A 144,179-nucleotide genomic window follows, 5' to 3' on the forward strand; every position below is an offset into this window, starting at 1 on the left:
GGGGTAGTGTGAAGCGATCCGCTTATACATAGACTAGCTGAACTTTGGACTTTATATAATTTATCCTGGTTTATTCCTTTCTCTAAAGCAGTCCACCATACTGCCACACCATTCATTAAAATTGGTCTGATTACTGATGTGTATAGCCAATGCGTGATTCTGGGTTGTAAGCTCCATTTATTACTAAAAGGTTTTTACAAGAAAAGAGAGCTACAGAAGCTTTTTTGACTCTTTCCTGTACATCGCGTTTCCAATTTAATTTTTTATATAAAATAAGACCCAAGGTATTTAGCCTAGTCCAAGAATTTTAATTTTATTCCTTTAATATAGGGAGGGTTGACAAACAGAATTTTGTATCTCCTCGAAAATAAGACTTGATCGGTTTTGTGTGGGTTAGCACCCAGCCCACACCGATCAGCCCAAAGTATTAGTCTGTCCAAGGCATTTTTTAAGAGTTATTTTAAAATGTTAAGATGCTTTCCTGAAACTGCTATAGCAACGTCGTCCGCACCCTTAAACCCTTCGCATCCAGAACAATTACGATTTCATTTACCAATAGGTTTCAGAGGAGAGGGGATAAAACACCAGTGGTGTCCCTCTATTAACGAATCGTCTGCCAGTAGAGTTGCCCAGTTTTTAGTTACTTATTCTGCTTGTCAGCATTAAATGAATTAACTCCCGAAGCGAACTGTCTACATTTAGAGATGCTAGTGCAGCTGTGATTGCAGATGTTTCCACGCTGTTAAAGGCACCAATTTCTGTTTCTTGCATTTCGATTTATTTTGTAGTATTTTTCACAAAAGCCTATTTTACTCGACCCCTCAAGTTTATGTTTATGTGCAATGTAAACGTTAGGTTATTCTAGAATATAGTCTCACCCCAATAAATTGCGCCATTTTCTCTAAACCCCATTCACACCAACTGAGCAACAATATTCCAACTTCCACTTCCAACAGCGCTACTTCAACAAAAATTACATTCCACACAATTGACATTTCATTCCAAGAATTTGTCGCTTTTCGCTGTCGCTCTGATTCGGTTTTCGTGTTGTGGTTGCCTTCGTTGTCTTCAAATCGTCGTGATCGGTCATCGGTGTGTCGCTCTGTGAAATAGAAAAACAATAAAATAAAAGAATAAGAAAAGAAACCAAACATCTTGCCAAGTAAACTTTTATTCTTCTTTCTCCACAAAACAACAACACATTCAAAAAATACATAACTTGCAAATAAATTACAAGAAAAATCCCCATTTCGAAACCACCCACGAAAAATACCAATCAAGTTTTATTATTTTAAATTCCTTCTCAAATCAACTAAAAAAGAATTTATTTCTCGGACTCTCGCTTGGACGAGGTGTGTGGAAGTGGAACTCACTGTGTGTACGCACGTGAAAATCAAATCTCTAAATTTTTCTTTCTTTCCTTTTATTAAAGTTTTACAATTCAATTTAGTCCCCAAAAGCAAAAATCCAAAAGCCAAACGCAACGAGCACAAATATAATAAAAATTACGCCAGAGTCGTCGTGAAGGGAGCCAAGTGAAAATTAAAGAAAAACAAGATTCCAGTTCCAACTCCAAGGTTGTTTAATTAAATTATTAGTTTTATTTTTTCGTCGTGTAGCTCTTCAAAATCTAGAGAAGCTCGCTCGAGCTTCGTAACAAAATTTGTGGCTCTTCTATAAAAATCTCTAAAACGAAATTATTGTAGGTTTTTGGTTTAGGACGGGACGGAACGGGTACACGGGCCACACGGGAGGAAGTTATAGTGAAATGACGAAAAAATTATGTGAATCACAGCAAAAATAAATAAAATAAAGTAAAAAAGTGCATCGCACGGAAAAAATACAATTTGCCCGGAAAAGGATTAACACACAGAGAAGAGAAAGAAAAAAGAAGAAGCGAAGTGAAAACGAGGGCACGACAACGAAACGACGACGTACGACGAAGTAATTTTTTCCTTTTTTTTTATTTTGTTGAAATTTTTAATTGTTTTGGATCAAAAAATAAAAAAAAAATCTCAGGCCACTCGAACAACGCACTGGCAGTGGTAGTGGTAGTGGCACTGGCACCACACCAGGCACTCAGCAGTTCCAGTTCAGTTTGAGTTTTGTTTCGACTTATTTTCCTCATTTCGTTCGCATGCTTCTGTCCAGCAACCCGGAGAAGCTCTGTTGGAATGTCAAAGCGGGTAAGTAACTCTTGGTTCTTCTTATAAAACAACTAGGTACGATAGCGACAGCGACACATTCACATAACATATCGCCTCCACTACTTGACTGCGATTGTAATACAAGGCTTGTAGTTTGGTTGTTTTGTCGGTCGGTGCGTCGGTTGTTCTGTAGGGCGTTCGGTGCTTACAAAAGTGTGTGAAGCTGCTTTTGCTGATGTTGATGAATTGAGTATTGATTTAGTTCATATAATTACGAAGACGACCATCCCCGCATTACTGACCACTTAACTCGGGCTTGAGATTTATAGTTATAGTTTGTAGCATGACCCCGCTTCCGGAACCATGTCCATGTTCATTCTCATTCCCATGTCCCATCCCACTGCCACTCACACGACACACGACGACTACGACGACGACGATGATACACGAGAGACAAAAGAATGAAGAACCACTGCAGTTCACAGTTGGATTGATTCATGTGCTCTGTTTTTCTGTCTTTGTTTCTGGTTGTCTGTCTGTCGGTCTGCTCGGTCGGTTCGGTTGGGCTGTTCGCTCGCTGCTCGGTGTTTTTGGTTGTGGGTCTTCCTGAGGGAGCGAGATTGAGAGCTTAATTTTGAGTGATTTAACGCCTCAGCAGCAGCATTTTCCTTCTCAATTCCCTGAATGAATAAATAATTATGGATCAACCAGTGAAATTGTGCACTTGCACTTGCACCAACCGATTACGAAGAGGAGGGTAGGTATCTTGTTTCTTGACTTAAAACCACACCAATGATGATAATTATAGTGATGTAAGTTATGCGAATTTCTGTCTCCCCTCGTTTCCTCTCCATTACCTTTCACAACACACCTCTCTGTAGTTCCTTTTTCCATTCGACTCCACTCCCTTCGACCCTCATCTATTGAGGTCAATATGACTCTGTGTTGTGGCCCTGTGCTGAGGTTGCCAAAAAGCACATTTATTAATGTATTCAGTGTGGCAGGCCACAAAATGTCGTCAAATTATGCTATAAAATTAGATTATGGTCAATCGCGTTTTGTTTTTACTTTTTACTTTTTTCTGATTTCTTTTTGTTGTTTTTATTTTTATTTTCGGAGGTCAAAGCCACTGGAATTTTGGAAATGAAAACCTTCAAATGTGTCGTAGAAATACCTTGATGATGTTAGTTGTGTCGTCTTATAAGCATTGCGACGGACAATCATCATCATCATCATCGTCTCTCTTGATTGGCCACACAGGTGCCATAATATGTAGTTTTGTTTTTTTCATTTTGCAATTGATTGCATCTGCAGAATGCACGTGGTTAGTTTTTGTTTTTGTTGTTATGTATTTTTGTATAATTATTTTATTAGTTTTTTGTTTATTTTATTTGATTTCTCTGTTTCTGGCATTCAACTTCCATTCCTTCATAGTTTTGTAGTGCCTACAGAAATTCATTCAGAATTTTTGAATTTTTTTGAATTTGATGTCGTCACAACACCATAATCATTTTGATTCTCTCTGGAGGGAAAAGTAAAAGTTTTTGGTAATGAGGATGCGTATATCTTATAAGGAATATGAATATGGGACACACGTTACATTGCCTTCCATGGGGTTTGGGGTTTGTTGTTGTTTTATTAGGAACGTTTGTGTTTTGCGTGTTCTTTTTGTTTTTTTGGGAAGTTTTATTATCTTTTCTCCATACGTTGTGGGTTCTTTATTTGGGAGAAAGATAAATGATAATGGAATGGATGTATAGACAGAAATGATTAATAATAAAGTATATAAATAAATTGTCATTATTTTCGTTTGTTTTAAATTGTGAAGTGGAGTGGGATGGGAAATGTGTAAACCTATCGTATTTCATGGAATGTTTCTAAAGTAAATTTTTGCAGACTTTTATGTTGAAAAACATAACAATCCAAGGTTATATTTTTAGTAGTACTCGTGGCATGATAGTGAGTGCGTTGGACTGTCATGCCAGTGGTCTTGGGTTCGATCCCTGCCTGTGCCACCTTTAGTTTTATTCACGGGTACTGCCTCTTGCGAGAAATTGACAAATTCTCCAAGAGTTACTCTTGTCATGAAAAAGTGTTTTCTCAAATTAGCCGTTAGAATGCGGCATGTGACTTCCATTTCCTGTAGAAGTCTTATGATTTCAGTATTTGAAAGAGAAGACTTATCCTCTTCTTATTTTTCTCAGTATCGCACATCGCCAAAAAAAAAAAAATGAAAAAAATCCTAGCGCTCATTTAAGTTGCACAGGTTGCATAAAATCGATAAGTCATCTCGGTGAGGAATGTAGTTCAGATTAAGGAGTTCTCCTCTTAGCCGGAACATGCACGAAATTTGTTCGATGGTATATTTGTCGTGGAAGTAGTTTCTTTCCCGGGGATCGTAGTCTAGTCTACTGTATATCATGCGGTGCAGTGGGCTTTTGGCTTGCTCCGTGTATTGCGTTCTTGAGGCTTCATCCAGACGAGCTATTAGGCGATATAATTTTCCAAGAGGAGAGGTTGCTTTAGTTTAGGTCAGCATCCACCTGCTCGGCAAGTTCTAACTAGCCTTTAAACCATCCACTTCGGGATTGGATTGTTTGAAGAACTACTTTTTTTGGGAGACGATAACTTGGCACATCCAGAGCTTTGAATATTTAATCGACCTGCAGCTTGAGTGTTTTTATAAATAAAGGCGATAGACCTGATTCCAACATGATCATGTAGTTTGGCGTACTCGAAAGAAGGTGGAAATTCCGTTTAATGTAAAATCTAAGCAGTTTTTCCACTTGTTCATATTTCCGACCTCCCCAAGCTTGCGCCGCATAAAACATAACTGATTTCGATACAGCTTCGAAGGCCCTAAAATTACTGGAATGCGTAATTTTCTTATTATTAAAGCCATGCTACGTTTATAGCTGTTTTCGCCTTAACAAGTTTGTCAGTGAGATGTTTTTCCATGCTCAAGTTCTTAGTAAAGCAGACTCCTATATTTGTGTTCTTTCACAATTCTAGTGCCATTGCTCACTGCACCCGATCCTTCTCCGCCATTCTTTACAATATTCAGCAAGCTTATTATCATTAGCTGAAGGGACTGCGGTGTATACGCGTGTAGGACAATGTCGTCAGCGGAAAGAAGAGCTTTAACGTTAACGCCTGCATTCTCGATTTCTGCTGGTAATGGTTCGACGAGATCATCAACGAAGAGTGCAAACAAGCTTAGACCGAGTGCACGTCCCTGTCTAACTCCTGATTTTGTTTGGAACCACTCTGATAAGCATTGGCCATTCCACACTGATGCTTTGGTGGTATATAGTCTTTCCAATACTGTACCGAACTTAAGCGACATTCCTAAGAGGTAACGCTTGTAAAATAAGGCATTGCGATCCACGGTGTGAAAAGCAGCTTTGAAAGCAAGGAAGAATGCAAATAGTTTCTTATTTCTCGATAGAAACGAGTCTGTAATCGAGCGGAGTACAAAAATGTGATCGACGGTGGATTATCCTGATCTGAAGTCAGCTTGGAGCTGACTGCGTAGATTATTAGAGTGTATCCATTCATTTAAACGGCTGAGCAGAATCGAAGTAAATATCTTATATGACGAGTTCAAAAACGAGATTCATCTGTATTTTTTCGGAACTTCAGTGCTTCCCTTCTTGTGAATTGGGAAAATCAAGGCATCGCTGAACTGGTTTGGGATGGATCTTCCCTCTAAGATTTGGTTGAATACTGCTGTTGGAGATACAACAAGAGTATCTATACCATATCTGTAGAATTCTGCGGGTAAACCATCTGAGCCCGCAGCCTTTCCATCGATGTAAACATTCTTCCCTTGAAATTTGAGCATCTAAAATATTATTTTTGAAGCCAGGTTTCGCATACTCAATCTGAAAACTATTTGGCGCATCTGAACGAGAAATGATATTGTTACTACACCCAACATATCGTTCAAAGTTTCATCTACTTAGTTTTGAAAGAATTTATTTTCAAACTTGAACTTGAATATAAAGAAAATAGATAATGAAAATAATAGAATTGACTAACACATTTTGAAATATAGATATGTAGAAATCAAGGCTAATATATCACTTCAAAATAAATCTTATCAGTTCTTTTTAAAAAGTTTATTACAAGCAAAATAAAAATCTATGATTGTTTCTAAAATTATCGAAAAATACCTTGAGTTTCTTTTTTTACTGAATCATCAAAATTATGATGTCCGATTTTCGTTTTTGTATTTGTCGTATTTAAAAATTTGACATTTTTTAATGTTTCAATGTGGGATACCTTTTCGTCGTCTCATATCTCAAAAACGCATAAATATTTATAAGTATTGTCTCAAAAATAAATTTTGATTTTTGCAGGTTGACTCTTTAAAAAATTAAGTGCCTTATCTTTTCTGATAGGACTCGAACTCAATTTCTAATTGGAACTTGACAAATTTGAATTTTCACCCGTGTTTTTTGGCATTCTATAAATAGTATAGTAGAAAATTCCCAAGAAAACGCATCGGCAGTATCCAGATTTTTGTATTTAAAAATTGGTACAATTGAAAGAAGATCTGTCAGAATAATAATATAAAAAACACAAATAGAAGAAAGTTTTGTGAAAATCGAAAAGTTTAAATTTACTTCTAAACTAACTAAAATTAACTAACTATAAAATAAACAATTTTCAAGAAGAAATGGTAAGAAAACATCTAGAAATTGAGATTCTATAAAAAAAAAGTTTATTTCACAATTGCTTAAAGGAAGGGGTTTGTTCGTAGACTACTACATTATCATGTGGTGTTGAAGCGAGCTTGAAGCTCACCTCAATTCTTTATATACCTGAATCGAGTTAAAATGAGCTTGATCCACAAAATTTTTGAAGAAAAACCTGTGTGGAGGAGTTGATTTTAAAGATAATGCTTTTCCTATGGTCGGTTTATTTGCATGTTTGTGTATAAAAAATATAGTTTTGTTGTAATCAAATTAAAAAAAAAATGCACGTGCAATAGGTAGCATATTCTTATATAGTGCTCAGCTATTCAGTTCTTCATTGTTTAACACGAATCAAACTATCTCACTTGCACTTCATCAGAAACATCGAAACACCATTTGCATTTTAGAAAGTGCTATTAAACTTAATCATTTTCAAATCTTCTTGTGTGTTAGAAACACCAAAAAGATTTATTTAATCTTAACTGAGATAAACTTGTGGTGGAAACATAGCAAAACTTAATTAATTTGTTCTCTTGCAAAATAAGCTCAGTTAGTTCATTTTCATTATGAAAACTAAATAATGAACAGTAACAGATTGATTTTTTCCCCAATGGAAAACACATTTAAAATGCACAACTACTCAACGAACAGAGCTACCGAGATACGAATTTCAATCGTGCCAACATTTGAGAACGAAATCACATAAGATCCATTCGAGTCTAGTATAAATGTCAAAAACCCATCCGTAGTAAGATTCTGCTTTAACTTTTATAGGTAGTATTCATACTGCGGATATTGTTTTTGTTATTCGTGTACAATCCTAGTTACTATCGATAGATTTTCCAAAATAAAAACACGGGTATCAACTGCCATTATCAATTTATTTAGAGCAACGTCTGCAAATTTCCACCGGCATTTGAGTCTTCTGTGTCAGCGAAAAAGTCATCCTTAGCAAAGGATCCAAATCAGTTAATTCCACATCTCCAGAATTGGACATTGCTCAGGCCACATTATTTTGTGTACTGATCTTGGTTCACACCAATACAAAATTAAACTGACATTTTATTTGGAAATAACGCTCAAAAATTGGGGAGGCAAAAGCATTTCTCACGAAATATTACCAAAAACGATGAGAATATTGATGACAGGCTTTAGGACCTATTATTATTACTACTAAAAATGTTTCTAGGATTGCATAAGCTTAATAGTAATAACCTAAGAATAGTAACAAATCTTACCATTGGCCACTGTAAAATGAATAGGCATCTTACCATCCATCCTTGGCTTAGTAGAAGTTGCAAATTATAGAAAATTTTGGAAACGCAGATATGTAGAAATCAAAGCTGATATATGTACATAGGTATCGAGGCAAACCTTATCAGTTCTTTCTAAAAAGTTTATTACAATTAAAATTAATGATTGTTTCTATAAAACTTCAGTTTCTGTTTTATTGATTCATCAAAATTATGATGTTTGTTACAAACACCACCATTTTTAAACTTCCCATTTGAAGTTGTTTCATTTGTCAAATGTCCTTGGAATCTTATTTTTTTTTAGAGAAAAGTGAGATATTATTATGTTTTTTGGTCCATATCTCAAGAAAAAATAAAGATAAGTATTGTCTTCAAATAAATTTGGATTTTAGCAAGTAGACTCTTTCGAAAAACAAGTGAATTAGCTTTTCTGATAGGACTTAAACTCGAAGGCAAAAAACATTAGTAACGGATTTTCTAATTGAACTTGATAACTTTGAATTTATTTTGTGAACACACCCTTTCTCTAAACATCTAAATAACATGTCAATTTTTTAAGTAAATTTAAAATTTTAGTTACAAATGAGCAACATCTGCAAATTTCTACCGTCCTATATAGAGTCGGTGACCGAAAGTTTAAGAGCTCTCGCTCCAATTTTTGATAGTAATTCTTACCCTAATAGAGAAACAATAATAAGTTTAATACAAATTTGCTTTTACATATTTGTTTTTTGAGGCTTCTGTGTTAGCGAAACAACGGGTTGGTAGAAAATATTACTGCCGTTCAAGCTGTCCTTAGCAAACTATCCAAATTAGTTGATACCATGGCGGTCCCGAGAACTGGGGATCGACCAGAGCACATTATTTTACTTAAGGATCTTGATTTCCACCAAATAAAGACAATCTGACTCAAGAATTGAAGCCGATTGACAATTTGAAGCAGTGGCTGTCATTCTCCAAGTTCTTAACTCCTTATTGGAAAACTCTTTATTTATAAATAACTTTCAAAAATGGCACATAAACACACATTACTTGAGAATTATTACCAAAAAACGTTTTAAAGACAAAGAAAGATTTGTATTTTTGAATATAACAAATAAACTCAAAAAGTATTGGACTGATTTTAATAATTGTTTTTTTTTTTTTTTTTTTTATTAGAAAGCTGCATTATCACTGAATAACATAGGCTATATTTACTACTAGCGGTCCGTTCCAGCTTCGCACGGGTAAATCCTCCACACTGTTTCAGATGAACTTATATACCGGCCGTTCAAATATTCAAATTCTGCTCCCATGGACAAACAGTTGGTATTGACTTAAGGAAAGAATGCTTTTCCTATGGGCAATTGTATGTGGCACTTTCTCGAGTAGGATCTTCTAAAAATCAATACGTTTTGTTGCCAACTACAAATACCACAACCAACGTAATGTACAAGGAGGCTTTGAGATAAGCATAACATTTTTTTCTAATTTAGTGATTCATGGTCGTTTCAATTAGCATGCTTATAATTTTAACATCTGTACCTATTTATGTCAACCCGTGCGAAGCCGAGAAGGGCCGCTAGTAAGTCATAAAATAAAAACAGCCACAACCCTAATAATTGGTCACTGGCTTTGTAAAACTCATTAGAATAACCTAGGCCTATTTCGCAAAACATTTTTTACTTTTGCAACTTTGTAAAATAATATCCTTTAAAGTAAATAGCAAAGTGTTATACATACAAATGTTGAAAAGTAAAGAGACTTTTCATATTTCAATTTTTCAGACTTTATTTCAAAAGTGAAAAGTAAAAGTGTTTCCCCAATTTAAAAGGCAACTTTGCAATTTATTCGTATTTTTCAAAGTATATCTCAGACTGTGTCTATTAAGATTAATTACACCTTGAAAATATAGTTAACTAGCGTAAATATTGCAATATAAGTCGATCAGTTGTAAGGGACCTAAACACCTCCGGCGATTAAATTGTAGTTTATTTCCAATTTTAGAAAGCCCAAATTCTATGGCACTTTTCGTTAATCGAAACTTCTCTTTTGTCGAAAGATTATTTCTGATATCAAAGTTAATTCCTAGTTTCACTACTCTTTGGTCAACATTATTAACTTTTTAGTTTTAAAATTCATTTTTAGATAAAAAATTTCAACAGAAACTGCTTTAATCGATAGATTAAAAAATCTCTGAAAAATCAAGACATTTTTGGAATTTCGATGAATCAACACGTTAACCATACAATTCATAATTCATTCTCTTATGTGAATTCATAAAAATTAAAAAAAAAACTTATTTTACCACCTACTCAGATAAATGATGCCATCACTTAGAAATAAGCCAAGTTTACAAACCTTCTAAAGCTAAAGTTCAGTAAATAAATTATCGTTCTCTTTGTTTTAAAAAGTTTGCTAAAGTAATTCATTAGATCAACAACAAGTTCAAGTTCAAAGTGATCACAGCATTTCCTGAAGTTGGCAGATTAAAAAATCAATATTTATTTATTTAGTTTGTACATATTATAGAACGTTTAACGTTAACGAGACAACAATTACATGAGAGTAAACGGTATGTTTGAACTGTGGTTTTGTTTTAGTTTTTACCAATGTGCAACCCTATTTACTTTAGTTACAAAGTAATGATGTTAATGTAAATTTTACAAACATTTTAATTAATATTTGAAACTATCTTAAATAAGATTTTCTTTAGAATTTTCTACCCGATAGAAATATTCAAAAGAGTTCTTTTTTAATTTATCATCAACTTTTGGGGAATATTATAGCTTTTAGAGCATCAGCTCATGAGTTCTTCTTAGTTTTCAAATATTGTCTCGCATATTTAAGATTTTATTTGGAGTATATTTTTAACCTCTTCTGTAAACACTTTAATTTTAAAGTTGCGATGTAGATCGCTAATTCTTTTATAACAACGGGCATTTATTATTTCACGAATGGCTTTCTTTTAGGTTTGTTGGATGAGTTCAGCATTTTCCTTCTTTGTACAAACCCATGGTTTCAGGACTTGGTTCTTAAACAATATTTATTTGTTTGGATAGCTACATAGGTCAGATTTCTTTCCTAGTACATGCATAATTCAATTTAAGCGGTTCTCTATTCTTTTTAATATGATCAGTCTTTCATGATTCGTGAGGCACTCAAACTGGCTTTATTAAGCTTAGAAGAAAACCTTAACCCCTTACTGCATGGTTTTTGTTTTTATTTACTTTGTATTTTCGGCACTCCACATAAGATCTTCCATGGCAGTCTGGAACTGTCGTGTGGTCCAAACAGGAAGGTGATCTAATTGGTCTAATCGAACGTCCTTCGATGGCATTATGGCAACAGGTCCTTTCAATTTCTTCAATTGTAGATTATTCTCCATGACATAAGAGCGTTGTCCACGTTTGTCAGTTGTGCTTAGTTTGCTTAGTAGTTTGTACAATAGCCACGCATTCACGGCTATCATGTCGATCATGTGGAAGAATATTCTTCTATCAAATTTTTGTGATCTAATTTGTATTCTATAGTATCCAATAAGAGCAAAAGATCAACTCCATCCATATGCCGTTTATATGTCATGACTGCGTTTGGGCATGATACAGTTTGGTAGCTCTTTTCCTTTTATGTTGAAGTGTTGGACTTCAAAAGACGGTTTGCTGCTGACATATGTCGAAGCAAGTTTCACAATTCTATTGTCAATCCGGAATCGTTTTTTTGCCAGATAATTTAACAGCGGTAAGGACGTGTACCAGTTGTCAAAGACAAATTTGTATAGCAATATATTAAAAACATGAATTTTGAATATCACAATCACAATTTTTTTTAATTGAAGGTGAAGGTTAGGTTAGGTTGGAGTGGCTGTCCAGATGTCATTGACTCATCTAGACCTCAAGGGTTCATTGTGATACCACTAATGAGGTTACTCATGTGAGAGTAATGAACTTAAACAAACCATTTTGTACTTTTAATGAAGTTAGAGAGACATTTTGTGTCAATCGTTGCCAGTTCACTGGTATTATCGAAAAAGGGATTACCGAGAAAGTTATTCCTTCTAATGGAGAGTGCTAGACATGTACATAGAAAGTGTTGGACTGTTTCCTCTTCTTTCTCGTCCATGCAGCTTCTACAGAAGTCATTTGTGTAGACCCCTAGCCTCAGAGCATGTCTTCCTATGAGACAGTGTCCTGTTATTACTCCAATTGTAGAGCTTATACTTTGTCTGCTTAGCTTATACTAAGTCTATGCTTGGCCATATTTGCTTGGCTGCTAGGCATGTTGTACTCTGTGACCATCTAGCATTTTTTGATTCTAGAGCATTTTGTTTGAGAAGATATTTGAATGTAGCAAGTGGTGTTCCTATGTTATGTTTTTGTCTAACATTAGGCAGAAGTGTTCCGAGCTCATGGGCTTTGCAATTTCCCGGAATGTGTCTGTGGCCCGGCACCCAAATGAGGTGAATATTAAACTTTTCGGTCATCTCATTCAGAGATGATCGACAATCGTGGACTATATGAGAGTTTGTGGAGACAGACGCGAGAGATTTAAAAGCGACTTGGCTGGCCGAAAAGATTTGTATATCCTTGCAAGATATAACGTTTTCTTTGAGCCAGGATAGTGCCTCTTTAATCGCCATTACTTGGCTTTTACCGAATACCATTTTTGGGGTGGTATAGTCTAAGCGATCTGGGATAGATCTGAAATTGTCTAGAATAGTAGTATGTCCAGTATTGTTACTGTTCCATTGAGAGGTGGCTCTAAGCCTCACACATGAGTTGGTTGCCACCATTTTGGAGAAGATGTCAAGAGGTGTTAGGTTTAAAAGCACTTCCAGTGCTGCTGTTGGTGTTGAGCAAAGTGCTCCTGTGATGCACATACCTGCTGACCTCTGGACTTTGATGACCTTATTTAGATTTACCATCTTGTCAAGTGCGGTCCACCATACGACAACTCTATAAATGAGTATCAGTCTCATTACCGAAGTGTATAGCCAGTGGGTTATTTTTGGGGAGAAGCCCCATTTTGATCCTATGGCCTTTTTACAAGTAAAATAGTAGCCTTTTTTACTCTTTCATCAATATTTGCCTTCCAATTTATTTACCTGTCTAAAATGAGGCCTAAATATTTAGCTTGGTCGGAAAAGCTTAATGATATTCCTTTAATTTTAGGTGGGCTAATCTGAGGAATTTTATACCTTCTTGAAAAGAGTATTAATTCTGTTTTATGTGGATTGACGTCCAAGCCACATTACTTAGCCCATTTTGTTAGCCTATTTAAGGAATTTTGTAGGAGTTCCGAGAGAACTTGGGGGTGTTACCCAGATACAGATATTGCAACGTTCGTCAGCATAGGCAACCACCCTGAAACCCTCTGCTTTCAATGATGTTAGTAAGTCGTTTACTACCATGTTCCATAAAAGAGGCGAAAGGACCCCACCTTGGGGAGTGCTTTTGAGCATGAGACTTATAAGATCTATGAGTGATTTCTCTAATTTCAACTTATCCATTGCTGTTGTGATCGCCTGGTAACTGACGTTGTTGAAAGCTCCTTAAATATCTAGGAACGCTACTAGGTTATATAAATTAAAGTTGAAGGTGAAAAATAATTTATTTTAATGTTACCAATTTCGTTTTTATATTTATTCCTAGTACTTTTTATCAAAAAAAAAAAAACACTAAATTTGGGCTGCTGTACGGAGACTTTTTGGACTATGGCACCAATAACAGTGAAAATTAAAGCATTGATTATGACTGGAATATTATTCACCCGTATATAACATGGTTGGTCCCGAGACACTTCCTTGTGGTACTCAACTCCCATTATCTTAAGTTGTCTTAAGTTCCTTCTTAATCTTAAGAGTCCAATTGAAACGTTAACAATTTCGAAATATAACTTTCTGGAGGACTTTGGGCTATCATTCCAGTGGGCCAAATTTTTATTTTATTTCTTAGTTATTGTAAAGATAATATTTTTGTAAGTGTTTTAAATTAAATTTACACTTATGGAATTTTGTGTTTTGTGATAATTTGAAGGCGGCTTCGTGCAGAACCAAATAAGGGCAACATTTCCCAATTAATTTCCAAATGTAAGTTTATTTTTTTTTGTATAAAACAAATACTCTTAGAGACACGAAGAATAGGAAATACTTACAGTGACCCCCACGAATAATCGGGCATAGAAAAGGAAAATGTTCGCAGTGCAACTTCTCTAAGAAAATGTATAGGAGTGTTAAAATTAAACATCATATTTTATCAGCAAAATTAAATAAACAAAAACAACATTTTAAATTACTATTCAAAACAAAGAAACTAAAAACTAAAAGAACTCCATAATTTAATGTCTCACAAATAATCGGACACATTGCATTTAGTATTATGTGGCGTATCCTTTTGATTAAATTACTGCCTCAAGGCGTCGAGGTATTGAACAAGCTTTAGGGGGTATTTTTGTCCATTATTCTTAAAGACCCGTTTTTAGCCCCTGAATATTTCGAAAATTCGTTTGAGTCCCAATTCATCCCAAATATGCTCAATTGCATTAAGTTCAGGGACTGTGTAAGTGTTTTAAGCACTTTAGGACAATTATACAACAACCACGACCTTGGTGTGTAAGATGTATGCTTGGAGTCGTTGTCCTGGTAGAAGATGAAATTGTCTCTTATTCCAAGCTTACTGACATTTTGCACCAAATGTTGGTGTAAAATGCTGATGTACCCCTTTTGATCCATTTTACCTTCCACAAAGTGTGAGTTTCCAACACCAGAACTCGACATACATCCCCATACCATGACCGACCCACCGCCATGTTTCACAGTTGCCCGAGTATGTTTATGAGATAATTCTTTATTTGCTTTTCACCATACAAACATTCGTCAGTCTGATCCTTTCAAGTTAAATTTGCTTTTATCTGTGAACAAAAATTATTCTATGATGTTAAAAAGTGCATCCGTACACAAACAATACAAATTCAAGAAATGTTACCTTATTCCAGAATGACGTATCCTTAGTTAAATGTTCCCTAGCAAATTTAAGCTTTTCTTTTCTATTCTTTTTCACTTTTGAATGGCTTTTTTCGAGCTACGCGGCCATTCAGATCTTATTTTCGCAGTACTCTTCGGATCATTTCGTTCCTCACTTCTTTATTCCTGGTCTCCATCAAAAACACTTTTAGAGATTCCGAGAATAAGGAAGAATTTTCCTTCACTTGCCGGACAATCAGCTTTTCTTCGTACATATCTAACTTTTTCCCCTGTCCTCTTCTGCTAACATTAAGGATCCTACCTTCATTTTTGAAAAGTGAAATTATGTCTCGAACTGATTTTCCATTCTGAATATGCGTTATAACCAATTTTGTATTTCAACAGACGTCTGTATACCTTTCGGGGCCATTTTAAGGTTCAGCGGAAAACTTTTAAAAAACCAAACTGAATTTGATGGTAGAAGTACTGTTACTGAGCACTCTACAGTGCATCAGAAGCAACTGTCCGATTATGTGTGGGAGACGGAATATTAGAGTTGTTTTAGTTTTTAGTCTAAATTGTTTTGTTTATTAATTCTACATAAGATTTTATTAATAAAAAATGAACTTAAGGATTTTCTATTTAATAAATCAGAGGTAAATTTCTACACCTTTTATACTTTTAAATAGATAAATTACAAAGTTAAAGTGTTTCTTTTCTGTGTCCGATTAGTCGTGGGGGTCACTGTAAATATGAGTAGATTCAAGATGTGGAATTTGAGGGTCCCTTAAAATCCATCCCCTTAGGTGAAGTTCTTGACTAAAAGATGAAGTTCAAAATTTTTCCCAACTATTCTATTTTTAATCAATCTTTTAAAAAGTAATTACTCAAAATAGATCAAAAATATCAATACTTTTTTGTTTTTGACTTGTTTCCGTATAATTTAAAAAAAAATGTTCAAGAAAAACAAATAAAAACACAAATTTTAAAACAATTAAAAAGAGTTCCTTTGTTATTTTACTTTATACCCGTTGGGAGAAGATTTTATTGATTTGAAATAGGAACAAAAAAAAACATAATAAAGGCTTTAAATATTTTTGTTGTAGGTTCATTTTCAATGGAAATTTTCGCAGCACTTAGTGATTTCCTGATTGTTATCAGTCATCATATCGTTTTTTTATGTCGCATGATTGCGAGTATAAGTGAGTGACATACTTACAATAAAATTACACCTTTGGGGCTAGAAAAAAGTACCGATTAATAAATAATAATTATTTTATTTCATGCGTGTTTATGGTTTAATAAAATTATCAAAGCGTAGATTGAAATGTAATAACAGTTTTATTTTATATTATCTACCAACAAAAACAAATTAAAATCTATGTATGTATGAAAATATATTTTAAAAATAAATAAGCAAAAAAAAATAAAAGAAAACGTTGGATGAATAAAGTAAATTAAATCACTTGGGAATTTGTTCAAGTCCCCAAAGGTGTGTACTTGATTTTTTTAAAATTGGTTTCAAATAAAAATAAATGATAAATAGTATTTTTGAAATCAATAAAGGAAAACGAAAACCATGACCCAAAAGTTGCCAGGTTTTCGGGAAGGATTTCATTTATCAGAGAGGTGAAGGTACTTTAAGGCTATTAAGGACTATCTCGGAGAAAAGTTGTTTTAAAACACTAAACAGGAAACAAAATTCGAACTTTGAATATAGGGTGTTTTTTCTAGCTGTATTGGAAATGTTGATGGTTGTAGTAAATGGTTTGACAGCTGAGAATGTTAAACTACTAACTAATCTATGTAGTTCCATTGTTATAATGCTTATTAAAAATGTTGAAGAAATTTGCGTTAAGTTTAAAATTAATTCTGAAAAAAAGTATTTATTTTATTGTAAGTTATGTCGAACTTAATTGTAATGACATTGTATATTAGTCGATTTTAAATTATCTGACATTGTATGGACCTGGTCTAAAACTGATAATATGATGATTGCTAATAACCTAAACAAAGATTTTGAAATTATTTTTACATATTTTCTCTGAGATTTTTGCAAATTAATAATGTTGAAAACTCATTACACAAGATTCTAGATCTTTTTTTTTATTAACTGTGATGATTTTAATGTTAATGTTACCAAAGCTTCATTTTCCTTGCTTAACAATTCTATTCATCACTCAGAAACTATGTTTGAAATTTGTACTTATGACTATCCAAATAACCAAGATTTCTCTTCAATTAATTATGAAAGCTTTAATTTCAGTAAAACAAACTTCATTGAACTTAAAAATTACTTATCTTCCGTAAATTGGAATAGTGAATTTATACATCTTGACCTTAAATCTGCTTACAATAGGTTCGTTGATCTGCTTTATGCTGGCTTTGACCAATTTGTTCCTCCAAAACATACATCAAAGCAAGCTTTCTACAATAAAAGATTTTACTTTTTAAAAAACAAAAAAAAAATAAAGCGTTTTCGAAGTTTAAAAAAACTAATAACGAGTATGATTATGCAATATATAGTGGGAAGGGATTTTTGTGTGCTGAGTAGATTTCTATTCACATTACGGCAGATCCTGGAAAAAACCCAAGAACACTAAATCGACACCCACCATCTTTTCATCGATTTCAAGGCCGCATATGACAGCATCTACAGGGACGAGCTGTATAGAGCCATGTCTAGTTTTGGCATCCCTGCCAAACTCGTCCGTTTGTGCAGGATGACCATGGAGATTTCACGCTGCTTCATAAAGGTTGGAAACAACTTAACAGAACCTTTCGATGTCAAAAAAGGTTTTAGACAAGCTGATGCGTTGTCATGCGGATCAGGTGGCGCGCACAAGTGGAAGGTGACCTCATCCAACTTGGAGCGCGAAACTGGAGACATCTAGCTAGGGACCGAGCTAGATGGAGAAGTTTGTTGGCCGAGGCCCTAGTTCACAAGGCGCCACCTTAAGTAAGTAAGTAAGTAAGGAAGAGTAGATTTCTATATAGAAATTATATTTTTGAAATCGAAAACAATATTAAAATGAACAGTAAATCATTTTGGACTTCCCTTAACTCTAAAAGAAAATCATCAGGAATTCCACAAAATGTCAGTTTCAATGGCATACAATCTTTTGTTATCGAAACACACTTGGAACTTTTTGCCAGATTTTTTGAATCTGTTTATTTGAATCGCAACATTTCTTCTTCCGATTTCACATTTGTGAGTAATTTGGTTGATATTGGACTGATCCAGTTAAATTACAATGAGGTGCTGTTAGGCCTACAAACTCTTAATAGCGACTCTATGCCTGGCATTGATGGAATTCCATCTATAATTTAAAAAAATTGTAAATCTTCACTTTGCTTGCCTCTTCTAACAATTTTTAATAAATTGCTATCTGTTGGATATTTTGTACCTGCCTGGAAAGAATCTTTTTTGATTCCGATTTTTAAGTCTGGTTCAAAAAAAAAAATAGTCGAGAATTATAGAGGTATTTGTAAACTCTCGGCTATTCCAAAGCTTTTTGATAGCTTTGTAAAATCTAACATTGAATTTTTGGTAAATATTAGTCTATCTGAATCACAACATGGATTTATTTCTGGTCGTTCAACTGTAACAAATTTAGATGTTTTTCATAATTTGTTGTAAATACCCTAGAAAATTAAAGTCAAGTTGACACAGTTTATACCGACTTCAGTAAAGCATTCGACACTGTAAGCCATAGAATTCTTGCTCAAAAACCTAAATGCTTTGGTTTTCATTAAAAACTGCTTGACTGGATAGCTTCCTATCTTGTTAATAGAACTCTTAGGGTCTCAATTGATGGTAAGTTCTCTAGACTTATAGAATGCACGTCAGGAGTTCCTCCCGGCAGCCATTGCTATTCAATGTCTATATAAACGACATCGTTGATGTGATTCGCAATTGTAATAATTGTAAATTGTAAAAATAAATGCGATGATCTTCAAGCTGAAATTCATGACTGGTGTCCAAAAATTAAATCAAACTTGATACAAGAAAGTGTTTTACTATATCGTTTTCTAAATCAGCTTCTGTTGTTCGATATACTTATAATCTCGACAAAAACGATATTCAAAGTGTTAATAAAATTAAGGACTTCGGAGTTGTGTTTGATTCTTCTTTTTCGCTAAAGTCTCATATTGATTTTATTTCTATAAAGGCTAATTCGCTTATGGTATTTATTAAAAGGAACACTAAGGATTTTACTGATCCTTATGTATAATTAAATTTTTTTAATTCATTAGAAAGATCTGTTATTGAGTATGCATTAGTGATTTGGAATCCGTTTTATAAAAACGAAATCGATAGATTTAAAAAAAATTAAAAGACGATTCACTAGATACATATTTTACAAAATGCGATGGGATTTTTGCCCAAGCTACAAAGCAAGATGCCCGCTACTTGAATTGACGTCGTTACAAACACGTAGAAAGGCTCAGGAAGCGTTATTCATAAGGGATATTCTTTGCCATAAAATAAAAAGCTCAGTCTTGATCTCATTAATTTTAATAAATGTACCCATAAGACCTCTCTAAAGTCAGAACAATGCTTCAAAATTGTGTAAGTTTACCTTGTAAACAAATAAATCTGTTCGTGAAGGTAATAGATTACTTCGTCCATCTAAAGGTTTTTAGTGATAAAGTTTATTTCTGATTAAACGGCCTTGTCAAAAAGCAACATCTCAAACGATCATCAAGCCATTAAAGAATTATTGTTTAAAGTTATCAAGCTTTAAAAAAAAAACATATGATACTAAAAACATAATATTTATCTCCTAAAATTATTATTGGACAGATTATACACACAACGGTAATCAACGTAAAATTACTTTATGTCATTTATTCAAGGTAACTTTAATTTCAACATTCAGCGTCAAGTGTGTAAGACCTTAGCATTTTAATTCCAATTGATTTTAGTCAATTATAAAGATGCATGTTTGGAATGCATATATTTTTTTAAAAAATAAATTGAAATGCTTTCACTTTAAAAAATTAAAGTTTACTCTTGAATAATAATAACAGTACTCAATAATAATGACGTGCCTTAGTTTATACAAGTATAGCACACGCTCTAAATTGTTCGACCTTAAAAAAGTTAAGTGCTATAATTATTATTATAGCAAATATCATAAAAAAAGCGCGTCATGCTATTTTTCAATGGCATTCCTCTTTAACTTTGTTGATAAGACATCAAAATAGAATGACATCGATTATGATATCTAATAATTAATAAATACAAAACAAAACTTAAAACAACAACAAACTTAATAAATTGAAAAATAAAAAAAAATATAAAATGTTTTGTTGAAATTGTGACAAGCAATAGATAAAGAAAAGTCAGGTACTACCAACATGATTCATTAATATTTTAGAAGCAATTGAAGTGTAATTATAAGATACTTATCCATCCATATTGTGTCCAATTGTTCAGTTAAGTCTTCTGTCATTTCGCTAATAGGGTTTGAAAGTTACTTTTTGAATGTTTTAGAAAAGTTCTAGGTTAAAAGAAATGCTGGTAAAATAGCTGTTGAAACAAATTATACATTTTTTCCTTATAATAGTCAGTTTGACAGGTAAAGCACGCTATTAACCTTTTCACTGGCACAGGCGTTGAAGTTTAGATTTCAGGATTTTTTTTTATATTGTAATGACTGCTTATTTTATCGTTGATTGTAGTAATGCTCGTGGGCAGAGATCGAATTTTCTGTCTGTGTACATCCACACTATTTCTAACAGACCAGACGTTTTGGCATTGAGTGAAACCCAAGTAGGTGAAGATTCCGATCTTGCTGAACTTTTTATTCATGGATATTTCTTGGTGCCATTATTCTTTTCACACCATTGTCTCTCCAAATATATTAGGAATGATGATGCATATCAACTTTTAGCACAATACGGTCACTGCACCACACCCTCTTTAATTTCATGTGGCTAAAACTTTTCGGGAATACGCACATCATTCACTATTGTTTTCTTTATGGAAGCCCAGAACCTGGACAGAGTTTCGACTTCTCAGGAATTTGCTGCTCTGTTTGACTACATACAAAAAATTGTCTCCCTGTGTCCTCACACTGAAATCGTTATTACGGGCGATTTCAATATTTACAACGGGCCAGACAACACCCGAAGGAATGTGTGCTGAGATTTTTCCTGAGTTTAACCATCTTACTCAGCTTGTCAATGAGCCTCCTCGTATATCAGACACAGACGTTAACGGCCGAGTAGATAATAAACTGGACTTGTTTTTCACTTCTGATTCTTATAAATTCTCAATCAGTGTATTGACTCCTCTAGGCTAATCGGACCACACTGTAATATCTGCTAATTTCTCGTGTCAAACAAATCCAATTAAAGAAAGAGCTCCAAAGAGAAGCGTTTGGCAGTACGAGAAAGCCAACTAGGACGGTCTCAATAATTTCTTAAGGATCTTTAACAAAATTTTTACATGACCAAAAATTACGGCGAAAAATACTGAAATGTCCCAAAGGTAGTAAGAATTTTTGTTACTCGTAAAAACCACGAGGAATTCTTGCTCTTCCTCTGTTCCTACTCTTTTAGTTATGGCTCTCCCAGTTCTTGAACGTGTAAATGATTCTATGGGACCAACCTTTTTTTGTTCTCGAACTGAACTGAAAATCTCGACATCATCGGAATGTGTATCAGCAACAACCTTTTGTGGAGCGATCACATACGCGATGTCGCCAAAAATGCCGCAAGATGTATAGGTTTTTTGAGACGTTGCAAGAATTTTTTTCTTTCCGTCTGATCTGACTACAATCTACAAAACCTATATACATATGTATGTCCGAAACTTGAATATAACTCTCATTTCTGGGCTGGTGCTCTAGTAACTTAATTAAACCTCTTGTACAGTATTCAAAGAAGTCAACTATACGCCCGAGGATGGAAGAAAAAGTTCCTAAACGCGTCGCGTCATAAATTAAATAATAAATAAAGTTGTGAAATTTATTGTTTTAAAATAAAACAAATAATAATAAAATTTAAATTTTCGTTTTATTTTAATCAAAGAAGAGCTTTTAAAATGATGGGTGACATTAACATCATCAACTCGTTTACGTCACTTGAATATCGACTAAAAGTTTCTTGTGTCATTCTTTTTACCGTTCTTTTAATGGACTATGTTCTAGTGAAATAACCAGTTGCATTCCTTCCCTCAAACAATTTAACCATAATACCCGCACTTCTAGGAATTCCACTCAGTTTACCCTTGAGCCCAACTTCGTCCGTACTATGAAGTACAGAGATTCTTTTTTAGCCGTACTACGCGAATGTGGAATGCCTTGCTACGCTGTATCTTTCCCTGTCATTGCAATGTTCAGGAATTAAAAATCAATCAACACCGACACCTCCTATCCAAACCTTCCCTCTTTTCCTAATGCTCAGAATGTGTCTTTGGCACATTAAAGGTATACAAAACCCTTTTAGTGTTCGCTAATTATATAAAAGAAAAAAAAACTACGAATGTCAAAATTCTTTTCATAAAATTTGGAAATTGTTAAAATTGGTAATATTTGATACAATAGTTATATAGATTTATAAAGTTCGTGATTTTATGTTAGAAGCGCTGCTGGCATATGACACCTGCCAGACTCAGCTGTTATTTGAAAACGATCGCCATGCAAAATCAAAAAATCGGACCCATTACAATAACTTCCTATGGGAAGTTAAAAACGTGACAAAATTATTAGAACTTAGAACTTATTTAAACAGATGCACTTCTCTCGTTTAAGCGATTATGGTTCTCAAATCAATTTGGTTCGAACCAGACAGAAAAGTGTTCTGGTTGGCTTATTTTACGTTTTGTAGACTTGAATTGACCACCAAGGTGATGCAATTTGACATCTTTAGATTTTGAAAATGACAATGACAATGAAACAGTTTATATTTTTCTTAGATCTCAGAGACTTCTGAATTCTTAAAAATATGAACGAAATTTCTCATTTTTGCTGCCAGAAATCTGAGAATAGAATTTTCATCATTTGATAATCTTAAAAAATTCCTTGTTTTGTTTAATTTCGAGGATCATCACCAATTTTATAAAAAATAGACAGCAATTTTATTTACAAATATAGACTTGAAAAGCATCGTTTAAAAAAAAAGTATTTGTTTTTCTTAAACAGCTTTTAAAAAATTCTACATTAATCAATTTTCGTCTAACAACTGATTTTGTAAAGTGGCTCATTGAAAATTAACAACCCTTAACTAAATTTTCTGTTTTTACAATCAATTTAAATACAGTCCCTTTATTTCTGAACATCCTGAAAACCTTAATAACCGGAATTGATCTAATAATTCTTAATGCTTGTAACCGTCTTGTTTAAACCTATCAGGCATGAACAAATGGTAAATAAAATAATAAAACCATATCAAAAACATTCAACCCATTTTAGGAGACACATTGCGTCTTTTGTTTTTTCTTATTTTTCTTCGTTTTTTTTCCAACATAAGAACCTTGCTTTAAGGCCATTCGAGAAAATAAAAATCTTTAACTCGTCACATATCCAAACTGAAACTGGTACTTTCTTATTCTCAAGAGCCTATTGAGAGACGATTGTTCGTTTTTTTTTCTTGCAGCAGCAGAGGAAGGTCTTATCGAGATATTTGTTCCTTCGATTTTTATACATCCCACACGTCTTCTTTAAGCCTTTTCCCCCGAAAGAGATAAAACTTATGTAGACGACGAACGGAAAAGTATATGCGTCTAGGGTACAATTTTCTTATATCAGTCTCAATTTCAAGATGAAGAAGAAGAAGTATAGCTTCGAGTATAAACCCTCGAAAAATAGTTTTGGGCACATTGCCAAAAGTAAAAACATTCATTTTTATTTTTCAAATATTTTATGTGACGAAATATCTTATCAAAAAAAGGTCCTTAGCCTACGCACCACAAAAGATAATATCTTCCACAGACCGGAATGTTGTTATGGATTTAAGTTTTATTAAACGTTATCTAATCAAGTTATTCCCTAATTCACTTTTCACGTATTATTCGATTTAAGTCGAATCGAATTAAATCGAATTTAATCGAAGACGGTAATCAAAATATTTTATCGATTTAAGGGTGGAATTTCAAGGACATTCATTGAATTCAATTACTAACATTTTTTGTGTTGTTCTTGTTATTTTTGTTCAACCCCACTCTGGGAAAGTAGAAAGTCATAATACTTATAAAAAAGGGATTAGTTCGGTGAGTGAGCATTTATCTGAGGGGTCGAAACGGAAGAGGGGTGCTTTGGGGGTATTAAAGGTATAAAACACAAGAACAAGTGTGTCCACATGTAATCTAGTATTCGCACGAATCATGATTTTTGTGCAGGAAATGAAGAAATTATATATATACAGGTAGAAATCCATTTTCACCCCTTAAAACGATATTACAAATATAGGGGTGGTTGATTTAATGGTTTTTTAAGTCATTTTGTTGTTGTTGGTGTTTTGTTTTAGATTATATTGGGGGCAGTTTCATGACATGGCAACCGTAATGCAGTTTATTTGCTTTTTAAACGATAAAAGGCAACCATGCTCTACGATAACCACAGAGATTTATTTAAGGTGTTGACAGTAAAAACTCTCTTTGGGACAGTTTGTCTTAAACATGTTTCTTTTTTTTTGATTTAGTAAGGGTTAGTTTGTTAATTTTGCGTAATTGAATCAATTATATCTGTGTATTCTTAAATGCGACCTTTTACCAAAATATTCATAAAGATTAATCCATAGTTTGAGTGTTATTCATGAAGGTATCTTATCATTCAAATTCTTTGCATTGCTTTATTGAATGAGAACCTCTTAAATATTGTTAAACACTTAACCAACTGTAAAAAAACTAGCACTTCGTCTTTTAATTGAACTCTGCGTATTCAAAAATGTCTCCAAATTTTAAACAATCCATTGTTAGGAGGTTAACAGTTTACTAGCAATTTTCTTAATGTTAAGCATTTACATACTCCCTATATTTAAAATTTGATTGTTTCTCTAACTTTTTAGATAATAATTCTCTTATTCTTAAATGGGTGCATTTGAATACGTCTAAATAGTACATTTCAAAGCTGCGGGAAGCCAAAACATACTATAAAGTAAAAAGAAAGAACCTTGCTACAATTGTGAGTGCGATTTGGTGAGGAAAAAGTCTTCCAAAAGCAAATAAAGCGACAAAAATACACTTTTCAACTTGCATCGAGAATTAGAAATATTAATGATAATTAAGCCGTCTGGAAGATTGTAAGAATCCTAAACAAACAAGAAAATGGATTTGTCATTAAAGTAGATGCTCTAATTCTAGCTGAGAACTTCGCAAACCTCTTGAACGGAGATTCAATTGGAAACTTTGTCTAATATCCAGTATTATTTATAACCAAATCTATTTTACGTCAATAATTTATTACAAGTATCTAAAATCACAGATAGTTGTTAAGAAAACAAAGTGCTAGACGAAGACCTGATACCTTATCAATTCTTCAAAAATGCAGTAAAGACTATTTTCTTAGCTGAGGATGTAAAAAGCCTCAGGTAAATCATGCTATTCACTAAAGGAAAGAAATACAACCGATAGCTATCACACAAATCAAGGCTATCAAGGTACACCTTCTATTACGAAGATTGTTTCGGAAACATTATTGGAAACACTCATTAGTTGAGTCGATACAAATAATCCTAGCGAATGACAAGCTGACTTCCGAAAGTGCTAATCCAAAGTAGACAATGTCTTTATCCTGACAAGTACTATTCAATCGCATCTAGAAAAAGAAAAAAAACCATATGGTATGACTTCTTTTTAGACATCAAAGCAGTTATCGACGTCATTGATGGAAAAGCCTTATTTTACAAGCTCTCGAGTCTAGGCAAGCCCTCGACGATGTTTGAAATACTGCAACAGCATTTCCTCGAAAGTCGCTCAATTGTATGGGATTGGTAACATATAATTGGAATGGTTACAAAAAGAAACAGGAGTAAAACAGGGTTGCCTCCTTAGCCCACTACTTTTCTCTCTCTTTTTGAATGACATTAGTGTACACCCACTGGGGTGAGAAATAAATTCAAAATTCTGATGTACGCGGATAACTTAGCAATATTTGCCACGAATGTGATGCAACTGACGATCAAAAAACCCCAAACATATTGTGACTTCTAGAAATTCTTTTTCTTCTGGAAAAGCAAATGAAAAATCTTGAATTTCCGAAATGGAATTTGATGGTATGCAAAAATTATGAGATATGGTAATAGAAAGAAAGTATCGTGCTAAATATAGAATATTTTAAGCAGTGCTTCGTGTATGGGGAATCTAACTATTCCAAAAATTGAAGACACTAAGATACTTTATCTTATACACGGAGACCGGACTACCAACATTGTTCACATACACCTTGAAGCTTCATCTTGCCTTCATGAAGAAGGTGAGAAACCAACTAGCACGTTGCCTTATATTGAAAATTTCACTGCACTGCACTGCAACAAACGATGCTTAAACAAATGGTCTAAGCTTTGAAAAAGTTGCTTAAGCCCAATTTAAAAAAAATAAAATCTAAGATAGCTAAATGATATTCAACATCTCAGACATGACTTCTTACCTAAGAATTTCTCCTGATCTAAGTGTAGAAATGATATCGGTATGCTGTAAGCCCAACATCGAACTCCTACCTTTACACTACAAATCATACGAAACAGACTCAGAATCAACAAGCACCCTCAGACAGATCAGAAACACGTAACATTTTATCGCAATATGCTCAATGTCGGAAACGATAAGAATACATATCTGGGGATAATTTATTCTTTAAATTAACTAACTTATCCAAATATTGGAATGATAAAACCGGAAGACTTTCTAATTATGAAAACATAAACACAAACGACAAATAATAAACAAAGACTTTTAATGACAAACTTTCTTAGACGTAACGATATCAAGTACAAATGAAAACACTCTTTTTCGGCTGACGACATACATAAAGCCAATTCCGCTATTATGAAAAATGTAATATAAGATTAAAAAATAATAATACCATATAATGTAACAGTTCGTGACAAAGCAAACAAATTTGAATCTGAGGAACGGCTCTAATATGGACTTAGCAAATTACCAAAACTTAAATTATCCATTTTGTTTAGTTTTTGTTTCGCTTAGTTTTAAAAGAAAGTAAAATGCTTACATTATTTGTAAATAGCAAAAATTAGCAACACAATGAAATGGCTTAAATATTTTGCAAATTCCTTATAAAATATTGCGTCAATCTTTTTTTGTATTTTTAAAATTTTGAGTATTGAAAGCATTTGACTTTGCGTTTTATGTTTTCCAATTTAATATGTATATTTTTTTACTTTCATTTTCAATGAAAATATGAAGTTACACTCTGTTTAAGAAACTGATTTGATTTTAACCAAATAAGTCTACACTCACTTTCCGCTAATGAGAGTTCTTACTGTGTAAAAGAAATTTGTTTGTTGTTGTTGAAGGAATGAAAAGAAAAGCAAAACATCATCACAAAATCTTCTACGACACGCACAAAACTTACTACGAACACAAAATAAATAAATAAATAAATATAATAATACGCTTTAAGTCAAGTGAATAAATTTGCCCTTTTAATGCGAATTCGAGGTGATTGTAATTAGGTTTGCCACTAACACGTAATGCCTACGTTTTTTCTTTAATTTGTCAATTAAATTATAACGAAAATATTTGACTTTTGCTTGGGTTTACTTTTCGTGAGTTACATAAAAGATGTTGGGTTTTGATATTTTAGGGTCTTGTAGTTTATTAAAAATGCAAAGAAAAAGCTAATTACAAAGGGTAAGGAAAATTTTACTTATTAGGAAATATAAAAGGAAAGAGCGTAATATTAAAGGCAGAAAAATATTTTTTTTTGGAGGGAAAAAAAGAAAAACCATTTTTAACTAATTGCCATTGCTGAAATGAGTTTAAGGTGTCACGTAAAAAATTAACATTTAATTACATTGTTTATATGTGCATTATAAATTATATCAAGGGTCAAGTGATTAAGTCAAGTTCAGTAGATTTGGCCCCAAAATGAGTCAAGAGTTTTGCTTATTTTTGAAATTTATAACACAAGTGTTGCGTTAAGATGAACACTCTTTTAAATACTTACTTAACAAGAAGACATATATATCTTTAATGAGGGGACTTTAAGGCTAATTTAAGTTGTTTTTTAACATAATTATGACCTTAGGATTTGTAGGTTTTCAATTTTAAATTTTGGTGTTTATGGGGATATTATTCAATATTTCAACATATTCTATATGTTAAAGAAATAAAAGTATCCGAAACATTTTCAATAAAGTGCCAAACTTCAGAACATTGACGAATTTGTTGTAAAAATACATTCTCTGTGACCTTTCAAATGCATTAAATTAAAAAAGTATTACTCTTGGTGTCACTTAGTCTTCTTATCATTCTGTCCCAAAGTATAACAATTTAAATTTTAGATATAAATACAGAAACTTCAATTTGAAATGTGAGTGTTTAAAACATTTTATGGCCATTGAAAACTTCAACAAAATTTGTTTGTTCTCGTAATTTAATGTCTCAAGATTTTTTTTTTATTTTTTGGGAAATTCTAATACTTTTTCGAAGATTTGAAAAGAAAAACTAAAGCATTTTTTAAAAGGAAGAAACTTTTTGGAATTTTTCAAACTTTAGAGGCCGATTTTGGTAGTTTTTTTGTGCTGTATAATGATGAATGAGAAATCATTATTTGTTTAAAACTGATAAAAACTGTCAAAACTATTATTTTATATAGGATCTTTTTGATTTAGTACGTAAATTACTTCCAAAATTGTATACGAATGTTTTTGATGCAATGAAAGAAAACAACGAGCTAGTTACAATATTGTTTAAATAATTCCCCAAACATTGATTTGTTACTTGTGTGTGAACATTTAGAAAATAAAAGGAAGCGATAAATCATTTTATTGTAAAACTTATTAGTAGACATGTAACTACAATGTTAAATTCCAAGGTGATAATGTTGTTAGCTAGGATTGTTCTAGATTTTCTTAAATATTGTACGTTTTGAGTATGGTTTTATTTGGGATGGAAGTTTTTTGGAAAAAAGTACGCAACAAAAACAAATTGTTCTTCCATCCTCTACGAAAAATTCACGACAGTTAATTGCATATTTAGTTGTTTTAATTTTTGTTTATTTTAACCGTTTTTAAAGGGGTGGAAATGCTTACTTGACTGTGAAGTTAGCATTTACTATGGGTTATTTTTTTAAAAAAACAAGCTCGAAAATTTCCTAAAATTTTAAATTTAATACCAACTTGACAGACATCAAAATTTGATATTGAAAATGTTAATTTTGGGGATGAATAAACACAATTGATAAGTTATATAATGTTTAATTTTTGAGTACAAAAAAAGCTCTTAGATAATGCAATACATTTGGAATAACGTTTTCTAGCTAATAGAAAGTTTTAAATATTCAATTTTAACATCGGCCAACATTTAATCTTTCTTTATTTTTGGAGCTTTATTGTTAGTTCGTTGATATTGGGAGTATCGGGATTCCATACACATTTTGTCCATCGGTAAAATTTTAAAATACTCATAATTTTCTACTCTTCTTTTGTAAACTCAAATTTAACCTGTCCAAAATGGCTTTGTTAAAGGGAAGTCAACGACTACAAACATTATAGGATTGTTTCCTAAACATTGAAGACTTTTGAGAACGTATATGAAGCATTGGCATTATATACACTGGGGGGTTATTATGAAAAACGATAATCGTTTTTAATACGGAGTATTTGTGAAATGTAGTACCCGTGGCATGATGGTTAGTGCGTTGGACTGTCATGCCAGAGGTCTTGGGTTCGATCCCTGCCTATGCCATCTAAAGTCTTTTCACGGGTACTGCCTCTTGCGAGGAATTGAAAAATTCTCCAAGAGTAACTCTTGTCATGAAAAAAGTGCTTTCTCAAATTAGCCGTTCGGATTCGGCATATAAACTGTAGGTCCCCTCCATTCCTGACAACATTACTCCCACACAGGAATGGTTGAGAGTTGTAAGTCACTAGGCCCTAGTTCTCAATGGACTGTTGCGCCACCCAATTTATTTATTTATTTGTGAAATTGCGGTTACTAAAATCGATTGCAGAAGCGCGTATTTGTAAAATTGCGATTACGAGAAACGAGAATCGTAAAAAAAACGATACTTGTATTTTTATTTACGAGTGCCTTCAAGCACTCGTATTTTTGCTAGAGTGACCGATAAAGTTGGTTGTGCCATACTAACAAGGAAATCCTGTCCGCCCTCTGCCAGAAACCTAAGTGTTGCAGCTAATTTCAATACATTTGGTATATATGTGGAATTAAAACTTGGAAGGTGTGGATCAATCTCATCCAATTTGTATTTAAACGCTTCCTTTTTCAGACGAAAAAGTTGCTTGAAACTTAAAAATATTTAGGAATTTACTTAAATTCAACATGAACAAATGATTTTCATTTACTTACGTGAAACTTGAAAGGCTCATTGGGTCGGATGAATCTCTTAGGAGTGCGCTTGTTACACGCATTTCTCCTTCGTATTCAGATTCATCTTCGCTTTAAAAAAAGTAATCGCAATGACAAAACATTTTACCGAACCGAATGCAAATCAAATTTAAACTTAAAACTTTTCCAACATTCACATTTTGACATTTGTAAATAGGTGTGAAGTTAGTTGCGTTTAAAAAAATACCATTTTTTCTGTTTTTCTTAAAGGCTTTGATAAAATTTCTCACAATATCATTTACATTAAATTTAAAGATGTTGGCATTTTACCAAGTTTTACTCTTTTGGATAAGAACATACTGGGAGAATTAAATATACATTTTTTCGTTGCTTGATGTCAAAATCTCTTTGCCATATCTGCGGTACCTCATTTTGGAACTCTTATCTTCGTCCTATGGTTCATGATTTCAGTCTTATAAGAAAATAAGACTGAAATAGTGTTTACGACGCTGTACCGGCTTATATCGAACAGCCGAATTTTCTTACGTACATTACTATTCCAACGAGGTCCTATTCAACGGGTCTCGAATTAACAGAATTGACAATTTTGTGATAAAATTCGTTCGAGGTCACATTGCAACAACAATTTAATTTAATAATCGGGGCATTCTATCCGAACGACGAGTGTTTTGAGAGTGCACGGTTAAAGAGGCTTCATTCCTCCAGAAGCATTCCTCTTCTTAGATAGATGCGGTCTGATACAGGAGAGATTGGCAGTTCTGCTAATCTACCACATCAGACGACGAACCGTGGATAGGCGACCCCTGTACAGGAAAACCAATTTTGGTGGCTTAAATCGCCACTTGATAGTGGGTAGTCGGAAGGGGTTTTAAGTAGTTTATAGGTAGGATAGGTAATTTAAGTTAGCTTTAGGTTTTATATTGAGGACCTTATTGTAAGTAGTTTTTAAGTAAAAATAAAAACGGGTATCGAAATTACCTTTTTTAAATTTTCTAATAAGCAAAAAATACATAAAATGAATTACAGTATAATAGATCCTCGGACCGAAAGGCATTAGGATTCAGTATTGAGTGTCACTATTGGACCAGTAAGTTAGTTGCAAGTTATGGTTAATAAGGTTAGTTTTATGAATTTTTGTCTAGCTTTAAGATAGGTTTAAGATTGAAGTAATAAAAATGAATTAAAAAAAAAATTAGCCTTTCGGAATCTGCTTGAAACTGTAGGTCCACATAGGATTCTAGACATAGATCCCAAGTGAAAATAATTGGTTTAATAAGAAAAAAGTTAGAAAAAGAGATTGGTATGCGGGTTTTAATGGTAATTTGATTTAGCGGAGTTGAAGAATCGACGTTTCAAACACAACTGGTGTGCGAAAAGAACATTAGCAATTAGGCTAAAGAAGTTAGGCTAGAGATTTTAGACCAATTAAATTAGGACGATTCTGTAAATAGAGTAAGTTCATAAATATGAATGTTATTGGGTGACCATATTCAAGAGTAGGCCTTTCGAATGTATTGTAAGGAGATTTTGTTCCATAAGGATTATCAAATTCCTTAGATTAACGTTCTATTAAGTCAAGAGATTAAATTGATTTGAGATTGAACTAAGTTCTTTGTCATATTAACGCTAGATGTATTGTCACATTAAGCATAAAACAAATTCAGATAATTTTAAATTTAAAAGACTCAATCTAGGAAGAAATTATCTCGAATATTTTCATATCATCCGCAAACAAACGAGAAGAATTTTTCAAAATAAGGGGTCGCCTACCACTAGATCACCCGAAATTTCTCCATCTGGAAAGGGACAACGTTGAACGAAACAGGACAACCATAAACGATCATCGGCCGTATGAGGGCCATGTAGCAAATTGACTTTACTCTGGGCTCAAGCCGACTGCTGTAAAACAGCCGTTTCGTTGGCCCCAGCCAACGGAGTCCGGAACAGAATTGTCTCCGACTTCTGGACATTTATTTCCAGTTTCTAGTCGTCGCAATATCACTGAATCTTGTCGAAATTACGCTGGAAGCGCATTCAAATAACCTCAAACTTTCGGGCCGTTCTGTACGCCAATAGATCGTCGGCTTACGCAATTGCCTTTGTAAGGCTACCTATCAGATCGCTGGTGTAAATGCTGAAGAAAATCGGCGAATTCACCGCTCCCTGTTGAAGACCATTTTTAATTGAGGATGTTGTGGTAGACGTAACATTGCCACTTTTGACAACAAATCATAAAGTATGTACAACAATGGCTTGCTTATGCCAATCCTGCTCAGTTTTAGGTAAAGACCTTATGACCATACGGCGTCAAAGGCCTTTTCCAAATCAACCAAAACAGCACCTGTACATTGTTCTTTTAATTTATTCTATTAGACATCAGAAACGAGTTCAGGCGCATCATGAATTGTGTCATGACCTGCCTTGAATCCGAACTGTTTATCAGGTCCCACCATCCCACTTTTTCCTTCGGATCTTCTATAAAAAAGTCGGATCAATTATAAAAAAGTCATCGTCAAAGATGGCTTCTTCTGGATCTATTTGCGCTGTCCTGAGTACGTCTCTGTTCTCTTCAGTTCTTTATAGTTTCAGACTCCAAAGGTCATTGTCGTTCTTTTTCCTGAATTTCTTGTTGACTTTAGGGAACATACTAGGGTCACTGGAATTAACTGACTGGATCTTACGGTCCAAGCACTTGTTAATTGATAACCTGTAGTTTTCATGAATCAACATATTGATATTTTTTATTGACAACTTCAGTGTCGAAGTCGTGTGGGTCTGTAAGTCTTCTGTACAAGTTTTTTAGTCTTGTCAGTAAGCCACTCTTGTGCCTACGTAGTGCGTCAATAGTCGCGTTCCTGTAAGCGTCCATTTGGTCACGTTTTTTGTACTTTGGTATTGTCCGTTCCATCGTTCGTTTTTTTGTTTCGTCCATCTGTTGTAAATGTTGGTCAATTTCTATATTTGTCAGGTTTCTGTTGTTTGGCGGGGCTATTTCACCCGAACGAAGTTCTCTCGCTAGGGCGTTGGTGAAACGAGGCCAGCGCATCTTACTGTAATTGTAAGAATGCGTTGCAACGTATTCCTCCAACTCCACGCTTTTGTTAGGAATCTGCATTAGGGCAGCTAGTCCGCAGTGATCACTGTCGCACTCAACTGTCTGTAAGCAGTTTCGAGGGTGATCAATCACTTTGTCTGTAACTGTCAGTCTGGTGTCGTACAGCAAAAGATCCAGAAAGTAGCCGCTTCTTCTTCATATTCAAAGCTGTAAAGATTCATAAATTAAAACCCCCCTTAATTCATTAAGTCTATTTTCTAACCTAAACACAAATTAGCTTTATAAACAAAATGATTTAACATACTTAAGTAAAAATATTCTCCATGTGAATCTTTATTTTTTCTTTAATGAGCTAAATTTTTGTCGATCAATATTTACTCAAAAAAAAGGAAACCAAAAATATTGTGTGTGTACAATGTCAATCCATAGACAAATTTAAAATAAACTTATTTACACAACCTGCCTAATAAGTGATCAAACACTTTCCGCAACAGAAGTAATAATATTTACTTTCTAGTTCTAGTGCGTAATTTCACTGAGCTCGTGAGATTTATTTGACTAAACATATAATTATTCTATTTCCAACTTATTTAGTTATTTTGTTTAAGTATTTAAACTGAAAATTAAATATTTACCAAAGCAATTTTACAAATTTCAGTGAACTAATTTTGTAACCACTAAAAATTGAAAAAAAAAAAAAAAAAAAACAAAATTAAATGAACAATTTCTTTGTATATTTTTACATTCTTCAAAACACATTAACATAACGTCTTTCAATAAACAAAACCGAGGTCAAAAATCTTTTGATCCTCAAATTGTATATGTTCAATGAAATATTCCTAAAATATCTACAATGTAATTATAAATTGTGTCTATTTTTAAAATACATTGAATTTTATTAAAAAACAAATAAGTTATAAAACTAAAAATAAGACTTTCGCGGTTTTGTCGTTAGTAAGAACTAATACAAAATCAAGCCAAGCGTATAGAATGAGAATTCTAAAATTGTAATCCAAATCAACAACAGATAAAATCAAAGCTATGGCGGCATCATCAGCCCCAGTCCCAGCCTTATTCACCAGCAGGTGTATATATCTATATCGACAATCTTCCCCCTTTAACAAGCAAACATTCACTAATTAGTAAGTTTTAAACAAATTGGTAATGTTTATCTATCTACCTATGGTACAATATACCTGCTGCTATAGTATACCTACCTATACAGAAGCTTTAATATTATAACGTGTATAATACGGTGTGCTATCGCTGTGCACTTATAACATACCACCCCATTCAACCCCTAAAATAAACACAAAAAATATCTCCTCCTTTCTTCCCCCCCTTTGGCGAATATTCACACTCATCTCTCAGCTCGTTCGCGGGCTGTCTGATATTGTACTGACTTGGTTTTCGAAATTCCAAGTACGGGTTTGTATTACGAGTGTTTTTATACCTTCCTCTACTTCACAGTTGTGCTGTGATAATAATTGCGTATCTCGGTATCTCGGTATCGCGGTATAATGCCGCTGTCTGTCCGCGCGTATCACATTAACTGTGCACACGATAGTGCTCACGAAATAACTTAATCATCTATCTGAAGTGTTGATGTTATTAAAGGCTCATAGATTAAGTACACAGAGTGTACAGAGTGTAGTGTTGTTGTTTTGATTTTTATGATAGCAGCAGCAGCACAACAGCAGCGGTACGCTGAATTGCCGAAATTGACACTCAATGAAAAAGATTAAAACAAAAAGTTACGTATACGCCATAGTGAACTCTCAAAACGTATTTATCAGAAGTGTAGGCTTATGACCTTGATTGACACAGTTTCAGGTCTGTTCTTTTTTGTTTTGGATTTTCTGCAAATATGTGATGATGGTGAGTTGTGATATTATGTCGGTTAAAAGGGTTGATTCAGTCAGTTTGGGGCGTGAGTTCAAGTGTGTGGAAATTTGAGCTTTTAAGAGTTGATACGTAAAACTCCTGCACCACGACGATGTTGATGCTGGTCTGAGGGAAATAATTGACTTTTGTTGTGTGGAATTTATTGTTTTTCTTATACGCCGTCGTCGTCGTCAATTGAAGTGATGTACGACAGTGATAAATCATTTTGTTTTCATTAAAAAAGCTTTTTTTCACGAAGTCATTACGAGCAAAGACGACGACGTAGTTAAAGACAATTAAGATAATGAGTTAACATTTTTGATAACTTCCTGACTCATACTATAAGAAAGGGAAGTTACATATATTGTTCATTTAAGTGGTTGAAAAATGGCACTGAATAATAGCCCTATAAAGAAGAAAGAAGAATTTAAGGTGACAAAAGAATTGAAAGACATCAAAAAGACGTGTGTTCAGAATTACGTATATATTATTCCTTTCAATAATTTTTAATTACGTACTTCAAAAGTAAAGCTATTTTAAGGACATACAGTAATACATTTTGAAGGGAAATTTTATTTCATTGTAAGGTTTGGAAGTTTCCGTTAAGTGTGAAAAACAATATCATTTAAACAAATGCTTCGGGATGATTCGCAGAATGTGATTTTTTTAAGGTTATTTTTAAGCACTTTGCTCCACGTCTTAGGTTTTATCTAAGTCATAACTTAAATAATGTCACTTTTTAATGCGTCAAGACGTCGGAGGTTATTCTTTTAAACACGATCTTTTTAGTATCCCTACCGTTTAAAATCTTCGACGTTAAATTCGCCATAACGTGAAAGCAGAAAACGTCTCATAACGAAATAAAGCTTTAACTATCGTGTTTGTTGCCTCGTCCTGTTAGTCCTTTGCATTTAGAGGTCGGTAAATTCGCATCAGCAGCACCGATTACACTTGGAGCAGCAATATTTTCGACAGCACTTTCGATAACAGTAACTTTTTCACTCTTTACAATTTTCCAAATAATTTTAGCGATGGCTACCGAAGTCGGTTGATTATTACAATCAAAGCCATCGCGTAGTTCGTACAAATTTAAGGCATCAAGCCACCCTACGAATTTTCGGAAAATTAATTTTAGAAAAATGTTAAATGGGTTTCTAGTTCCTCAAAAATTAAGTCTTTAAATATCATGCTCTTGAAAAATCTTAAAATAATTAGATTTTGAATTTTAATATAAAGGGTATTCAAAAATTACTCATGATTTTCTACTACTCAAAATTTTAAATGCGTGTATATCCATACTGCATTTTTAAGTAAGCCGGACTTCTAACTCCCTAAAATAACCGATTGACTTAAAATGTTCTTATAGTATCTTAATCTTACTTACCTAAGGTGGCGCTACAGTCCTGTGTGAACTAGGACCTCACCCAACAAACTTCTCCATCTAGCTCGGTCCCCAACTAGATGTCTCAAGTTCTGCGCTCCATGTTAGGTGAGGTTGGAGTATTGGTTACCATGCGCTCTACGTGACCCAGCCATCTTGGTTGTTGGACTTTTTGGGTCGAATCGCTGGGCCCAATTTTCCATGACTCATTTAAGCTGAAATGGCAGCTGAATTTGTATCTAATGTTAGCATAAAACAAGACTTAATGTAGCCTTAAAGAAAATAGTAACGAACGAGGCGGTCAAACCATTGGCCCATTTCTTGAGATAACACGTAAATAAAACTTACTCTTCAAATAATTTGATGTTAACGAGTGTTGGTGGCTTGCGGGACCATCCTTTTGAAACCACATATCGTCCAATTTTGGTCAATCACTGCAAAAACGCTTGCCATTCAAAGTATAGTGGCTATCGTTACAGTTGTTCCAATAACGCCGCCAGCATGAGCCAAAAATATGTTTCTTCGCTCAAAAAAAAGTTCCCAAAAAGCCTTAACTATCGTAAATGGTAAACATTCAATTAATATTTATAATGACACTTCGAATACATGAGTTTGACAGGTCTTATAAATCCAGAGCTGCCAACTTGAAACTACGACACATATAAAGCTACATTCAATATCTTCTTGTATCACGAAATTTTTAATCCTATCACAGCCTTCTAAAAATATCAAATATGTATCGTTTATTTATTTTTCTTTCAAGTTACAATACTTTATGGAGACTATACATTAAAATCAAACATTATACAATAATTGACAGTAGTAAAAACATAATGTTACAACAAATTGAATACATCTTTGTTAATATCTAATCTATTTTTATTAAAATCAATTACAAACTCAATATCCCATTGAATTTTACTATCATCTGATGAAGAACTAACAGAACTAAAAATCTTGAGATCATTGGCATATAAAAAACATCTAGAACTTTTAATACAATTCGGTAAATCATTTATAAATAAAATAAAAAGTAATGGACCAAGATGACTACCTTGAGGTACGCCGGAAATTTTTTATTTAATTGAAAGAACATCACAAATTTTAATATATTGTCTTCGTCCAACTAAATAGCATCTGATCCATTTTAGGAGATTCGAGTGGAAGCCAAGCAATTCAAGTTTTTTTCAAGAGAACATTATGTTGTACCCGATCAAACGTATCGAAAAATCGTTGTAGATTAAATCCACTTGAGTACGATTTTCTAAACAACGAAGACAGTAATCTGTAAAAATTGCTTAAGCCATTCTGATGCAGGGAAATATGGTTTTGAACTAAACTATAAAGTTTAATTTTAACAATTGCTTCAAATAATTTGGGAATTAGCTGAAGCTTAGCAATAGGTATAATAGATATAATTTTCCACAGATGCTTTAGATCCAGATTTATGCAAAGGATTTATCAGGGAATGTTTCCATGTATCTAAAAATACTCCTTGCTTCAAGGACAATTTAAAAATATAGCAAAGTGGGGTTTTAAGGTTATATTTACAAAAATTTCAAAATTAAAGCTGGAATATTGTCCGGTGCGGCAGAAAAACTGTTATCAAGCGACGATAAAGCATTTAATACATCAACTGTCGATAAAGAAAGGTCACCAACATTAATGTTAAAATTGAAACTAAGTGTTTCATTTTAATCTAAATTCAAATCAGATAAGGTCGATTGAAAAAAATATAGCAAAGTTATTACAAATATCTTCTTAATTTTCAGAAAAAATTGCTTGTAAGAAGGAATTCCAATTGATAATCTTTTAGTATTTAGAAATGACCAAAAACACTTCGAATTAGTTTTTATTTTCGGCTCGAGAGTCCAAATATATTGATTATTTTTAAATCTTCTTAAGAATTCGTAGTCTTTCCTAGATCTAATAAATTGTCCACGCAAATAATCCGAAATCTTAATCTTTTTAAATTGAAAATAGTGAACAAAATTCAACAGAATCTTCATCTTTTAATAACGATGAAAGCTTCTATTGACTTGACTTAAACTATTTGAAGAAATTTTTACAGTTACGAAAAATATAGAACACGGACAACAAATGAACTCGTTTTTCAAATTCGTTTTCATTCGATTTCTTGAACCTTGCTCTTAGACCATTCATAGCAAGTTGTCAGAGTTTTGGATTTAGTCCCTTTTTAAAGCGTAATCTTAGTTTCCCGCAAACTTAGCTTACATTTTAGAAACAAAAAATAAGGATTAACACTTTCTTGGTCGATCTTCATTCTTCCAAGTGTACATCAGGATCTAGGTCTAGGTTTAAATCAAATAAAGGTCTTTCAAAATGCTTCTTAAAACTCTTAACCACAAATTAATACCACACTTACCAGTAGAAAATTTAAATTTAATCGTTTATGCAAAAACTTAAGAAACAAAAGAAATTCAAGCTGTGACGGAAAGTAAAAGTTTTCGTCAACAGATTTGCCCCTTACAAATTACAAACTGTGTCAAAGAACGTTATATATTTCTTTTTAATTAAAAAAGAAAAACTTCCAACTGTTCCAGCTTTTGAAGTGATTTGAAATTTTCTTTCCTTCATTATCTTTATCTAAGTTAAGACAATTTTCCACAACTAAGTAGCTATGTATTTATATGTATAGTTATACTAACGTAAGGGATATACCTTGTAAGTGCTTAAGTGGTTTATCATCCTTAACGAGGTTAAGTAGGAAAAGACAAAAAAGAAACAAGGCATCAACAACTTTTAACCGTTTAAACATGATGGTTTCTATAAGAAATACAAATAATAATAATAATAATTTCTTTATTCATGGCTCCATAACTTAAGAAGGTCTACAACAAAAACCGAACTTGATGGTATATAAGGAGATCTATACCAACCTACTCAAAAAGCTTAAACGTAGCCAACTGTTAGCTTCGTTTTTCTTCTTCTTTTTTGTTGTCTACCTAATTCTATTCTTAAAGGCAATCCAATGACTAATGGTTAAAAAATGCTAAGCGATTACTTCCACACTAAATTATAAAACTCTCCATCCAATCCATCCCTTGAGAAGCAGTGAAAGGGAGAGGAGGAGAGGAGGACGATGACGAAACTGCGGTAGAACAAGGGGGTGTTTTGTGGTTGTTAGGGTAGCGATAACACATAACACATTCATTCTCCAAACCTACCCTATCCTTCATATATGCAAATAAAAAGAAAAGACAGAGGGGAGGTCTTTGATTTGCATAAAACGCTGGCACGCTAAGCTAAGCGCATACAGGAGAATCGTATATCGTATTCAAGAAGTCGGAATTATATAAAGTGTGCTTGCCGCTGCTGCTGCTCAGAAAAACAAAAACAAAAAAGCACAAAAGAATAATGTCTGACATTTGAAAGAGAGCAAAAACCTTTAAAGAAGCTTAACACGAGGTTAAATTTTGTATAGTTAACCCTCCCAAAAGCTAACCGACATCCAGACAGCGGCGGCGGAGGTGGTGGCTTCGACGAACGGCGGTGGGGGTCTTATGTACTTAATCTTGTTTTTCGGTTTTCGAACTTTTCTTATCGTTTGAAAACTTCGACAAGACTTTTATGGTTGCGAACGATGATGGCGCAGTCGGTGGCCAATAACACTCGCACACTGACTGCACTTTGTTATCTGGGTCTGGGTTGGTTTAGGTTTGGGTTCGAGTCCCAAGGCGTTTGTCTGGGAGTAAGAGATTGTGTATTGAAAAGATTAGAGTCGATTGAGTCCTTTGTGCGTTTTCGTGTGTCTGGTTGCAGATAAACCCCAGTGTTGCCTTTTAAGGGAAACAAACAGAAACAGAAATCCAAAAACAAAAAGAAAACACAATCAATTTAATATTTTTCTTAATAGTCCTCCATTTCAAAAGTAAACTGCATCATTTAAGTCCCCTTTGCCTTGAGGGGGCCTGTGAGCCTGTGCAGTGCATCTATAAAAACTTTTCATATAAAAGTTATTGAAACTAAAAGGTTAATTGCTGCACCACCCTTGAAGCCTCCAAACTTTCACACTCAATCGACCGATGAGGATGACGATGATGATGAGGCCGACGACGACGACGATGGCAGACAAAAATATTGAAAAAAATAAAACGAGAGAAGAAACCAAAAAGCAGGAAATGGCTTTTGCAGATTTCATGTTGACAAACACACATACCCTACATGAAGATGATGATGATGCTGCTTCTGCTGCAGCAAACCAAAACCAACCAAGTAACACCATTCCCATCCTCTCTTCACCACCATCCTTGCCTCCTCCCTTCTCTCCTCAAACAACCACCATACTAGCTATTAAAAATTAAATCGACAGTTGATGCAAAATGCAAAGGACAACCATTTCCATCGTCCTGTTGCTCGTCCCTGGGCCCGCGTTCAAGTCCCCACATCCCTCGTTTTTTTCATTTTCCCATCTCGTAAAAGAAAATTCATGTTGATATCCTTTATGCCGTTGCCAAGAATTCCAAATGCATGAAGATACTACACTCGCTCGTCGTCGTCGTAGTCCTTCTCTTCGTCCTTCCATCCATATACCACCGCCGCCGCCGCGCCGTATACAAAACTATAAGGATCCCGACTAAACTTAAACTATATATACAAATGAGATTATGCAGCATTTCCTTTGTCTAGTTCTCATGGGAGTTAAATAAACCTACATTAAGGTACACATGCAATTGGTATGGACGAATGTGAAAAGAATAACTGTAAAAAAATTGAAATAATTAAAATTTTCTTTTATGTACTATAAATGCAATAATAATTCTTATTGTTTATACAAAATTAAAAAGACTACGTCCATAGAAGCTTTGGTAAATGTAGGAAGGTAAAACTAGCGTGTGTCTCTTGATGAGACTAAGATTTACCAAAGTAAACTTAATTCCTTCAAGTCTTTGTGTTTGAGAAGGTGTATTTCAGTAAAATCGTAAATCATTTAAGATCTGAATTTATGTATGGTACAGGTTACAGCGCCATCTTCTTCGATTTTCACAAATTTATGAGAATTTTTTAAAAGGATTTCTTTTACCATCTATTTGAATCCAGGTTTAAACACAAAGTTTTAATAATTCAACGATCGTTTTCAGTGTAAAGGGATACGATTTCAGGGTATTCTTTCTATTTTAATAGCTCATGGTTAAAACAGCACGTAATTATGTTTCAATATTGTGTTTATCTGTCAAAATCGTGTGAAAAATGGCTGAGTCATTCAGTGTTGAAGTTGGTTACATACAGATAAAGCACCTTGTAGCTATAAGAAATCACGTAGATAGGCCCTACTTATATATTCAAGTTTCATTAAAGCTTTCGACTGAAAACTTTAGTTTTTGATCTAAAAATTTATTTTTTTTTCCCAATGGAATTCAATTTTAGATCGATTTTTGTTATTTGTATCAATTATTCTGATAGTATATCTGCTAAATTTAAAAAAAAACAAGAAGATGCTGGGATGCAACCCATTTGTCTTGCTAAAAACTTTGTCTATATGTATCAATTTTTACCAAATTTGTGTACTATTTTTTGTAGATTTTATTTTATTGAATATTGAAAATAATATTTTCTGTAAAATAAAATAAGTTTGAAACCAATATTTTTAATTTTTGAAAAGCTATTTGAGTCGAAAGTAAATTTTTACAAAAGTTTTAGTATTGTTTTTTTTTAGGTTTTTATTATTATTTTTTTTTTTACTGTCAATTCAATTTTTCTTAAAATTTTATCGAATGTTGGAAACAATATTTGTTATAAGATAAAATTAGTTTGAAGCCAATGTCTCAAAGTTTTGAAAAGATATTTGAGTCGAAAATCAATTTTTACCAACTTTTGTTAATTTTTTTTAGGTTTTTTAATTTTTTGTAAGAAAACTGTGAATTCGATTTTTTTTCAAAATTTTACTGAATGGTGACAACAATATATTGTGAAAGATAAAAGTAGTTTAAAGCCAATATCTCAAATTTTTGAAAAGATATTTGTGTCGAAAGTCAATTTTTTAAAAGTTTTATTAATTTTGTTTTTAGGTTTTTATTTTTGGTAAAAAAAACTGTCAATTCGATTTATTTCTTAACTTAATATCTTAACTTAAGAAAAATAAAATTATTAAAGTTCTAAGTGCAACTGATGTTAATTATTTAAAAAACCATCAATGAAACTTAGAATATGGGAACATAAATTTAAGTTTATTGATATGAAAAGTAAAAAAAAATACATTACAAAATTTAAATCTATTAAAATAATTAATGTACTTATAATTCGATTTGCTTTTTTCCCACATGCATTACCAAAAAAATGTATCTTTGAAGTCTTTTTATTTGAATCACACCTGGTCACACTTCACAATTGTCAACAAGATCCGAAAAGTTACACAGTGGTTAAAATCGTTTTATCAAAGTTTATAAACTTCAAATCGGTGTAGTTTTTTATTTATTTTGGAGAAAGTAAACAATGACAAAAGTTTTGTTTGTTAATTCTAATTGCGAAGAACGGGAACATGTTTTTAGAAGAAGGATTATGGACGCATCAAATCCATTTGAGTTTGACGATAGCCCGTAGCTATTCAATTTAACGGCGGCATTTCTCCAAAACCAATCAACGTCATTTCTATTTGTTTAAAAACCCTCGCGATTTCTGGGTTTTCATCCATCAGCTTTATGAGAACTTCCTTCTGTTCCCTCGTTGTCCAATTTGAGTGTGACTGTGATCTTTAATTAAAACATTAACAGATTTTCATTAAAATATAATACATTTTCTTTATTTTTCGAAAAAAAGACAGAAATTACATGTTTTTCTTTTAATTTCTCTCATCAAAATGTGAACACTTAATAAATGACGTTTGTTTCGAATGATTAGAATGTCAAAGTTTGCTTAAGTTTCGAATCAAAATGAACTTTCGAATCGTTACAAAGTGAAAATACGTATAGTACGAATTCGAATAACTTTCGAACGAAAGTCAAAATAAGGCTGAATATCTTAAATTTTTGAAAAGATATTTGTGTGGAAAGTTAATTTTTACCAAGTTTTATTAATTTTGATTTTAGGTTTTTATTTTTTGTAGAAAAAACTGTAAATTTGGTTGTTCTCAAAATGTTACCAGATGTTATGTTAAAAACGTTATTTTTCGTTGTAAAAAATTGTTTTGGATATAAATACAATGTGTTTTCGTAAAATTTTCGAGGTGACACATTTTTTCAGTTTTTTTTTGATTTATAAAAAGAAACCGTTAAATTTATTTGTTTTCAAAAAATACACTTGTTTGGTATCACGTTAAAATACGAGTAGTATATTATATAAAATTTAATTCAAGTCTCTACCGTTTTTGGTTCGTATGTTACTTAGGGTTAACCAAAATGTTTACCTTTCTTTTAAACTGCTTTTGTAAAAAAAACCCACCCACCTAATTTTCTTGAGAGCCTTTTCTGCATCTTTCTGTCGATATCTCTTCTGGTTCTGGAGCTATGAACAACGAAAAAAACGTCGCGAACGTATGTACGTACCCACGCACGAATAGACATTTTTCTAAAAATCTTTTATTTCGACTCTAGGGACCTTGAAAAGTCAAGAAATGTCAAAATTTTCAATCGGAACCATTACAATAACTTCCTATAGAAAGTTAAAAATACTCTTAACAAAACCAATCTGTTTGCGAAGTTTAAGGAGCACTTCGTCCATGATAAAGCTAATTTCTGGTTAAATAGTTTTGTCAACAAGCGAAATTGCCGAGTATTGAAAAAGACAATTCTAAAGCTAATAACTTATAGCCATTACATCTATTTTATTTGATTTTTTGTGCTATTAACACTCCTTATTTCTTTCTTTCGAAATGAGGAATGAACTTACGGTTTAAAGCGAGCAATAAATTCTTAATTAGAGGTTATAGGGCCTTGTTAACACATCAGGGTTTTCCGACATACCAGCTACTAAACCACTAAGTTTTTTTGAAGAAAGAAGAATCGACTTGTAGCCAATCTACCTAATACACTAGTAGATTGATAATATATCATTTCAACAGTATTTTTGTCTTGTATTATAATAAAGTTCTTAGGCTCTTAAAAAAGCTCCTTATCCAATACTTCTAAAGCCTGTTTTAAAACTGCTTCGTGAAAACATCTACACCTTAGGCTGGATGACCTACACTGTTCATTTTCAAGTTATGTTCTTGACCGCAAAATTGCATATCAAGATTGAAGGACTTAACTGATTCTGATAGACTACTTTAGTAAATTCATGCTAGTATTCGAAAAGCACACTAATCATATGCTTGTATTTTCAAATTGCCAATTTCAAGCAAACGCACGCCCTCTGGCGCATATATAATTATTCCAAAACCATGTAATCATCTATCAATTCCGAGAGATATCAATCAAAAACATCATCTGCTTGTGACACCAACAAAAGTATTGTTTATCTTGTTTTTCCATAATTGCAACTATTCAAATTCAATTTTCAAAACAGTTACAGTTACAACAACAACAACAACAACAAAAACAAACATCCCCCGCTCTAACATAAAACATCATTTAAAACAACTTCATTGTTATCCGGACTACACGCCTCGATGTAATCACATTTTCAAAATTGAATATTCTCATATCTAAGTCTCGTTTAATTATCCATGCACAATGCAGTGTAATGCTTCCACTGCTGCTGGCTTGGATCTCTATGGGCGCATCCCTATAACCCCCTCATCTCTAACCAAACTACATCTACAGCTATGACTAGCTATAAGCTATAAGCAATCTAACTATATGGTTAGATATTGTGAAGCGTTCGTTCATGTAGTACGACGGTCTATGTTAATGTCACAAGTCATTTGTAGAACACAGGATCCTTCCGTTGCGACTCCGCAGTACATAAGTACATAGAACTCTTGTACAATGTCTATAGGTATACCCTACAGAACTATAAGTTGGAAGGGAACTCGCACTATGGGTACTTTACCACTATCTACAATTCTACTTACATCCTCTATAGTTTGTAGGTACGAGTCTATATATATTTTTTCTCAGGAAGGAGGTTTATTTCAAAAATTCTTTCACGTGCACAAGGATACTAGAATTCCATTGCAGTTCGATGCGCACATTTTACTCCATTCTTTTTCCTCTCTGTTCTTTCAGTCTTTTATTTTTTTGTTTTCCAACTCGAGACAATAGAAAAGTTCTACAACCTAGAACTGCAAAACAATGAACTCTTTGGCAGCGCGGCAAACATCCTTTGTCCCCTTCCATTTCAAACCTCATCCTCAACATCATCATTGCATCTTTTAGTCGAGCGATGAGCGAAGAGCAAGCTTGAGCGCGGAGTAGGTATCTAACCTACCTACCTACTCGTATATTGGTTTAGTTAGGTTTTATTTTTCGGAAGAGTCATGGTGAATCTATCAACAACTACGAGTGTACTCTCCTCATCTTACAGCTCAGTTCAGCACAGCTCAGCTTATACCCTAACCCTAAAATGTACTCTGTATGCTAAGGTTTTTTGATGTTTCTCTAAAGTTAACTTCAAAAAGTTCATCTAATAAATTTCTAGAAATTACAAAAGTTTTCTCGTTGAAATAGAAGATATGAGTTTACAAAAATAGATACACTATAACACTTACTTTTTGTGTGACATATGAAGAAGATTCGGGGTGTACCCTCTGTACAATAGTGTTCTCGCATTTAAAATATTCTACTATGGTACTTAAAGTTTTGTTATTAACTATAAAAAAGTCGTATGTTTCGTGGGACACACTTTGCCCCGAACGATGACGTTGCGCTACGACGCGGATGATGACAGTAAATTGAAGAGCGGAGCATAGGGGCAAGAAGTACTAGAACACTTGCTGTTCATTAATTTCTATACTCTAACGTCTCTGAAAAGTGAGCTGACATATTTTTGAAATTAATTTAGGCAATCAAATCTAATTTAAATTTAATGTCGGTGTAAGGAAATATGTACGGGTATGCCCGCCCCCTAACAGGGCGATGTATGTATGTCTATGTATGATTAAAATATTCTTTTTCTTTGGCAAACTCAAGGCAGCCTTAGGAGATATTTGGAAAAGTATCTTATAGTTAAAAATGTAAATGTGTACGTAATTTTATAGAAAAGATAAAGGACTTTTATATAGCATTTTTATTGTGCAATATGTATACTTTAGGGCGTTCTTATTTTTGCTTTCTTAAAATCATTTTTACAGCTGTTCTAATTTGCTGGCAAAAAAGTAAATTCACTAGCTTACAATTATTAGACCAAAAATAAAATGAGAAACTGTCTTTAAAGAAAATCATTATAACAGAACTAGCTGACCCGGTATACGTTGTTCGGTTTTACGACGTTGGCAGTTCGATAACTTTCAGACGACTCTTCTTATAGTGTCAAGCATTTAAACACAGTATGAACATTGGAAAAATAAAAAAGATTTGACAAGGGACTTCTTTCTTTTTCTGAAGGTTATGAATATGAAAACATAGGTATCAAACCTGTATCTTTGCCCACCTCTTCAGATTATGCAACAATTATTTTTAACTTCCCATAGGAAGTTATTGAAATGGGTCCGAAATTTCTCGACGTTTCAAGGTCTCTAGAGTCGAAATAAAAGATTTTTCGAAAGATGTCTGTGCGTGCGTGTGTACGTACGTTCGTATGTCCATACGTTCGTATGTCCGTACGTTCGCGACGTTTTTTTTTCGTTGTCCATACCTCAAGAACCAGAAGAGATATTGACTTCAAATAAATTTTGTTATACAGATAATATTGCAGAAAGATGCAGAAAAGACTCTCAAGAAAAATGCGTGGGTGGGTTTTTTATCATAGCAGTTTAAAAGAAAGGTGAACATTTTGGTTAAACCTAAAGAACTTACGAACCAAAAACACTAGAGACTTGAATTAAATTTTATATAAAATATATGTGAAAAAAAAATTAAGGTTTTTTCTATAAAAAAAAAAAAAATAAAAAAAATTTGTCACCTCGAAAATTTTACGAATACAAAATGATTTTATATCCAAAACAACATCGAAAAATAACGTTTTTAAAATCTGTTAAAATTTTAAGGAAAATCGAATTGACAGTTTTTTTTACAAAAAATAAAAACCTAAAAACAAAATTAATAAAACTTGATTTTGGACTCAAATATCTTTTCAAAACTTTAAGATATTGTCTTTAAACTACTTTTATCTTTTAAAAAAATATTGTTGTCAAACATTCAGTAAAATTTTGAGAAAAATCAATCTGACAGTTTTTTTTCACAAATAAATAAAAACCTAAAAAAACAAAACTAGAACTTGGTAAAAATTTACTTTTGACTCAAATAGCTTTTCAAAAATTTAAAATATTGTCTTCAAACTTGTTTCATTTCACAGAAAATATTGTTTTCGATATACACTGGTTTCTTTTTTCATGAAAAAAAAGAAGAAAATCTATAAAAAATAGTACGCATTTGGTAAAAATTGATGAACGGTTCTTGATATCTCTCAAATTAGTTTCATTCATCCAATTTGTTAAAATTTAAGAAATGCTATTCAAATCGGTTAACATTTGTTTTCGACTAAAAATCTATTTAACAAAACTAGATTTTTAAACTAAACTATTTCTTTATAGAAAAAATATTGTTGATAATTTTAATTTTTTTAAGAATAATTCAACTGGCAACTTTTTTAAACCAAAACGAAAACCTACAAACTTTTAAGCAAGGCAAATCGACAGACGGGATGGGAAATTATCAGTGTCGGTCGCATCCCAGCCTTTTTTTACATTTTTCAAGTCACGTTCTGAACTTGATCATTCATCATGAACTGTCAAACTTTACAGAACAGAAAGTTCAACATAGTTTGACATTCTCAGCTTTCCAACCATATGGTATAACTATTAAAAGTTTTCACGTTGCTATAAGAAACACCCTATAGTTAGAAAATGTCTATAAGTGCCCTACTTGTTGTGTTCAGGTGTGAAAGTTCAGAGGTCTAACTATCGCTGAACAGTGCTGATTTTCCTTTAGTCCATTTGACATACAATTTTTTCAGCAAAACTCTCCTGATACAATTTCTATATTCACTTTCCTTCTCACTTACAAAACTCTTTGAAAACAAACATTAGCGCCCATGTTCCGAATTTCGATCGAAAGTATATTGAAATCACTTTTCAATTTCACGTAAAATAAAATTGCATATTCTTCAATTAGATCAATTTCGAAAACTTCGAAATTATTTCGAACTGTCAGAACTGAAGTATCATCCATTTTTATTTTGTTTCTGAAGTGAAATGTTTGCTGTTTTAAAGATGGATGCAATATTATTCTAAATTTTAAGTGAAAAAAGGAAGCAGAATTCAAGAGATAAAATAAGAAGACGAATTTCGGGAGACAAATCAAATATAATGGATTTACCTGACATAATGTAAGTGTATGAAAATTATGTAGAATTGTTCTCATAAATAATGAAAATTCTTGTTTTTTTCTTTTAAGCTTTCATTGTTGTTTTAGATCAAGCAAAGTCGCTTTTTTATATGTTCTAAGAGAAATAAAACCTTTTATAATACCTTCATCGATTCCTTCAGCTCAAAAACTTGCTGCAACCCTCCGATTCCTAACAGAATTAAGCTAACAAAGATCAATTCACAGAAATAAAAATGTGATTTGAATGCGTTCAAAAAATGTAATAAACCGAAATACAGAACATCCATTTGCATGTTCGAAAATCGAACCCTGTTATTACACCAATTTTTACTATTTTCTATTCTTGAAATATTATATTTTTTAATAGAAGTAAAAATCATCATAAATAGATGCTTTTTTTCCCAAATTTACCCTTAAAATCGATATTGTTTATCTCTTCGGCTGATGATTATTATTCAAACATTTTAGATGAGCTTAAAAACAACAATGTCTTTTTATTCACAAGACTCTTAATGTCAGTATCCATGTAAATTTAACATTATGGTGCATATTATATAAGTTTGAAAACAAACATTAAAAAGCAACTAAAGAGTCAAATTTATAACATAAGTTTCGAACCTCGTTTTTTCTTCAATTTCTACTACTTTTAATCTTTGAAATAGTATATTTTGTGATTGAATTGATAATGACCACAAATAGATTCCGTTTTACCCAACTTTACCCTAAAAATCGATTTTGTTCATCTCTTCGGCTGATTTTTAATAAGAACTTTAACTCAAACATTCATGATAAAACTTTAAAACAATTGATATCTAGTCTAAATTGTTCGGTTCAAAAGACTTAATATCTATCAGCATTGAAGTAAATTTTAAATTATGGACCATATTATATAAGTTTAATTTATAAATTGAAACCAGAATTTACTCATAATTCAATTATACATAAAGTATATCTTTCCATAGGTATAGCAACTCCCTTGATAGCACAATGGAATTTTTTTTCAATTTTCGTTCCATATATTGACCTACCTTTTATTCTTTATGATGACATCCGCAGTCATTTCATTAATTTGATCACATAATCAGAGAATAAAAAAAGAAACCAAAGTCTATGCATATTACAACCCACCCGGCAATATGGGCCAACAAAATGAACAGAAACTAGAATAAAATGTTTTAATTCAATTACAGAGAGGACTATTTTACTCGGTAGATACTCTCGTTTCATTTTCCAAAAGGCAGGACTAGGTCATTTGCATTCAGTAGTGTGCCATTCAGCTGCCATCAAAATTGCCCGTCTTCTTGGTCGTCGTTGTCGTTGTCGTCGGCGTCGCCGGTTGTCGTCGTCGTTAGTCGCCCACGCCCACACTGAATTGCAAAAATTAGGCCTATACGAATACATATCTATAGCTTTTCAGTACTTAAATGGGATTGCAAATTGACGAAAAATAGGCAAATAATAGTAAGTATGCCTTCTCGCCTCATTTCTGCTGAACTACGAGTATTCGAATCCGTATGTTTGCAGTATGTTATTAATGCGGTTCTACATCAGCATCCAGCATCAGCATCGATGCAGCAAACTTAATATATCTGATAAAATAAAACGTTCTGCTTTATGTTTTGGACCAGTACTGTTTTTTTTTTCTTTGTATTTCTTCTTTTGATTGTTATTTTATTATTTGCACATAGGTACACTAACCACAATCATGAAAAGGAAATTGGAACAAAAATAAAGGGTGTTCTTCAAAATAATATGGTCGGCTCTACATCTTGTTTAATACTTTCGTGAAGATCACAAAATAATAGCTGGTGTACCTCAGGGTTCTGTCCTGTCTTCGTCACTTTTTTCTTATTTTTATTAATGATTTACTGTCTTCTAATTCACTTACCTGCTTCGCTGACAACAAAACCATCAACTTTTTTATAATAACTTAAAGATTCACAACCGTGCTCTCGGCTGTAGATCTTCAACGGGGCGGCAATGGCGCATTAAACTCGTACCTTGACAGATTTGTGAAAAAATTGAGTATAATTGTAGACGTCTTAATAGTGCCTATTGTGATTTAAGAGTAATTTACCACTTTTGCCACTTCCATGAATGGCGTTTGTATCAAAAGAACTGTACGTCTCGAAATTTTTAGGATGTGTGTCATAAACCACTTCTTGTGAAACGATAAGATGTCGCCAAAAATGTCGGGTTTCCTTAGGCCGAATAAGAACTTTCTCTCCCCCTCTGAACTGACTAATATCTTTCCAAAGCTTGAGTATAACTCTCATCTCTGGGTTGATGTTACTATATCTTACTTGAGATCCTTGGACAGTATTTAACAAAATACATTCAAAATGACACCGTGGTGACTTCTGTCTCCCATTTTTTACCGTTATTTTAACAGAATATGCTTTACAAAAATAGCCAATAGCATTCTTCCCCTTAAACAATTCAACTTTCATACTCAAGTCTTCAAAGATGTTAATCAATCTGCCCTCAAGCCAAATTTCGTGGTCTACTAAGTACAGAGATTTGTTCTTTAGCCGTACACCGCGAATGTGGAATACTTAACTGTGTCTTTTGCATTTATCACAATATTTGAGAAAATCAAAACCAACGTGCCTTTCCAAATGTTCAAACTGTGCCTTTGGTATACAAAGCGGTACAAAACTCCATTTATTGCATTTTTATTAGGAGATCAAAACTCGTCATCAAAAGGAAATAAAAGTTACAAAAAACACCCTGTTCCAGGAAAATATAGTTATTTCCACAGTCACCCACCCTCCCGCACATAGTTTTTCACTTTATTTTTGCTGGCAATGTTTCAATTAAATAAAATAGATTTATTACTCCAGAAAAATGTGTATAAAATAATGGAGTGAACGGATAGCTTTTTGGAGAGTTGAAAGGAATTACATACATGTTTCCAAAAAAGTTGTTGGACATAGTTATTTGAGAACAATTTTAATTTATAAATTCAATTTAGAGAGAGAGAGATGAAGACAAAAATGGTGAAATGAGGAATGAAAGGAAAAGAGATGAGGCAATGCGGGAAGGTAAAAGTTTCAAAACAAATGAACAGTACTGAAGTAAAAAGGAATCATAACACAAATAAATCGGAATGTTTTTCATTATGTTAAGCTTTTTTTTACTTATCAAACATTTTAAGTTAAAATTAAGAAACTTCTAGAACAAAAAGGAATATATTTACAAAAAGTGCGTATACGCCCCAGTACACAATTGTATTATTTTATTGTATTGGGACGTAAGATCATAGTTCAATAAAGCATTCCACATTCTTAATGTGATCTTTGAATAAGAATCTCTATGTTTGACGGTACGTCGTCCAAAATTGAGCTCCAGTTAAAACTGCTAGGCATTGCTCCAAGTTCTCATATTACTGTTGAATTTTTTTGTGAGTAGGAATACTTACTTAAGGTAGCGCTACAGTCCGGACGGACCTGGGCCTCAACCAACATTCGTCTCCAGCTAGCGCGGTCTCTAGCTAGCTTTCTCCAGTTTCGCACGCCAAGTTGGTTGAGGTCTTCACCCACCTGCGTGCGCCACCTGAGTCGCGGTCTTCTCCTACTGCGCCGTCCCTCAGGATTGGATTCGAAGGACTTCTGAGCTGGAGCGTTTATGTCAATTCGCAGTACATAAACCAGCCATCTAATCCGTTGGACTTTAATTCTACTAACTAGATCGGTGTCACAGTACAGCCCGTACAGTTCGTCGTTATATAATTTTTCGTCCATTCTCCATCTATGCGTACGGGACCAAAAATCACCCGAAGAATTTTTCTCTCGGAGCATCCTAAGTCGATCTCGTCTTTCTTTGACAGGGTTAAGGCCTCAGCGCCATAAATGAGAACCGGGATGATGAGCGTCTTATAGATGATGATTTTAGATGCTCGAGAGTGGACTTTACTTCTCAATTGGCTTCTAAGTCCAAAGAAGCAGCGATTTGCAAGAGTAATTCTTCGCTTGGCTAGCGGTGCCAAAGTCCATAACTACCTCGACGTTATAAAAAAGTCCATGTGACTATTTGTCCAAGTCGTCGCTCGTTGTTCAGTGTCCTTTTTTGATGACAGTATATGGTCTTGCCCTGCTCAAAAACGCTCCAGTGACATCACGCTTTGATCTTCCAATTATGTCAATATCATCTGCGTATCCGAGTAATTGGATGGACCTTTGGAAGATTGTGCCTCTAGTGTTGACGGTTGAGTTTTGCACAATTCTTTCCAGAACGATGTTGAAGAAGTCGCATTTCAGTGCTCCGCCTTGTCTAAAACCTTTTTTGACATCAAATGCATCAGTAAGATCTTTTCCGATCTTGATAGAGCAGCGTGCATTCTCCATCGTTATTCTGCACAAACGGATAAGTTTGACAGGGTTGCCAAAACTAGACATTGCTTTGTAGAGCTCTTCCCTATGGATGCTGTCATGCGCGGCTTTACAATCGATAAAGAGATGGTGGGTATCGATTTGAAGCTCCTGGTTTTTTCCGAGATCTGCCGTATTATCAATATTTTATCGATAGTGTACTCTTTTTGGTCTGAAGCTAAACTGATAAGGACCTATCAGGTTATTGACGAACGGCTTCAGACGTTCACATAATACGGCAGAGAGAAGGAAACTGATGCTTCTGTAGTTGGCGCAATTTAAAAGGTCTCCTTTTTGATATATCGGGCAAACTATGATGAGATTCCACTCATCGGCCATGCTTTCTTCCGACCATATTTTGAGATGAGTTGGTGCATGCTCCCTACCAAGTTACCGCTTGCTGCTTTAGAGAAAGAATGCAAATGAGAAATTGAAAACAAGAAAATTGATTAAAAAGTGCCTATTCGCGCCAATTTACCATTTTATTATATTACTGTGCTGCGAGATAGTTACGTAAAGCTATACACATTCTTGCCGTACGGTTAAAAAAGAATCTCTTTACTTGTCAATTCGTGCGAAATTGAGCTAAGTAAGTTCTAATATTACGGTTGAATTTCTTAACAGGAGGAATGCAAATGGCTCTCCGAAAGAACATTGTTTGTAAAAGCGTCGGTAAAACAGTATTTGTGTCAGAATTTTGAAAATTAAAGACAAATAAAAAAAATCGCGTATACGACACAGTATACCATTTTATTATAAAGCAGAGTTCAGTGTGGCATTGCACATTCTTGAGCTGCATTTCGAATTTATGGGCAGATGGTAATATTATGGTTAAATTTTTTGAGGGGAACAATGCAAGTGGCGAATTCAGAAATTAATGTGTTAGAACTTGAAAATACAAAAAAAAAGCGCGTATACGCCCAGTATACATTTTTTTTAATTAAAAAACTCGACTATAATGCAATAGTAAATAAAACGTATCAAAACTTCTATTTCCTTAGCCAATTACTTAACCCATGTAATTTTCCCACGTTCGCTTTAATTACACATTTTTCAAAAAAAATTCACTAATTTATCTAATTTCTGTGACATTCTATAAACAAAGGTACTAGCTCAAAGCTCATACGGACTCTACAACAAATTTCTAAGTACAAAATTTAATCACCGCCGTTAGACACAGAATAACCATAAATCCCAGTTCTCATTACTTTTTCTCTACTGACCGAAACAATTCTCAATTACATTTCCCCGCGCTTACCTATGGATGGAATGTTTGTGTGTGCAATGTGCATAGTGCATAGCTATACTATATTGTGTCTAGAGTTTCTCTTACCGTTAAATTACATTTTCCACCAACAAAGCAACAAAATTTAAAAAATAAAATGAAAATATCCTTCCTTTCGAGAAAGAAAAACGTTTTGTTCCCGTCAGTCACTCAGTTTGTTTCAACTTAACAATACCCAACTCATTTCTTTGGACATAAGCCAAAAAGAAATCGTTATTCTCATTCTGTTGTTCAACAATAACAAATGACATCTCTTAAAAAATATAAAACAACCTTTAAAAATATAAAACTAGAAAAACCATCTCCTTCCCAAACCAAACCGAAATAAAATAAAAATAAATAATAGAAAGATGTATAAAATAAGAAAAAAAAATGAAAATCCCCTCCGACAACATCATCATTGTAACATGTAACGAAATGGAAGGGACTTGAAGGTTTCAGAGGTATTAGAGAGAAAGGTTGGTGGTAGGAACTAAAGTCATGTTAGAATATTGTAATGGCAAACAAACGGCAACAGCTACGTCTACGGCCACGGGGAATCCGCATTTAGGATCAAAACCAACCATTGCATGGAATAACACGAACGAAAGAACATACTCACTCTCCTCTCAAATTGTTTCATGTTGCACAAGGAAAATAAAAGTGAATAAAAGAGGACAAAGGACGAAGAAATAAAAACCTTAAACAACCATATAAATGAATAAACTTAAGGAAGCAAATGATTATTGCCTCCGAGGAGGAATTGCCTGTTTCACCCCAGGAACATGCTGCCAACTAAATCAAATGTTAAACCAATCAGGAAGGGTGGCACAGACGGCGCAGCTATAGCTCCTACCGGCTGTCTCTGACACCTTGTATGCCGACCGACGAGAGCAAAGGCAATATCCTTAATAAGAAAATGGAACATTATAATAAATAGCCCATACCAAAAACCTCCCAAATAAAAAAGATCGAAGTCTGGAAGAAAACAGACAAAGCAAAAGGTATCCCGTCCCGTTGCCGATTCCGTCTCTGACTCCCGATAAAGGTCCTCTTATTGACTAATAAAACAAGGATGAATCGAGTCCCATATGTGCTGTTCCCAAACGAAACAAATAACTGCTTAACGTTTACGTTTGCACTGATAGTTCATACGTGAGTGAATATGTACAATGTGACCCAAATTTCCAACCAAAGGCAAAGGAGCATAAGAATGAGCACAGCATCTATAAATGAACCTGGGACAGGGAATCCTTTTTGTCGTCCTGTTTTGTGTTGTATATGTCTGTGTGAACCGCAAATGCAAAGTAAATAAATGGCGAAACAACAACAAAAAATCTATATACTTGAAAAGCGAAACATAACTTATTCCTAGTTATGTGTACATGGAGAATAAGGACGAAAAGGAAAATTCTGAAAGCAAAATTTATGCAGAGACGCAGACGAAGAAACAGAGAGAAATATTTCTATTAACTAACCTTATAACGTTAGTAGTAGTAGTACGAATAGCATAACATTTAAAGGCTCATATATGCCAGGACATACCCTCTGGCATCAGCACACCAAGAATGAACGTAGAAACGAATGAACGAGCTAACGCACAGCAAAAGTGATTTTGTGGTGTTGAAGACCGCGCCGTCGTCGTTGTCGTCGTCATCCTAGTCGTCGACTTAGGGAAAACAGGACGAAATAGGTTGCTTATAGGAGAAGACAACAAAGGTGATTCTCGTGACAATAGACAAGCAAAGTCAACCCGAGCACGTTTACTTTGTTTAAATAGCGTCTCAAAGGAAGAAAGAAACACATACAAACACAAAAAAAATTAAACAACAGTGGCGGTGTAATGCTTGAACCCGCTTCAATAAGTTTCCGCGAGATTCTTTTGATTTTGATCCTTTATAGGACAAGATACACTGTTTTTTAAATAAAATTTTCTCTTTGAATATTTTTTTGAAGAACATCGTTTGAATTTTGTTTTTTTTTAGGTCAGCCGAGTCGAACCGATTCGACGCCTCCTTATGATGAATGAATATTTCATGATTTTTGTATCTTTGTTCTTTGACTTTGGTGTTTTTCCTTTGAGAGCTTTAGAGCTTTGATAAATAAAAATGTTTCTTTTAAAGAAAAAATATATTTTTTCTTAGTTTAGTAGAAGGTTTTTTTTTTATTATTTTCTAAAAATGCACTGAAAAAAACAAGCTTAAGTTTCAAGACTGCTTTCAAAGTAAGCATAAAATCATAAAACAATTTTTATAGAAATCGAAGTTGCAGCTATTGTGATATATTCATACATATTCTTTGGAATTTATTCATGTCAAAGTTAAAGGCCTTTCAAACTTTCATGCGGCTGAAGAAAGAGCTAGTATTCTATTAAAATTTTTGGAGTGCTTTAAGACAAAATTTAATCATTTTTATTTATTTAAAGCTTACTCTAGAGCAACCATTCTGCGCTTTCTCCTACCATTTTCTTGCTATCTCTGACGTGCCTCAAGAGAGCTACTTAGGTCCTCTTCTTTCTTTTGTCTCCAAAAATGACATGGAGTTGATTTCTCAAGATTCCTATGCCTCACTTTACGCTGATGACAAACAAATTTTCAAATCCAATACGAAGACGCATGGTCCTTGTCTTTTTCAACTAGATCTCATCAGTTTGTAGTAGTCTGATTTAAAAAGACTAATGTGAGTCAATTAGTTTTTTCCAAAGCGAAAACGAGTAAGAACTTCAACTTGTCAATACTTTCTCCATTAACAACTATTCTCTCTATTAAGAATATTCGCTATCTTGGGCTTTTATGTGAGATCTGCATTTCTGTGTATAATGATGATGTATAGAAAAAGTTGGTCAAATGAACTTTTCAACTCTCCTTGAATACGCCTCTTAAGTATGGTCCCCTACCAAGACGTATATATTTCAAGATTTGAAAGCGTTCAATTACGTTACGAGTACCTTACCTTTGATTTTCACTTTGAGGTCTACCTTTACATGGTTGCCGATCCTTACTTCATATTAAGCTACACTTTAATTTATTAATCTTAGGACGCTGAAAAAACTGGACGATAGATCTTGTTGATCCATCTCCTGCTTTTTGGCTCTATTATCTTTCCAAATCAGTATTAGTCTATCTCCTTAACACTTTCAACAGTAATTCTTTTTAATTACAATCTCACTGACATTTTGTTTATCTTTTTGAAAGTAAAATGTGAAAATATTTTGTGTGTTACTTAATCGCCACAGTTCTTCTTCTTCTTGAAGAAGTCTTCAAAGTTGCTTTAAAATATGTATGTGTCAAAGTGTTTAATGATGCTTAAAACTATTGTCGTATACTTCTTCTGAACTTCCTCTTCTCAACTTCTTTTTCTGAACTTCCTCTTCTGAACTTCTTCTTCTGAACTTCTTCGTCTGTACTTCTTCCTTTTCTGTACATCTTCCTTCGTATTTCTTATTCTGTACTTTTTCTTCCTTACTTCTTCTTATCGTTTTTATTACTCATACGCCACAGTGCACATTTGTATTGTTATTAGTTATCTAGTGTCAGGGGGTTTAACCAAGCTAAAATCTGTTCTGTACTTCTTCTTCTTCAGTTATTCCTCTTCTGCATTTCTTCTATTTCTGCATTTCTGCATTCATTCTTCTTTTTCTTTCTTTTTCTTCTGCATTTCCTCTTTTGGGCTTCTTCTGTACTTTTTCTTCTAAAAAAGCTTTTAAATCCATTAAAAATATCATTACTAAAAAATCATTATCAAGCAGTATTTATCACCTACTTCGAAACATGTGTGAAACTTTTTTTAGCGGAGTTAATAAATAAATTAGGTGGCGAAACAGTCCGTATATAACCAAGTCCTAGTGGCTTACAACTGTCAACCATTCCTGTGTGCGAGTACTGTTGCCAGTTTTTCAAGCCGTATCCGAACGGCTGTAGTACCCGTGGCATGATGGTTAGTGCGTTGGACTGTCATGCAAGGGGTCTTGGGTTCAATCCCTGCCTGTGCCACCTTAATTTAAAAAAATTAATTTTCGCGGGTACTGCCTCTTGCGAGGAATTGACAATTCCTTCAAGAGTAATTCTTGTCATGAAAAAGTGCTTTCTCAAATTAGCCGTTCGGATTCGGCATTAAATTGTAGGTCCCTTCCATTCCTGACAACAGTACTCGCACACAGGAATGGTTGAGAGTTGTAAGTCACTAGGCCCTGGTTCACAACGGACTGTTGCGCCACCCCATTTGATTTGATTTTGATCCGAACGGCTAATTTGAGAAAGCATTTTTCATGACAAGAATTACTGTTGGAGAATTTGTCAATTTAGTTCAAGCAGTACCCGTGAAAAAAACTGTAGATGGCAAAGGCAAGGGTCGAACCCAAGACCTCTGGCATGACAGATTTTTTTTATAATTAATTTTTATTAATTCATTCTTAAACCTATCTTAAAGCTAGACAAAAATTCATAAAACTAGCCTAATTATCAATAACTTACAACTAACTTAATGATCCCATACGGACACTAAGTTAAACTATAACAATTAAAACTAATGCCTTTCGGCCCTAAGATCTATTTTACTTCATTTAAATTTTATTTATTTTTGTATTTATTAGAAAATTTGAAAAAAAAAACTAATATCAATATCTTTTTTTATTTTTACTTACAACAGTCCAACGCACTAACTATCATGCCAGGGGTACCACGGAATAAGCGGAATTAGAATTCAAAATTATTGTAACTTAATTTTGTTGTTTTGTAAATGTTTCTTAAAAGACCTTTTTTTCCAAATTAACTTCGAAAAAATGCAGTAGTGCTACCTTGAAGCCCGTGTAGTTTTCGTAGTCATCTCATTATAATCATTATTTTTTCAAGAAAATAGTCCATTAAGCTCAAAGGCTTCAAGGTTTGTAAATAAAAGGTTCTTTCTTTTAAATACTTACTCTAAATAACAAAAACAAAGAAAAGAAACTATTACTCTTCACCACCTTCTCTTTGTTTATGCACAATTGCACATCAAATTTTTGTTTATTTTATACTTTTCAACAACACTGTTTCTTATTCTGTTTATTTTATTCTTTTACTTACTTACTTTTGTCACTTTTCATTAAGGTCTTGCAGGCCTATTTCCTGAGGTAATAGTTTTGCAGAGAAGAATGATATTAACATCATCCTTAACTCAATTCACTCGTATCTGACGAAAACCCTGCTTATAAAGGGTGAGTAGTTAAGAAACGTGGTTTAGTACTTTTCGCATCATAAAAATAAAAAAGAAAGAACTTGCCCCAAAAAGGATACACATTGGTTTTTCAAAAAAATCATCATAATATAAAAGAAAATAAAAAAAAGTCCTTAAATAAATATAAATATTAGAGTTAGGCTATTTTGAAACTAATGTCAGTGTCATTGGGTTGTTTAAAGAGGGAAAAATCGCGTGATTCAAACTTCACCAGTGAGGGGATCTCTACCCTTTTATGTATTTCCCGTGCAAAATCATTCGACCAGGCCTAAGGTCGTTTTTATTTGAATCACTGCTGTCCTAAAAAGAAATTGACTTTGAAAGGCCTTCCCATTGTGTTGCCATTGACACAGAGTGCGCAGTGGGGAAGAGAATTTGGTTATACAAAAATCCAAAAAAAAAGAAACGAAAGAGGTTAAGATAAGAAACTGGGTCAGAAGCTTCAGCAGCAATTCAGTATCCTTTTCGTTATAATTTCATATGAAAATGAAAATGTGAAAATGCATGTACACCTAGGTACATAACATAACAAAACAAATATACAAGGAGGGACAAAACACAAAAGTCCTTAGTCCTGTATTTTTCCTCACTCTCAAGGCGTTTTATATTTGTTGATGGAGTGGAGTAAACACCATTTGGAAAAAGGGTTGAGGTTTATAGGCATCAATTTTCACTCAAGTAGTATAAGTTTTTGAGAAGAGGAGATATTACACAGCACGACGACACGACGAGTAAATACACTGAGTTATAATGCCTCTCTGATGCATAGGTACATATGTTTTTGGTCCTTTAGGATGTCGTCCTTCCTTCCATTCTATTTTTTGAATGGGTGTTTTGTTTGGACACATAAATGGCGCTACACGTGGTCATTTCTGGCCATTCAAAACCTAACCTTAAACTAAAACACAAGAGAAGAACAAGAAGAAGCTTTGAGAAATGAAATGTAATCGTCCTACGAGTTAAGAGTATGGAGATTTTATATGAACATGAAAATCGTGTAAAATTAAGGACAAAGCAATAAATGTCGTTGGTGGGAAAAACAAAAGGAATTTATTGAAGTGTTTTCTGCACCGATATAATGCAGAAGGGGGGGATAAAATGATATTCGATTCATTGTATAAAATTTATAGTAGATATGTATTTTAAGGACGAAATATAAAAGTATCCTTTTTCTTGCATTGTTTTGTATATTTGAATAAAATATTTGGTAAAGACTTAAACGCGTAATCTGTGGGAGGATGGGTTGGTTAAAGGAGACAAATGTTTTCTAGGAGGTTTTTATGGAGCTTAACACAATTTAACACATTGCATAGGACTTATAAATAAGCATCGATGCATATTTGAACGGTTTTAATAATAAACTATTCATTGGAATTTATTAAGCACAAGAGAAGACTTTTTATTTACAATGTTGGGTTATAAGACGTCTTTTGTTTTATAAGGGAAATAAATAAATATCTCTTAAGGTGTACTATATTTCAGCTTTTTAGTTTTAATGACATTCAAGGAATAACATAGTAATAAATTCTCTCCTTTTTATTTTGAAACCTAAATTTCTTGACAAAATGTTGGTTTAGAGAAAAGTTAGAATTCATTTTCTTCTATTTCATTACTTGGCAAGTTTTAATGATTTTGAAACCTTTTCAAGACAGCAGTGATAAAAATCGACAAATAGTTTATTAATAGTCCTTTTCCTTTAAAAGCGATTAAGTAAAATAATCGAACCAATCAGTTAGTCACTAAGCTAAAAAGATGGTTGAAAATTTTTAACGTTGTCAGCTTCTGTCTGTCTCTTTAAACTTGACAGTAGTTAAAATAACAAATAAAATACAAATTTTAACCTATGGTAATTTGTAAAACTCAAATGACGTTTCAAATTAATAGGTAAGTTCCACGCTAAAATAACAAAATGGCTAATTTAAGCATCTTTCATATGAGCTACGAACTGCGAACTGTGGATGTTCGCATATTTTGACTTCTATTTCACATGAGCTTTATTTCTATTCGCAGACAGCGAGGAATTGTCAATTTATAATTACCGTTTTCTCCATATTTTCCTCAGCCATGATCTTTCACACAAAAAACAAAACAAGAGTGGTATAATTTTGAGGTTAAGTTGAGCGCGAACAATTTATTCGTTGCAGTGTGGATGGTATGTGGAACGCGAATAGAGTTTGACAGTTCGTAGCAACCACACTGCAATTCGTCAATACCAAATTTGTTTTACAAAATGTTCTTTTTTAGAGAACAAAATGCAAATTTTATTATCATTACATTAGTGTCAATTGGTTTTATATAGTTTAAATGTGTTTTTGTTTGAAATTGACTTTTTGAAATGTGTAAAATCACGTTTGTTTGGCTATTCATTCATTCGTTGTTCGCTCTCATGTGCAAGGCCCTTTAATTGTAAATTGTTAAATCAAAATGACATATAAACTTAATATTAACGTTCCACAAAAATTGACAGAAGTTACAATAACAAAATGGCTACTTTAACTTTTCGTAATTTGTAAAACCCAAATGACATTATAAAGTTATATTTATGTTCCACAATTTTGACAGACGGACTTTAAAATAACAAAATTTGTAAAATCCAAATGAAATTTCAAAATAATGGGTACATTCCACAAATTTGACAGCCGTCAAAATAAAAAAATGGCTACTTCAACTTTTAATGATAGTTGCGAGCACATTGCACAGAAGCCTTTCTGAAAACAAAGTTTCTTTGCGAACAGATTTAAATGTATCAATGTAAATTTCCAAAACTCGGAAGCTTTATTCTAGCGTCAAACGAATTATGATGAACGGTCAACCTTTAGTGAAGAGAAATACAAACGTAGTTTGACATTTCCATTTTCCTGTCAAAGCAAAAATTCTCAATAAAGCAACGTAGATTCACAATGACATCAACCATCAAAACTTCTCCTACATTTAAAAAATTGTAAAATAGTAGAATTGTAAGCCCTTTGTTTTGTTTTTGTGACAGTTGATTTAAAATATCGTGCAATTTTGTATTCGGTTGTTTGAAGTTTTTTTTTTTCTTATCATTAACTATGAATAGATTCTTAATCAAGCTGCGTTTGCATGATGTTAAAATTTATTACGATAAACATGATTTTAATCAGTAAATCCATCAGGAATTACGTTAATGGTTGCACAGTTTTGATTGAATAGCTGTGTCGATAACCTGATATAAATCTGGTCAAAAGAATTTAAAAAAAAAACATTAATTTAGTAGCATTTTAAGCTTAGTTAAATAAATCCGATTTTATTCAGTTTATCTTAAAAAAAAATAATTAATTTGTTTTTAACATATTATGTGTACATAAATGGCAAAATGAAAAATATACTCCACTTCATTTATTTTTTAATTAATTATTATAACAACTTATTTAAAAATCGATAATGAACATATTTCCTTTTATAAAGCATACAAAAAAAATTAAACCACTACTGTCAGCGTCATCCAAAAACAAAAATGTAGTGTGCCCACGTGTCGCCATTGCCACCATTTAACATGTATACGGGAAATCCTGCCAACTCATTGAGAAATTTCCCAATAATACTTCCATCAGCAAACTCTCTTTCCAAACCACCCCAAAACCATATCAAATCAACACAAAGAGTCATCAGCCAACAAAAGTTCACCTTTTGCCGTCAGCCAGGACATTCAATAAATTTTAAAACTTTATAACATCCATCAGGACTTTTAGACATCCCAAGTCAATTACATATTGTATGCTATTCTGCCTACATATGAAACGTCGTCGTAAAAGACTAAGAAACTGAAAATACAGATCTATTTCTACAGTGGTAAAGTTTAAACTATCAGGCAGGCTAAAAAACTAATAATCATATACGAGTACCAACTCAAATACCAAGTAGCTTCTCATCAACTATCACATTTGATACATTTTCGTCAAACAGATCAATTTTTCTCACCGAATGAGTTAATTTTATTAATACTTTCGTCAAAAATGCAATTTTTATCGCTGAATGATATTCCATTAAAACTTTTTCATTAGATCTTAAGACTTGTAAATTTGATTTGATTTTTCTTCCAAAAATTTTATCACTTATTAGGTCTGTTGCTTTAGTCCGAATATCTTCTAAATTTATTAAAATTAATGAGTTCACGTCATTCGAATATGAATAATATAATTAATATGAATATTTCCCAAACTTGCTATAGATTCGTTAAAACAAATTTCAAGACTGAATGTGTTTTTGTTTCGTTAGATCTATTACTTTACTCCGAATATATTTAAAATTTAGTAAGATTTCAACAAGAAATCAATTTTCTTCGCTGAATGAGTTAATTCTAAAACATCTATTACTTTACTTCGAATATCTTCTAAATTCGATAAAGTTTGTTTAAAGAATTCAATTCTCATCGCTAAATTAAATAATTTCCTTAGATTCGTTATTTCAATACGATTATCTTCTCAGGTTCATAGAGTTTCGTTAAAAGTTAAAATGTTCGTCGCTGAATGACTTCATTTCAAAAGATCTGTTTCACTACTCCGGATATTTTCTAATCTAAATTTCATAAAGCTTCGTAAGAAAAATCAATCATTTTATAAGAACTGTTCTATAGCTCAAAATGAAAATGCATATTTATTTGACAAGAACTCGGACTCAGCATTTTAGAAATTCAGTAAAACCGATTTTCATATTGTACTCTTTGTAATGTCTCATTATTATTAGGTAATGATAAGATGTCAAAATGAATCACCTCAGAAAGGGTCCAATGTGAACACAGTTTCTGTTATTTTATTTGCCATTTATTTAGTCCTAACTCTTTTCTAAATCATATCCACAAATCAAATTAACGAAATAAACGATTGAAAACTATTTTTAAAAAATACAAAAACGAACATACCCAATTTAATGAACTCATTCAGAGGTAAAAGAAACTATTGCCTGAATGAGGTAGTGCTCACAAAATTAATTTTAATTTTTGTTTGCTAATTAGTCCAAATTTTTGTCAAATTCTTATACAATAATCAAAGGCAAACAAAGGACTGAAAACTATAGAAATCCTTATTTAATGTGAACTTATGTAAAGAATCCATAAACTAAGGTAACTAAGGTTTCAATGATTATTTATAAACGTTCCTAGCTTATTAATTAAAAAGTCTGACAAATAGTATGTAACTTTATATAGGAAGTTAAAAATTAAATTCATAGAACTAAGACTTGAAAATCATAAACATTAAGTGTAAATAAACAGAACTAATGCATTGAATTCGTTCAGCGAAACAGACCAATCGATAGGAACTGTCAAAATGATGTTATGATGATATAAATGTCAATTATAACTATGATGACGTTTATAGTAAGTACATCCTATTAAATTAGCTTTGTTCAACGAGGCAGTTCTGAACAGTTAAAGAAACTCATCTCGTCGATATGTCAAAAAATTGGTAAAAAGTAAATTGAATTTGTCCACATTTTCTCGCTCCTCTTGTCATAGTATCCCGTTCTGCCTACAGTCTAGTCCTGATTCATTTGCCGCCCATCAGGTGAACAGACAAAAATTCGACTTATCCCCCCGTTTTAACCTCACTCCAGCAGAAAAAAAAAATAATAATACTACGAAAAAAAAACGAACATACGACAACTAAATAAAATGAGGCTTCCTTCGCTTACCACAAAAAGATTTGTCATTGCAGTAGAATCATATTTTTTGTTTTGCTTTATGAACCTACAACAAACAATTTGCGGTGTGGCTTTGCTTTTATTTAATGCTACAACAGTATACTGCATCCTTTTGGCATAAGGACTAAGGACTACACATAATATAGGTATTTTCGGTTCTGCTATAATAATAATAATAATGATGAGGAGGCAAACATAGAAAAAGGAGATAATTTATAGCTCCCTTGATATAATTTTTATTTTGTGTACGATTATTTAATGCGTTTTCATGTATTTTCATCGAAAACGATTAGTCCTTCCGATAAATAAGAGAACATTATGGAAACCTACGCATTATATTCCAAAACAAAAATAAAACGTTGGATAGGGATAAAAATATCCTTGCGTTAGCAAAACTATATTACTCCTGGCAAAATGTGTTTTAGTTGGAAAAGAATATGTTTTTATTTTTGCTTATGGTACATCGTACACAATAGAGATGAGAATCTATCACAGCTTTTTTGATATCCTTTTTGTCCTATTGGAATATTTTTTCGTCATTGTTGTTGTCTTCCTTTCTGTTGTTGTTTTTGAACTTTGGTATGGGGTGAAATAGGCGAGATACATATCCTATCCATATTGGCAAAAAGGACATAGTTCGAACAAATATACGGTGATACGGTGGGGTTTTGAGAGTGGTGCCTCAAGGCTTTTCAGGGTGGGATGGGGTTTAGGTAGATATTTTTCGATTACTCGCATATGAAAATAATTCCCAATCCGTTTTTTGTTTGCCTCGTATCTGTGTCGCATTCAATTGGGAACGAGCGAGCAGCATTGAGAGTGCTGATATGTATGTTTCTATTTCTGTATCGAAAGGGGCTTCAAAATCTAGGGTGTTTTTTGAATTTAATGACCTAATTTTTGGGATCTACTGTGACAGTAGTAAAGAGTAAGGAAGGTACTCAGTACAACTCAGTGAGCTTGATAGATGGATAATTGGAATTTTTTCAAATGGCAAACAAAAGCTATAAGCCTAATATGTTTTTTAAATCTGTTTGTGTCTGTCTGTTTGACAGATGTCAAATCACTTCACTTGTGACAGCCCGGAACATTAACTAAACAACAGACAAATAAAAATGATTTAACTATTTTTTTTTCTTTTTGTCTTTTTGTTGGCATTCATCATTCATTTCTTTTTTGTTCAATTTTTTATTTATTTTGTTGAGGAGGATGCACATGAAAAGAAATGCAAATGTAGAAAAATGCTTATCGTTGCGGTGCGGTGGTGGGAGTGGAAGTGGGAGTTTGAGGATGAGAACGAGAACGAGTACGAGTACGTCGTCGTCGTCCAACTATCCGTTATGCCGCAATGGCAGCATCACATCAAAAGGATGTGACAGCAGCACGAAACGGAATCAAGCCATTCCCGTTGGGGATAAATGTGTCAACACACTGTTATAATTCGTTTTCTCACTGTTGCTGCTGTCATTTTTTCCATATATCCTTTAGTCCTTTTATATGTTTTGATGCAAAGATGGAAACGTACGAATATAAAGAAATTATGTGTTTTTTTTTTCTTTTTTTTGTGTGCTCAATATTTAACTAACCACTGCCGCCGCATTGATATATTATGGGAGATGGTGATTTAGAAGGGGGTGTTGACAATTGGGGGGAGGAGGTGAATGGATGTTTTTTTTCAAGATGATAATAAGCCAATAGAAAGTGATATAATTCTGTTGATGTTTGTGGTGTGCTAAAAGCAAACACACATTCTCTCTAGGACGACCGACGCATATATTAAAAATTTAATATTCAAAAATATTTAATACATAGATGATGGTTTTGCACTAGACCATAACGATGTGCTAATGATGTGACATTAGTTGAGTTTTTAGTTTTGTTTTTATTGCTTCAGTCGAAAAATTAAGGTTAAGGGTTCGAAAATAATTTTTAACGTTGGTTTAACATGAGATAATTCGTGCATACCTAATGGCTGTTGAAATGTTTTCACACGAAAATTGCTACAGAGTAATATTTGCATTTTTTTTAGTAATGATCCTTAGACACGGTTCGAAAAGCAAAAATAGTCGTTTCGCAGTCAATATATAGGCTTTGTTTTAAAATACAAGAACACCAATAGTATATCATAGAAACGAAGCTTTGCAAACTATCAATACACTAAATGCTATTCAATTCTAACTAAGTTAACCGATTTTACCATGAACTCTTACATGAGTCTGTATTTCAGACCTGCTTTATTTGGAAACAAAAATAACTTTAAGTTTTCAGAGTTAAACAGTTTTTCGACGATTCAAATCCTTCAGGATAAACATATTTTTCCAAGTGAAAGATTTCAAAACATTAACTTCTATTTTTGAAAACTATTTTATTATTATATGTCTGTCGAAATATAAATACTGATCTAACCAGATACCGAGGTACTTCACTACACTTTTGCTCGCTAATCGCTGCCCGTGAAGATCACCGAACGGAGTCACGAACAGAAGTGTCTCCAACTTCTGGACATTTATTTTCAGTTTACAGTCATCGCAATATTGCTGAATCTTGTCGAAATCACGCTGCAAGAGAATTCTAATAACCTCAACCTTTCGGGCCGTTCCGTACGCAATTATATCGTCGGCTTACGCCATTACCTTTGTAAGACCACCTATCAGATCACTGGTGTAAATGCTGAAAAGAATCTCCGAATTCACCGCTTCCTTTTGAAGACCATTTTTAATTAAGAATGTTGTGGTAGAAGTTAAATTGCCACTTTTGACAACAAACTTTCTACCGTTAAGCATATCATAAATTATATACAACAATGGATTGCTTATGCCAAGTCTCCTCAATTTTAGGTAAAGACCCTCTAACCATACGGTGTCAAAGGCCTTTTCCAAATCAACCAGAACAGCACCTGTACATTTTTGTTTTGATTTCTCCCATTTGATATCAGAAACGAGTTCAGACGCAGCATGAATTGTGTCATGACCCGCCTTGAACCCTAACTGTGTATCTGGAATTATTTTATTGTCCGCAGCCCACTTAGTCAAAGCCCTGTTGATGATCTTTTCGAAAACTTTGCTGATGTTCGGATGTAGACTTCCGACCGAGGATTTGACGGGTTGGAGTTGTCCTTTCCCATTTTCGGGAGAGCATGAATCACAGCGGTATTCCAGAATGCACTTGATAATATGCTCTTGAAGGGTGTGGTGTAAATGTCGATTGCCTCCATAGGTAAATGTCTTAGTACAACGTTGGATATACCATCGACACCTGCTGACTTTTTATTTTTTTATTGAATTGCAGATGAGCTGATATTCAATCTTCGACACTAAAAAGGGACTTGCTTCCGTTTGCTTGCTGACTAAGGCATTTGCCAAGCAATCGTTATTGAACCGTATGAGACCACAGTTCTTAAATCGCCATTGTGTTAATGATATCATTTCGAAGATAAAAGTTACTAAGTAGAGCTCTGATTTGCAGGTCGTAGTTGGGGCGAATGCTAACATTCACCTTGTACACTTCCTGGAAAGCAGATCCCACCACCTCCACTTTTTCCTTCGGATCTTCAATTGTAAAAGTCATAGTCAAAGATGGCTTCTTCTGGATCTATTTTCGCTGTCCTGAGTACGTCTCAGTTCTCTTCAGTTCTTTGAAGTTTCAGACACGGAAAGTCATTATCGTTCTTTTTCCTGAATATCTTGTTGATTTTAGGGAACATATTAGGGTCACTAGACTTAACTGCCCAGATCTTGCGGTCCCAGTACTTGTTAATTGATAACCTGTAGTTCTCCGTTCTCCTTAATCAACAGGTTGACATTTTTTATTGAAAACTTCAGTGTCCTAACCTCCAAATCGTGTGTCTATAAGTCGTCTGTACAAGTTTTTGAGTCTTGTCAGTAAGTAACTCTTGCGTCCCGTTCTTTAAACTTTGGTATTGTCCGCTTATGAAAATTTCAAACCGAATTTTAAAAAAAGTCAAAGACGGCAAGTTAAAATAGTATTGCTAACTTAAAGTTCTATATCCCTTATTGACCAAATTATCAAATCTAAAATGGAAAGTGAAAAACGTTACTTAAAAAAATAGTGAGATAATTTTTAATAAAAAAATAAGCTATACAACATAAACAAACAACTAAATACTTCCAAAGAAAATGTGTGTTTTTAAGATAGATACATTCAAAATTTTAAGTCAATAAGAAATGCAGTATTGAGATAAACGCTTTTTTAAAAACTATGAATATTGTTCTAGAATTTTGAATACTAACATTTAAAAACGGAGTACCTACTTAAAGTTTGCACTGTCCATGACTTATATCAAAAAATCGATTTGTCGAAAATTCTAGGTCTTAAAACAAAAAGATCTTTTGATTTAAGACCTATATGGTTAAAATTAAAAACTTCAATAAACATTTGTTTCAAATTGGGTTTTTTCTTGCATAGCCCCATTTTTTTAGTGAATTTAAACAATTCCAATAGTTTTTTAAAGCGTGTGTTATTTCAGTTTAAGGCTTGTTAAAATAAAAATAAAAATATTTGAAATACATAAAAACATCTATCAAAAAACCAATATATAACTTTATACGTTTCGTTTAAAGAATTTTAAAAGTATAGGGTTTAAAAAACATGAAATTCATAAAAATGCATGAAATCTTTATTTGAATCGATAGTACGGTCCATAAAATTTTATGTTTGAAGATTATTTCATTCAAATGGTAACCTTGACTGCGCCTCAAATGGTCCATCCGCTTAGTCCAATTTTTTTAGATATGAGCTTTAGCACAGCCCCACAAAACATGTGTGGCATGTGGCACCGTCTTCTTGAAACCACATGTCATGCAAGTCAAGTTCTTGGATTTTGGGCAAAAAAAAAAGTTGGATATCATCTCACGGTAGCGCCCACTATTCACAGTTACGTTACGAATCGCATCATCTTTGAAGAAGTACGATCCAATGAAGCCAGCAGCACATAAACCGCACCAAACTTTGACTTTTTCTGGATGTATTGGTAGCTCTTGTGATGCTTCTGGCTGATATTTACTCTAAAATCGACAATTCTGCTTATTTACGTTCCCATTGAGCTAAAAATGAACTTCATCGCTGAACACAATTGGAAAGGAAGAAGCGTGCGATGAACTTTCTTAACAGTGCACACATAATAAAATTCAATAATTTCCAAGCGTTATTACGTTGTTTGTAAGACGATTCATGATTTATAGGCCAAACTGAAGATGTTTTTTTAAACCAGTGTTGCCAAAAAGATTAATACTCTGAAAATCTACAAAGTAAATTTTAAAAATTGTCTCAACATTATTGACCACTTTTAATTTCTAGAATTGTCTCAGCGTATAAGACCTATTTTTTGTCAATTTAAATCTGTTTCGAAAAGATTTAAACAAATATGTACATTTTTAGACAAAAGTATATTTTTCACTCACCGAATTATGTACAGTACACGTCTCTAGTTCCGAGTTCTCCCTCTGAATAACCCAATATAAAATTCTCAGAAATAAGCCAATATCCAGCTTTTCATTCTTTTGGTGAATAAACAATTATTTATGTACATTTGCCTCGTTATTCTGTGTCACGTATAAATGTATTTTATAATTCTTCTTAAAAAAAACAGCAGAAACATTTATAGACGAACAAATTATGGTCCCATAAATGTACACGACCTATCGAAATACCTATATTTATTACTCTGTGACATTTTTATTGACCTTCAATCTTTTCCTTTTGGTTGCTATTTTTGTATTCTTCTTGTACTTCTTCTTTTTTCAAAAAGCAAAAAACAAATCCCTTGGATTATGTTCAATTAAAGTTAATTGCCTTCCGTTTCCGTATCCGTTTTTGCAAGACTCTCTACCACTTTGAATAAAAATTACGTTCTTTTTTCTCCCATTCCTTCCGCAATTGCCTCTGTTAACCATTAAAAAAATAAACAACTAACAAACAAATCTAAAACCAATTTAATCATTCAATTTCCTTTATTTTTTATTTGCAGAAGAAATATCTCTGTCGGCGGATGTAAGAGTACAGCAATCGGCATGTGGTCCTTCGAATAGCATCATTCCATCATTACTCCAGCACAATTGAATGCAGCAATTTATTCATTCAAACAGAAACTGAAATAGAAACAGAAACAAAAGAATAAGGACATCAGATCAGGAAAAGAAGAAAAAGAAAAAGAAAGCTCTCCAACAACGAACTTAAGAGTAATAGTAAAAACAACAACCACATCGCACCAACAACAATAAAAAGAAACCCTCCCTAGTCTTTTAGAATAGTTTATTTTTTATTGTATTTGGATCGTCCTCCTTCTCAAGTCCTTGATAAATCAACACTCAACAAAAACAAAAAACAAAAATCCAAATCCAAAGGCCAAAACCGACAACACCAGTGTTCAAGCAATATACCCTGTCAAAATACAACCCGTGATGATTCCAAATGTCTGTGGAGTGTGATAACGTCGTATATCCTAGCCATCGTCATCTTCGTTGTGGTTGTTGTCGTCTGTGTTGTAGTAATAGCAACACCATCCGCAGCACGAGCAACAGCAACAATCTCTGCCATTTAATGAAAGGACATTTAAGCGCGAATCGAACTGACTTCGTTTTCAATTTCGAATTCGATTTGTCGTCTGTGGCACCACCATAACCTCTACTGCAACAACTGTCCTGGTACGGGCGGTCCGCTGGCTGACGTGCCACACAACAAGACACAAAAGAATCCCCCCCAGCAACACCAACAAAAATAAAACACAACATAAACACAAAAAGGACATCATCATATACTATTACAACAACGGTGTTAAGTGTACATAGTTGAGAATAAAATTTAAAATAAAACAAAAATAAAAACTAAAAGGAAAGAAGGAGAAAAACACTACCCCCAGTAACCGTTTGTTCCTTCTTCAATGAATTTATTGTGCTGCTGTACGATGGCACCCAACACCAGAGTCACCAGGAAATGGGAACACTTTGCCGGCAGAAATAAGTTCTACTGTGATGGTATGCTAATGTCAGCACCGCACACAGGAGTGTTCTATTTGACGTGTGTCCTGATTACGGGAACCAGTGCTCTCTTCTTTGTGTTCGAGTAAGTTGTCCTTCAAATTCAAGAAATATACATAAATAACTAACATATCCCTACCCTTCCTTATACCCATATACCATAGTTGCATTATCCTAGATCCTTTGACAGTGAAATGTGGAGATGTTTCTTGGTGCACCATATACTCGTACAATACACAACATTATGTACTTTCGTTATGTGTGCAATGCAAAAACATCTCCTTGTTTTTTTTTTTGTTTTCGTCCTGCGATATTGTGATATATTCGTATTATAATGTTTTTATTTTTCTTTACCATTGCAGTTGTCCTTTTTTAGCAACGAGAATAACCCCAGCTATTCCAGTTGTTGGAGCTGTGCTATATTTCTTCACAATGAGCTCTTTACTACGTACTACGTTTACGGATCCTGGCGTAATCCCTCGGGCTTCCCAAGACGAAGCTGCATATATTGAGAAACAAATTGGTAAGTGGTGCTACTTCTGCTGCTATATAAGAAAATGTTCCTTTTTTAAAAAAATAATGTATTCTTTTCTTCTTCTTTTCTTATCCTGCTCATCATGTAGAAGTGCCAAATTCACTCAACAGTCCCACATATCGGCCTCCGCCGAGAACAAAAGAGGTCCTCGTTAAAGGACAAACGGTCAAATTAAAGTATTGTTTCACATGTAAGATTTTTAGGCCACCTCGGGCATCACATTGCAGTCTATGTGATAATTGTGTAGACCGTTTCGATCATCATTGTCCTTGGGTAAGTTTTTTTCTTCTTCTTCTTCTTCTTCTCCCCTTTCTTCTGCTATTTTTCCTCCTTTATCTTATTTTATTAAGTGTATTTTTTTTTCCTTCTTCTACTCTCTTTTATTTGTTGTCCCACTTAGGGTTGTCTTTAAATATGATTAGATGTAGAGGAATAAGTTGGGGTTGGGGTTTGGGTTTTGAGAAATGGAAAGAAGAAGATTGTTCTTTTTTTTTTTCTTCGGGTCTTTTATTAAATCTAATTTGATGCGACTGATGATAGCATGAAAACGAAGATAATAGTAGAACGAATCTAGATGTTTTTAAGATAGAAAATAGTCAAAGGTCAACGCCTGGAGATATGTCTCATTGTGTTTGACTTAAGGTCGGGTCGTTAAGTCTGGTGGAATTTATAGCTCACGTCAACAGCACATTATAAACAAGTTTTCTTTTGGTTTGCTTTGCTTTTCTTTATACATATATACTTAGGATGTTGTATATATTTTACATTTCCTTCAACTTCCACAACAAGGAAATGTACTGTACTGTACGTCATGGTGGTGATGTCGTTGAAAAATGGTGCCTTTGATAAGGTCAGACCCTGATTTCCTTGTTCAGTATGTAAATGAAATTGATTTTTATTTCTTCTACCCATGAAGGTTATAAAAGCAGAGCATAGGGTGAGGATTTATCTTTTTTCCTTCATTCGTTTAGTGGTTTTTACTGATAAGCTTTTTAGGCTTTGGTAATGTTTGTCTAAGATAATTTGTTATTATTTATGATATCGTTTGTAAAGTTGAAAGCTTGCTATTTTTTTGACACTTTTATTTTTAAATTGACTATCGTCATAAAAAATCAAGTCTGTTTTTTGAATTTGTAATTTTTGTTGAGGACTGCTGCGTAAGATAGTCTTTCTTTTTTGCATATGATTTTTATTTCAGAATGGTTTAGTTTCCTCCTTTAAAATGTTCTTTAGATTTGAAACATAATCTTCAATTTATATTTTTGTTGATTCAAAAACAAAGTCCTTAAAAAATTGTTGGATTAGCTATTTTGATATGCTTCCACGTTAAATTTGAAACCATTTATATTTAGGATGTAACCAAGGCATTAACGATATTTACACAGGAGCGTATTTAGTCTTTTAAGAGCCTTTTTTCCACTCTTTCTACTTGTCTCATACTCTGGAGTTGATCACGTTTGGAGTTGATGTCAAAATTAAAATTGAAAGTCGAGTTAAAGATTGTTTTTAATCACTTGCGTAGCTTTCAACTCAGAAATTTAAATTTGGAATTTAAATTAAATTTAATTAAATTTGGAATCACTTGCGTAGCTTTTAATTCAGCAATTTAAATGTAGAATTTATGACAGATTTTACAATTTTGCTGTCAAAATTCAAAACTTACTTAACAAAAAGCACGCAAATTGATTGATGATATTAACACCGCTAATTCATTAACGTCTTTTTCATCAATATACAAGTAAGGAGATTCGTTCTTTATTCGTACAACACGAATGTGAAATACTTAACCACAATCATTATTTCACAGATGCTATATTTAGAAATTCAATTCAATGTTTCTAGTTGATGGTTTTAGGGCTATACCATTGCTTGGATGATACTAGCCTTAAGTGAATAATTCCTTGTAGACATAACATCCGTCCTACAAAAATTATATCGCCGCGCCGTTCCAATTCTTCCACCATCCTCCATGAACCACAGATTGTCCAAATCTATGTCTTCCATTCCAGTTTAAAACTTGGCTAATATGGCTCTATAATAACCACAATTTTGTTTCCAGACTTGTTCTCCGCATCAAATAGCAAAAAATACTCGTATAAGAGCCAGACGTTTTTCTTTCACTGTCTTACATAAGCTTCCCCCCTCCCCCCTTCTGCCGATGCCAGCAAAGTTGTCGAAAACACCCTTTTTTAATGAGTGGCAGAACCAAAAGTTTTGTATACAAAATTATCAGAAAACATCTTCAAAGTGCAAAGAATAAAGACCTGGATGTGTTTTATGATATCTTAGCTTTTTGCTGTACCAATCTTGCACAGTTCCAAAATATTGTTATTTTGAACACCTCATCCCCTGAGAAAAAAGCCTGCCACACTTTGGTAGGACTCTAATCCCTACAACCCTACCAATTCCAATTTCTGTTGTATAAAACTCTTAAAGTTTTAATCGGCTCTTAGACTAAAATTGTCACTCTTTGGGGAAGTATTAACTCCTCGAAAATTAATATCAGTTCTTCATAATTTTCTCCTTCAGTTTCTTCCACAAGGTAGTTTCTTTGGGACATTGTTTAAAAAATATTTTATTAAATTCATAGAAAATCTAAAATTAAAATTTCAACTTTCTCACTTCGTGAAAGTTGAGAAAATCTAAAATTGATAAACTTTAAATTTGAAAATATTTAGTTGAGAATGAAAAATTCGAGTGAAGAAGTATTAAAAATTCTCGAGTTGATTTAAATTTCTAGCGTAGGAATTGGCTCTTGGTTCCAAATTTATCAATTCTAAGACGCATTTCTCGTAGACTAACTAAAGAAATATTCCTTAAGACAATATCCCCTAATTAGCCTTAGGCTCAAACCTTCGATGCTCTAAAGTTTTTACAAACATCTTGTTAATTCATATTTTCCATTAGGCTCGATTATTGTAACGGTCACAATCTTTTGCAGGCAAAGAATTTAGGAGGCTTCATATTAAAATTTACAAATTTTTATAAATAAACAATATTAACCAACATTTTATTTTACAGGTGGGCAATTGTGTGGGGAAACGTAACTATCGGTTCTTCTATATGTTTTTAGTGTCATTAGCATTTCTTGCTGTATTTATATTTTCATGCTCAGTAACGCATTTAGTTTTATGTAAGTATCCACAACCACCATAAAACAATTCATCAACATTTCCTAAAGCTGAATTTCAACATTTATTTTGTCCAGTATTAAAAACGGAACAAGAAGTTTTCGAAGTGATTAAGAAAGCGCCATGTACTGTGATTGTAACATTTATTTGTTTCTTTTCGATATGGTCCGTTATTGGACTAGCTGGATTCCATACGTATCTGACAACTAGTGATCAGACAACAAACGAAGATGTAAGTTTTTAAAAAAATAAAAATTCAAAAAACTCTTTTGTAACAAAAATTATTCTTTTTTTTAGCTCAAAGGATCATTTTCATCGAAAGGTGGACAGCGTGCCGTAAATCCATACTCTCGGGGGAATATTTGCCTTAATTGTTTTCACATATTATGTGGTCCAATGACTCCATCATTGATTGATAGGTAAGAAATCAAAATACTCATAAAATGTTCCATTTCCGGTTTCATTAAATACATTTATTTTATTTTATTTTATTTTTAATTATTTTAAGACGAGGCATCGCAACTGATGACTTTATCATTCAAATGAACCAATCTTCCATGACGAACCCCCGCAACCAGCTCTCAGAAGTCATAAGCTCAACCCAAACCGGCATGATAACCAGTCAACCTATGTTAAGTGGCAGTGGTTTGGGAGATATGAAGCCTCGATTATACGATGAGGTATTTATTCACATTTAAAATCAGCCTAATCAATTCGAGCACAATGTTTTGCTTATATGCACTTTTTTCTTTCTTTTTTTTCATCTCTTCCACCATCACTTTCTTTATCCCCCTTGGCTTGGTTACAAAAACAAAATAATATTGTATCAATACACTACATCATCTCTGCGACACCACAATCCGTGCATCCAGTCAAATCCCTCCTTAGGTGCTTCTGGTCTCGGTGGCGTTGGCAGTGGCGGTGGCGGTGGCAGTGTCTATCGACCACGCAGCTACGATAATTTACAAAACGGTAAGTCACAACATTCACCTGCAGCAGCGCAAGCTGCTTATCGTTTAAAGAAAAACATGCAACTACCATTATCGCCGTCTTTCGATCGGAACTCTCCACTACCGCTTTTGCACAGAACTCTTGTTAATAATCCACATAGCAGTAGTTCGATGACTACGCATACATCGAATACAATAGCATCGGCTGCAAATGCACCTCCGCCACCAGTGCCAAGCGAATTTAAATACTATTCGCCGCAACGTAGTTCCGATACGAATTTGGCGCGTTATCCATTTCATAAAAATCGTGCTGTCCGTCGCATGAGTACACAATCGGTAGACTCAACTAAAGCGACAGCCCAATATCAACCGTTACCAATGCGTCCAAAATATAAACACCAAGAGGTCATGTTCGAATTGAAAAGTCCGACAAATCGTTTAACTATTCGCGAATGCGATTTCGGTGGTGGCGGCGAACCGTGTGACGATGATCAATCGATTAAAGATAGTCAAATATTTCGCGTTAGCAAACGAAATCTTTATATGAATCATAGGAGTCCGTGGAAGGAGCGCGATCGTTATTCGAACCTTTACGAGTACTCATTCAACATTGACCTCAATTCGATTATAGAAGATGCTGCCGCAAGTGATTCTTCATAGTACCTCATTCAAGTAGTTATTGTTGTTGATTTTGTTATATCATTGTTTATATTTATTTTTATACTACAATTATTAACTTCTAATTATTATTATTCTTTGAATTCTTTTAAGTATGTTTTAATTCTGTCATTGTGATCAATTGAGGATTTGTTATTTTATTTGTATAAACAAACAAAACAAATAAGACTGTATGGCTCTTACATTTTTGATTTGTGGCCAAGGGTAACCCTAATTTTTTAAATGGTTAAAAGAATCAGAAGCAGTAATAAAAGATTTTATTTTTGAAAACAAGTTTGTATTAAAAGATGATTCATTAATTTTCCCATAAATAATTAATTTTAAAACAAAAATTTAAAAAGTTTTCAAGCCAAAAATATTGAAGATGCAATTTTAATTTTATTCAAAATTGTATTTAACTTATTCGTGATGTACTTTGGGTTCAAAGGCTGAGATATGCACGTGCGGCGGAGAAAACAGAAAACTAGAGAAAAGGACTTTCTTCTTAAGACTCTGATTTCAAAAATTATTTTTCAAAATACGTCGCCTGGAGCAGGGTGACAAAGCTTATCAAGTGCTTTTAAAAAGCTTATAAACGGTTTTTGACCGGGTTTTTAAATCGAAACGAATTGCATTCGATTTATATTTAATTTTAGATGATAGACATTTGGAATTTGAGCCAAAGTTGTATTTCATTTGTGACTCTATTGCCTGTATTCAATAAAACTAATAGCTAACGAATTCTAGAAGACTCCACTAAGTCAATATACATTTTGATTTCATTTCAAGCTAGAATTCTACTCTTTCGCAAAAAAGGGTCCTTGGCTATATTTTCAGCCTATCTGAAGAGCATATAGTCTTATAAATATTAATTTTATAACTTATGTAAATCTAAAAGTACAAGGTAGTTCTGTTTCTATATAAGTTCTCTATCACAATAATAAGAATAATAATAAACAAATACGTCTCATTTTTTGTTTTGTTTATCGAAACATAAACAATTGTTGAACTTCCGGACTCTGCCTTAAGATTATAAATAAATATAAACAAAATAAGAATATATATAAAATAAAACAAAACTCTACGGAATTAAAAAAGAAATTCGAAACAAAAATCAAAAAAACAAAAACTCGGTAAAAAATTAAATAAAACAACAAGAATACTCTTTTGAACCAAAGAAAATAAAATAATAACAAAAGTAGAAATAAAAATGTTAACAAATTCTAGTCGTTTTTACACTGTTAAAATAGAACTTTTATATTTTAAGTTTTCTCTCTCTTCTTTTGTATTTTTTAAGTTTATATATTCTCTATTTTATATTCTTTTGGTTTTTATTGTTTTGCAAAACTATGTTAGCTTTTATCACAATTTCCTGGTTTGAAATTGGTGGTGCTATCCACAAACAATAACAACAACAACTAATTCAAACAAAACACCAATCATTTCGTTATTTTATAATCACTTGAGCTTATAACAATAATTGTAAAGCAATATATTTAAAAAGAAAAATATTATACAAAGTTAAATAGTTTAAACAAAAAAGGAAGAGAAACAAAACATACATTTCGGTTTCAAGATACTCGAAATATCGATTCGAGTTCATTATATATACAAGCAACAACAACAACAACCAAAGCAACAACAAACTAAAAATAAAAATTACAACTTTTTTACATATATAGAACTATTAAAAAACAGCCAATAGAACTGCCATGATCATAAACAAAATAAAAATCTACTATATGATCAGTTTTATTTCTATAAATGATACTCTTTCCATTTCCACCAAACGAGTATAGTGTTCCATAAAATTAAACTTTGAAAAAACAAAACGTACTTTAATTGAAGAGGTACGTTCAAGTAGTGCACTTTTGGGATTGATTTTTGTTGACGTTGTTTGAAAGTTTTTTTATAATATTGAATCGAATCTCTATTGTAGGAAAGTAATTAACGTTGAAAGCTGATTAAAAGTTCAAAAATAAAAGGCTGAGTTTTCAAAGCAATTAAATCTAAGTACATGCAAATGAGACATTTATGATATTATTTGACTGCCATTTTAAGCTTGTCATAGTCTTACCTCATGTGAGTGGGTTTGAACTATTAAGACTTATTTAAAAAATGATTCAATAATTTGGGTTCAAGTTGAACGATAACGACTGCCATAGGTTAGAATGTCTTATTTGTAATTCCAAGTCAACTTCTTGCCATTAAATATTTTATTATATTTAATTTAAACCCAAAGATAAAAATCTGGATGAACTTAAATTTTATGATTCGTTGGTGATGTTGTGTGACAATAAAAATAAAACACAGTGAACATTAACATTCATTTTAAAAAGTCATAAATTAACGTTTATTTTTAGAATATGAATTATTTAACTTGAATAAATCTTAAAGAGTTCAAAATACATAATATAACATATTATTTAAAAATTGAAATTCACATTTAATATATTTATTTATTTTATCTAAGTATTTACTTATTTTATAATAATTGATATTTTAGTTAAAAATTAGGTCAAGTTTCCAAATGTAGTTTTATCCAATCAGTTAGTTTTAGAGTCTTAAAATCTACAATAAGCTTGAATTTCGCTAATCTTACAAGGTTTATCACAACACTCATGTGCTACACCATGTCTCCTTCGGCGGATTTGGGTTAGACCATTGTTTTCCATGCTTGTCAGGAATGGCAACATATCAAGGCTTAGCCCGAAATTGAAATCTTCTCCCATTTTATCCTCGATAAGCTCTTCGTCAATGGAACCTTTAAAAGAGTATTAAATTGTATTTAAGTAAATAGATTTCGGATGAAAAAAAGATTACTTGAGCTTCTTTTTGTTTTGTATCCTTGGAATCCATTGGGACAAACCATATCCATTACTTCACGTAATTTATGACCGCAAATCCTTTGCTCTCCTACTGTGAGGTCAATCGTTGCTAAACACACAACAAACAGGAGTAAAGCTCCGATAAAAGAATACATTTTTGAGAATGTCATTTTCTTAAGATTGAATATGAAGAAGGTTACTGTAATGACTCTTGAGCTCTGTAGGCTCTAAGGTAATGATAACTTCTTCTTTGTTGCACCTCTTTATATATGAAATTCATTTTAAATAATTCATCTCAAAATCTATCTTCTTCAACATACGTAGGATTTATAAAGCGTTATTTTAGCTGTCACAAGTGTGCTCATTTGTTTTATTAATTATGCAAATTTAGATTTAACTCATAACCTAATTTATGCACATGATTCTAAAATATACAGATCTAGAGTCGGAAGTTTACTAGAATTTTGTCTGGAGATGGAGATTATGTTCAACATATTTTTAGTTTAGTAAGGACGGGTATGGAGATTGCTATGTATCATTTTAAAGACAAAACTTAAAGATTAATTTATCATTAAATTTAAATAAGCAGACAATTTACAAATTAGTATAATTTCTTTTACCAAGCAATTTTTTTTAATTAAATGAACATTTCAATTTAATTTTTTGGTTGTTTAGGTGCCCTCTTTTGGGAAAATTTTCTGTATTCCTCTGGAGGGAAACCTTTTGTACTGTGAAAGTAAAATGAAGCAAATTAAAGTTTATGTGCTTTCTGGAAGGAAATTTTATTAAAACAATTACAGAACAGTTTTCTGTTTCAAGAAATTCATACAATTGAATGGCCTATTAAAAAAAATGAAAAAAATTAGATTTATTAGTTAATGTGATTTTTTCACAAAGTAGTTTCTTTCAAGTTCAATATTTATCTATTTTTTAATTTTTGATGTTCGAGTGACCTCTGGAGGGAAGTTTCTTGTATTACGAAAATCATAATATTTGAATGCGTGGTTGAATAATCACCTATTTTTTAATTTTTGTTGTTCGAGTGACATCTGGAGGCAAGTTTCTTGTATTACGAAAAACATAATATTTGAATGCGTGATTTTTTTTTAATTAAAGACAAAACATAAAGATTCCTTTGACATGATTTGATGCTTGCCATCTGGCGGGAAAATTTTCGGTAAATTTGAATTTGTGATGTTCGTTTAATTATTATCAATGCATAACTTTAAAGACAAAACGTAAAAAAATCTGTGTTGCTAAAATACAAAAGAAGAAAATTTTGCAAATCAGTGTGAATGCTTCACCAAGTAATTGATTTCAATTTAAGTGTTTTATTTTTGAAGTTTGAGTGCCTCTGGAGACAATTTTTCTTTATTGCAAAAATCATAAAATTTGACTTATTCCGAATGTCATACAGATTAATATTTAAGTGCGCTCTGGAGGGAAAATTCTTGTACTATCAAATTCATAGAATTTGATGTTTGATTGCCCTCTAAAGTCATAAATTTGTATCTTTAAATACCCTCTGGAAATAAATATTTGTTGATATTATTTAAACCAGTTATTTATCGCCTTAAAGACAAATTTTAAAGATTTTTATGATATCAAATTAAAACAAGCAGAATATTTATAAATAAGTGTGATTTTTCAACAAGAAATGTGTTTAAATTTCATACAAATTTTGACATTTGAGTGTCTTTTGAAGAAAAAAATTCTGAATTAAGAGATTCATAAAATTGGACGTTTGAGCGCCACGCCACCATAAGGGACATTTCCCTTATTGCGAAAATCTAGCAATTTAATTTGCGATGTTCTCAAACTGCATCGCCTTAAATAAAAATCTTAAGAATTGTTTTCTTATTAAATTGGGATATATCAAATTTACAAATAAGTGTAAATTTTCCGTAAAGTTATTTATTTGCTTTTAATAATCTACTAAATTTAATATTTTTTTCTAAACTAAAATGTTCTCTATTGTCAATGTCATAAAACTTAATGTTTAAGTGCCCCCTGGTGGAAAATTTTCTTTTATGCGAACGTCTTACAATTTGACATTTAAATGTCCTCTTTATTGAGAAAGTCATACAATTTTACACCTGAGTTCGCTCTTCAAGGAAATTTTCTGTCTGGGGGCCCTCTAGAGGGAAATTGTTGTATATAACATTAAAAGTGTTAAAGCTCAAAGCTAAGGTCGAGTTTTCTAGTATCAAATTCTTTTGGTTACCGTCAAAAACTTTTGACTTTTCAAAAATAGCGGTCGTCTATCGTTTGACAGGTTTAAAAAGAACAATTGTTTTAGATCTTCAAAAACTTCTAATCAGTTAGATCGTAACTAGTGATGTCAAATCAAAGTCATATGCAAATTTTTTCGAACCCAGGTCTAGGGTTTTAAAAATTTTCAAACAACGTCCACACCAAACCAAATTAAAATAAATAATAAACATATATCTAATTAATCATTATATTGTATTTAAAAAAGTAGCTCAAGTGATTTTAAAACAAAAATTTAGTATCACCATTCAAACATAACCTTTGGTTCCTTTCTTCTTATACTCACTTCATTAAAACCACAGGAAACTATAAGTTCCTCAAAATATTTACTAATAATTAAAAAAAAATAACATTAAATAAAAACAAAAAGACAAATTATTACTTAAAATATATAAAACAAAACAAACAAATATAAATAAAAATACATTAACAAAAAATGGTTGAACAAATAAATAAATAAACAAACAATTAAATATAATGAATCTACATACATATATATATATATATTATATATAATTAAAAAAATATACATTTATATACGTATATTTTAAAATATTTTGTAAATAATAAAACAAAAACTATATTAAAAAACCAAAAATTAAAAAAACAAAAAACTAAAATAATGCAACGGTGCAAGAAGCAGCAATATCGATAAGTGCCCCTGTGGGGCATTCTTCGACCACACTCATTATGTAAAGCAAAAACAAACAACAAATTATATTTATATATATATTAAACAAAACAAACATTTAAAAAAAAATACAAAACAAATATGAAAATAAATTATTTTATTTTTAAAACACACAAAAATTTAGTTAGACAAATATTCAACGACTTAAAACCAAAAACAAAACAAACAAACAAAATAATAGACATATATTTTATTTTTTAAATAAATTTTAATAATTAAATTAATTAATTACACACTACAACATAAATTTTGTTAAACAAAATTAAAAAAAAAACACTTTATATGTTTAATTTGTTCTTATTTTTAAAAAATTGGCATTAATGGTGTGTTTTTTAAATAGAGCATTTCAAAAACCTAACATAAAAGTTTTATGAACTAATTTAAAAAAGGAAACTATACTTTTTTTGTACGTACTAAATTTTCCAAAATTTATTTAAAACTCTCTCTAAGTTTTTCTCTAGTTTTGTTGTCTTTTTCTTTCTAACATACAAAAATATCTATATCTCTTTGTTTTTTCTCTCTTTTTCTCTATATACTTTGTTTATTTCATTGAATACCATGCTTCTTCTTTTGCGAGTACCTAAACAATTAAATTCGCGTGGTGGCTTTTTGTTTAAACAAAATAAAAAAGTTACTTACGTATTGGGTGAGTTGCTATATTGACCTAGTTAGTTAAAAAATAAATTAAAAGTTTTTTTTCTGTTCTAATTAAAGAAGTTTTAAAAAAAATACAAAAGCTTACTTTTTGATGTACATAAATTTATGCAAAATTTAAATAATAATATATATTTTTGTGATATGTATAAAATTAAATAGAGTTTTTTAACCCAAGTTCTCACTTTGTATTCATATTGTTCATCTCATTATTTTAATTGTTTGTTTTTGCATTTATAAAATTGTTCTGATCAATAATAATAATTTTTGTTTTTTGAATTTTAATAACTTAAAAAAAAATAATAATTAATTAAATTACACAACACTGCTGCTTAGATTTTCTTTTTAAATGTTTGTTAATTTTTGTATTTGTTTAGTTTATGTTGTTGTTTTTTTTTTTTTAATATTTCTAACTTTTATTATTATTAATATTGAGCTTGTTATTTTGTGTTTAGAATAGGAACAGGTGTTTAGAAAAAACAGAGTTGAGATTTAGAAAAAAATCATCGTGAGATTTAAAGAGGGGGTCTAATGTCACGCTAAGTGTAAACGATTGGTAGATCTTACAACGTTGTCAAGTCTGTCAATGAAAAACACGCTTACAATGGCTGCGTTCTATCTCGTGTTGGATAGGGTATCTTGGATAGGTGGATTTTTAGATACCTTATTGAACCAGTTGGATAGCTGTATTGAGATAGCTGTCAAAAAATAAAAACAACTTTCAGCTGTTCACAAAAAGCAGAGAAACATTTAAGCTTATTCATATTTTTTTAATTTTATTTCCTACTCATAAAAAATTGGCCCGTGTTCTTCAAGAACTTTTTCAATTTCTTGAAAAATTGTTTTTCGCTATGTTTTTGGGTCTCTGAACTGGTCCTTCTCTTCCTATTCTTTCCGCGCTCCTTCAGAATGCTAGACACTAGACTAAAGGTAAGATCTAGCAAATTGGTTATCTACAAAACGAGAACAAAATATAAGTCAATTTTGAAGTTTAAAAAATATATCATAATCACCTTAAAAAATTCAGAGGCAAATAGCTTCTTCATCATCTATTATGTACAATCATCTATTATATACAACTTCAACTAACATTTTGTATCTTTTCGTTTACCAACAAATACAAAAAGCTGAAATCAATTTTCAAGTTTCTTCAACCATGTGTTGAATCAGATGTTCTGTCACATACCTATATACCCCAGAAATTCTTGGATACATTTGGATTCCTTTTTTGGCATCTCAGCTGTTTTTGATCAGCTGTTTATTTTACACGTTAAACACTGACAAAAAGGTATTCGGATACCCTATCTGTCTGAGATTGAACGCAGCCAATGTCTAACAACCGTGTAGTCTTTAAAGTCAACCATTTATTTTTAGATTTTTCACTGTCAAATTATTGTAAGAAATCTGAAAATATATAGTTCTTGTAATTAATTTCCAGAACATCTATCTGACAGTTAATTGCTGTGAGACCGTAAATTGTGAGGTATTTTTTAAAATTGTTTGACAGTTCTAACAAAGCATAAATTGACAGATGCCATTTTTACATCACATTCATTCAGACAATCACCAATTTATGTCAAAAAAATTAAATTGTTTGTTTACATGGTTCACTACTAAGTATTCAAAGAGCTCTCTTACAGTAAAATGTCGACCATAATTGTGGTAATACAATTTAAAAAATTGATAGATCCTTCACTTACCGGCTTATTGGTTGGTATCTGAAGAAGTTGTCAGGTAATATTTTATGTGGGCTGATATTTTTACTTCTGTTGTTGTGTCAAAAAATAGTTCAAGTGTCATTACAAACTGTTGGAAACATTTAAAAACAACGATTTTTATTGACATAAGACAACAGCTTACGATTTTTGAAAATAATTAAATATATTTCGAAAAAACAGATCAAAGGTATTTGATAATGGGGAAAATACACAATTTATTTTGTCGTTGTCTGACGTTTCTGACCATGATCACAATTTTTGAATGACCTTCTTACATCATAAAACTTTCTCAATATCTTTTGTGTACTTTCACGGTTTGTAGAAAATCTATCAATCCTTTACAAATAAGTGACATTTCAGTCCAGGAAATTTATAAACGAAAAGCTGAATTTTGTTGAAGACCTTGAAAGCCGTTTTGTTTTGGACCGGACCCACAATTTCTTATAGGGGAGTGAAAACTATGTTTTTTTTTTTAAAGCTTTAAGGTACATATAGAAACTCGTGTAATTCTATAAAAAAAAGGCTATGACATTTTTTTCCATTTAGATATATTCCAAAATCAAAACATTTGGTCGAAAATAAACTTGGTTTTCGAATATAAAAATATTTCAATAAAAAAATCCCCACGCAAAAATATGATTTTATTACATTTTTGACTCAATACCTTACATCACAACATTTCGAGCGTTACTAATACAATCAAAAAATGTTTGTTCCGATTTAAAATCAAAGGATTTTCAGCGAGTGTTAAGAGCGTATAAATGAAGATCTACACGAAAATTCAGTTTTGTCCGAATTGTTTTGAAAGATATTGTCATTTAAATTCTGACAGTAAATTGTTAAACATTGGTAATTCAATTTTTGATACAAATATTAGAAACTGTCAAATCTGACAGGGTTGTAAGATCTGTCAAACGTCTACACCATCAACAAATTTAAAGTCATATCACAAATTATTTTTCCAGATCTACATATACTTAAAATATGTTTTTTACATGCGATAGTTAAATATAGTTACGATGTTTTACTAACCAACTAAGGCTTTTTAACCTGTTTGTTTATTAAATATCTGATTGAGACTTAAATCCGACATATTCCAATATACACTTAGTCCTAAAAGACTCCGTACAGCAGCTTAATTTTAGTGTTTTTTTTTAAAGTACTAGGATTAAATGTCAAAACCAAAGTGGTAACATTAAAATAAGTTATTTTCCAACTTCACCATTTTAAAAACCCGTTTTTAAAATATTGTTATAGAAAATATTTTATCTCAAATCATCAAAAAGAAAGCTACTGTACAGAGACTTTTTGGACTATGTATATCTCAAAAAAAAATCTTATTAAAAGTCTTGACTATAACCCAATCCAATTTATGTCCTCGCGTCGCCACCACCACATTCGATTAAAAACCGATAACTTCGCAAATCGTTGTCAATAAAAATTAATTCGTTTCTTATAAATTAACTTTTTTCTAAGACCTCGAAAATTATAGATTTCTATTCTTAAAGCCTCAACGATTTTTTTGTTAGCAATTTTAGAATTTCTTCGGGTTACAATAACATTTTTTTTCGAAACCTTCAAAAGTAAACTTACATTTTTCAAAATTAGAAATTAATACAAAAAAATGTGAAATTTAATTTCAATCCAAAAAACGTAAACTTAATTTTTAAGATCATTCCAAAATGTTTATATTTTAAAGTATTTACAAATTATGGTTTTCAAAACAGTTAAAAAATCTTAAATTTCCGCGAAAAAAAAACTGTCGAATCGTGACGGCAAAAATAAATCATTTATTTTTAGAACAACTTGAGATTTTTAAGGTCTACAAAAAGTTTCAAGTGCTATAAAAGAGTCTACAGCTACACAGTAATTTCTACAAAGTCTTAAAGGACACTCCAAATTTTATTCAATTCAATAATTTTTTTTTTGTCGGCATAGTGTATTCTTCGAAAATAGTACAGTCAGTTGTTAGTGTCAACTATCAAAAAACGGACTTGGAAAACTCATTTGTCAACTGTAAGTTGATTATTATACATTTTGTTTTTATAAATAACAGTCTTGATCATTCATCAAATCTCTAATCAATTGGCCAGTTAAATGTTAAACTTTGAAATATATCAATTATCAATTGATAGCTGACACTGACAAAATATGGTGATAAAAAATTTTTCACCTATTTAAGGTGAAAAACAACCTCCGTTTTAGATACTTATTAGAAAATAATGAAAAACAATTGTTTACATATTTTAATATATATTTACAACATATGTATGCATTACATATTTATTTATTTTTTCTTTTACTTCTCTTTTTCTATTTCTTCATAAAATTACTTTATTTTATAGATTTAGAACTCTTCTCACCATTGTTGGATGAACAACAAAGAAATAACAGCATTTGAATGAAAACTTCAAGAATATGAACAAACAAAAAACTAATTAAATTAAACAAAATAACTTAATTTTAATAATATTATTATTAAAGTTGTTAAGTTTCAAATGTATACAAAAAGAGCTTTAAAAACAGAACAAAGAACATCCCAAACACGAAACATGAATTCAAAAAAGAAGTAAAAGTTATTTAAAAGTATTAACATTTTAAAATATTAGTAAAAACACTTGCTACCTAAGGAGACTTAAATCAGTAGTTCGTTTTAAAACTCTCCAACATATTGCTAAGCTTACAATATTACGATCCCCTCAAAAGAAAAGATTGATCATCAACTTTAGATAGTAGAAAAAGTCAATTCTTTTCCTCGAATTTAAAATAAAACAAAACTTTAGCTAGTTAAAATGTAAGTTAAGTAAATTAAAAATAAAACAAAGCTTGAAAATTATGAACCTTTTCTTTTTTAAATAAAACGAAATGGTTTATGACGAAACATTAAAAAAAAAATAACTGAAGAGCTTGTTCTTGAGCTTCGAACGTAAATACCTTAGTAAAGAGTTTTAACTATAAGCACTTAAACGTCGCCCACGAATAAAGATGTAGCCTTTGTTAACCTTTTTAAAAGACACTCTCTTTCTCTAAAAGCTTTAATCATATCAAGTTTAAAAGTATTTCAAAACATTTGATCTGGATCTTAGCAATTTTTAGAATTTAGTTTCTCAGAACGCTCGACCAAAAACCTTTAACTTATTATTTATTTAATTTTTAAGTTTATTGTAAAAAGTTATTATTGAAGCCGTCTTTAAAAATATATTTTTGTTTTCATTTTTGTTCTCTCCTTTTAAATTTAAAAACCAAACGCAGCTCAATGTGTACTTTAGCATTATTAGTTGTTAATTATTTATGAATTATTATAAATATTTATTATGTATGCTAAAAGTTAAAACTGCTAATAGTTGTTTAATTGCCTAATTTTTGAAACGCTTAGTTATGCAATATAGTGTTCAAGTTTCTATAGAGTTAAAAACGATAATGGTTTTAAGTTGCATTTTTTAAAGTTTAAATTAAAACGATATTTAGCTCATATTTGCTTGCACCATTAGCGCAACCTTTATAGCTAAAAAAAAAAACAAAAGTCCAAAAAATAATCATAGTTACATCCCATAAAAAGATTTTATTTAAAACAATACATATTAAAATTATATTTTATTCATAAATTTATCACAAAATCACTCATAATTAATTTGTTTTCTTTTTGTTTTTTTCTTTTTTTCCATTCTCTTCCATTCCAAAACTGGCCAACACCACGCCTCTTTCTCTCCCATCCAGGTAATTCCAATAGTTTAGCCCATCTGGTCGAAAACGAAATCCCTCTATCGAATATGGAAAGTCCTCCGACGTCTGGCCTCGGTTTGATGGCGGCAAATGTTGTTGGTGTGACTTCTGACAATAATAGCAGTGCTGCCATATCCCCCATCACCCCAGACGATGATGCCAATTTCGATCCAAATCTAACTCCCGGAACTGGCCTGCGTTCAAAAAACCTCAGCGGTAGCTATAATAATCTATTCAGCGAAGAGTTCGACCCGACGGATAGTAATCTGCTGTCGAGCTATCACACAGCTCGCTATTACATCGATCCCAATGATAGCAAGCTTTTGTCCAGCACTCGAACAGCCCGCTACTATAAGGGTCCGAAGTCGGGTCTAATGGCGGCAGCGGCTGCAGGAGTCAGCAGCTGCACCGAGGTGGTTACGACAGACCCGGTGCGACTCATGAAGTCTGCTTCGGAGTCTGAGAACGTCTATAGCAATATACCAAATTCAAATTTGTCGTCGGCCGCGGTGAGCAGTAACGACAGCAATAAGTCTGATCCTAGTTTGCATGTCTATTCAAATTTGTTGGAGGAGCGCGAGTTGGCGCAGGACATCACAGAAGCGACTGCCATCACCCAGTTGGCTTCTAGTAATAGCAAAAGCCTCGACGAACGAGTGATGGCCCCGCCGCCGACGGGTGGTTCGAGTGCCGCTGATAGTTCCACGGTCATGTCATCGACTCTGTTGAGTGACGATCTGGATCTGGACGATCCGGTGAGTGCATTTGTCGTCAACAGTCGAAAGAAGTATGCATCGACGAGTAAGGCTCGAATCAAGAGGAATTCTGACAGCGACAAGGAACTCCATAGTGTAGTAACATCACCTAACAGTGGTGGTGGTAATGCCGGTTCCGGTGGTGGTGGTGGTGCTGGCTCTTCTGATACTGTTCGAGGAGCCTCAAACACATCCATGAATCAGTCCGATGCGATAACGCCGAGTCGGATGAGGCTGCTCCATGACACCACGATGATAGATACAGCATTAGATTTGGATAGTTTAGATGGCTCCAGTATTGGAAACAATTCACAAGCGTGTCTTGTGAAAACCGCTATTGTTTAAAAGCGACCACCCCGATCTGTGTTATGGTATTTTTGTATTTTTATTTTTTTTATTAATTAATTGTATTATATGTGTATAGTTTATTATAATTTGTTTTAATTTGTTCCTTCGGAATAGTGTTTTATTTCGAAGTGGCTGCATTTATGCCTTAAGCTTGCAACAAAGCCATAATTATTATTATGTATTCATTTTAAATAATTGTATTTTTGATATGAATGACTATTTTTACAGAATTTTCTAATTTTGCGCTCTATTGTTTGTTTCTTTTATAAATATTTAAATGCGTGTTTCAAAAAAGAAATTGTTGTGCAAGGATTAATTGAATTCTTTCTTTCCACAAAAAAAAAAACAAAAATGGTTATTAGTTAAATATTTAGTTGAGATATGAGACAAAAAGAAAAAGACAATTTGTTGCATAATTTATAAATGATTTTTTGTTTTAGTTCGATTTAAATATTTCTTATGATTATTTTTTTTTTAAATTAAATTTATTGTTTTTATTTTTAAGTTATTTTCTTATAAATTTAAAAAAAGGTTTTATTTTTAAGTTGAAGAAAAATGTGTGCTTTAGAAAAAGAAGAAAACTAAAATACATAAAACATTTATATAAAAAAAGGTGAAAAATATGTCTTATGTTCTTGAAACACTTTTGTTGCGGTTCTTTTATTTTATTAAGGGTCTAAACGATATTTTATTCGTGTTTCTAGATCATTTTTAACTTTTTAACTCAGCTCGTGAAAGGGAATCTTTTTACACCAGTATGATTCTTAAACAATTCTTATTTTCAATATTTTCAAATAAAATTTGGAAGAAGTAAAAATTAAAACAAACATAAGGATGGTTAAATAGATAATTCTTTTATTTGTACCGTTATAATCAAATCAAATCAAATAGGAACAAAACTAAATTTTTGGTAATAATTTCCTTAGTACTTGTGTAAACAACAAATCTGAAATTTTGGTTTTGTGAGAAAGTTTTTATGTCTACTCTTTAATCTTTAATTTTACAACACTCAATAAAATAGTTCTCAATGTTATTTAGTCCCTAGACCACTAAAAAAACATACATTTTTATCCTTTAAAATTTGAGCTTTGTTAAGATTGCAGATTACTTGGTGTCATCGTGTTATTTAAGGAAACGTTATAATATATCAAGTTATACGACTTTTTAAAAATAGAATTCATAACAAAAAATGGTTACACGATCACTCAACAAAAGTTACCCTTAAGGTACATACATAAGTTTGCATTTTTCCTCCTTTACACTTTAAAGGCATCAGGGTTTATGTAGTAAATGTTTACAAAATAAATGCTTTGAAGTTACATTTTTTTTAGCAATTGCAGCAATTGGAGATTGCTCTCTAAGGTTAGTCTGCTGCAGGATACAAAGAATTGTTCTAGGGCTGACTTGGGTGCCAAAATCTCTCTGTGGATTGTTTGATGGAAGAAATAGATTAGCTTTAGATTTTAATCAGTAATTTAAACATCATAGGTCCAAGACTAAAAAACTTACCAAAACTGTAACTTTTTTAAACTAGACTATTGTACGTGATTTTTCCTTTTGCTTTGACCTTTTTAACTGTATATCTTTATAAACTAGGTGCACTCTATGGCATTAAGTAAATATTTAATATACAGTCCCTGGCCATGTTATTAGACGCACTTTAGATTTTATGCAAAATCTTAATTTCCAGCTATTTTAATCAGGTTTTCAAATATTGCATTTAAATTATTTTGTATGCAGAATATAAACTACTTCCTAGAAATAAAGCAACAAATTTAAAAAATTTTTTTTTGAATTAATATTTTCAGTTATTTTTGTAGTTTTTTCAATACTTTGTTGAACCTCCTTTTGCTTTAATCAAAGAATCAATTCTGCGCGGCATATTGTCAATGCATTATTTGACTGTTTCCTGCATTTGTGGGTGGTGATTCCACTCGTGAATTACTCTTTCAATAAGTGACCGCATCTTTAGCTAATACGCTCTTCATCAGCTCCCACACGTTTTCAATGGGTTCAAATCAGGGATTTTTATCCGCCAATCCAACAGAGGGATGTTTTCTTCCCTTAAATAAGTTTTAATGGACCGGACTGTGGGGCATGGAGCTTCATCTTGCATACAAATGTTACCATACATCAATTCTTAAACGTTAAAAATAGTGCGTCTAATAGTATAGCCAGGGACTGTAATATAGAGTTTTCAATTAGTTTGGATATAGCTGTACTTCTTTCTAGTCTAGTTGGGTTATCATGTGAGAAAAGAGCTCTTCAAACTAACTCTCAAACGTTTAAATGTCCACTAAAAAACTTAAAAAAAAAAAAAACTATAGGACGCAGTACATTTCTTTATTGTTATAAAGAGATGACCAAGAAATAATTTCTTCTAAACATGCACAAGTTTTAAAGCCTACAACTTGTTTTTTATAAAATCATGTTTTTCTTAACTTTTACAACTTTTTTTTTTTAATTAATTAAAGGATTAGGACACCCTATAATTTTGAAGACATCGTTTTTTTTGTCCCAAACTTTTAAATGCTCGGTTTTCGAAATTTAGTATTAAAGGGTTTGCAACATTATATGACATGAATATGACATAATTTTGAATTTTTAAATTTGAACTCATAACAAAGAGAAAATTTTCAACCAAAAACGGTGCACAAGCTCATAAGGGACTTGAAAGTTAGGCAAGTTTCTAGTATCTGATTGTACAGCTGCCAATAAATTACCTTCCAATTAAGGCAACTTTAATGGAAAGATGACTGGAAAGTTAATCAAGAAAAATCTGCCTAACTATTAATTTAAGTCTACTTCTATCAAAATGACAGTTGATCATGTTTTTTCATTCAACTGAAAGCTGAACTTTATTACTCTATGATTTATTTATTTTCTGCACAACTTCATTTAATACATTCTGGTCTTTTGCCAATTTGAAGAGAAGTAACTAGTATTTCTTTACAATACAAAATATAAATCGTGATGAACTTGAGGAGTGTTTTGTAGGCAATAATTTGTTTGGTACTTTTTGTACTAGGAACTTAAAGTAGAGTTTCGCGAAGTAAAGTTCGGAATTTGAAACTCATGACACTTACAAAACTAACTAGTTGTCTTGGTAAAAATGTACGTTCAAAGAATGAAGTTGACTGCAAATGAAGTCCCTTTTGTTACCTGAACCTGCCCAATTTCAGTTTTTCATAGTCACAATTTAAGACCTCTTAGAGTAGAAACCCTTTTACACAACCCAAAATAAAATCAGATCTCGCAAAAGACTAGACTAATATTAAGTGTGGTAACGAATACGAAAATTGTTTAAGGTTCTTCACATCGTCTGACTTTAATTCAAAAATATCTATTTTCAAATTATTGTGTCAATTCCCTTCAAACCCTTAAAAAAAAACAAAAGTCAGTGGTTTTAAATAACTCTGATGATATTAAAGTTAAGTTATCTAAACTTTATTTAAAATATTCAATATTGGATGTATTTAGATTTTTCGCGAAGCTATTTGAAAATCAGGTAATTTTTTTTCATTGCTCCACGTTTCAATTGATTTTAAAAACTTCCTCAAACAAATCAATTCATATCAATTGGACCTTCCATGAGTCTTAAAAGATGATTATTTAATCGTGTTAAATTAAATTTATCAACTATTTTTAAATTTCCATTTAATTTCGAGTGAAAGTGAAATCCAGAATCTAGCTTTAAAAATAATACTTGATCGCCGTATCTTCTAAATCAATTTTGTTTTCACTATTTTATTAAAACATTGGTGCCTGTGTTTCTTTTTTTAAAAAAAACTATAACACTCATTTTTAAGGAAAAATTAAATATAAGTGCCGCTTCCCATTCATGGCCATAAAGTTCTGGTTTTGAATAAAATGTTTAACATCACTATTTCTTGTTATTGTTTCATAAAAATTAACCATTATTATTATTTTGATTATTTTTAAGCAACTTATTGTACCTTATCATCTTATACAAAATTCCTTTACTGCACATAGACTAACCCCAACTTTTATTGCCAGAAATAAATACAAGTATCACAATTTTGTACGTATATATACTTTTTAGTTAAATTTACACAAACTGCCATTAATTTTTGTCTCCGTTTTTTTAGTTTTAAAGATGCAAAGATGATTAACTACTATACATATTTACTTCCTATTATTGCTTATAAATTTGTTTAAAAAAAGTATAGTTTTCACAAGGTAGGCCAATAACAAGCTTTAAATTTAACAACTATTAAAACTTGAAACCTTTATCCAACCCATATTGATCCAAAAAATGCCATTAATCACACACCATTTAAAAATTTGAGTTAAACCTTTAAAAAAGACTAAATAATTTTAACCTGCGCACCATTTAAACGGCCGATATACAACGAAACCTTATAGAAATCACGAAATTATTAAATTATTTAATTTTATATGAAATTTCAAAAATATTCTGCATGTCCTCAAATATTCTATCAAAACAAAAAACAACAAATATGAATCCGATCAAATTGTATGATATAAAACAAAAAGAAACTATGTAATTTAATTGCAAAGCAATATACACCCAATGTATTATACCTAATTGTTTTAAAATTTTGAATCTTTATATTAAATTTGTTTTAATGTTTTTTCTTTGTAAATACATACAATTTTTATTTAAGCAATCGAAAAATAAAGAAATTTAATTTGTTATTAATTATAACATAAAACAATGAACAAAAGAAAAGGAAAATAAATAAGCAAAGCTTAAACATAAAATAATATATAATACTAAAACACAACAAAATAAAATGTAAAACGAAAAATATAAACTTATATTATTAACAAACAAAACAAAATTCCAAAACTCAAAATAAAATTTATTTAAAAACTGAAAGAAAAAATGTTTAAAATTAAAAATGGAACAACAACTGAATTAATAATAATAATTAAATACAATAAAAAAAAAAAACAAACAGAAAAAGAAAATATAATAAATACAAAATGTGTTATTAGATTTTATATTTTTTTGATGCTAGTTCATAAGTGTTTATTTAAGAAAGAACAAATTATTATGTAAAATAAATAAATGGAAGAAAAAAATAAAACAAAACAAAAGAACAAGATTAAAAACAAAACAAAAGAAAACACAATAACAAAAGTTTAAAATAAAAGTTATAATATTTGTACAAAATGAAAAAAGAAAGAAATTGTTTTTTTTTTACTGTTTAGAATTTTGAAGTTGGAGCCATTGGGCCAATATCCGGAGAACCAATCATTAAATCACAGGAAGCTCAGGAAGTTCTAATTTCACGGAATAGCCTATGCAAGAGTAAATCGTCTGACAACCGCATTCCAGTCCCTTAGCTCATGAGATTCCAGGCGTAAATTGTAAAAAAAAGTTGCAGGTGCTTTAAAAACTTAAAATTACTAAACAATGGGCAGGTTCAGACGACATAAGGGACTTGAAAGTAAGGCAAGTTTCTTGTATCTGATTGGCCAGCTGCCAAAAAATTACCTTAAAATTAAGGCAACTTTAATGGAAAGTTGACTAGAAAGTTAGTCAAGAAAAATCTCCCTTAGTATTAAATATTATGTTTTTTCATTCAATTGAAAGTTGAACTTTATTACTGTATGACTTATATGTTTTCTGCACAATTCCATTCAATCTTTTCTGTAAAAGGGTTCCTTGTCAATTTGGAAAAAAAATATCTAATATTTCTTTGCAATACAATATTCAAATCGTGATAGACTTCAGGAGTGTTTTGTAGGAAATAATTTGTTTGGTACTTTTTGTAATATGAACTTAAAGTAGAGGTTTGCGAAGTAAAGTTCTGAAATTAAAATGCATATCACTTGGAAAACTAACTAGTTGCCTTGGTCAAAATGTACGTTCAAAGAATAAAGTTGACTGCAAATGAAGTCTTTATGTTGCATGATGGTTAGTGCGTTGGACGGTGATTCTAGAGGTTTTGGGTTAGATCCCTGCCTGTGTCATCTAAAATTTTTTTCGTAAATCACTTGGCCCTACTACTCAACGGACTGTTGCGCAACCCAAAAAATTATTACAAACCAAAAGTGCCATGAATTGACAGTTAATAAATATAAATGCCTCACGTCAAACCAATTGATAAAAGGTTGATTAATTGAGAATGTTCCAGACAGAGATTCTTTCTTTAGTCGCACTACATGAATGTGGAATGCTTTACCCGACTCAATATTTCCCACTTATTGCAATGTGCAGACATACAAAACAAATGCCCATCGGTATCTCTTTTCTAATCCTATCCTCCATTCTTAAGTGCTAACACTGTGTTTAATCATTAAGGGTATTCATTCCCCCTTGAGTGGGCACATAATATAAAAAACGATTGGTACACTAGCAATAAGAATCTATAGTTTGAGACGTTAATTTACCTTTGTACCTGATTCCGATTGAAAATTGCCATTGAACTCTGATATTTGTTGTAAAGCCTTACCCACTGTGAACGAGCTTGGTAGTAAAAATACGTCCAAATTTGATTGACTACTTGAATAGAGAAATGAATAAATGGAGTATTTTTGATGGACATCCTGATCAGTGTTTTCTCCTCTGTAGATGAAATATGTTTATTATTCGCTTTAGCCCCTCTGACCTACATAAGTGTATTTATTTTCTAGAATAATCTAATCTGAAATATAAAATTGATTTCTGATTTTTTAAAAATCTAATTTTGTTTCCGAAAAACATAGATTCCTTATTTTGCTGTACAACGCGAATGTGAAAAGCTTTACTACGACGTTCTGTCTTTCCCTGTTATTGCAACATTCGAGAAATTCAAGACCAATGTGCCCGGCACATATTTTGAAATGTCCCTTTCTTTCCTTATGTGCGCCTGTGTCTGTGCCATACAAATGGTACCAAAACCCATTTTATAACGTCCTCATTATTAGGAATATAGTTGCCTTCTGCTTTTAAGTTTAAATAACTCTGCATTAAATTAAAATAGTATACATTTTTTAATATGTATAAAATTCCCAAATCACAGCTAAAAAATTGAAAAAAATGCAACTTTTTTAATTAAGTTGCTTAATTATTTTAGATTCATTTAACTATTGTTTTATTTTAGAACATGTCTGTAATTTTTAACAACCAGGAATCGATTCCTAGTAGGTCTTAACGATAAACCAAAATTCTTAATCATTACTGGGCTTGTACTGCGACACTTTCGTCAATAAAAATTCGTCAACCCAAGGATTTACAATCGGGTGTAAGTCTGTCTTTAGTGGAGACCTTTCAATAACATCAACTTTGTTATCCAGAAACTATAATTGGCTAGTTTACTGGAATACTTTAAGTCATTTACCTTTTGAAGGACTTACAGTATTTTAAAATAGAGCTTTACTTTCTTCTTTCTGTCCACAAAAATGTCAATTCTTAAAATTCTTTTTTTGTGACTCCTTTCAATCATTTTTTAAGCGATTTATTTCAAATGAGGACTGGAACGTTTTTCTTATGACTTATCTGTATGTTAAAAACTGCCGGAGATTTTGAATTAAATTCGAAAACTGTAATATTGAGATGTGGCCCCATTTAAAATTTAAAAAGAAGTCAATTCGTCGAAAATTTTAGAGGCCTTACAAAATCCCATCTTTGACATTTGGAAACGTAAATAATATTGGAAAGTTTTTATCTATAGGTTATTCTGTCTTATCATTAAAATTTGGGAACGTAAATAGTGTCAAAACTATAATTTGGAATTTGTTTATATTAAAAATTCAGTTTCAGGCGAACCTTTGGAATTTTTTTGTATAAGTTAAATTTAAGCGTACAAAGAAAAGTAGAAAATTATTGTCATTTCCGATTGGTGTCGATCGGAACATAAGCAAATTAAGGCTTACAAAAATATTGTAATTTGCCTATGGTTTAAGTTTAAAAAAAAGTATATATTTTAAGGAACTTGCTCTAAACGCGAAAAAAGACAAGCTCTTGAAATTGAGATGAAAAACAGCTCCTACACATCAAAGAAGATTCACTTCTTCTGTCTATTAAGGGTCAATTAAAAACACCTATATGTAAGCAACTAAAGCGCTGTCTTTTAGGGGTCCAAAATCAATATTATTTACTGCTACAATGATCTCTAGCAACTGAAAAAATACTTCCAAAAATTGTAAAAGGAATATTTTTGAAAATGTTCAAATCATAAAACATATATTACATCAAATCGACGATCTTGTATTCTGTCTAAATGCTTTCTCTTTAATTCAGAAAAGATCTTTGTCCTCTAAAAACATTTTGACTATAGTAGTGAGTGGGAATATATGTACTCGTATGTATGATCAACTGTTGATAGACCAGTTCGAAAACCCGCTTGGAAAATACTAAATAGTTGATTGTCTTCAACCCATTTCGTCAACCTATGGTATGGAAGATGGGTGAATATTTTCCGAAGGCACGGTAAAATCGATATGCCTCTAAAGTTTTGGGCGCTGGGGATTACCTTTTTTTAAAATTGCGCAATCCATGCTCTTAAAAATAATTTCGGAATAGATTCTTCCTCAAGAAGCCTGTTAAAGAATAAATTACTATGAATCAAAAAAATTGCTGAAGAGTTTTTTTGTAAAATTCAACCGGAATACTGCAAATTCCCGCAGACTTATCATTTTTATTGATTTTAAAGTATCTTTCAACTCTCTCATTGAAATCGGCCCATCAAGTTCCGGGGCCTGATTATTAGGTTCGCGGCGATCGTTTGTCATTTTTCAATTATTGCTTTAAATTTCACCTTCTTCGTTTTTAATTCGACCAATTATCGAATTCGAAGGCGAATTTTAAATGTTATAATGTTTGTTGGCGAGTTGAAATCAAATTGAATTCAATAAAAACAAAACAAAATTTTTGGAAAGCTGTCAAATCACTGGAATATAGGAAGAAATAGTCAAATCAAAAGTGTCAAATCACTGGAATATAGGAAGAACTATTTTCGCTTCGCCGCGAATTCGTTAATAAGGAAACACGACCCGAGTCGAATTTGAAAGGTCGAATTGAAAACGATCCGCAGCGAACCTCATAATCAGGCCCCCGGGATTTTCACTAAAGATAGATCATATTTACGCGTTTGGTGAACCTATAACGGGTTCAGAAGAACTTTGGAGTGATCAGTAAGTTTTTCAACTGCCTAAGCTGAAGATAACACATGTTTACAACCACCTAACAACCTCACCTTTGAACAAAAAGTGTTTGAGTCCTTACATGATGAGAGACTACTAAAATAAAGTTTATGTTTTTAAACTAAAAGCTGTTAACATTGTTTATAATCCTTTAGGTAGAAATGGCGATCTGAAGGCAACCTAGCCTGAGATCCAATTAGTGCTGTAGTGCGCCGTTTTGATACCAAAAACTAGTTTGACCTGTGATTGAAAGGGACAGATTTATAGAGAAGCTTCATAGTGATTATGTTAGAGCCATTTTGTCGCATTGAGAAAAAAGATTAGGTCTCTAATCTAATCTTTGTCTCAGATAGCTCATCGAGTTCTTGAAAGAATGATTTTCCAAAGCATTTCATTCTGGTGTTTGCCAAAGCAGGACATTTGCAGAGGAAATGTATTATCGTTTCACTTTCTCTTTGGTCACTACAACTACGGCAAAAGTTGTTGTAAGAGATACCCAACTTCTCTGCATGAATTCCTATAGGCCAATGTCCGGTACAAACCGCAACAATCCTGGCTATGTCTTGCATTGGCCTGCATAGAAGATCGTTTGTACGGGTTTTATTTTAGGTGGGCCATATCTTCCTAGATATAATGCAGTTGGGTAAATTTCTCCACCTTCGGTTTGATTCAGTTTGGTAGATAGAAAAGATTTTACCCTTCATAGCACCAAGAGGAATGTTAACCATTTCCGCAAGTGAGCTATGAAGGGCCGATCCTTGCCTGGCTAGCTCGTCAGCCCGTTCATTTCCCACGATACCACTATGGCCCGGAACCCAGATCAGGGTGACACCGAGTTTAATATTCAGGCTCGCAAGCTCATCGCGACATTGCTGGACCAATTTAGATGTGGATGTGGCCGAGTTAATGGCTTTGACAGCTGCCTGACTGTCTGTAAAGATAGCCGCATTTCGGTTTTGGTTTGGACTTTGTTTAAGTATCTTACATGCCTCCCTTATTGCCAGTAGTTCAGCCTGAAAAACGCTAGCAAATTCAGGAAGCCTAAAGGATTTAGCTACATTAAGGGACTCAGAAAAGATCCCAGAACCAACTCCGCACTCCATCTTTGAGCCGTCAGTAAAGTAAACCTATCGACACGATGTCATCTTCCCAATATTCTCTGGATGGGAAAATAACCTTAAAACCCTTACTAAGGCTCAAAGTAGGAGCGCAGTAGTCAGTGTCTACCGAGATAATATCTGAGGGAATCAATTTCGTTGTGTTGCTGTGACCATAAGGTTTTGACAACCAGCTGTTTGATTCTTTCAGCCAATAGCGCTGCAGGAAACTATGTATTTAATAAAAAGTTCGTATTGTCAAATCTTGCAATGCCGATAATGGTAAGCACTGGAAATATCCGGCGCAGCCATCTTGCTTTTGCACAGACAAAGAGAATGTGCAATAACCTCACTTGAGAAGAAACGTTCAACGAGACGGAGCAAGTTCCCGCAATTATATACCTACTTGATAAAAAAAAGAAGATTGTAAGAAAAAACTAAATGTAAGTTCAAAACAAAATAAGTACATTAAGAAAACAAACTATACAATGTTATATATCTACAGGAAATAAAAGTCACTTGAATTAAAGTAAAAAAGCTATTTGGTCTAAGTGGCTTAGTTTTCAATTGGAAAACAATCTTTAGCGAACAAGTCGATTGATAGATCGAAAATCCAAATAACGTTTAAGGCGTCCGTTGGGCAAGTACGCATGGCCCCTGTGGTGCCCACGCAAGCTGTTCTCTGAACCTAAGAGCAGGCCACCACACAATCGAACCATATGTTAAGATTGGACGTACTACGGCTGTGTACGTCCATAAAATCATCTTCGACTGAAGTCCCCACTTTTTGCCGAAAGTTTTGCTGCAGGCGTAGAAGGCAACACAGGCCTTCTTAACCCGTACTTCAATATTTAGTTTCCAGTTTAGTTTAGGGTCGAGAATAACTCCCAAATATTTTGCACTGGAAGACAATAATAGGATTTGGACATTGAGTCGAGGTAGCGTGAAGGGCGGTACTTTAGTTTTGGTGGTAAAAAGCAACAGTTCAGTTTTACTTTGGTTAACTCCTAGTCCACTACTCGTGGCCCAGCTGCTAACTTTCTTCAAAGCTGATTTCACTAATCACAGAGGTGCACTTTCATGACACCAATAGCCTTCACTCCACATCTCTTTAATTTAACGAGAATTGTATCCATGACCAGAAGCCATAGAAGAGGCGAAAGGACACCACCCTGGGGTGTTCCCCTACTCACGTGTTTTGTTGCGATTGTATTGCCTAGAGAGGCTCGAATCTTCCTACCACTGAGCATGGAAATAATCCATTCTCGAATGAAGTCTTCCACACCGAACTTAACGAGTGATTCTTCTATGGATTCTGTAAGGACGTTGTTAAAAGCACCTCTATGTCTAGGAAGGTTGCAAGAGTAAATTCTTTATAATGGATTGTTTGTTCTACAGTACGCACTACCTCACGGAGGGCAGTCTCCGTAGATTTGCCCTTAAGATAAGCATGCTGAGAGCTTTCGAGAGGTCGTCCAACTAAGATTTCTCTAATATAATAATCAAGAATGCGCTCCAAGGTTTTAAGCACAAAAGATGTTAAGCTTATTGGTCTGAAATCCTTCGCGGACTCGTGACCTCGCCTACCCACTTTCGGGATAAAAACTACTTTGACCTGTCTCCACGACATGGGCACATGTTTGAGAAGGAGACATCCTTTGAAAATTTGTTCCAGCCATGGAGCTGCCACATCATTCAACTTTTGAAGCATAACTGGCAGTATGCCATCTATGCCTGGGGATTTATATGGAGAAAAAGTATTGATGGCCCACAAAATATTTTCTCTGGTTATAACGGAATTGACTTGCTCCATATGAGCTACGTTTAGCTCTGTGGTTTCAAGCGATTCGGGGTTATCACTCTCGCAACCCGGAAAGTGCGTCTTCATCAGTAGCTCAAGAGATTCGACTGGAGAGGCTGTCCAGGTTCCATCAGGCTTTTTTAGAAATGAAGGATTACAATGTTCCTTCGATAAAACTTTGCTGAGCCTTGCGGAGTCCTTTATGTCTTCGATTGATTGACAGTATTCTCTCCAGCCTTGTCTTTTGGCTGATGACAGGGCTTGTTTGTAAATTTTCAGAGAGTCTTTATACGGTTGGTAAAACTTATGTTTGTGGCAGATATTGAAAATTGTGCTCGTCATTTTCCTAAGACTCGACAGTTCTTCATTCTACCACTAAGGAAGGGTTTTACAGCTATACAGGCCTATTCTGCTATTCATCGGGGGGAATTTTACTTGAATTTTCACTAACCATTATTCTGCTATTCATTCGAAGTGAATATGTGTATGTCGGTAACGTCGGTAATACTGCGCGGTATTCTTCTATTCACGTGAATGCATTCATTCTATACAATTCAGATCCGCATATAAAATGCAGCGGATTTTTCATTTGATGTCTAGTTTGTTAATTTTTGTAAGCAAAATGTAAGTGAAAACTAATTTATTGCTAAATTTAGAATGTTTGTTTTATAAATAAAAGAATATTAACATTTTTAGGGGAAGGAACACCCTTTCTAACATTTCTCCGAAGCTCTATTTTTGAGGATTCTCTTATTCCTCTGGTTACATTTGCAATAAAAAGTCCAATACTGTCCATTTCCAAAAATTACACAAATTATTCGGTTTAGGTGGATTGATTAAATTTAATTTTTGTATGAATCAAAACAATTTATCCAACATTCCCAACATTTTTACATGAACAGCTGTTTATTTGAATGTCAAATTGGTTTGGGATAATGTAGTTCAACCGATGGATAGCAGAATGCAAAGGCAGTGTGAAAGGGAATCGAATGGGTGAATCGAATATACGATCCACGTGAATAGCAGAATAGGGCTGATATTTAACTGGGCAAGAGACTCTGAAAGCTTTACTTATAGAAGTTTCAAAGATTTTTACCTTTCAAGGTCTCCTATCGATTCAGTGAGATTGGGTAAGTTGCAGTTTGGAATTCGCAATTTGACTGAATTTCGTCCAGTTAGTTCTTTTGGGATTTCTGTAAGGTGGAGGGTTTTTTGACTCGAAATTAATTTGAAAAAGAATCCACTTGTGATCCGAAAACGAATTCAAAGGGGAAACTCTCTGATTCTCCACTAATAAATTACGGTTGTATACTAAAGTAACATCAAGCACATCCTCCCATCCATCATAATTTTCCGAGCTCGGAAAGACGAAAGTGGGAGTATTGCCTCTGTTACAAATGGTCATATTATTTTCAATAATAAAATCAAAAAGTGACTCACCTTTTTCATTGATCACAGAACTTCCCCAAAGGGTATGCCGAGCATTTGCGTCGCCTCCGATCAGAAGGTTTGCCTTTTTGATGTTAGCTTCGGTTATAATTTTGCACACCTCCTCCGGAGGTGATGGTGCATTACAGGCAGAGTAAAAAGAGGCCATCAGCAAACCCTGTGTATTCTTGTCTTCAAATCTGACAACTGTCAGATCGGGAGTGCTAAAATTTGGACATAAAAAACCTTTTAAATGTTTCTTAGCTAAAATACAAGTTCTGGGATTACCTTGGTCTTGATCTGCGGTTTTATAAAAGAGGTCGTATTGGTTGTCTTGGAGTCCTCGCACCTTGAGGCCGTTTATCCACGGTTCTTGGATAACGCCAATGTCGACGTTTCCCTCCCTAAGGAAAACTCTCAGATTATCTGAAGCGCACTTAGAGTGCTTCAGATTAATCTGGATAACCTTCAGCGCGTTTTTGAATTATTTTTAGCTGCAGAGCTGGGGCCCGGCAACTCGCTGGCAATCTCGACTCCGCTTATAACATCGTCATCCTCGACGATGTCATCAGCTTTGTCGGTGTCTGTTCCCTGACTCTGCCGAATTTTAATTTTGGCATTCCTTATGCCAAAAATAAGTTTGTATTCGGCTTTTTTGAGAGCCCCTTAACTCTCCTCGCTAATCCTCAGAAGGTAAGAGGCGTTGGTTTTCTGCTTTAACTAAAGCCCAATCGTGCCTCTGAATACCGCGGATCAGGTCCTGTCCGCTTGGCTTTATGCTCATGAGCGGCAACCAAATGCGAGCCTTCGGTTGTCTAGAGATGTCCTTAGCTGGGATAAGCTTAAGCTTCAAGCTCTCCCAGTCATTGCTAACCTTAGCAATGCTTTCACTAAGGAAATCCCTAGAAAACCTGTCCGCACACTTAATTACCCTATGCCCCCTGAACATCTCGCCAGAGTCAAAACTAGGGTAGGGGCCCTCACTGTTTGTTATAGTGTATGAAAACACCATCTCAGAGGGCTTGCCCTCAATAGAGTTCCATGCGTTCAGCAGACCTTTGCTGTTTGTGGAGAGCTCATCCACAACTGCTACGTGGAGGTCATCCCTGACAACCTCACTAAGAGTACGCAGTTGCGCTGCTCCAGAAGATGGTGCTTTCACTGGCTTTGTCCGGTCGTCAAGCTTGCTCTTTTTCTGAGACGTGCAGATCTCTACCTAAGATCTGTTTCGCTTAACGGCCTTTTCTCGGCTGGCCAGAAGATTGTTGTATTCATCAATAGAAAATTTTCCAGTCGTTTGTGTAAGCGTCTGGTAGCTCTATTCGAAATAAACATATTTGTTTGAAAACGACTAACACATGTTTTGGTGACAGCTTTTTAGGTATCAATTTGACTATCACCTTATGTAGATCAAATTCGATCCTTTGGATTGTCATTTATCAACAATCACCTTAGCCGATTCCAATCCTGAATCCGCCCTTGGTGAGGTCATAAAAACCACGACCCCTATCCCCTTGGATCTACCATTGTTCAAATTCATCAAAAGTGTCTTTTATCATCATTCAAAGAATACTTTATCACGACAATAAAACAAAAACAGAAGTTTTGTTACGACATTTTAATTTTATTAAAATAAAGTTCATTATTTTAAAAAACAAAACAAGTTTTGAATTCTTAATTTTTGCATTCAGAATTTTGTTTCATTAATTTATTTAAAAAAAATCAATATCCTGTCTGCACCTGAAGATTTCAATCATATTATTATTAATTTATAGTGTGGTGTTGTTTTGTATAAGAATTTATTTTATTTTACGATCTTGTACATACAAATATTTGATACAAAGTTGTTTTTATAGATTTAAAAAAGTTCTTTTTTTGTCAAATAGTAATTTGAATGAAATATAAATAAAAATAAGAAAGAAAAAAACAATAAAGAGGTGATATATTTTTTCAAGGCACATTATCCAAAAAGTGTGTGTCTTGATGGTACATATTTTTATTTAAATTTGTTAAGTAAAAAAATTGTTTAGTTTTTAGTTTTAATAAAAAAGCACTACATAAGGTATTTTATTTTTTTAAATATTTGTTTATGTTGCTATAAGTTTACTTTAATGGATTTAATGATTCACAAAATCAGTGCATTTTTTTGAGGAAAAACAATGTGTACAAAAAAAGGATACAAATTATTTTATTGTACTACAAAAAGAGAGAGAGAAAAGTAAACATAAACAATATTTTATTGTGCAATTGTTTGTATACAAAAAAAGTGTTATAAAGCTTGACACTAATATATTTTTGAGCTTTATTTGAGATTTATTTTGGTTGTTTAAAACATAAAAGATTCGTCGTCGTCGTTTCGGTAGCTGTCGTTGGAAAAAGTTGTTTTTGTTTGGTTTTTAATAATAAATTAATTAATTACAAAAGAGAGAGATAGAGAGAAAAAGAAAGGGACAAATTAAATTATATAAACAAAATATAATAAAACAAAAAAAACAATCAAAAAATTAAATTGGAAATGTTTGGTTCCTTAGACCGTGATGATGGCGTCAGCTTCTTCTTCTTCTTCTTCTATTCGTTGGTGTTTAAAGCCAGAGAACAAAAAATGCTTATCGTCGATTGCGTCCAAGATAGGCTTTGCAATTGGGACAAGTGTGATGTACGTCCATACATTCGTCAATGCAGCATGGAATGAGACAGCATCCAAACCAGCAACTAAAAAGAAAAATACCCTTTTGTAGAAAGAGAAACTAAGGTTAAGAGGTGTGTTCTTACCCTAAAAGTGCAATAACAAATCCAGAGAGATATGCAATCATACCCGGCTCGGTGCGGGTTGTCGTTTCGATCTCTGCATTACATGTTGGACAGATCATGTGCGTGGCAGAGCGGCCAATCGGGACAACTGTCGTCAGAATTGTTGTGTTCGTTACTGGATGGACGATTGGAGTGAAGGGACTTGTGGGCTTCACTCCGCCAATGGCTTCCTGATAGCTTGGAGGGGCCGATGGCGGTGGCACGTATGTGTACTGGGGTGGAGTTGGTCCTGGAGCCTTACTCATTTTGATATCCTAAAAACAACAAATTTTTAAGTTTTTCAATTTTATAAAATCCGATGTCAGTCTTGATTTTGTTTTTTTTTTTAGAAAACTTCAAAAAACTATAAAAATAAATTTATGAGCAACTTTGAAGCATGTAAGTCTTAAGTAAACAACAGAACCACCAGCTGATTGTTATGTCTGTTTTTTATTTACTTTGCGAGAAGGTCGCGACATCGCGTTTCTTATGGTTCTCTATTTATGATTATCTATTTATAAGAAGTGTAAACAAGCACAATCAGAAATGTACCTCATCACTTGACTAACGACTCAATCAACACCCGGGGCAGCAAAGCGCCAGCCTAGCGACAGCAACAACGATGACAACAAAAGAATGTTTGTTGTCTGTCGTCAGTCAAATTCAAATCGACCAAATTCTAGATTAGCTTCAATGATGAATTAGTTAACACGACAACGTGAAAGAGAATAAATTAATTGCTCATAATATTCACATTCTGCGACTGGAAGTGGGTGGTGACGAAGCGTTAAGGTGGTGGTGGGAGCAAGAGGAGAGTCCCGAGAGTAGGATGAGGAGATTCAATTAGTTGCATGCATATAATTTGTGCACTTCAAATTGATTGCGATAAAAATCAACTCGAAAAACGTAAAAACGCAAACAAATTTCCAGAAAAAAATATCAACTTCAAAATTTAAAAACAACTTCACACGAAATTCTTCAAGCTAACGAAATAAAATCTCGCACAGCACAACGAAGGTCTTTCTAAATTTGTTCTCGTTCGCGTTCTCGTCGACGACGATATTCTTTTTTCTGATTCTGATTCAAAGAAGACGACGACGAAGACGATGACGAGAAGAGTCAAGAGGATGGTGAATGGATGACGTCGGTTTCCATTTATGGAACAAATTGCTAAACTTGGTTCGACGTCGCGTCGTCCCGTCCATCATCCGTCGACGTTAGACCAGGTTAAGGGTATAGGAATCAGTGTTTTGGATGGAATTTGGAATTATAGTTACCTTTGTTTTTGAAATCGATTAAGTTTGAGTTGGTTTTTGTTTTGGAGATTCGTCGTTATTCTTGTTTCTATTCAAGTTGAAGAAATGAGCAACAAAAATATGAAAGTTAAACTTTTTGCAATGCACTTTCTTTTAAAAAGAGAACCTAAAGAAGGAAATTGGGGTTTTTAGTTAAATCACTTGATCTTAAATTAGTTTTAATTCTTACTTTAGTTTATTTTGATAAATATACAAATTAATTACGATTACGAGGACAAGCACAAGAGAGAGACTTTTTTTCGAGGGAGCTTGCAAAATTTTATTTTAGAAAATTTTTATTTAATAAATAACAAAGTGAAAAGCAGGAATACCAACTACGCGGTGGTGGTAATGCAATTTTTTTTGTATGAAATGGTTGGTGGACATGATGTTTGAAGTATGTGAGATGAATTTTTTGATGAATTAGAGAGTGATAGTTGAAGTGTTCATTTTAGGGGGTGAACCTACTTAACTTTGTTATGGTTGGGATTGTGTAAATGAATTTAAGAACAAATTGTTGTGTTTTGTTTATAAGATGTTAGTTTTTTTCTATATTTTTAACCGCAAGTTATTAGTTACTTCAAAACTATTTTCAAAATGGTTTTCATGTTTAAAGTAGTTCTACAATTTGATTTCAATTTCACTAAAATTATTATTTTTCGAACATTATTTTGATTTATTTGACATTTAAACAAAATGCTTAAAGAAACTTAAAACAAGAACCCTCTTTAAATCTAAAAGGTTTGCCAATAAGGACTTGACAAGTTGAATAATCGGAGAATGTACTTCGCTTTAAAGGGTCTTTAGTCAGCCTGATCTTGCATAGGTTTATGTCGAGATCCTTAACTTAAATACGCTATAAAGTGATTTAAACAATGTCCAATTTATGAGAACATTTTAAAATTGACTAATGTGGGTCGTTTATCATGGATGCCTGAACGGCAGCGACATTTTTGACACTTCGACCGTTGTCTTACTGACACCGCAAAGCCAAACAACAAGCATTTAAGCATCTTGCACATGTGCTACGAACTACGAACTGCAAACTGTGGATGTTCGCATATTTTGAGCCATATTTCTATTCGCAGACAGCGAAGAGTGGTACAATTTTGAGGTTAAGTTGAGCGCGATCAATTTATTCGTTGTAGTGTGAGTGGTATGTGGAACGCAAAAAGAGTTTGACAGTTCGTAGCAACCACATTGCTAATTGTTACTACCAAGTTGTTTTTACAAAATTGTCTTGTTTTAGAAAATTAAATGCAAATTTTAATATCCTAACATGAGTGTCAATTGGTTTCATATAATTTGAGTGTGTTTTTGTTTGGAATTGTATTTTTGAAATGTCTTAAGGGGGTATTCTGGTCTAGAAATAAAAAAAAAACGATTTTTTTCATATTTTCATAGTTGAACTATTTAAGAATATGTCTACGAGAGGATTTTCCCAAATTCTAATTATTTTCGGAGAAATGAGTATTTTGCTGAGCAGCTATCAAAATCGGTTGGGCTGCAACTAATATAACAAAAGACTTTAAACGCGTTTTTCTCAGAACTGTCTTTTTGAATCTGATACCCACGATTTCTCATGTTCTGCCGAACCAATTTAATTGAAATTTTAAGAGAGTCTTCTTTAGGGACTTGTCTACGTCCCGAACTACGGCCATCCCCAAATTTTCATTTTTACTATTTTTAATAAATCGAAGAATGTTCAAAATAGTGGCAAATTTTTCTTTTTTTTTAGGCAGTCGCCATTTTGTTCCAGACATTGCGACATTATTGTAGATTAATAATCTTTTTTAGTTTTTGATTTCAGATTTCTAGAAGAGTTAAAATCGTGGGTATGGTCACGCACCAAATTTTTGAGACGCACCACTCCATCAGCTGATAACTAACGGAATTTTGATTTTTTTTTTACTTTTTTATTTTTTTTGTATGCTTCTAATGTAAATAAATAACGTTTACAAAATTGATGGTAAAATTATTGCTTGCTTTTTTCTACAGCACTTCAAAAATTACCTAAGATTCATGTCTCTAGACCAGAATACCCCCTTAAATCACTTTTGTTCGCGCTCATGTACAAGGCCTTTTAGACTAACATTTTTGCACTAAAGTACCATTTAAGTGAGAATAAAAACTAAAAATAGACAATTTTATAATTTTCAGATGTTACTCGTTAATGTTAAGTTTACTGAAGAAATTTAAAATTAATGTCTGATGATTCATGAGGGGGTGTGTTCAAGTTGTTAAGTCATTATTAGGAAAATAGATAGTTTTGAAGAACAAGGGCGTTGCTTTCAAAACTGTGAGAATTATTTTGTATCGCACAATTGCAATACGAAGAAAAGAAAAACACAAAGTTCATCACTCTTTTTCAATTATTTATCAATTCTCTCCTACTTAGCCAAGTTAAGGGAAAATGATACATCATAAAGTAAATAATAAAAAATATTATTTATTTTCATTATAAAATAATATGATTTTTATCCATTCTTCAAAAAAATACGTTGATTTTGTATTCTTAATTATCTAGCTATGACAGCACAAATTAAAGATAATTTATTGTCAAAACTCAAAGTGTCATAAAGAATGACTGCTCTAGCTCTAGTGGCTCCAAGTTGACAACTGAAGTAAAATATAATTATTGGAATATATAGCCAAGGGTTCGTGCTTTGGGTTCTTTTTTTTATCAAAATTGCCAATAAAAAATCAATATGTTTTTAAGCTCAGATAAACATATGATTGCAGCACTAGATTTTTAGCTCGGACCTATTTTAAAGCAAAAATCCAGTGAACCACTGAACAACTTCACCAAAAATTTATACCAAAAATTTAAAATGATTCCGAAGACAGTTTTTAGTCTATTTCAGAAAAAAAGTTGTTATTTGACGTTTTTCTTTTTTAGTTCAGAGCAGAGCTCGAAGTGTCAAAAAAATAATTGTGTTTCTTTTTGATCTATGAGCGTTCAGAGCTTCAAATTCGTGTTTCTTTTTTAGTTCTAAACATGTTCAGAATAAAATAACAGAATAAACGAAGTAAAATGCTAAACACAAACAATTTGATATTTGAAAGCTGAAGAGGCTGGTAAAATCAATTTATTTTGTATCTGGATCTGTTGAATTACAAATTTCCCCTGTTTTTGCATTCCATGGGGCAAAATAAATTGATTTATTTTTGATTTAAAACTACTCTTCATTACACTGATACACATAAAATCACAACCAAATGCTAAACTGGAATTTTGACAGGTCTACCTCAAACGGTTATTTGTACACCAACCAACAGAGAAAAAAAAAACTATTCCAAAATAAATCAGTTTTTGGAAATCTGAGCTTAGCCATAGAATATCCAATTATAATATTATCTTAAAGGACCATTATGACCATAGCTATTGAAATCAATGCGTTTTCCTTTAGTCTACAAACTTATCGATTAAAAATTGCTCAACAAAATCTTCTGACGTTACTAATCAGCTGCATAGGAAACTAAATTTCTGTCTGGAAAATACAAACATACATTTTTAACATTCATTTCGAGAGATTTCTAATCGATCAGTTTATAGTTTGTATTTCTAATCAAAAGGAAGCATCAAAATATTCATTGAACAAAATTTTCAACTACTGTTACAATTGGTCTCTAATGATCAATATAAACGACTTGTCAAAAAATCGTAATTATGAGTTTTTATGATGAAGCCCCTACTAAATGTGAAATTCTCTTCGAAATTATTACCATTGCCATAATCATTGTCGCATTGGAAAATCGATGGATTTGATGTATTTATTATTTCAAATTACTATTCGGTCTTTTCCACCTTCTACTAGATATGTGTCTTTAAAACGTTCTTTTTCTTTAAAATGTGTATTTTGACATATCATAAGCTAAGACGAGAGAAATTTTTTAAGAAGATCACACCAAACAGCCAAAACACGCTCTTAAATATAAGCCAAAAGTATTACATTGAAAACAACTTTAAGTTGCTTGCTGGGGACTAAGCCTTAAAGTTAGCTGAGCACAAACGTACCATTTGGCTCTTTGGATTTTTCAACTTACAAAAAATCCAATAGCTTGACAAATACGTTTCGTTATTTTTAGTTAGTTTCCCTCTTTTTGTTAAGTTGGAATAGGCCCTTAATGTTATTTCAACAACAGTAACAACTCCCCATCACTATTACTCACGTTTGACCCATCTCTAACACCGGATCTAGTATCAGTACTCAGTTCATTTTAAGTTTATTCGTTTTTCGTTGGCATTCTTTCGGAAGTGCTTATATTTTAATTTTTTTCATAAAAATATCCAAGAAAATGTGATAAAAGTGTAAAATAAGTGTAAATTAATAATCATAAAATGTCAGTGAAGTAAAAATGTATGATTTTGTCGATATTCTTTGTGTGAAAATGTAATTTCAATTATCGGCTTGCAAATAGAATCTAACGGATCCATTGGCGGTGATGTGATCATCCGGTTCCGGTAGAAGGCAACATGTTACGGGAAATGTCGTCGGTTTTCGGTTCTCGGTCGTCTTCGTGTGTGTTGCGTCGGTTTTTTGGAAGTTTTTTTTATTCTTTTGAATAAAATGCAATAGTTTCGGTTGAGTAAGAATTTCGTTTGCCTACGAATTTCTTTGTTATTGTTTAATAATTTAGTGGTAAATAAATTCCTTGAAGTTGTTTGTAGTCCGAAGTTGTGTGCTAATTTCTTTTTAAAATGCGTAAAGTTTTCCGCTTTATTTATAAATAAGTGTAAATCAATAATTAAAAAGTTAAATTTGTGATTTTTTTGGTATTCTTTGTTTAAAAATGTAATTTCAGTTCAAATCAGTTTGCAAATAGAATCTCACAGATGTCGGTGATATGCGGATACATCAGTCGGTTCCGGTACAAGGTAACCTGTTACTACTTGTCGCCGTTGTCGTCTTCGTCGGTTTGTTGCAATGAGCTTAATGCGTTTAGTTTTCTGTTCTTTTTAAGTGAAATGTGAAAAAGGAAAATGGAGGGTGGGAACAAGATCTACATATTGGAATTATGGTGTCTATGAACTACGAGTATGTTTAAACATTTAATGGTAAGTTTTTTTTTTTTTTTAATAGAATTAAGTTCTCAAAAATTTCACAAACCACCTGGAGGTGACATCCATTGAAGTCACTATTTTTTCATACGAGCAATTTTACAAAAAGTTATACAAGGTTATCCAATTTGCTGTTTTAATAGTAAGTAAGTAAATAAAACACATATAAAATATTTCCTTTTTTTTTTATTTTGACATTATGTGAAACATAACATTATTTAAATGACCACCATGCATTTGCAAGCATCGATTCTTTTAAAGTAATTTTCGACCACTCAGTATTTTAGCCATAACATGACGAATGTTGGTTTTTAAGTACTCCAGAGTTAAAGGTTGATCTGCATAAACATATTCTTTCGTGTAGCACCACAAAAAAAAGTCCAGCGGTGTCAAATGGTATATGATCTTGGTTGTTAGTTGATATCGCCACGACGAGAAATCACGCAGAAAGGTCTCTTGCAATAAAGCCATATTTGATCGTGTTGTGTGGCATGTGACACCGTTTCGATTGTTGGTGACAATCGTTAAATCGAAGTAAGTCATTTTCGATGAAGTAATGTCCAATTACAACTCCGGACCAAAGAGCGCAACAAACAGTGACTGTTTGTGGATGTAATATCCTTTCTTCAATTAATAAGTCTAATAAATAAAACTCTCGTATTTGGGGTTCTGAGAATCCTCAGATGTCGAATTCCAGCCCTATACTCTTGAAACCGCTAAATGAATAACCCTTTACAAGAAAATCGGTGTCAAACGTATCCGTCTATTAGACGTGGACCTCGTGGAACTACACCACCCTGAAGAGCTGAAATTTCAGTATTGTGATGTCTTGTGAAATGGTGAGCACTTTCAGTCCTAATATCTGACAAATTTAAGCCTTGTATGAAAAAAATTTTGAGTCAAACATCACAACAATTTTGGTAAAGGTGTAAATCTCAAACGAAAAATTTAATTTGTCAGGATTTTAACCTTCTACACCTAAATGGACAATGTCAAAGTAAGGATCCTTTGCCTTCCTGGGCACAAGAGTCTCTTTTCGTCAATAATTTTATTGTTTAACCTTCTCTCAAGTAAGTTGCTACTTTCTCAATTTACACAGAAAACTCATAAGTCATTCTCTGTCCCTAAATTCTTAAAGCTATATATATTTGTATCCTCTGTTGTTGCTTACGTTTAACCTCAACTTTTAACTTAAAATTAGACACAATTCTTGTCCTATGTTGTATGATTTTCATAAAGCCCATTTTTTCTAAATCGACAATTATATTTAACAAGTTCTATTTAATTTTGGGTTTAGTGGTCAATGAGGGCAAAACCAAGTATATGCTGTCATCCAAAAAGGACACTGAACAACGACGTCTTGGACAAAACGTCACCATGGACAGCTATAACTTTGAGGTAGTTAAGGACTTCGTCTAATACAGACAACGACACCAGCGCTGAAATCAAACGAAGAATAACTCTTGCAAATCGCTGCTTCTTTGGACTTAGAAGACAATTGAGAAGTAAAGTCCTCTCTCGAGCATGTAAAATCACCATCTATAAGACACTCATTATCCCGGTTCTCATTTATGGCGCTGAGGCCTGGACACTGTCTAAGAAAGATGAGAGCGTCTCAGGATGCTTCGAGAGAAAAATTATTTGTTTGATTTTTGGTCCCGTACGCATAGATGGAGAATGGAGGAGAAGATATAACGACTAACTGTACGGGCTGTACAGCGACACTGACCTAGTTAGCAGAATTAAAGTCCAACGGCTAAGATGGCTAGGTCATGTAGAGCGGATGGACATCGACGCTCCATCCCGGAAGGTCTTCGAATCCAATCCCGAGGGACGGCGCAGTAGAGGAAGACAGCGACTCAGGTGGCGCACCCAGGTGGGAGAGGACCTCAACCAACTTGGCGTGCGAAACTGGAGTCATCTAGCTAGGGGCCACCTTAAGTTAGTTAGTAACTATTTAATTTTGAGAACATGACTATTAAAGAATCCTTTTTTTAAGCCTAAACGTTTGGAAAAGTAAATGTAACTTGACGATTTTATTGCCATGTCCATTGTTACCAAATAAGCCAAAGGATAAATGAAGATTTGTATCTTATCCAAACTCTGAGTATATTCAATTCAGTATTAACCAAACTTCCCGCTGGGTCCATTCTTAAAAAGTTCCTCAACTTTATGATGAATTCACTTAGGGCTGGATGGTTTTCTTCTCATTTTTCTTTAAAAAATTTCTTTTCCTCTTTCATATCCTCTTTTAAGAAGTTTGTATTTATTTTAATTTTAAGTAACATTTTCGTTGATAACACCAATTCAAAAGATAGTGCCGACAGGTAAGATGAGCAAATATTGACCAATTATCCCCAAAATAGTTTAAAAGCTTTTTATATGAACTCCTCAGTTCTGTTACATATCCTTAGCTACGTCAGCACAGCACGGTTTTTTTAAAAGTAGAACCACCACCAAAAAGCTTGTATAATTCGTTTCATTCACTTTCAGAGCTTAATAAAGCAGAAATGACTTTGATATGGTCTCCAATGACTTCAGCAAAGTTTTCGTACAAATTTAACATAGTCTTATAGGCTTGAAACCATCCTCTTTAGATCTTTAACTCCTTTTCCTAAAATAGATTATTTATTACCTGAAGAGTGGTGAATATTGTGTATTTTCAAATCCTTAATTTTAAATCATATTCTAGCCTCTTCTGGTGTTCCACAAGGTAGACATTTAGGCACTCTCTTCTTTAATAAAATTAGTCTATAACAATTCCTCAATATCCCTTTCAAAATCATTGCAACCCCTGAAGACATATCTTTTCTCTAAAATAAATAATCTATAAGTCCAAATCAGTATTAGGTTGTTTTACAAAAAGATAGACTACAAACCTTAATCCTTACATGATCCTATCGATTCACTTAACGTTGGTCCGACCATTTTTCAAAAAATATTCAATGTGAAGTTTTAGTTCATTAATGAGTCTGTTTGTGGTGCTGAATGGTTTCCTCTATTCTAAAAATTATAAAAATAATATTCTTGAAATCTGCCAAGATGGCGCTTTATACATTCCTCTCCATGAAAGGGTAAAACCATACAAAAAGTCACCAAGTGCTTGGAGCAACTCATACCAATTTTCTTTTTTGACAATCAATATTTTGTAAATAAAAATAAGTAAAATTGTAAAATATCCACTAATTTTGTGTAATTGTATTTATATTTTAAAAATTATATAATATTGATTTGAATTTACACGACAAATGCCACAGGTTCGGCTCTTCTCAACGCCTGTTTTGGTTGTGATCTCAAAACAAATAAAACTTGATGGCTTCTACTTCCTATAAAAACAAACATAACAGTTAATCAACCTCTAATTGGATCAATTAATTTATCTCTTTTATAAATAACAAACCTGGCATTCTGGTTCTAACCACACTTTTGAATCCATTGTCTCCATTAACTTCATAACGTACATCTCGTACATATCCACCTGGTTCTAAAAGTCCATATCTTCCATTAACTTGGATGCCTTTTCTATCCTCCCAGTGGTCCAGTGTAACACCACTTTCAGGATGATCGATGACATATCGAAACGAGTAATTAATCTTTATGTAAAAACAGAAGAAGAAAAATTAAAAATCAAGGTTTTCAGAAAATTATATCTTCTCGCCTAAGAAGAAAAAAGTAAAAGTAGCTTTTTACAAGCGTTGTAAGAACATGATTTCAAGACCATATGTCTCGAAACCGATCCAAGGCCATTTTTTATGGTTCTTTACGAGCTTTATATTGATATGTACATATGTTTATTGATTGAACGCACTCTAAGAAAAGGAGTTATAAAGAACAGCCTTTTCTTCATCACTATATCGTTACAGTCGCCGCCGGCCACTGTCACTATAAAATGGCTATTTAATAAATTTATGATTATAGATTCGTCACAGTTGTGTCCGGGAGCAATTAAGGTGTCTAATCTTAATGATTGTTATTTGTTCATACATATATCATTTATTTACTACTAGATAAATGCACTTTTAATTAAAAATTATAAAACCTCTTAGTCTTACTTACCTCATCTTCAATGTGGTTTTTCTTGTAGTCACTAAAGAATTCCATGAACTGGCTAGAGACTGTTGTGGTAGCAATGAAGAGCAACAAAATTGTTGCATTGAAGGAGACCTGGGGAAATACATAAATGTTTGCATAATCATAAGGAACTTGTCAATGGATTTGTTTCATAGAAAATAACAAATGCGTTCCACAAAATAAACACAAATTGAGTTTTTTAAGAGGTTTTGGTTCTTCATATTTAAAATATGTATGTCTTTTTCTGTTTCTCATTCTTGTAGGTCTATTGAGTAAAATTAATTGATTTATTGTTGATTTAAAATTAATTACAAACCAAGAATCAAAAAACCTGATTTCTTGTAGAAACATAGAATACGTTCCACAATATGTCTAAGGGGCCCTGCACATGAGGGCGAACAACGAATGGACGAACAAACGTGATTTTACAAATTTCAAAAAGCCAACTTCAAACAGAAACACATTGAATTATAAAAAACCAATTGACACTTATGTTAGAATAATAAAATTTGCATTTTGTTCTCTAAAACAAGACAATCTTGTGAAAACAATTTCGTAGTAACGAATTGCAGTGTGGTTGCTACGAACTGTCAAACTCTATTCGTGTTCCACATACCATCCACACTGCAACGAATAAATCGTTCGCGCTCAACTTAACCTCAAAATTAAACCACTCTTCTTTTGTTTGTTGAAAAGGGTAATTATAAATTGACAATTCGTTGCTGTCTGCGAATAGAAATAGAGCTCATGTGATAGAACATCCACAGTTCGTATCTCATGTGTAAAACTAAATTATTTCTTTTTGTCTGTCAAAATTTTCAAATTCTGTGTTTTGGATTCCATTGGCAAAAATAAATTGATTTATTTTTGATTTCAAATACAGTTTTCATCTGTCAGTTTATTAAATGTCAGGAAAAAAAAAGATTTAAATAATTTTGATTAAACCCTGTAAGTGAAAATTCAAACACCAATGTGAATGAATCAAGAAAAAAGTTCACAAAATGTGATCTTTCGTGAAAGAAATCGAATACATTCCAAAATCTTTCTAACAAAACAAATTCAAACGGAGATTTTCAAGATTTTGAAGTTTTTCATTGGTAAAATTAATTGATTTCTTTTAATGTGTCAAAAGGTCACTATTACAGTTTTTTGAATTCCGTTGACTAAAATATGTAAATTGATACTTCGAGGGAATATTCCTTCCTAAAACAACATTAATACAATTGTCAGTTCAAATAATTTCAAATTAAAATAAATTGACTACATATTTATGTGCTTCAAATATTTTCTTATTTATAAGTCAAAACTGTCTTTAAATTTGACAGCTATTTCAACACTTTAGAATAAGTGTTTAATTGAAAACTAAAATTTAAATTTGCCATAGAAAATCTATTTTCTTGTAATGAAATCAAAATTTCCCAAGTTATGTAAAGGCTTGTTATTTCTTATAAGTAGAAAGCTAAAAGAGCAATTTACATGAATTCGATCAAGGAAAATGAATGAAAGTAGAAAAGGGATTTGTCGCTATATATTCTACGCATACTCCAACAGCTTGATGCTTGAAATCAGATACTTAAAATTGCTTTTCCGTTCCACATGCGATCCACACATCATAAAGTGGTGAAAAGTCAAACACCAATATGATAAAAGTGTCAAAACTAATAAATAATCATCTGTTTTTTAAAAACTTATGACTTATACGCTCCACATTCTTAATGTGTGGCTGAAAAAAGAATACCTATGCTTCAGAAGATCCGATATTGAGCTCAAGAGTAAACTGATAGATATTCTTGAAGTTTGAGTTCTTTAGAGTATGAAAAAATTGTGTTACTAACAAACTAGAAACTTAAAATTTGTATTGAAAATCACCTAACTTATTGTTACCATATTTCCTCTTTATGAACACATTACAATCTTCAAAAATACGCCCACGTCTATTTTATTAAAACAATTTTCGAATTTTCTATTCCATTCCACGAACTGTCTTCTCGGTCCACATACAATCCACACCTCATAACTTGGGAAACCATACCGCTGATTCTTTTATTCACATTTACAACTTTGCATTTCTGAATGAGAAATTAAAATTAGTGTTAAAATAAATGTGGAACGTCTTTAAAAAAACTTAAAAGCAAGGAGTCTTTAAGATTTTTGGGAATGAAAAGGTTGTGGATTGATTTTTCATTTGACAAACAGAACTGCAAGTTTTTTCATATGCATGTGAAGTGGAGTAAAATTTTGTCAGTGAAATTTCAAATGAAAGTGTATTTTTGTATTTGTCTGCGAAGCGAAAATGTGGAGCGTATTCAATTAATTTCGATGCGAAGTGAGTTTTCTAGATTTTTTGAAGGGAAAAAAGTGTCAAAAGGTTTTGGATCGGTTGTTCATTTATTTACGTGAAGTGAATTTTTGTTTGTTTTTTCTTATTTTTCTATGAATAGTAAAGGTGGAATGCATTCGTTTAATTTCTATGGTCTCCTAGATTTGTTGAAACAAAAATAGTGTCAGAAGGTTGTGGATTGATTTTTAACTTATTTATTGTAATGGGTCCGATTTGTCAAATTAAAAAAATTGACATTTCTCGACGTTTCAAGGTCCCTAGAGTCGAAATAAAAGATTTTTAGAAAGATGTCTGTAAGTGCGTGTGTACGTCCGTAAGTCTGTTCGTTCGCGAGGTTTTTTTTCTTCGTCCATAGCTCAAGAACCAGAAGAGATTTCGACTTTAAATACATTTTGTTATACAGATAATAATACAGAAAGATACAAAAAGGGCTCTAAAAAAAATTGCGTATGTGTTTTTTCTTACAATAGCAGTTTAAAAAAATGGGAACATTTTAGTTAAACTTAAATACCTCAAAAACCAATTGTAACGCGATACCAAACAAATATATTTTTGGAAAAAATCAAATTAACGTTTTTTATAAATCAAAAAAACTGAAACCAAAAACTGTCACCTCGAAAATTGTACAAAAAAAAATTATTTCATCTGCAAAAGAACTTTGTGCAACGAAAATAACGTTTTTAACATCTGGCAAAATTTTGATAAAAATCAAATTGACAGTTTTTTATAAAAAAAATTAACCCTGAAAAACAGAACTCCAAGTTGATAAAAATTGAATTTGGACTCAAATATCTTTTCAAAAGTTAGGGATATTAGCTTCCCTAATTAATTTTTAATAATTACATATGCAAAAATTGGTCCTTCGAGCCGGATTTTTAGATTTCCCATGTTTAGGGACAGACAACAGACTAATGCTGGGCAGAGATAGAGGCCCGTATAAGCATTTACGAGTCAGTCTCTAGAATAACAATGAGACATATTTAGGCACTGAAATATTCATACATTGTTAACCTTTGTCTTGGATAACAATAGATTGACATGGATATTACCATCAATATCCAGAACACGGAGATAGATTGCTGCACCGTAAGCTTTCGTTGAAGCGTCATAAAACCCGTGAAGCTTGATCTGGTCTTGCTCAACTGGGTCCTCCGTGGGATGCGAAGCCGTTCGATCAGAGAAAGTTCTCTACTAAAAGTGTCCCAATCTTTCATCAAAGTTGTTGGAATCTGTTCATCCCAATCATATCCAAGGTCCCATAGTCGCTGCATAATTAGCTTGGCCGTGATAATGCATGGGGAAATCCATCCCATTGGGTCGAAGAGTTTGGCTATCGTCGATAACATTGACCTTTTTGTTGTTGCTTCTGTTGGCGGCTGTAAGTTCTTGTACGAAAAGCAGTTACCTTTGGGATACCATTTAATCCCGAGCGTCTTAACGTGGTCGGCCGAATTGAACGGAAGTTCAAAATCAAGCTCACGATTTTGAGCTGGGATATCCTCGATGAGTTCCTTTACGTTGCTTGTCCATTTTCGTAAACTGAAACCCGCAGAAGCCAACATAAGTTTTGAAAAATTACACTTTAAAATAATGCTTTCAATAGTTTTGTCATTTTCACTATCCGTGCCAAAGTTTTTGGAGTCACAAATAACAATTTTTCCTGTGCAATGACACACAATTGATACTTTATTTCACAATTACAACATCATATCTCAGAATGAAAAGTTGAAATTAGTATTAGAATAAATGTGAAATGTCTTTAAAAAACGTAAAGGCAAGGAGTCTTGAAGATTTTTGGGAATAAAAAAGAGTGAAAAGGTTGTGGATTGATTTTACATTTCAAAAACAGAAGAAATAAGTTTTTTGACGCCATTTCCTTATTCATCAGAAGTGGAGTAAAATTCCGTCAGTGAAATGTCAAATGAAAGTGTATTTTTGTATTTTTCTACGAAGCGAAAATGTGGAACGTATTCACTTAATTTCTATGCGAAGTGAGTTTTCTAGATTTTTTGAAGGAAAAAAGTGTCGAAAGGTTGTGGATCGGTTGTTCATTTAGAAATGACGTTTTCTTGACGAAATATTCTCACATTCACATAAAGTGAATTTAAACTCTGTGTGAAATGTCAAATAAAAATAGATTTTTCTAATTTTTTTGTGAAATAGAAAATGTGGAACGTATTCATTTCAATTTGTATGGTATCCTATATTTATTGCAAAAAATAATTTAAAGGGCTGCAGATTGTTTTTTTTTATTTAGCAAACAGAACCACGAATTTCTGTACGACAAATTTTTTCACATCCATTGGAAGTGAAATCGAATTCCGTGTGTGAAATGTCAAATAAAAGTAGTTTTTCCAAAATGGAATCCCGCAAGGTTCACCAATCTCTACCGTGTTATATAACGCTTATGTAAATCCACTCCTTAAAACACTTCAGTCTGAGCTGGTACAGACAAAAACTATACTTACCTATACTGACAATATTTTTGTCTTAACATCAGGAAAACCAGATGAAGTCAAAAACACTTAAACTCGACAGCATCAAAAAACTTGAATGGTGTGATTGATCTGAAGCAAAAATGCCAATAAATAAAATGGATACATTACATGTTTGTAGAAAACACAATTGTATGAACACTGACAATATTGGACTTACTAGCATTTCTCTCAACAAAGCCAAAATCCTAGGACTAGTCTGTACCAAAACTTGGAAATGGCATTCTCGCAAAAGCTCGGTAAAACAAATAACTATAACTATCGAAGCTTTACTTGCCGAGGCTAATATCTCAGGCTTTACAAAAATGAAAGTTATAGCGCAAAATAAACTTTTTTCTAAAAGTATTGTAAATACAAAGCATAAAAGTTGGGTGGCTCAACAGTCCGTTGAGAACTAAGGCCTAGTGACTTACAACTCTCAACCATTCCTATGTGCGAGTAATGTTATCAGGAATGGAGGGGACCTACAGTTCATGCCGAATCCGAACGGCTAATTTGAGAAAGCACTTTTTCATGACAAAAGTTACTCTTGGAGAATTTGTCAATTCCTCGCAAGAGGCAGTACCCTTGAAAAGAATTTAGATAGCATAGGCAGGGATCGAACCCAAGACCTCTGGCATGACAGTCCAACGAACGCACTAGCCGTCATGCCACGGGTACTGCAAAGTACTGCAAAGCCTGCTCTGCATTATATTTGTAAATCAGGTTGGTTTCAAGTCGAAACCTCAAAGAACAAAAGTGTCATCTTCAGTTCAATTAGCAACATCAATGCTTCGAAAATAAACATACCTAAAATTCAAAATTATGATAACCAAACTCTGTTGTTGGCTGTTTCTTTAAGAAAATCTTCAAAAAAAGCACACCAAATAATGTTTTTAGACAAAAGTGTCATGAAATCATAGAAACTGGAAATTTTGGTTCCGTTCTATACTCGCATCCTGTAAAGATGGTGTAACCGGATACTGCGTTTATAGGCTTGACAGTACCAACAACAAAGTTTTATTCCAACAACTTATCACTCCTGATCAAAATTCGTATACTGGTGAAGTAATGGCATTAGTGGAAGCGTTAAAATATGCTCTAAATTCAACTGTCAAAACAGCTATCTGCATAGACTCTCAAACCAGGTACCAATCATTCAAGCTCTAAGAGCCCATATCTGCTCAGAATGTCCACGTATTCATTTAATATGGTCACCAGGACATGTAGAAATTCCAGGGAATGAAAAAGCAGACGCTGGTGCTCGCCAAGCATTTATTTATAATGCCTCTAGAATACAAAATACCACCATTTGCAAACTTTCATATGGATTCATTCTTTCAAGCTTATTCAAGAGAAATCAAAGAATCGTTGGAATCAATCAAAATCATTTCTAAGAACACATAAACCAAATTTATCACCTGTAAACTATATCAAAGACTTAAACCGATCTCAAGCAGTACATAGTTCACGATTGAGACTAGGCCACACAATGTTTAACAAATCGCATCTCTTAGAAACAAAAAGTGTCAAACGGTTGTCGATCAATTTTTCATATAAAAAACAGAACTATACGTTTCTGGACGAAATGTTAACATCAATGCAGAGTAAAATTATATTCCTTTTAAGAAATGTCAAAAGAAAGTATTTCTTTCTTATTTTTCTGTGAAAGAAAAAATGTGGAACGTATTTACTTTACTCCTAAGGTTCTGCATATTGCATCTCCTAGGTTTTTTTTTTTCGAAATAAGCAAAAAGGTTCAAAAGGTTGTGGATCGTATCCTATTTCCACTTAATAAAAAGTGATTGCTAACAAATTCTAATATTTTCGTTTTCAAGTTAAATAGTTAAATCCAATTTTCTCTAAGCCCTCCACTATAATTGATTAAAACATTAAATCAACACATTTTCCAAAACAAAATTACTTCAATCTCACTTAAAAAGTAGAAAGATTATCTTATAAACCTTTCTAAATAAACAATGTATTTCCAACACTATATAATTCCCTGCCAAAGTCCTTTAACACGATACACAATCCAATAATCAAATCACTCGCTTGGTGCAATTTCATAGCTTTTATACAAATAGAAACATATCAAGTTTCATTATTTTCCAAGTGACCCCATCAAGTGATCTCATAAAAAGGGGAAAGAAACAAAAACTCTAACCTGCAAATCTCATATTATCGGCTTCACACTTGGGTATGGGCAAAAATACTTTGAACTATCCGATATTTTTTTGAAATCGCTAAGATCAACATCAGAGCCAGCATTCAAATTGAATTTGCAAGTGAGATTGGCATTCGACTTCAAACTTAACTTCTGTCCAGACTCAAGAGCTTCAGAGTAGAGATCCAATGGTGCATTGGATATAGGTAAGGTAAGGTAAAGATAGAGGTACCTTTTAACTTATATGCATATAAGTGCCATAAAGGTGGTTCCAGTCTTTGTAGATTTTGAACGAAAGGGTTATTGTTACAAGTTGTATACGAGTACGAGTACCTACTCGACACTCTATGACTACGGTATATCTAATAAACGAGTAGCAAGTAATCGTGCCACAAAAACACAAAAACACAAAAGTGGCGAAATGGTTTGCCTCAATTGATGTGCTACATGTTGTTTACAAAATAAAGGTTCCCCATAATGATCAAGTGAGAGTAAGTGCAAGATTGCAGGGTCAGATACAACTATTTGATATACTTCTTGAGACTGAGAGTTTGAATTGGTGGAGTAGCTAGGTATTTATCTGGAATCTAGTGCAGGAGGAAGTTTTAGGTATATTGTTTCTTTCTCGTGCAGTCCAAAGGAAATAGATGGTTTGTAAGTTATATTTAGAAGGTACAGACTGGACTGCGTCTAACCACTGCACTACTGGACGTTGGGTGGGTATTGATCGTAATATGAGGGTGGCTATTCTGTTGTATGATTTGGAGGAAGGCGCGACTAACAGAGTTTCGGTTTTACGTTTTACCATTATAGACATTAGGGAAACCAATTGGAATGGCAATCGCCTTGGAGTATTACAGACGTCTGCTTAATATGGAAGTTTGATATCGCTAACTAGATGAGAATAGGATGGTGTGAAAAACAACATTGTATGGTGGCATATGAAAGTATGAATTGTGTATGTTGAATCTATAACGAAGCTTGTGTTAAAGTTGCTATGAAAAAAACATAAAAGACTACGGAAATGAAAGGTTTAAGTCTTGAAGCAAGTTCAACTTGCACTTAATAAAGGGATTACGACTACCCTTAATATGTGCGAGCGTTAGGAACGATTTGAGATGTGATATCAGTGCTTATTATTCATAAAGTTTTGAATCTCGAAATGGGAATTAAAAACAGAGCTGGGCAAAACAAAATCAAAAACATTCTTGATGTCCGACTGAAAAAAAGAATCTCTATACTTGGCACAAGGTCTGGAATTCAGCTCAAAGTAAAATGATAGAAATTTCCTAAATTTTCAAAAATACACCCTCAGAATCCGCTTATCTATCATAAGGTGTATGAAATTTAATAGATAAAAATCAAACCATAAAGTTCAACATAAAGGGCGTTTTTAATTCATTACAAGTTTCAATGGTTTTGAGTGGTTTGATAGTTGAAGAAGTTAAAACTTTGTTGGCATTTTTGTTAAATAAGAATTATCATTACGAATCCTTTAATGCCAGAGTAACGCGTCGAAATGGTGGAACTTTACTTTAAAAGATTAAATCTGTTCCAGAAGTTTAGAAAGTACTTTCGAAGGTTTTTAATGATGGAGTAAATTTCTTTGTCAATATGTATAACTGCAGTATACGGTACGAAGAATAGCCTCAATCCATTTATGAACTACCACTGCATCCATTGAATTTGACTGTTTGGTTCGGTATACCGATTGGCGGCATCATGGGTCCTTATTTGTTTCGAAATGAGAAAAGTGCTGCTATTACGTTCAATGGCCAGTATGGTTACAACTTTTATGTTATCGAAAATAAATGAGATACATATCGAAAATATTTAGTTCCAACAAGGCTTAATTCTACAACCATTTTAATACCAGTGTAATGACGCAGTATACAAAAAATGTTCTTTCCCTGAGACGTCTTGAAGGTACTTGAATTGGGTAAAGTGTAAGCAGCATAGAATAATCTATATGGTTACATATAACATCTCTGGCTAAAAGAACAAAACACTGTTTCCTTCTTATTTGAAGGGTTCCCAAGCCTAAGAGTAAGCACCTTTGGTTTGGGAGGACATAATATCACCTACCCAGTTCAAGGCTGAATAGCTTCTATTAATGCTTGCTACCGGGCACCAAATGCAACTAGCATATTCTAACCATGATCTCACCAATGAGATATAACGCATTTTTAAAGTATGCGGATCAGTAAATTCCTTTGAATTTCTCATTAGAAAACCGAGCATTTTATTTGACTTCGAAATCATATAGTCGTAATGATTATTAAAAGTTAACTTCCTATCGAAAACAACAACTAAATCCTTAAAGATCGAAACCTTATTACGGCTTGTATAATTAACCATATATTTGAAGTGAATAGGGTTGCGTGATCAAGTAAAAGACATTTGCTTACACTTTTAGATATTGAGATGAAGGCAGTTATCTTCAAACCACTGGAGGTCTTCTTTCAAAAGATTGCAATCAAGTGGACAATTGATACGTTTGTACATTTTCAAATCGTCAGTAAGAGAATTTGACACAGTCGGGAAGGTCGTTTATAAAAAGAACAAACAAATGTGGTCCGAGATGGCTCCCTTGTGGAACCCCTAAAAAGTTATAAATTCTTTTTGATGTGCTACATCAAATTTTCACAAACTGTGTACGATCTGTTAAATATTCATCTAACCAATTCAACAAGTGAGAATGAAAACCAAGGTGTTCTTGTTTTTTTTTAATAAGACGTCATGCTTTTGAAAAGTCGGTGTGTATGACATTAACTTGCTTACCCCGTTCAATACCTTTTGTACAAAAGTGTGATCTTTTACTCACAAACCCTTGTTGATTGTCTGAAATTCCTTACTTAAGATTTTCATAAATCCCTTTTTTGACAATGGCTTCAAAAATTTTTGGAAGAGTTTGAAGTTTTGAAATCAATCTGTAGTTAAGGACATCCTGCTTTGAGCCTGTTTTATGAATTGGGGTAATGACTTAAGTTTTCCAAGTATCTAAGAACTGACCAAGACTGAGCGATAAATTAAATAATTTTTAAAAAGGTTTAGAAAGACCATATCTGCAGAATTTTTAGAACATAGGAAGAATTTCATCACTGTCATGTTCTTTATTGTCATCCAAAGACGAAAGTTCTTCATCGCATAAAATTTTATCTTTAAACCTCATGTTGGGGGGTAAACCATAAGATTTCCTTTTTTTTTGAAGTTTAATAAGCTTGTTTTTCAAATGACTTAGTCTTTTATTAAACCAAACAGGTTTACAGTTCTTGACTATTCTTTTAACTGGAGCAAAACCCATTTTTGCTTCTTCAATTTTACATCTAAATATAATAAGTTAGTTTCCAAATTATTGGTATCGAAAAAGCTGTCCCATTCAACATCAAAGATAAAATTATTAATCGCGTTGTAATCAACTTTACATAATCATATTCAAAATTAAGATCATTATGGTGAAAATTTAACTTATTTAGTTGCAAAAATTGAATTTAATCTCTAAGGCCTTATGGTGGATTAAATTTAGCATTAATGGTTCAATGATAGGATATATTGACGCTTCTAAATCATTACTTATAAAAACCAGATCAAGTAATCGAAAATTGTCGTTTTTTTATTGAATTAATCTGATTTAAATTTAAGGAGTTATATCAACGAACTCTAGTGAAATATCGGTTTACATTTGTCCCCTTAAAAAGTTAAATTCTTTTTACTCTTGAGCCCAACTTGGAGATTCGTTCTTAAGCCGTACTTCGCGAGTATGTATTGTATAACCTTTATTACATTTCCTGTAACTGCAATGTTTAAGAATTCATAAGTAATGTATAGCAACGTCTCAGTTGCAACCCCTTCGTTTTTCCACTGCGTCTCTGGAGTAATAAAGATATACAAAACTTTTAGAATGTGCGCTAATTATAAAATCAAAAGAAGATATTCGAACTATATAATTATTTAATGCTCCAAGCTTTTAAAAAACACCCGATACCATTTTGAAATATGAGTAAAAGTTTTGTGGAACCTATGTGGAAACTTCGAATCTACGTCTAAAGGGCAAAGCAATAGAGGAAGACTCACAAGTGGAAAGTGACCTCATCCAACTTGAAGTGCGCAACTATAGACATCTAGCTAGGGACTGATCTAGATGGAGAAGTTTGTTGGGTGAGGCCTAAGTTCCCACAGGACTATAGCCAATTTAAGTAAGTAAGTATGTGGAAACTTTCCACGAAAGACAAATTCTGAGGCAAAAGCACGAAGGGGCCTTAAAACAGACCATTGAATTATATTTTTAAATCGGTTCTTCCTAAGCATATGTAACCTTTATTGTAAAAAAGGTTTGCTAAAATTTTTAAAATCTTTTTATTATTTATTTTACATTCCATAAAAAATAAAAATACAAATATAGCTCTTAGTGAATTTGTCAAAGTGAAAAATTACAGTCCAAATTTGATAAACTGACAGATAAACTCTACCATTGTTTTACTGGTTCCTAATGTCATTATCCATGAAAAGTCCATTTTGACATTTGTACTCAAGTGAGAAAAAACAAATTAGTAAATATCGAAAATATTTGGTTTCAAAAAGACTTAGCAGTCATACAGCGCGCTTAATTCTACAAAAACTTTAGTTTCAGGAGTGGTCATGTTACCGAATCCCCTCATTCGTGCGGCTTTACGACCTAGATTACTTTTTTTGGTACTGTTTTAAGCCAATTTTTATAAATTTTGGAACCCAATATTTATTCAACAATTGATGCCATACCGCAAGATTCATTGCATAAGTAGTGAAAAATTGGACTGATGGACTCGTAGCCACCTTGACACCTTGAAATATGCCGCAAAATATTAGTATCACTCGCTTTTGACCGTTATTTTAACGAACTATGCTCTAGTTAAAAAGTTAAAATATTTTTACTGTTGAGTTCAACTTCACGAATGAGTTATACCTTGTCTTACCTTTCCTGTTATTGTAATGTTCAAGAATTCAAAACTGTCAGAGTTTGCGCTAATTTTTAAGAAAATTGCCATGAAAAGAACTTATCTATAACTATGTTATTATTATGAGTCCTCGAACTTTTTAGCTACACCCCATACAAAGGTGAAAAGCAAGTAAAAATATGTTGAACCTATGTGAAAACCTTGCACTGAAATCAAATTGTGAAACAAAAGCACGAAAGGGCCTTAAGAAATACCATTTAATTATAAATTTAAATCGGTTCTTCTTATTCTAAAACAATTTATTTAAAAAAGCTTTCTCGATCTTTTTAACTACACCCCATACGAATGTGAATAGCGAGTAAAAATATGTGGTACCTATGTGAAAACTTTGCACTGAAGTGAAATTATGAAACAAAAGCACGAAGGGGCCTTAAGAAATACCATTTAATTATAAATTTAAATCGATTCTTCTTATTCTAAACCAATTTATTTAAAAAAAGCTTTATTTGCTTCAATTTTTCAAGTCCTTTTATTATTTCTCTTAATTTTTACTTTTTTTAATTCAATGAAAAATGAAATTTTTATTTGCTCTTACTTCATTTGTCAGAGTGACAAATTACAATCCACATTTGATAAACTGACAGATAATAAATTCTACAAACTCTATCATTGTTTTACTAGTTCCTAATGTCATTATCCTTGAAAAGACCATTTTGACATTTGTAAACACTCAAGTAAGGGTGAGAATAAATATATACTCATTTTGCTGAAAAAGACCTGCTGACGCACAAAGAGATATCAGGTGCAGGTCAAAAGTCCACATTAATGAACCACGAAAAGACCCTGCTCTGGAATTTCAATGTCATTGCCAAAATAAACTTTAACCTCAAAATATAATGTTTTTATTTAAATTTCAAAACATTTTTGCAACAATTTGAATTCCCCGAAAAGAATAACATACATTTAACTTACCCAAAGTTGTTTAAAAGACTTTGATTAAACAGAAACACTCAATTAAGACAATTTGTTTATGAGTTCCCCTAAATCATAAATGATTATTATTGATCACCTCCCATATATTTCCACCTTAATTGCGGCAGCGTATTCATCAACCGGACAAAATAAATTTCCCCATTTGAATATAAATAATATTATGTTGTATAAAAACTAAGCAAACAAAAACACCACACACCTCTCACGCAGTGTGACACCACTTACACACTTATAAAATACGCAAAGGCGAATCTGCGAGTTCAGTGGATCTTGTATTATGATGTTGTTGGTGGATCCAATAAATAACGCAACGCAAACTCCATAGGAAAATGTTGAATAATATTTGCTCTAATTACTTTGAAAATTGCAACATCATTTTCCCAAAACAGGTACCCTCAGCGGGTTCCAGACTAGAGCCAGAAATTTGTACGTAGCTGGTCTGGTATAACTTGTAACACTTCTCACCAGCTTTTACTTCGTACCTTACATATGGATGAAGTCTTAAAGCTACTTGTTTGGATGTTAAATAAAAAAACACTTCCACTTTTCCCATGGTTTTTAATCTATAGCTGCATACATATATATTTCTATCACTAGGAGAAATTATGAAATCATTGGCAATCAACAAGGACTAACTAACTTGTTGTTTGAGCTTTGAATTGAATTGGCCAACAGATGCATTGTGTATCTTTTGAAGATAGGAAAAAGTGTAACAAGTAAACTGTGAAAACCGAAACATATAATTTGGATTTACTTCGGAAATGTATCAGAGGGTCATAGAAACGATTTTAAATATACATAACATTAAGATACAGTGGTATTAAAAAGCATTCGGTTAACATTTGTAATTCATTAAGATAGAGTCCCAAATTTCGACTCCTGGCAGAAAAATCTCTGGAGACAAATCAATCTAAAATTAGTTTCTTGCCGGGAACTGAATGCGTGAAATTTGACACATTAATTCATTAAATTGAACTTTTTTCACCAGGTCATTTAATTCCGTTTATATCAAGAACCGTGTGAAAAATTATGTGGAAGGTACTCATATTTTTGCAGAAAAAACATTCGAATTTTATTTCCAAAAACTTACAAAAATCAGAACTTTTCCTTTGAAAACTTAACTTTATTTGGAACTTGAAAAATTACCAAGTGAAAACTAATGTGGAACGTATTCATATTTTCAGATTAAATATCAAATGTGTCCATGCAATTTGTAAAAGATTTTATTAAGTTTATAAATTACGAATAATAAATTAACTTAATTTGGGGTAACAATACGAAACACCAGTGAAAAATTTTGCTGGAATATATTCAATTCATGTTTCAAAAGAAAAACGATGAAAATTTAATTTCATGTGAATTTTTATATTTTTTTTCTTTGAGGTTTAAACTTCATTGAAAATGTGAAGAGGAAAAAGTTAAAATTTAAATTCCTTTTATGACATACATAATTATGTACATTGTACAACCATAACCTTTCCCCTTCCGATTAAAATTCACGTGGAATATGTGAAAATAACACGTGAAACCTTTGTAGGAACCTATTTCTGTTTATAAAATTGCTTCCATAAGGAATGTTTGGTGTTTTGTTCATAAATTTATTGACATCATCACTTTCCCTTAAGATTTTACCTTCAATTGCATTGTGGTGAAAAATCACGTGAAAATTAAAATTTCGTAGGAAAAGACATGAAAAGAATTTCCTACATATATTTAGATTATCAGTTTTGCTTTAATGTTTCAACTTCTACACTACGTGGTATCTGAGGCTGAAAGTAATTGTGTTTTTGTACGATGTGAAATTTTATTCATGGATTTAATCCAGTCATAACACTTTAACTTTACTTATAATCTGAAAAAATGTTAAAACTAAAAGGGTTTAAAAGCAATAAAGAAATTTAAAAATAAATTCTTTCCATGTGAAATTCTGTCAATAAATGTAGTTTAATTATCAATTAACTTTCACCTTTTAACTTCATTTGGACTCAAAAGAATAGAAAAATAAATTGGTTTTATGTGAAATTTATGTTAATAAATTAAACAAAAAACGATGCTTTCCCTTTAAGGCTTTAAATTCACTTGGAATGTGTAAAAATACTGAGTGAACAATAAAGTGAAATTACTTCCATGCGGAAATTAGACAATTTTGTTCATAAATTTATTAAAATCATCACTTTTCCCTTTGAGGTTTTAACTTAACTAAGAATGAATACAACTATGCTAAACGTAAAAACAAATGTGAAACGTATTTATGTTTTTAAGGGAAAAAGAGTAGAAATGGAATTTTAACAAATTTGTTCATTATTTAATAAAATCATGACTTTTTTTAGAGTTTCAATTCTGATTTTAAGTGTTTAGAATAGCTAAGGCGGAAAACTAATCTGGAACGCAATTATATATTTTTTCGGGGGAAAAAAGTTGAGAATAAAATTTCATATTTTCACTTGAAATGTTTGCAATTTTATTCATACTTTCTTTTTAAGATATCTATTATGCTTAGAATGTTGAAAAATACTACATGAAAACTGTTGTGGAACATATTCATATTTTCGGAGAAATAATTGACCATGAGATTTTTTTTTTAAACTTTGTTAAAACTAAAATGAATTTAACTTGAAGGTCTTACCAAGTGAAAACTAAGTTGAAACGAATTTATGTTTTTAGAGGAAAAAAGTTGAAAAGTAAATTTCTCCCATAACATAGTGAAGTCATCACTTTCTATCAGAAAAAAATCTCACGTGAAATTAAAGTTTCAAACTGTTTCAATTTTGTTAATACAATAATTAATTACCCAAGGTCTTAGCACGTGAAAACTAAATTGAAACAAATTTATGTTTTTATGGAAAAAAAAGTTGAAAAGTAAATTTCTTCCATAATATAGTGAAGTCATCACTTTCGCTCAGAAAAAATCTCACGTGAAATTTAAGTTTCAAACTAAATATGTTCCACAAATCAAGTCACATCAAAGTTTTGTGTATGTTTCAACTACGCAAGTAAAAATCATCAATAAATTTGATTAGGAAATAAAAAGAGTGAATATTTCTCTGAAACAAAAATCTAAAAATGAACAAAATTTTCTTGCAAATTTGTAATTTTCATTCACTTTCACTTCTTTTAACTATTTTTTTGTTAATTATCGACACATTGATCGATTACGCTTCTATGGACACAATATCAGTTGCCAAAGTTTAAATAAAAACACGAAAACTCTAAGTTGCTTGTTTTTGAAACATACTTTCTTACTCCACTGTACAATACATAAATCTAGCCCGGTTGTCGTCATCGTCATCATCCCCGTAGGAGAAATTGTCTATTACCATTTCGCAATAAAAAAGTCTCTTAAATTGCTAACAAATCTTGCGGAACCAGTACATAAGTATTCACTATCTATTTGGTGTACCTGGAGGAGTCCGATAACAAGTCCGATTTCGAGTTTCGAGTCCAGTGTGTCATGCAATGTTACGTATTCCCAAACAACCGACCAACAAAAATAAAAAGAGTTAAGCTTGGTGAATTTTTATTCCATCCAAACTCAAACCAAATACCCAATTACAAATTACACTATTGAACTATGTAAACTTCCATTTTATGCCCTTAAGCAGAGCGAACTTCAAAACCTCAAGTCATATCATCACAAAAAAGCCTCCAAAACTTTCCACTTTATAACAAAAACAGAGAGATAGAAATGCAAATCGAGGAAGAAATTTGCATGATGCACTCTTGATATGACCGGGACCGAGGCAGCGCGCAGAAGTCCGATTAAAAAGAAAGGAAGTCACAATCTCACTTAAAACCGAATCAATTCCTACTGAAAGGAAGTTTGTCTGTTTTGTTTTTGGTGTACTCGTAATAAAGTGGACTTACCATATTTGGTCTGGTTTTTCTTCTGTAGGTTTTTCGTTAAAAGACTTTCGATTTTTTATTATGAGAAATTAGAATTCCTTTGTTGCACAATCGCGGGGATAATATTTTGTTTTTATTTATCACACAAATTAGAATCCTTTAAAATTTTCAAAGGCTTAACTATGCACAATGTATCAAATCACTTGACAATATACTTATGAAAAATCTCCAACGTTTTGAATAAGCCTAATTGTTGGCACAACACCTATAACCTAGTGCGTCTGAATGACTCTTCAGATTAGAGCTCTAGTGGCACGAGAATGGCACAAGAATGCCTTTTTTTTGTTTGATGATGTCACAGAGCCAGAGATAGAGTTAGAGCTCTAAAGACGAGACGAAAAGACCAAAGGTATTAGCTTGTGGCAAGAAACACTTGTGTCGCACAGCATCACGTTTACTCCATCTTCAACACTGCAGCAGCAGCAACAGCGAGCGGCCGGCGGCGGGCGGCGGTGAAGATGCGACGATATACTTGACTATGCAGTGCATAAAGATGCATTGTGTGGAATTATTTTAATCTGCGATTTAAGAAAATAGGTGAACGGCAATGCTCTAGGCTGTAGGCTTTAAGCTCTAGCTAGAAGATGCACGTGATTGGGTTTTTGTTGTTTTTCAGTTTTTTTTGTTTCGGTTTTGTTGGATTGTTGGTAAATTTTGTAAGAGTGCCTCCGATGCAAGTGTTAAAAATGTGTTCAAAGATGAAGTGAGCACGCTTCGTTGAATTGTTTTATGTTTGCTTCGGATTGAACATCATCAGATAAGGTTTGAAGTTAGACATTGTAATAGAAGCTGAACTTGAGATTTTAAAAAGACTGAGAACTTTGAATACATTTTTGTAAAGGTTCCATAGTTTAAGAGGTCTATTTTCCAAAATTACAAATTGTATCTATTTATCTATCTATCTATCTATCTATCTATGTATCTATCTATCTATCTATCTATATATCTATGTATCTATTTATCTATCTATCTATCTATCTTTTTATCTATCTATCTATCTATCTATCTATCTATCTATCTATCTATCTATCTATCTATCTATCTATCTATCTATCTATCTATCTATCTATCTATCTATCTATCTATCTATCTATCTATCTATCTATCTATCTATCTATCTATCTATCTATCTATCTATCTATCTATCTATCTATCTATCTATCTATCTATCTATCTATCTATCTATCTATCTATCTATCTATCTATCTATCTATCTATCTATCTATCTATCTATCTATCTATCTATCTATCTATCTATCTATCTATCTATCTATCTATCTATCTATCTATCTATCTATCTATCTATCTATCTATATATCTATCCAGCTAGCTAGCTAACTATCTCTCATGTGAAGTAGATGAATAGTCTAAGGAGTGTTACCGGTCTTTGATTTAAGTATAATTCTAATCTAAGAAAATCCCTCGACCACTGCAACTTCAACAAACCTTAAACAAAGTTTGAACTTCTAATACCCAGATTTGACATAGTGAAATTTGCACTTATAGTACCAAGAAGACATTCTCTTCGAAAAAAATGAAAGACACAACACAACACCCTTCCAATTGGCATCATCACAAGAATGCCGCCACTGTTACTATTGCTGTTGCCATTGCTTCGCCGTCGCCGCCACCAACTCTATTATTCCTCAATGGCAAAACGAATGATGATGATGATGATGATGATCCTCATAGCATCTTTGTGTTTATCTTATTTTGCGCTTTTTCAAAAAGATATCATCCAACATAGAATCCACGAAATCCATATATTTACATTCATAAGAAGCTATTTTTTCAAGTTTCTTGCATTCGCTGAATTACCTAAGCATCTTAAGCTTTTTAAAAAAAGACGCCAAACGCGACGACCGACGGCGAAGTAAGTACGACTTAGTACTCCAATGGCATAGAAAACAGCATAAATTGTATTCCGTGAGCAATTTTATTGCCCATTACACAAGCACGCAGATTAAAATGGTTATTAATATACAACAAAATTATGGCAGATCTGTAATTAAAATTGGTTTTTCCATACCGAAGCGAGAAGAGATCTTTGTGGCGGATATAAATTTTCTATAGAGCAAAGATGAATGGTACGGATTTTGATGAAAATGGAAATGGAGAGGTAGGTCTAAGGTATACTTCATCATCTCTTTTGCATCGGCATGGTTGTTGATTGACTCAGGCATTCGAACGATATGCAAATTTTTTGACAAACGATAAGTTCCTTTAGGTGAAGTCATGTAAGCAATTTCACCCAATTTCAAAAGAGAATAGGGAGTGGTTTGAGGAATTTCAGTGAATTCACAATGAAATGAGTTCAATCATTGACGTATTAAGACAGAATGACATTCGATAGATTTGTCTTGGTAGTGCATACAATTTTCATTTTCAGTAAGTTTATTGCAAATTGAAAATGTTGGAGGAATTGTAAGACTTAAGACAAATCATGACTGATGAATGGTTGATTTGAGCCCATAAGTTAGGATGAGAGGTTTTGAAAGTGCCCACACTAAAAAATGATTAATAAAATTGCGAACTTCATTTTCATAATTCTACAACCAAAGTATCAAACTTAACGTAGTACGTTTTTTATAATATGCATATGCTTTTCCAATAAGAGGTTTCAATTTAAATAGGCTGCTGATCGGAAAACTGTCACTTTCTACGTTTGATGTCCTTATCTGACATTCGACACTAAAACTTTGACATTACTAAAAATGAACTGATACACGCTTTAACTGCATTTTTGAAAATTTTGCAGAAGCAGTTTCAAGTGCGCGGTATTGCCAGAAAAGTTTTATAATTAATTTTGGGCTATGGAATTTCGTTATTGATACATTTCGGTCCATTTATTTATGTACTTGGTTTTATTTGTTTTCGTGAATCTTAACATTTTTATGAATTTAACGATCCTATTAAAACCTCATCAAATTTTGTATTTTGTTAAAAATATATTAACAAACCAAATTTTAATGATAACAGTGTACGTTATGTAAATTTCAATTAAAACAATGAAAATATTAAAACTTTTATTACATTTAAAACAAAAGCTTTATTTTTATATGAATCGAGTTAAAAATCAAAATATTATTCGTTTTCGAAAAAAAAAATAAATAAAAATCTAAAATTAGTAATAACCTTTAATATACAAAAAGAAAAAAGTTAAAATGAAAAAGTGTCGCAATTTGAAAGAGATATTGCATCATATTTTGTTTAGTTTATTGATCTTGATCTTATTTGATGTAAGATATCTTTTTGCAACTTTATAACAGATGGTTGCTTTTCTTTGCAGAAAAAAAGATGAAAAATGGTGTAAGCTGTTTGTTCACTAGAAGGTGATGCTTATATAAAAAAATGATGGACAAAAATAGTCCAACTTCGTCGTATTTTAAAGCGCAGGTATTCATTCTTTTGCCGTACTTCACGAATTCAAAACGTTTGGTTATATGTTAGGTACAAAAATTGCCTTTATTTATTTAAAAACCTTAAGTTTCTATATTTTGAAAGTTTAAATTTTAAATACTAAATTTTCTTATTTTGTTTCATTTGGTATTATTTTTTTTTCGTAAATTGTAGAAATGTATGGGCTTAATCATAATATATGTCTTATCTTAAAAACAAAATTATCAATACAACAATGTTTGATGTTGAAAAGCAATGGATCTGATTTTACATTGTTGTCAATGACACTCCTTTAGTTAGCTCTATTGATAAAGCTAACTTATTTGCAAGGCAGTTCGCCGAAAATTCCACCTTACCAGAAAGTGTCATGACTCCTCCAGTTCTTGAACGCGTAAATGATTCTATGGGACCAATCTTTTTTCGTACTCGAACTGTGGCGAGAGTTCTTAAAGATCTCAACATTCATAAATCCGCTGGCCCAGATGGTATCCCCGCTATTATTCTGAAGAGGTGTTCTTCCACGCTAGCAAAACCACTGCGTAAGCTTTTCCATCTATCCTATTCTTCTGGGCTCGTTCCGAGTAGTTGGAAAACTGCATTTGTTCAGCCAATTCCAAAAAAAGGCGAATCTTCTTCTCCCACAAATTACCGACCGATAGCACTAACGTCCCTTCTTTCTAAGGTCATGGAAACGCTGATTAATTATCAGCTTAAGAAATATCTTGAGGAACGGAAGCTTCTTAATGACCGGCAATACGGCTTTCGTAGCAATAGGTCCACTGGTGATCTCATGGTTCATCTCACCGAACAGTGGAACAGATCCTTACATCGTTTTGGAGAAAGTAAGATTATTGCACTTGATATTTCAAAGGCATTTGATAAAGTTTGGCATCTTGCTCTCTTATCGAAAATGCGTGCTTTCGGTATCGACGAATCTCTTCTTCGTTGGATTAGAAATTTTCTTTCGAACCGTTCAATACAAGTTGTTTTGGACGGATTCAAGTCTGAAACTCATAAAATAAACGCTGGTGTGCCCCAGGGCTCCGTTTTGTCTCCGACCCTCTTCCTCATTTTTATAAATGATCTCCTGTCTGCTACTTCTAATCCAATACATTGTTTCGCTGACGATAGCACTCTTAGCTTTTCATATTCGTTTCCAGACTCACAACCCTCCTCTTCGGATGTGGAACTGCAACGGCAAAATATGATTAGCTCATTAAATTCCGACCTACACAGCATTGTACAATGGGGAATAAAAAATCGTGTGGAATTTAATTCTTCGAAAACGCAATGCTGTCTTGCTTCGTTAAAGCGAGATAAACCGTCTTTGCTACTATCTATGAGTGGCACTTGCATCAACGAAACAGAAAATCTTGACATCCTCGGAATGTGCATCAGCAACCACCTTTTGTGGAGCGATCACATACGCGATGTTGCCAAAAATGCCGCAAGATGTCTAGGTTTTCTGAGACGTTGCAAGAAATTTTTTTCTCCGTCTGATCTGGCTACAATCTACAAAACCTATATACGTCCGAAACTTGAATATAACTCTCATCTCTGGGCTGGTGCTCCAGTAACTTATTTAAGCCTCTTGGACAGTATTCAAAAAAGAGCTTTTAAAATGATTGGTGACATAAACACCATCAACTCGTTTACATCACTCGAACATCGACGCAAGGTTTCTTGCCTCACCCTTTTTTACCGTTATTTTAACGGACTATGCTCTAGTGAAATAGCCAGTTGCATTCCTCCCCTTAAACAATTTAACCGTAATACCCGCGCTTCTAGGAATGCCCATCAGTTTACCCTTGAGCCCAACTTCGGACGTACTATGAAGTACAGAGATTCTTTTTTTAGCCGTACTACGCGAATGTAGAACGCCTTGCCACGCTCTATCTTTCCCTGTCATTGCAATGTTCAGAAATTCAAAACCAAAGTACACCGACACCTCCTATCCAACCCTTCCCTCTTTTCCTAATGCTCACACTGTGTCTTTGGCATATTAAAGGTATAAAAAACCCTTTTAGTGTTTGCTAATTATAAAAAAAAAAAAAAAAAAAAATAATGACGAAGTAGGAAAAAATGAAGAAAGAAATTATGAGTTTTTCGTTGTTTTTAAAAATGTTCTTGTAAAAATGGTCGAATGAGTCTTTAAAAGAGGCATTTTAATTCTTTGTAAGGAATTAATACTTTTTTTTAGATTTTTATTGAACTCATTTTTGAGTTATTTTTTTACTTCTCATTTCTAGATGTGTCAAGGTCCAACGACTCTAAAAGCATGTTTTTAGTGAGATATCTCACGTTAACATGCTTGTTCGGAATATCGAAATAATATATAAAGGAATTTGAATCAGTGTGTGGTGTTCTATAGAATTTTAAGCAATGAGGACATTTTGGGTGACCCCAAATATTACACAAACGAATTTAAAAGATATTTTTTGAAGAAGTCTAAAAACAACAAAAAATAAAATGTACGACTGTGTCGCACGAAATTGCTCCTTCATGCAAAGAGTCTGTTTAAAAAAGTATCTATATATAATTTAAAAATATACCTGTAAAATAAGTTTGTCTTCGAAGATATAAATGCCATTTGATTTGTCGAAAAAACCTCCATTTTTGAATTTTCTTGTTTGAAAATCGTTAGACCGGTTTTATATAAATTAATTTTTTTATACATGCAGATTTTACATTTTTTCTTAAAAGTATTTTTGTTATGCAGTGGTTTAGTGACTGAATCATCATCATATATATTATTTCGTTAGTATGTCTCCCATTTTCGGGTCTCATACTTAACTAATTTTAACAAATAAGGTGTCAAAAAAGGGAATTTTCCGTAGACTATGCGGATTGTATTTTATTGAATATTAATTTATAATTTGTTGAAAAAACATGACTTTTTTTATAATAAAAATATGAAACACTCGAAAAATATTATGTTTAGGGAAATAGTTTGTGTAAATGGTTTCTTGAACTTATCAAATACACACTATGTTTTGTTGGTAAGCTAGTTTCATCTCAAGACACAACTCATCCTAGTACAACTCATCCCGAAAATGAAAAATACTTGTAAGCATACTTAACCAAAACAATTGTTTGTTTATTCAACTAGTTCGTTCAAAGCTTTTTCCTTTGAAAAGCTTTATTTTAATTTCATATTAGAAGAAACAGGATGGAAAATAAATTATCTGAAGATAAGAAAGAGGAAGAACATGTATGTTTAAATTATAAAGCGATTGCCTATAGGTTGAGTAGTTCGGGAGGTCTCTAAAACGAATAGATAATAGTTCATTGGCGTGCTTAGCTTTATGCAGATAGATAGATAAAGACATGTTTATGATGATAATAGGGAATGTTATTGGTAGGTAGAAGGTATTTACTACAATCCAATCACATTCCTTCTCTTTTATAAATACATTTTTTCAATTTTATTCTAAAAGTATTTTTGCAGTTGTTTAGTGATTATAAATATGCGCTCTGGATTTGAATTTCCTAAAAAAATGTTGAACCGTTTTTGAGATAGAGAATTTTGAAAAAAAATAGCACTTTTGACAATTAAATATTGTCAAGGCAAAATAAGAGCTCGTTGAAAAAATATTGAAATCGGTTCATAAGTTGCTTAAAAAATTAAAAAAACAAAATAAAGTTTCTATAGGCGGTACCTTTCCGGAACAATACAAAAATATGTTTTTCTTACTAAAAGAAGCCAAGCTAAAAAATAAATTTTTAGAGAAAATTAAAAAGAAATCAATAAGTTTGTTTTTGAGAAATTTCGAATTTTCGTTTCTTGACCAAAAAAAAACCTAAACAAAATATTATTGAACATTCGTAAAAATCGATTTTTACTCAAATAACATTTTATTTTAGTGTACATGAAATACTGTTGCTAACATTGAAGTGAAATATCGTCATAAATCCAACTTCTATTGCTTTTTACAAAAAATCAAGATCTAGCAAAAATAGTTCTTCATTTTTTTAACGTCTCGAGATAAAACAGCTTAAACTTTAAATTTTTAATGTAGTATTTTTTTGAGATCCTTCATTTTTTCGGAGATAAAGGGTGATTTTTTAAAAGCTATAGAAAAGTTAAAATAAAAATATATATGATATATAATATAATTTTTGAAGATTATTTCATTCAAATGTTGATCTTGACTGCGCCTCAAATGGTCCATCCACTTAGTCCAATTTTGGCATACTCTTTCGAACATTTCGGCCGGTATCTCACGAATAAATGCTTAAATGTTCCCTTCCAATGCGTCAATTGAAGGGCCCTTGTCTGTATAGACATGAACTCTAACGTAGCCCCACAAAACAATAGTCTAAAGGCGTTAAATCGCACGATCTAGGCGCCTAATTGACCGGTTCCGAACGTGAAATAAAATGTTCACCGAACTCGCCTCTCAATAAGTCCATTGTTGTGCATGTTGTGTGGCATGTGGCACCGTCTTGTTGAAACCACATGTTATGCAATTCAAGCTCATGCATTTTTGGCAAAAAAAGTTGAATATCTTCTCACGGTAGCGCTCACCATTCACAGTTACGTTACAGCTCTTGCAATGCTTCTGGCTGATATTCACTCCAAAATCGACAAATCTTCTTATTTACGTACCTATTGACACAAAAATAAAATAAGTTTGGTGGCTGAACACAATTTTTTGTTAAAAAAGTGGATCTTCGGCCAACTTCCCAAGAGCCCATTCACCAAAAATGTTACGTTGCAGTAGATCGTTCGGCTTTAATTTGTAAACCAGCTGTATTTTAAAAGGTATCACACCTAAATCCTTCCGCAAAATTTTCCATATTGTTGAGTAACAGAAGCCCAACTACTGCGAACGGCGACGAATCGATAATTGATGGTCATCATTAACACTGCAATATTTAGTTAATTTAGTTTCCAACTGTGTTAATTTGGTACGAAATTTAGTCACAATAGCCCGAATAGCCTCTTAAGTGGGTCCATTAAAGTGACCATAAAATGGAAGAAGCGTGTGATGAACTTTCTTAACAGAGCACGAATTTTGATAATAAAATTCAATAATTTGGAAGCGTTGTTCGTTTGTAAGACGATTAATAGTTAAATCATAGATAGACCAAACTGAAGTTTTGTTTGACAGTAAAACAAAACACGAAACGTTTGTCAGCGTTCAAATCAGTATTTCCAAAAAGATAATAGCTAAAAAAATCACCCTTTATTTTCAATCAAAGTTAAAATAATCTATTTTGATTTAAATTTGAACTGCAACCAGGAGCAGACCATGAGATTTAAACGAATTTTTAAAAGATAGAAAACTCATACAAATTGTGTTCACCCCACAGAAATTGAGTGTGGAATTTAATTACATTTTTCTTATCAAAAACGTTAAAAAAAATTAAAAATTACAGCTTCAAGATACTTCTTATGAACATTTTTCACTGGGATACAGAATTTTGAGTAATCACTAAGAGTTAAACATTTATTTTGTTGTACATAGAATATTATAAAAACACTAACATTTAAAAATATTAAATCGCTGTCCACTTACAAAAACACATCTTAAATAAGACTGAAATTAATTATGTTCATATAACATTTCCATTTTATTTATTATTATCTTATCATTTATTTATAACAAACCCCAAAAATATCCATTCACTAATAAATTAAATGAATACATTCAAGTATGTATTTAAAATGTGTAAACTGCTCATTTTACTATAACCTCCACTAAAATAAACTATTTAACGTCCTTGTAAAAAACCATAAACTAAACTTACAAATTATTCACTTACAGTTTTTTATTTTCAAATTACATTTTTTACCATAAAAAATGACAAAATAAAATCTTTCTGTCACCACCGTAAATTGATTTAAAATTACCCGTCTTAAGACTTTAAATTTTTAATTGGCATAGCAAAAAAAACAAATAAATATTTAAATAATTAAATCCGTACTTTATGAAGCTATATACCTCCATGTCTAAATTATTCATTAAAATATTAACTCTGTTTTATTGCAATTTAATTAAAATGTTAAAATTGAAAAAAGAAGCAAACAAAAATCTATTCATATGAATAGAGTAGGTATAATTACATCACCTCACTGTAATGATCGTGACTTGTGCATCCTCATTCTCAAGACAAAAAAAGGGAAATAAGAAACAGATGTCATCACACATTATCTCTCATAGACGTCTCGGATCATTCTACTTTCACAGAAACATAAACTTTGAGATTAGCATTGGGCCTTCGTCACTCCAAACTTAATTTACCACCACCGTCACGTCGTGTTCGTTGTCGTCGCAAGTTGAAAGCCTTTAAACTTCT

The 144,179-nt window shown here is 32.7% G+C and overlaps 4 protein-coding genes across 12 annotated transcripts; 1 reads left to right on the top strand and 3 right to left on the bottom strand.

Moving 5' to 3' along the window:
* The first annotated feature begins 1,041 nt into the window (after nucleotides 1-1,041).
* Nucleotides 1,042-95,155, top strand: LOC129948214 (palmitoyltransferase app). Of its 5 annotated transcripts, none has more exons than XM_056059119.1 (11): nucleotides 1,043-1,944; nucleotides 2,020-2,186; nucleotides 71,735-72,828; nucleotides 73,106-73,266; nucleotides 73,367-73,551; nucleotides 76,300-76,411; nucleotides 76,487-76,641; nucleotides 76,707-76,828; nucleotides 76,918-77,089; nucleotides 77,282-77,381; nucleotides 89,896-95,155. In XM_056059119.1, exons 3-11 carry the CDS (start codon nucleotides 72,647-72,649, stop codon nucleotides 90,999-91,001), a joined length of 2,295 nt encoding a protein of 764 aa, XP_055915094.1. In that variant the 5' UTR covers nucleotides 1,043-1,944; nucleotides 2,020-2,186; nucleotides 71,735-72,646; the 3' UTR covers nucleotides 91,002-95,155. The 5 variants fall into 5 exon arrangements, with proteins under 5 accessions (XP_055915097.1, XP_055915094.1, XP_055915095.1 ...); XM_056059120.1 differs by having other exon boundaries at nucleotides 1,043-1,577; nucleotides 1,707-2,186; XM_056059117.1 differs by having other exon boundaries at nucleotides 1,043-2,186.
* LOC129948215 (probable insulin-like peptide 5) lies at nucleotides 80,352-81,679 on the bottom strand. Its single transcript, XM_056059123.1, has 2 exons — nucleotides 80,840-81,679; nucleotides 80,352-80,780 (listed from the first exon to the last, which is right to left on the bottom strand). Exons 1-2 carry the CDS (start codon nucleotides 81,012-81,014, stop codon nucleotides 80,581-80,583), a joined length of 375 nt encoding a protein of 124 aa, XP_055915098.1. The 5' UTR covers nucleotides 81,015-81,679; the 3' UTR covers nucleotides 80,352-80,580.
* Nucleotides 95,156-106,231: 11,076 nt separating the features above from the next.
* On the bottom strand, nucleotides 106,232-108,877 carry LOC129947026 (cell death-inducing p53-target protein 1). 5 transcript variants are annotated; one of them, XM_056057432.1, is made up of 4 exons: nucleotides 108,723-108,875; nucleotides 108,515-108,659; nucleotides 107,220-107,512; nucleotides 106,232-107,159 (listed from the first exon to the last, which is right to left on the bottom strand). In XM_056057432.1, the coding sequence occupies exons 3-4, from the start codon at nucleotides 107,501-107,503 to the stop codon at nucleotides 107,054-107,056; spliced, it is 390 nt and encodes a 129-aa protein (XP_055913407.1). In that variant the 5' UTR covers nucleotides 107,504-107,512; nucleotides 108,515-108,659; nucleotides 108,723-108,875; the 3' UTR covers nucleotides 106,232-107,053. The 5 variants fall into 5 exon arrangements, with proteins under 5 accessions (XP_055913407.1, XP_055913409.1, XP_055913410.1 ...); XM_056057434.1 differs by having other exon boundaries at nucleotides 108,515-108,581; nucleotides 108,723-108,864; XM_056057435.1 differs by lacking the exon at nucleotides 108,515-108,659 and having other exon boundaries at nucleotides 108,723-108,877.
* Nucleotides 108,878-116,795: 7,918 nt separating this feature from the next.
* On the bottom strand, nucleotides 116,796-134,674 carry LOC129948045 (cuticle protein 8). The gene is made up of 4 exons (XM_056058856.1): nucleotides 134,439-134,674; nucleotides 117,651-117,758; nucleotides 116,995-117,187; nucleotides 116,796-116,920 (listed from the first exon to the last, which is right to left on the bottom strand). The coding sequence occupies exons 1-4, from the start codon at nucleotides 134,439-134,441 to the stop codon at nucleotides 116,832-116,834; spliced, it is 393 nt and encodes a 130-aa protein (XP_055914831.1). The 5' UTR covers nucleotides 134,442-134,674; the 3' UTR covers nucleotides 116,796-116,831.
* Nucleotides 134,675-144,179: the final 9,505 nt, after the last annotated feature.

Source organism: Eupeodes corollae, chromosome 2, assembly GCF_945859685.1.
Source record: "Eupeodes corollae chromosome 2, idEupCoro1.1, whole genome shotgun sequence".
Lineage (NCBI taxonomy): Eukaryota > Metazoa > Arthropoda > Insecta > Diptera > Syrphidae > Eupeodes > Eupeodes corollae.

Coding starts and splice junctions, on each gene's coding strand:
- LOC129947026 (XM_056057431.1), bottom strand. CDS start 107,716: ATGTCGCGACCTTCTCGCAAA. Junction 107,513..107,695: donor TGTCGCGACCTTCTCGCAAA/GTAAATAAAAAA, acceptor TGTTGTTTTTAG/GATATCAAAATGAGTAAGGC. Junction 107,160..107,219: donor TTTGTTATTGCACTTTTAGG/GTAAGAACACAC, acceptor TTTTCTTTTTAG/TTGCTGGTTTGGATGCTGTC.
- LOC129948214 (XM_056059117.1), top strand. CDS start 72,647: ATGAATTTATTGTGCTGCTGTACGATGGCACCCAACACCAGAGTCACC. Junction 73,267..73,366: donor ATATATTGAGAAACAAATTG/GTAAGTGGTGCT, acceptor CTCATCATGTAG/AAGTGCCAAATTCACTCAAC. Junction 77,090..77,281: donor AGCCTCGATTATACGATGAG/GTATTTATTCAC, acceptor CCGTGCATCCAG/TCAAATCCCTCCTTAGGTGC.
- LOC129948045 (XM_056058856.1), bottom strand. Junction 117,188..117,650: donor AAAACCACATTGAAGATGAG/GTAAGTAAGACT, acceptor TTTTACATAAAG/ATTAATTACTCGTTTCGATA. Junction 116,921..116,994: donor GGTTAGAACCAGAATGCCAG/GTTTGTTATTTA, acceptor TTGTTTTTATAG/GAAGTAGAAGCCATCAAGTT.
- LOC129948215 (XM_056059123.1), bottom strand. CDS start 81,014: ATGACATTCTCAAAAATGTATTCTTTTATCGGAGCTTTACTCCTGTTT. Junction 80,781..80,839: donor CAAAACAAAAAGAAGCTCAA/GTAATCTTTTTT, acceptor ACTCTTTTAAAG/GTTCCATTGACGAAGAGCTT.